At 50.2% G+C, this 140,424-nt stretch overlaps 3 protein-coding genes across 15 annotated transcripts; 1 reads left to right on the top strand and 2 right to left on the bottom strand.

The window, feature by feature from the left end:
- The first annotated feature begins 39,037 nt into the window (after positions 1–39,037).
- Positions 39,038–94,512, top strand: SOX13 (SRY-box transcription factor 13). Of its 3 annotated transcripts, none has more exons than XM_063646631.1 (14): positions 39,038–39,643; positions 79,714–79,936; positions 81,118–81,229; positions 81,316–81,402; positions 83,263–83,435; positions 83,880–83,948; positions 84,346–84,457; positions 88,635–88,720; positions 88,972–89,134; positions 89,586–89,695; positions 89,844–89,940; positions 90,397–90,540; positions 91,400–91,616; positions 92,633–94,512. In XM_063646631.1, the coding sequence occupies exons 2-14, from the start codon at positions 79,715–79,717 to the stop codon at positions 92,907–92,909; spliced, it is 1,869 nt and encodes a 622-aa protein (XP_063502701.1). In that variant the 5' UTR covers positions 39,038–39,643; position 79,714; the 3' UTR covers positions 92,910–94,512. The 3 variants fall into 3 exon arrangements, with proteins under 3 accessions (XP_063502701.1, XP_063502697.1, XP_063502708.1); XM_063646627.1 differs by having other exon boundaries at positions 84,343–84,457; XM_063646638.1 differs by lacking the exon at positions 79,714–79,936 and having other exon boundaries at positions 84,343–84,457.
- Positions 94,513–97,815: 3,303 nt separating this feature from the next.
- Positions 97,816–118,783, bottom strand: ETNK2 (ethanolamine kinase 2). 9 transcript variants are annotated; one of them, XM_054501616.2, is made up of 8 exons: positions 118,319–118,783; positions 116,433–116,692; positions 113,375–113,497; positions 108,073–108,215; positions 106,794–106,877; positions 103,877–104,022; positions 101,250–101,323; positions 97,816–99,006 (listed from the first exon to the last, which is right to left on the bottom strand). In XM_054501616.2, the coding sequence occupies exons 1-8, from the start codon at positions 118,574–118,576 to the stop codon at positions 98,934–98,936; spliced, it is 1,161 nt and encodes a 386-aa protein (XP_054357591.1). In that variant the 5' UTR covers positions 118,577–118,783; the 3' UTR covers positions 97,816–98,933. The 9 variants fall into 9 exon arrangements, 8 of the variants coding, with proteins under 8 accessions (XP_054357591.1, XP_054357576.1, XP_054357619.1 ...); XM_054501609.2 differs by having other exon boundaries at positions 98,931–99,006; positions 101,250–101,429; positions 118,319–118,773; XM_054501601.2 differs by lacking the exon at positions 101,250–101,323 and having other exon boundaries at positions 118,319–118,772.
- A 2,779-nt stretch (positions 118,784–121,562) lies between these two features.
- Positions 121,563–133,050, bottom strand: REN (renin). Of its 3 annotated transcripts, XM_054479200.1 has the most exons (10): positions 132,911–133,050; positions 128,732–128,882; positions 128,028–128,151; positions 127,294–127,412; positions 126,134–126,330; positions 124,108–124,116; positions 123,427–123,546; positions 122,921–123,062; positions 122,563–122,661; positions 121,563–121,921 (listed from the first exon to the last, which is right to left on the bottom strand). In XM_054479200.1, the coding sequence occupies exons 1-10, from the start codon at positions 133,006–133,008 to the stop codon at positions 121,760–121,762; spliced, it is 1,221 nt and encodes a 406-aa protein (XP_054335175.1). In that variant the 5' UTR covers positions 133,009–133,050; the 3' UTR covers positions 121,563–121,759. The 3 variants fall into 3 exon arrangements, with proteins under 3 accessions (XP_054335175.1, XP_054335186.1, XP_054335197.1); XM_054479211.1 differs by lacking the exon at positions 124,108–124,116 and having other exon boundaries at positions 121,566–121,921; positions 132,911–133,033; XM_054479222.1 differs by lacking the exons at positions 123,427–123,546; positions 124,108–124,116 and having other exon boundaries at positions 121,566–121,921; positions 132,911–133,033.
- Between the last annotated feature and the right edge of the window lie 7,374 nt (positions 133,051–140,424).

Raw genomic sequence — 140,424 nt, 5'->3', positions numbered from 1 at the left:
GTCTCACTGGGTGAAAATCAAGGTAGAGGCTGTGCTATATTCTCCCTGGAGGTTCCGGGGAAAATCCATTTCATTGCCTTTCCAGCTTCCAGGCACTGACAGCATTTCTTGGCTGGTGGCCTCCTTCCATCTGCAAAGCCAGCAATCGCATCACGCCAACCTCTGCACCCATCAACACATCTCTTTCTCCGATGCTCTTGCTTCCCTCTTTTTACTTATAAGGCCTCTTGTGGCTGGGCCAGGCACAGTGGCTCATGTCTGTAATCCCAGCACTTTGGGAAGCTCAGGCAGGTGGATCACCTGAGGTCAGGAGTTCGAGACCAGCCTGGCCAAAATGGCAAACCCCGTTTCTACTAAAAATACAAAAATTAGCTGGGCATGGTGGCACATGCCTGTAATCCCAGCTACTCGGGAGCCTGAGGCAGGAGAATTGCTTGAACCCGAGAGGCAGAGGTTGCAGTGAGCCGAGATCGTGCCACTGCACCACTCTAGCCTGGGTGACAGAGCCAGCCTCTGTCTAAAAAAAAAAAAAAAAAAAAAGTCTTTTGTAATGACATTGCGCACACCTGCTAATCCAAGATTTATTAATTTAATCACATCTGCAATGCCCTTTTCCTTTTTTTGTTTTCTTTCTTTCTTTTCTTTTCTTTTTTTTATTGAGACAAGGTCTCGCTTTGTCTTCCAGGCTGCAGTGCAGTGGCACAATCTCAGTTCACTGCAACCTCCACCTTCCAGGTTCAAGCGATTCTTGTGCCTCAACCTCCTAAGTAGCTAGGACTACAGGTGTGCACCACCATGCCCAGCTAATTTTTGTACTTTTAGTTGAAATAGGGTCTCACCATGTTGCCACCATGCCGGCGTGTGTTACTAAGTTTTGGGGTAATTTGTTATGCAGCAATAACTCTTTCAAGGGACTGGAGAGGTGGGAGTTTGGCAGGGGGGGTAGTCTTTTAAAGCAGTTCCCCTGTAAAAATGTCCTTAAACAGGACAGGCATGGTGGCTCACACCTGTAATCCCAGCACTTTGGGAGGCCAAGGTAGGTGGATCACTTGAGGTCAAAAGTTCGAGACCAGCCTAGCCAACATGGTGAAACCCCGTCTCTACTAAAAATACAAAAATTAGCTGGGCATGATGGTGTGCACCTGTAATTCCAGCTACTTAGGAGGCTGAAGCAGGAGAATTGCTTGAACCCAGGAGGTGGAGGTTGCAGTGAGCTGAGATAGCACCACTGCACTCCAGCCCGAGTGACAGAGTGAGACTCGGTCTCAATTAAAAAAAAAAAAATCTTTTTTTTTTTTTTCACCATGTTAGACAGGATGGTCTCGATCTCCTGACCTTGTGATCCTCCCGCCTAGGCCTCCCAAAGTGCTGGGATTACAGGCGTGAGCCACTGCGCCCGGCCAAAAAAAAAAAAAAATTCTTAAACAGCTGTGTCGCCTGGCACCTTTTTGATAGCTGTGTCCTCTGCCTGGGATGCCTGATTTTCACATGGCCGACTCTTATCACTTAACTCTCCCTAGAAGGATTCTTCCAGCAGCAGGCCGGGCTCGGTGGCTCATGCCTGTAATACCAGCATTTTGGGAGGCCGAGGCGGGCAAATCACGAGGTCAGGAGATCAAGACCATCCTGGCTAACATGGTGAAACCCCGTCTCTACTAAAAAATACAAAAAATTAGCCAGGCGTGGTGGTGGGCGCCTGTAGTCCCAGCTACTTGGGAGGCTGAGGCAGGAGAATGGCGTGAACCCGGGAGGCAGAGCTTGCAGTGAGCGGAGATCGCGCCACTGTACTCCAGTCTGGGCGACAGAGCGAGACTCCATCTCAAAATAAAAAAAAGAAAGAAAGATTCTTCCACCTGCCGTGCCCCGCCTTTCCGCAGTCATTTTCTGCATGGCATTTACGACTCTGTTAGGTTGGTTGGTTGGTTTTTACTGTCTCCCTCACTGGAATGGAGGCTCCATGAGAGCAGGGAGCACCCTCTTGCTCAGCATGGTGCCCTCAGCACACAGAACAGTGCTTGGCATAAATAGATGAGCCCAATGGCTCTCATTTTCTGCCTTTGCTTCCCCGCCACCCATGCTTCCTGTCATACTCTGCAGGACCTGAAGTTGCTTTTCGGTCATTCTGTCTCACACATTGTTCCTTCTCCTAGAATCCCTTTTCTCCTCTTCTTCAGTTGTTGAGATGATTGAGACCAACATATCTTTTTTTTTTTTTTTTTTTTTACAGGGCCTTGCTCTGTTGCCCAGGCTGGAGTGCAGTGGTGCGACCACAGCTCACTACAGCCTTGACCTCCCAGTCTCAAGCAATCCTCCCACATCAGCCTCCCTAGTAGCTGGGACCACATGTTTGTGCCACCCTGCCTGGCTAATTTTTGTATTTTTTGTAGATACAGAGTTTCATCATGTTGCCCAGGCTGGTCTCAAACTCCTGGGCTCAAGCGATCTGCCCACCTCAGCCTACCAAAAAGTGTTGGGATTACAGGTGTGAGCCACTGCACCCAACAACACCTACACCTCTTTTAAGAAAGGTCAGCTGGCCAGGCATGGTGGCTCACGCCTGTAATCCCAGCACTTTGGAAGGCCGAGGCCAGTGGATCACGAGGTCAGGAGTTTGAGACCAGCCTGACCAACATGGTGAAACCCCATCTCTACTAAAAATACAGAAATTAGCCAGGTGTGGTGGTGCACACCTGTAATCCCAGCTACTCAGGAGGTTGAGGCAGGAGAATCGCTTGAATCTGGAAGGTGGAGGTTGCAGTGAGCCGAGATCATGCCGTTGTACTCCAGCCTGGGTGACAGAGCAAGACTCCGTCTCAAAAATAAAAGAAAAAGAAAAAAAGAAAGCAAGCAAACAAGAAAGAAAGGTCAGCCGCCTGTCAGCTGTCCCTCCTAAGTGCAGGCGTCGCATACTGGGCTTCCCTGCCATCACACTTACTGTCCACTGGGGCTGGCAATGACTGTTGAAGTGTCTCTGCCATGCCAGGTGTTGAAAGGCTGCGTCTCCTTCACTGTTGCATCCCTAGGGTCCATGGTTGTCTCATTGAGTGTTTGCTGAATAGAGAGGTGAGTGATGATGAGGAGGGCCCTGTGAGAGGCCCCTGGGGTTGGCCTGTACCTACATGATGTTCTCCTTCTCAGGGCCTTGCCCCTGTTGGCTGAGGAAGGGATGGGATTTATTCTGCATTCCCTATATGTGAGTGTCTCAACCTAAGTAAAACTCACTTCTGCTGTGCAGTGATCCTTGAGGTGAACTTGGGGCACTGGAAACAGTCTTGGGGAGGGGGTATGGGCAAAGGAGTGACCTCAGTTGCCAATCACCGGAAGCCCAGAACAGCTTTCTCTCATCTCAAGGTGGGATGCCACTGCATCACCTTCCCTTCACGCTGCATCAGATAGTTCCCTGGACATCTGCACTCCATGGACTCACAAGCCCGCGCGATGGGAGTCAGGGGAGGCAACGTTGTCTGCCCTGCTCTCCTCCCACAGCATGCAGGAGGCCAGCGGTGGCAGGTGGCTTTGGTGATAGGAGGGAGCGTGTGAATTTGGGGCAGAAACCTGGTGGGAGAGAAGAAAGAGAGAAGAGAGAAAGATGAGAAGACAGTGGCCACCGCTGGCTTGCAGGCATTGACTCCCACTCCAAAACGCCTAACATAGCCTCCTGGATGTAGAATATCTCCCCTCCCCAACACAAAAAACCCCCTTTCCAGAACAAAAGCCCTGTCACTGAAAGCACTTATTTAACAACAATAACAGCAGAACACACAAGGTACAAAAACATTTTTCTAAAAAATTTTCCCAATTCAATTCAACAAATATTTATTTTCCAGAAAAAGCGGAGATATATAAAGAAATAGAAATGTGTGGGTTTTTTTCTTGTTTTTGATTGAAAAGCCTATCGGCACAACCAGGAGAACAGCACTGCCCTGGTGAGCCAAGCACAATGGGAAAGCATTTTTAAAATAGAAAAGAACACTAATATATAAATATACCCAGGTAATTTTAAAACGAAGTGCAGCCTCAACGCTAGGGTGGGGGATGGGCCTCAGGCTCACAGGCAACCTGTGTTCTGTCTTCCCTGTGGGCTGCCTGGGGATACAGTTTAATCCAGGGTGAGCCTCCATCATTGTCTTAAAAAACGATGTGATATGGGGGAAAATGTAAAACTATCACTAATAAAGATATACCTAACTAGCAAAAACCAATGTGGAAAATAATTTAGAAAGCAAATGGGCCAGGCGCAGTGGCTCACGCCTGTAATCCCAGCACTTTGGGAGGCTGAGGCAGGTGGATCACCTGAGGTCAAGAGTTTGAGACCAGCTTGGCCAATATGGTGAAACCCCATCTCTACTAAAAATTTAAAAAATTAGCCAGGCGTGGTGGTGGACATCTGTAATTCCAGCTACTCAGGAGGCTGAGGCAGGAGAATCTCTTGAACCCAGGAGGTGGAGGTTGTGGTGAGCTGAGATCGCTCCATTGCACTCCAGCCAGGGCAACAAGAGTGAAACACTGTCTCAACGAAAAAAATAATAAAGAAAAAAGAAAAGAAAGAAAGAAAGCAAATGAGAAGCCGGACACAGTGGCTGATGCCTGTAATCCCAGCACTTTGGAAGGACTAGGCAGGCGGGTGGATCACCTGAGGTCAGGAGTTCGAGACCAGCCTGGCCAACATGGTGAAACCCAGTCTCTACTAAAAATACAAAATTAGCCGGGTGTGGTGTTGCATGCCTGTGATTCCAGCTACTTGGTAGCCTGAGGCAGGAGAAGTGCTTGAGCCTGGGAGGCAGAGGTTGCAGTGAGCCAAGATTGCACCATTGCACTGCAGCCTGGGCAATAAGAGTGGAAACTCTGTCTCAAAAAAAAAAAAAAAAGGAAAAGAAAAAAGAAAGAAAGCAGATGGGAGTCAGGAGAGCCAGTTTTGGGTAAGAAAAGAGCACCGAACTAGAAGACAGAGGCCACTTCCCTGCCCCATGCCTCAGTTTCCTCATGTGTAAAATGGATCCTGTCACCTCTACTATTCCTTCTGGCTCTAATAGACCATGATTCTAAAGGGGTTGCTTAGGAATGTAGGGGCAAATATGGTGGAGGAAATGTGGAAATCCCATTAGGGACCTTCTAGCTACCTCTATCTGAAGACAAAGACCAGGGAAGACATCCCGGACAAATGAATTGCGACCACAAAACTCCTTTAGGGAAACCAGCGGGCCCAGCCAAACTGAGCAGGAGTTTTTAACCTGTGTGCCATGAATCCTTTACAGGTTTCGATCATTGTGTCAAATTGATCTTTGCCACTGCTGTGGATACACGTATATTTCAGTGATTTCTTTTGTACAGAAGGTGGACATGGGCAAGTTGTGTGAGATGACACACAGTGGGCACCACTTGCTGTCGGGTAGAGGCAAGAGGCATTGCTGAACAGGCTCAACTTGACCAAGGATGGTGTCTGATATGAACGGGATGTGTGTCCCTGCTCAAATCTCATATTGAAATGTAATCCCCAGTGCTGGAGGTGGGGCCTGGTGGCTGGCGATTGGATCATGGGAGTGGTTTCTCATGGTTTAACATCATCCCCCTGGTACCGTCATCACCATAGTAAGTTCTCTTGAGATCTGGTTGTTTGAAAGTGTGTGGCACCTCCCTGCTCTCTCTCTTCCTCCTGCTGTGGCCATGTGGAGCTCCTTGCTCCCACGTTGGCTTCCACCATGATTGGAAACCTTCTGAGGCCTCCGCAGAAGCAGAAGCCATGATGCTTCCTATACAGCCTGCAGAATCATGAGCCAATTAAACCTCTCTTCTTCGGCCGGGCACGGTGGCTCACGCCTGCAATCGCAGCACTTTGGGAGGCCGAGGCGGGCAGATCGCAAGGTCAGGAGCTCGAGACCATCCTGGCCAACATAGTGAAACCCCATCTCTACTAAAAATATGAAAATTAGCTGGGCGTGGTGGCACGAGCCTGTAATCCCAGCTTCTTGGGAGGCAGAGGCAGGAGAATCCCTTGAACCGGGGAGTTGGAGGTTGCAGTGAGCTGAGAGGTTGCGCCACAGCACTCTAGCCTGGCGACAAAGTGGGACTCCGTCTCAAAATAATAAATAAATAAATAAACCTCTCTTCTTCATAAATTACCCCAGTCTCAAGTTTTTTTGTTTTTGTTTTTTTTTAATAGCAGTGTGAGAATGGACTAACACAGTGTCAGAGAGACGAGCAACTCTACCCCACTGGTGACATATCCACACCAGTGAGAGCCGATAGCCAATGCTTTCATGGAGTCTGTCTATGGAGACTGTAGGGGTGAGTCGATGGCTCTGCTGGCTTGTTCAGTGTTGTTCTGAGATCTTTTAGTCTCTTCAAGGATATTGCCAACACCTGTAATATTTGTAACATTACAAATATTAAATATTTATACTTATATTAAATCTTTATAAATAAATATTTAGGGCAGGCACGGTGGCTCACACCTGTAATCCCAGCACTTTGGGAGGCCAAGGCCAGCGGGTCACGAGGTCAGCAGTTCGAGACCAGCCTGGCCAATATGGTGAAACCCCATCTCTACTAAAAATACAAAAATTAGCCAGGCGTGGTGGCGAGCGCCTGTAGTCCCAGCTACTCAGGAGGCTGAGGCAGAAGACTCTCTTTAACCTGGGAGGTGGAGGTTGCAGTTAGCCAAGATCGTGGCACTGCACTCCAGCCTGGGCGACAGAGCAAAATTCCATCTCAAAATAATAAATAAATAAATAAATAAATAAAATAAATATTTAAAAATACAACATCTGTAATAAATGTACCACGAGCACTGTGGAGAACTCTGGGTACAAGGGATTTCCATGTTCCTTGCCTTACTGGTCAGTGAATTAGGCCTCTTGGGTCTCACTCCATTTTCTTCCTGTCCCTGAAGCACTTGTCTGTTTCAGCTGCCTTCTCTCCTCTGCTCTGGTTCTCTGCCCTCACCCCATACCCAACACACACAGATGCACCAAGGGGGAACCTGCCATATCCTCTACCCCCACCCCATGCCCACGGACACTCCTGTCCTGAAGGCCATCCCCTGGCTTCATTATTTGCAGATCTTCTTTCTCTTTTGGGTCTCCCAAAGTCCAAGACTTATACATCAACCAGGTGCAAACAAACAAGCAAACAAACAAAAAACAAGAAATGAAAGTCCAAGACTCTTCAGATAATTAAACCTGGAGGGAGAGGAAGGGCGAGGCCCACCCCCTGGGCTTTTGGAATCGGGCTGAGTGATTAGGTCATAATTGATCTTTATTGTTGCAGCTGAAGATTATTTATCCCACTCCCAGAGGAGCATGTGTCACCCGCCTGCCCCACCCCCAGCTTTCTGAAGCTGAACCGCCTGCACCCAAGTGGAACACGGGGACTGGGGGTGGTGGCTGGGCTGTTTACTCATTCTCCCTCCCTGGGGGCCTCTGGCAGCTGCCCCTCCCTGAAGCGTCACATGGATTTTTCTCACTCTTCTCTTCACTGCCACGGGGCATCTCAGCCCTCCTGGGGACGTGGGCCGGGGACCAAAGCCCAGGCCAAAGAGAGCGTCCTTACAGCAGCCTCTGTTCACGAGTTCCAAAGAACTTTCCCAGGCATGCCCTGGAAAGGAAACAGGGGCGGGAGGAATGAGGTTCCCTAAAAATACATTGAGATTTCCCAGTGGAGGGATGAGTGGGAGGTGGAAGACAGGACTGTGAGTTACATGGGACATTCAGCTCCACTCTGTCCCCAAGGTGCAGAGGGGCCTGCTGGAAAAAAACCTCCCTGGAAAAGAACGGGAAAGAGAAGAAGTTCTGCTACCCACAAATAAATCTCCAAGGGCTGCCCTGGGCCATGTAGATTAATTCTATTATGATTTGTGATAATAATTCGTTTTATTTTTGTAGAGTCCTTTAAAACATTTTTACTGATTTCATGTTGCTTGTCAGCATGACCTCATTTGTCCTGGGCTATGAGGCAGGGCAGAGATGAGCCCGATTTCATAAACAAGAGAAGTAAGAATGAGTACAGCTAAGGGACTTGCCAAGTCCGAGTCAGAACCCGAGTTCCCTGACTCTCCCGCTTAGATCAGTTATGCAGTTTAACTGTGACAAAATGGGGGTCTCCTCTGGGGGGTTGTGACTTTCACTTGCTGGGTTGAAATCCCCTAGTAGGACTACCTGGAGACACACAGCCTCCCCTGGTGAGGGGATTCCAGGTCTCCCACCTCTCTTAGGCAGCGGGTCCTTCCTGGGACTGCCACGCCACCTTGCTCTAGAAAGCAGAGCGGTGCCATCCTCAGAATGATGGACTAACCGCGGCCAACATGGCTGCTCACCTGCTGTCTCCCAGATCTGTGCCAAGGATTTACACCAATTATCTCACTTGGTCCTCCAGGAACCCTGGGTAGTGGGCACTCTGACCACTCTTATTTTTCAGGTGAGGCAGTAGAAGCAGAGAAGTGAATATGCCCTATGTATTATTCTGTTCTCATGCCCCTAATACCCAAGACTGGGTAATTTATAAAGAAAAAGAAGTTTAATAGACTCACAGTTCCACATGGCTGGGGAAGCTTCACAATCATGGTGGAAGGTGAAAGAGGACAAAGGCACGTCTTATAGGGTGGCAGGCAAGAGAGAGCATGTGCAGGGGAACTCCCCTTTAGGAAACCTTTGGATCTTGTGAGAGATTTATTCACTATCATGAGAACAGCACAGGAAAAACCCATCCCCATGATTCAATTACCTCCCATTGGGTCCTTCCCATGACACGTGGGAACTATGGGAACTACAATTTGAGATTGGGGTGGGGACACAGCCAAACCATATTACCCTAGGTTACACAGCTAGCAAGAGGCAAGGGCCAAGATTTGAGACCAGGACTGCCTGAGCTCCAGAGCAAATGCCTTTAACTGTGAAAGACGGGCTATGCCGCATGTAGAAATCTCCTATGAGGGGGGAAGCACACCTGTCAAAAATAATACCATAGACTATGTGCCTTAAACAGCAGATATTTATTCCTCACAGCTCTGGAGGCTGGGAAGTCCGAGATGAAGGAGCCAGTAGATTTGGTTTCTGGTGAGGGCCTACTTCCTGGCTTGCAGATAGAAGCTGTGCCTCCTTGCTGTGTCCTCACACCATGGAGGAGAGAGGGAGAAAGGGCTCTGGTCTCTGGCTCTTCTTTTTTTTTTTTTTGAGACAGAGTCTCGCTCTCTCACCCAGGCTGGAGTACAATGGCACAATCCCAGCTCACTACAACCTCCACCTCCCAGGTTCAAGTGATTCTTCTGCCTCAGTCTCCTGAGTGACTGGGATTACAGGCACCTGCCATCATCCCTAGCTAATTTTTATACTTTTGTAGAGAGGGGGTTTCGCCATGTTGGCCAGGCTGGTCTCAAACTCCTGACCTCAGGTGATCTGCCCACCTTGGCCTCCCAAAGTGTTGAGATGACAGGTGTGAGCCACCGCACTCAGCCTCTGGCTTTTGTTATAAGAACACTAATCCAATCCTAGAGGCTCTCCCTCATGACCTCATCTAAACCTAATCACCTCCCAAAGGCCCCATCTCCTAATATCATCACACTGGGGATCGAAGTTTCAACACATGAATTTAGGGGGTGGAGACACAAACTTTCAGTCAATAACAAGACCTCAAGCCCTTAGGTGCCACCCCATAGGTGTAGGGGCATTGATGAGAGAAACCAAAGAGCAGTGAAGATAAACTGTCAGAGAACATCAGTGCTGCCAGGGCCCCTAGAGATCACCTGCGGCTGATTGTAGAGTATAGCTGAGAGCATGCAGACCCAGGGAGAGGGAGCGATTTGCCCTGCATTGCCTGGCACAGCCAGAACTAGAACCCGAGTATCCTGGCTTCCGGGCCCACAGCTGTCCCCTTGACCTATCCCAGGTCACTGGCAGCTTCCTCCTTCTGCTTCACAATGTCAACTCCCCACCCCCACCCCCCGGCCTGCCATGCCAGAGGCCTTCAGCAGAATCGATGATGGTCACCTCTTTTCAGCCTGTAAAGAAACTTCTTGGATTAAAAACAAACCCCCAAAACACAAGCAAGCAAGCAGTTCCTTAAATACTTCCTAGGATCTCTGAGTTATGCTCCTATGAGAGTGTCCACATAGATGCCTGATATGTTCACCTCGTAGTCTCACCCCATTCCCTTCATCCTCCAACCCCAGACCCTCCACTCACTGCTGTGTTTGAACCAGGGCAAAGAAACACTCAGCACCTGGCTGGAGCTTCGGTTTGGCTTCCTGACCTTCAGAACTCAATATGGTACAGCAGAGAGCAATTCTTCCTAGGACTGGTTCCAGCACCCTCCACCTATCTCACGGCCACTCCTGTCCCACTACTGCGTGGAGTGAGGCCATTTTTTCAACTGCTGAGGCCTCCAGTCTCCTGGGGTCTGTGTTCAAAGGGCAAATAAGCCACACCTGGTCTGCTTGGTGAGACCTGGGTAGGGAGTGTGATGGGGGTCACAGTCTTCTACACGTCCTGTCCCAGCTCTCAAGAGAAAGAGAGAGAGAGAGAGAGGGAGAAAGAAAAAAAGGAAAGAGAGAGAGAGGGAAGGAAGGAAAGAAGGAAGGGAGGGAGGGAGGGAGGAAGGGAGGGAGGGAGAAAGGAATGAAGGAAGAAGGAAGGAGGGAGAAAGGAACGAAGGAAGAAGGAAGGAGGGAGAAAGGAACAAAGGAAGAAGGAAGGAAGGCAGGAGGAAGGAAGGAAAGAAGGAAGGAAGGAAGGAAATAAAGAAAGCAAGCCTTGATTTGTAGAGTTTGCTGTTATCTATGAAATAAAAACTCCTACAATAACCAATTGCAAGCTACCAGTGGATTTAACATTCCTGAGCTCCTGTGAGCTGGCATGGGCTGGCTCCAACACATTATTGCCCCCTCCCAGGTGCCCGCTCTTGGCTCTCAGATGTCCTTGATGCAGGGGAAGTTTTAATTTCGTCTCAGTCCCTGGCAGGTGTCTGATGAACAGTCTAGGAAAACCAAGTCCCAGACACTCCATCCCTCTCCAAGCTCCCAGGCTCCAGCCACAGGGGAAAGAAGCAAACAGTGTAAAGCCTTGATGTCTAAAAGGGTTTTTTTCTTCCAAGGAGTTCAAAGCAGTTACTGTGTCTGATCTTACCTTATCCTCCCAACACCCTGGGGAAGTGGGGAGACAGCAGGAATGATGTTGGTATCCCTTCCTGAAAGATGAGGACATAAGGCCCAGAAAGTGTAGACAGTTTGTCCAAGGCCACCAGCAGTTGGGAGCAAAGGCTGGAATGGGGATACCAACTTTGCCTTGAATTCTCAGCCCCATGCCACTTCCCCCACTTCACCTTCTTGTAACCCACAACAAGAGGTGGATAGCAGTGGAGAAGCATGAGATCTCCCTGTGGTTTTCCCAGACAGAACCCAGGTCTCCACTTCCCAGCTCTCCTAGTCTCAGACCACACACCCGTAGCACCTCCAGGGTAGCTGGCCCGACAGGCTTCCCTTGGGGCTGTGCCAGCTCTGTCTCTGCTCATTAGCAGGTCTATTTCCAGGTGGATCCACCATGGGGTCATTAAAGCAATAAACAAGTTCCCGATTGTCGATTGTCGGTGGGCTAGACCTGGCACCCACCACTCCCTGCATTGTGCTGGAGTTCCAGCGGGCCCACACAGCCCAAGAAACAATGCCTCACTTCCTCCCAGGAAGCCGCAGACCCGAGCCAGCCTCCTGGGCTCGCCCACGTGCTCTGGCCAAGCCATTGTCTCCAAGTCGGAGGGGTCCAGCCATTCCCATGACCAGGGTAGTTGCATCCTCTTTGCCTTCCAAAAGTGGGAGGTCAAGAAGCCAGGGCAAAGAGCTATAGCTCCCCTAAGGATGCTACTGTCCAGATCCCCACTGTCCCTGGCCAGGAGTCCTGTGGCCTTTGCTGTGCATCTGAATTCCATGCCTCAGTCTCTCCCTGGAACAGGGATGCAAAGAAGACTCTAGAAACAAATGCGGGCCTGGGGCCCTAACCAAGCCCCCTGGCCTTCCTGGCACCTCTTTCTCTCTGTTTGGCTAGGATTGCTCCCCATGCCCCAAAGTATTCATGCATTATATCCCCAGGGAGGGGCTGAGTGGCAGCAAGGGTAGGCCCATCAGTAATGTGAGCAATGAGGTCATCAAGCTTCGCAAAGAGTCCCTCACTTGGTGGGGGAGAAATTCTGGCAGCCCAGGGTTTTCTTTCTCAAGGGATTCTAATAGGCAGTCAGCTGGGCACCCCCCCTCAAAGTGGGTTATCAGGAGGCCTATGCCAGAATCGCCACCAACCTGGATTTCTTTGTTTTCAATGTCTCTACTTGGAATTCCTTAGATGGAATGATGCCTTAGGGGAGGGAGAGAACTTGGATGTGAGTGAGCTAGGATCTGAAAAGAGGATGGGATTCGGGGTAGGGTAGAGACCAAGAGGCCTAGGCCGGATTTGTGGAACCTCATGCACAGGCCGGGAAAAAGCTGGCCCTGGTGCTCCACAAGATGAGAAGTGTTAAGGTAGGAAGGCAAGGGTGCCAGAGACTCTGCGTGTAGTCTCTCGCTCTTGCCGAGATCCAGCAAGAGCTGGTGAGGCTGATGATGTATTTAGTTGAGGGCCAACTCTGCATCAGCTAAACACAATTTGCTAAGTCTGCTCAGCTTTGGCCCTGAGCCCTCACCCAGGGAAGTGCAGACAGCTTATCCATAGAGCTCGCTGGGAGGGGATACAGGAGCTCTGGATTGTGGAGGCTGATGGAGAAAGGTCCTGGCTGAGGACCTGGGGACTGGGGAGGACATGCTGGAAAAGAGACCTTTCACAGAGGAAGGAGCCCCTGCTATGAGATGGCTGTGGAGTAAAAGATGTTAGAAATATGTGGAAGGGCCAGGCACAGTGGCTCATGCCTATAATCCCAACACTTTGGGAGGCCAAGGTGAGTGGATCACCTGAGGTCAAGGGTTCGAGAGCAGCCTTGGCCAACATGGCAAAACCCCTGTCTCTACTAAAAATACAAAAATTAGCCAGGTATGGTGGCAGACACCTGTAATTCCAGCTACTTGGGAGGCTGAGGCAGGAGAATCACTTGAACCCTGAAGGCAGAGGTTGTAGTGAGCCGAGATCTCACCACTGCACTCCAGCCTAGGCGGCAGAGTGAGATTCATTCTCAAAAAAAAAAAAAAAAAGGCCGGGTGCGGTGGCTCATGCCTGTAATCCCAGCACTTTGGGAGACCCAGGTGGGCGGATCACGAGGTCAGGAGATTGAGACCATCCTGGCTAACACAGTGAAACCCTGTCTCTACTAAAAATACAAAAATATTAGCCGGATGTGGTGGCGGGCACCTGTAGTCCCAGCTACTCGGGAAGCTGAGGCAGGACAATGGTGTGAACCTGGGAGGCAGAGCTTGCAGTGAGCCGAGATCATGCCACTGCACTCCAGCCTGGGCGACAGAGCAAGACTCTGTCTCAAAAAAAAAAAAAAAAAAAAGAAAAAGAAAAAGAAAAAGAAAAAAAGAAATATGCTGAAGGGATAAAAGGATGAGACACAAAAAACAGCCTCAAACTACAAACCCTCAGTGTAGGACACAGCAACACTTCCTTTCTTTTTAGATTAACTTTATTGAGTTAAATATCAAATAAAATATGAAATAAAAATGCACCATTTTTATTTTATTTCATTGGAGATAGCATCTCACTCTGTCAGCGAGGCTGGAGTGCAGTGGTATGACTATAGCTCACTGCAGCCTCACTTCCTTGCCTCAAGCCATCCTCCTGCCTCAGCCTCCTGAGTACTTGGGACCACAGGTATATGCCACCATGCCCAGCTAATTTTCTTTCTTTCTTTCTTTTGTATGAAGGGGTCTCGCTATGTTGCCCAAGTTAGTCTTGAACTCCTGGCCTCAAGCAATCCTCCCTCCTTGGCCTCCCAAAGCACTGGGATTACAGATATGAGCCATCACACCTGGCCGAAATATACCAGATTCAAGTATACAGTTCAATGGGTTTTGACAAATATATAAACCCATGTAAACAGCACCACAATCTAGATATAAAACATTTTTTTAAAAGTTCCCTCCTGCATCATTGCAGCCAGTATCTCTGCAGCTACTGGCCCCAGGCAACCACTGATCTGGTTTCTGTCACTATTGAATAGTTTTGCAAATTTGAGATTTTCATATAAATGAATGCGTAGAATATGGGCTCTTTTGTGTGTGGCTTTCCTCAGTTGTTGCATGTACCAGTAGTTTGTTTCTTTTTATCGTTGAGTAGATTCTACTGTGTAGCTATACCACAGTTTGTTTATTCATTCACTTGTTGGTGGACATTTTGATTGTTTTCAGTTTGGGGCTGTGATGAAGAAAGCTTCCTTCAACATTGTGTACAAGTCTTTGTGGATACAGCCAGGCACAGTGGCTCACGCTTGTAATCCCAGCATTTTGGGAGGCCAAGGCAGGCGGATCACCTGAGGTCAGAAGCTCAAGACCAGGCTGGCCAACATGGCGAAACCCTGTCTCTACTAAAAAATACAAAAATTAGCCAGGCGTGGTGGTGGGCACCTGTAATCCCGGCTACTCAAGAGGCTGAGGCAAAGAGAATTGCTTGAACCAAGGAGGCAGAGGTTGCAGTGAGCTGAGATTGCGCCACTGCACTCCAGCCTAGGTGACAGAGGGAGACCCTGTCTCAAAAAAAAGAAGTCTTTGTGGATACATATTTACATTTGTCTTAGGTACGTATCTAGTAGGGGAATTGTTGAATCTTGTGCTAAGTGTATGTTAACTTTATAAGAAATTGTGGCTGGGTGCAGTGGCTCACACCTGTAATCCCAGCACTTTGGGAGGCTGAGGTGGGAGAATTGCTTGATCTCAGGAGTTTGAGACCAGCCTGGGCAACATAGTGAGACCTGGTCTCTACTAAAGTTTTTAAAAATTAAAAAAAAATTAGCCAGGCATGGGGGTGTGCACCTGTGGTCCCAGCTACTTGGGAGGCTGATGTGGGAGGATCGCTTGAGCCCAGGAGGTCGAGGCCACACTGATCTGTGATCGTGCCACTGCACTCTAGCCTGGGTGACAGAGCAAGACCCTGTCTCCAAAAAAAAAAAAGAAGAGAAAGAAGAAAAAGAAATAGAAAAGAAAAAAAGAAGTTGCCAAATTATTTTTCAAAGTGTCTGCAGCATTTCAGGCATCCCCAGCAACTTATGAGAGTTCCAGTTGCTCTACATCTTTGTGCACTTTTGGTATTATCCATCTTTTTTCTTTTCTTTTTTTGAGGCAGGCTCTTTTTTTGAAAAAAATTTAATTTAATTTAATTTTAAGTTGTGGGATACAGCTGCAGGCTGTGTGGGTTTGTTACATAGGTAAACCTGTGCCATGGTGGTTTGCTGCACCTGTCAACCCATCACCTAGGTTTTTTTTTTTTTCTCCGAGATAGAATCTTGCTCTGTCACCCAGGCTGGAGTGCAGTGGCATGGATCTCGGCTCACTGCAACCTCCACCTCCCAGGTTCAAGCTATTCTCCTGCCTCAGCCTCCTGAGTAGCTGGGATTACAGGCGTCTGCCACCACACCCGGCTAATTTTTGTATTTTTAGTATAGACAAGGTTTCATCATATTGGCCAGGCTGGTCTCGAACTCCTGACCTCATGATCCACCTGCCTGGGCCTCCCAAAGTGCTGGGATTACAGGCATGAGCCACCACACTTGGCCATTGCCTAGGTATTAAGCCCTGCATGCATTAGGTATTTATCCCTCCCCCCCACCCACCATCAGGCCTCAGTGTGTGTTGTTCCTCTCCTTGTGTCCATATGTTCTCATTGTTCAGCTCCCACTTGTAAGTGAGAACATGCGGTGTTTGGTTTAGTGTTCTTGTGTTAGTTTGGGGCAGGCTCTTTCTCTGTCACCTAGGCTTGAGTGCAGTGGTGTGACCACAGCTCACCGCAACCTCAACCTTCCAGGCTCAAGCGATCCTCCTGTCTCAGCCTCCCAAGAAGCTGAGACCACAGGCTCGTGCCACCAAGGCTGGCTAATTTTTTAAAATTTTGTAGAGATGGGGTCTCCCTACATTGCCCAGGCTGGTCTCGAATTCCTGGGCTCAGGTGATCTTCCTGCCTTGGCCTCCCAAAGTGCTGGAATTACAGGCGTTAGCCACCGTGCCTGGCCTCCATCTTTTTTCCTTTAATCATTCTACTGGGAGTGTAGTAAAGTTTCATTGTGGGTTTAATTTGCATTTCCTTGATAATTAATGATTTTTTAAATTTTATTTTATTATTATTATACTTTAAGTTTTAGGGTACATGTGCACAACGTGCAGGTTTGTTACATATGTATACATGTGCCATGTTGGTGTGCTGCACCCATTAACTCGTCATTTAGCATTAGGTATATCTCCTAATGCTATCCCTCCCCCCTCCCCCCACCCCACAACAGTCCCCGGTGTGTGATGTTCCCCTTCCTGTGTCCATGTGTTCTCATTGTTCAATTCCCACCTATGAGTGAGAACATGCGGTGTTTGGTTTTTTGTCCTTGCAATTAATGATGTTTAATGTGCCTATTTGTCATTCATATATCTTTTTTGGTGAAATGACTGTTCAAATCTTTTGTCCATTAAAAACAATTGGGTTGGCAGGGTGTGGTGGTTCATGCCTGTAATTTCAGCACTTTAGGAAGCTGAGACGGGCAGATCACTTGAGGTCGGGAGTTTTTGACCAGCCTGGCCAACATGGTGAAACCCCATCTCCACCTCCACTAAAAATACAAAAATTAGCCAGGCGTGATGGCACACGCCTGTAATACTAGCTACTCGGGAGGCTGAGACAGGAAAATCACTTGAACCTGGGAGGCAGAGGTTGCAATGAGCCGAGATCATACCACTGCACTCCAGCCTGGGTGACAGAGCGAGATTCTATCTCAACAAAACAAAACAAAACAATTGGATTACTTGTCTTCTTTTTATTGAATTATAAGTGTTCTTTATATATTCTGGATATGAATTCTTTGTCTCACATATGCAATGTAAATATTTCTCTCAGGCTGTGACCTGTGACTGCCCTGTTTTGTTTTTGTTTTCGTTTTTTGGTTGTTTTTTTTTGAGATAGAATCTCGCTCTATCGCCCAAGCTGGAGTGCAATGGCGTGATCTCGACTCATTGCTACCTCCACCTCCCGGGTTCAGGCGATTCTCCTGCCTCAGCCTCCCGAGTAGCTGGGATTACAGGCATGTGCTACCACGCCTGGCTAATTTTTGTATTTTTAGTAGAGATGGGTTTCACCATGTTGGCCAGGCTGTTCTCGAACTCCTGAGCTCAGGTAATCCACCAGCCTCCACCTCCCAAAATGCTGGGATTACAGGCATGAGCCAATGCGACTGGCCTGACTTCCCTGGTTTTTTTTTAGAGGCAGGGTCTCACTCTGTCCCCCAGGCTGGAGTGCAGTGGTACAATCATAGCTCATGGCAGCCTCCAACCCCTGGGCTCAAAGAAATCCTCCCACCTCAACCTCCCTAGTAGCTAGGACTATAGGCGCGCACCCCCATGCCTGGCCTCTTTTCATTTTCTAAAAGTGTGAAGAGCAGAAGATTCAAATTTCAACAGAGTCAGGCTTATTGTTTCCTTTATGGTGAATGCTTTTGGTGTCCTAAGGAACCACCGCCTACCCCAAAGTCAGAAAAAAATTTCTTTTATGTTTTCTTTTAGAATTTTATCATTTTAGCTTTTATTTGTAGCTCTGTGATCCTTTTCTAGTTTATTTTTGTGTGTATTATGAGGTAGGAGTCAAGATATATTTTTTTCCCCTAAGACTATATAGTTGTTCTAGTATCATTTGTTGAAAAGATATCCTTTCCTCTTTAAACTACCCTGGCACATTTGTAAAAAATCAATTGACAAAACATGTGTGGATCTATTTCTGGACTCTGTTCTGCTTTATTGATCTGTGTGTCCACCCTTATGCCAATACCATACTTGACTTGATTACTGTAGCTGTACAGTAGGTTTTGAAGTCAGGTGATATGAATCCTATTTTGCTCTTCTTTGTCAAGATAGTTTTGGATATCCTAGGCCCTTTGAGTTTCCACATAAATTTTAGAATTAGCTTGTCAATTTCTGCAAAAATTACTGGGTAATTATTATTGGGATTGCATTGAATCTATAGATCAATTTTGGGAGAATTAACATTTTAACAATATTGAGTCGGCTGGGCACGGTGGCTCACGCCTGTAATCCCAGCACTTTGGGAGGCTGAGGTGGGCAGATCACCTGAGGTCGGGAGTTCGAGACCAGCCTGACCAACATGGAGAAACCCCGTCTCTACTAAAAATACAAAATTAGCCAGGCATGGTGGCACATGCCTGTAATCCCAGCTACTAGGGAGGCTGAGGCAGGAGAATCGCTTGAACGTGGGAGGCAGAGGTTGTGGTGAGCCAAGATCGTGCCATTGCACTCCAGCCTAGGCAACAAGAGCGAAACTCCAACTCAAAAAAAAAAAAAAAGAAAAAGAAAAAGAAACACAATATTGAGTCTTCTTATTTGATGGGTAATTTTAGGTGTCAACTTGACGAGATTAAGGGTACCTAGAAACCTGATAAAGCATTATGTTTGGGTGTGTCTGTGAAGGTGTTTCTGTGTGAGCTACTGCGCCTGACCAACACTTGTAATATTAAATATTGAAATAAATGTGAGCTATACATACATTTAAAAAAGATTAGGGCTAGGAGTAGTAGCTCATGCCTGTAATCCCAGCACTTTGGGAGGCCAGGGAGGACCACTTGAGGCCAGAAGTTCAAGACCAGCCTGAGCAAGAACCCATCTCTACAAAAAAATTAAAAATTAGCTGGATATGGTAATGCGCACCTGTAGTTCTAGCTATTCAGGAAGCTGAGACAGCAGGATCGCTTGAGGTCAAGAGTTCGAGGCTGCAGTGAGCTATGATCACACCACTGCACTGCACTCCAGCCTGGGCGACAGAGTGAGACCCTGTCTCTAATAATAATAATAATAATAATGTTTGTAGGGCTGGGAGCAGTGGCTCATGCCTGTAATCCCAGCACTTTGGGAGGCTGAGGCAGGCAGATCATTTGAGGTCAGGAGTTTGAAATCAGCCTGGCCAATATGGTGAAACCCCACCTCTGCCAAAAATACAAAATTAGCCAGGCATGGTGGTGCGCGCCTGTAATCCCAGCTACTCGGGTAGCTGAGGCAGGAGAATTGTGTGAACCTGGCAGGTGGAGGTTTCAGTGAGCTAAGATTGTGCCACTGCATTCCAGCATGGGTGACAGAGTGAGACTTGGTCTCAAAATAATAATAAAAATAATGATGTTTATAAGAATAAAAAATAGTAAGACATTTAAAAATTAGATGTGGCTGGGCGCGGTGGCTCACGCCTGTAATCCCAGCACTTTGGGAGGCCAAGGCGGGCGGATCACGAGGTCAGGAGATCGAGACCATTCCGGCTAACACGGTGAAACCCCATCTCTACTAAAAAATACAAAAAAATTAGCCAGGCATGGTGGCAGGCACCTGTAGTCCCAGCTACTCGGGAGGCTGAGGCAGGAGAATGGCCTGAACCCGGGAGGCGGAGCTTGCAGTGAGCCGAGACTATGCCACTGCGCTCCAGCCTGGGCAACAGAGCGAGAGTCCATCTCAAAAGAAAAAAGAAAAAAAAGAACTGCATCATTTACTGTCATGCATGTTTATAATTATCATAGACTGGATGAATTTTTATTTTACAATAATTTATGTTCATTAATTCATTTTCCAGTCTGCTTATTCCAGTTCAGGGCTGCAGGTGGCTGGACCCTGTCCCAGCAGCTCAGAGCATCAGGTGGGAATCAGCCATGGACAGGTTGCCATTCCATCACAGGGTCCACTCACACACACACACACACACACACACTCACACAGACTGGGGTCATTTCGACACACTAATTAACCTCATCGTGCACATTTTTGGAATGTGGGAGGAAACTGGATTACCTGGAAAAACCCATGAAAACATGGAGAGAATGTGCAAACTCCATGCAGACAATGGCTTCTATCGGGAACTGATTTATTTTCCTCATCAACGTTATAAAGAAAGCCACACTGGGCCGAGCGCGGTGGCTCACGCCTGTAATCCCAGCACTTTCAGAGGCCAAGGCGGGCGGAGCACCTGAGGTCAGGAGTTCCAGACCAGCCTGGCCAATATGGTGAAACCCATCTCTACTAAAAATACAAAAATTAGCTGAGTGTGCTGGTGCATGCCTGTAGTCCCAGCTACTTGGAAGGCTGAGGCAGGAGAATCACTTGAACCCAGGAGGCGGAGGTTGCAGTGAGCAGAGATCTCACCATTGCACTCCAGCCTGGGCGACAGAGCAAGACCCTGTCTTAAAAAAAAAAAAAAAAAAAAAAAAAGAAGCCACATTGAATGAGATGGCTTATTCAAGGACCTCATGTATTCTATTAGTTCTGTCTCTTTAGAGAACCCCGACTAATATACCATCCATGAACATGGCGTATCTCTTTATTCTTTTAGATCTTTAATTTCTCTCAGCAATGTTTTGTAGTTTGCAGTGTAAAATGTCTTACACATCTTTTATTATATGTATCTCTATTTCATGTTTGTTGGTACTAATGGCACGTTCTCATTTCATTTTCCAATTGTTTATTGCTAGTATATAGAAATACATCTGATTTTTGCATATTGGCCTTGCATTCTGCAACCTTGCTCAGTTCACCTATTGGTGCTACCAGTTTCGTTTATTGCTTTTGTTAATTGCTTAGGGTTTTCTATATATGTGTCATATTAACTGAATAAAGATAGTTTGGACTGGGCATGGTGGCTCACGCCTGTAATCCCAGCACTCTGGGAGGCTGAGGTGGGCGGATCATCTGAGGTCAGGAGTTTGAGACCAGCCTGGCCAACATAGTGAAACCCCGCCTCTACTAAAAATACAAAAATTAGCTGGGCATGGTGGTGTGTGCCTGTAGTCCCAGCTACTTGGGAGGCTGAGGCGGGAAAATCGCTTGAACTCAGGAGGCGGAGGTTGCGGTGAGCCGAGATTGAACCATTGCACTCCAGCCTGGGTGATAGACTCTGTCGCAAAAAAAAAAAAAAAAAAAAAAAAAAAAAACCAGATAGTTTTGGCCAGGAGGGGTGGCTCATACCTGTAATTCCAGCAATTTGGGAGGCCAAGGCGGGAGGATTGCTCGAGCCCAGGAGTTTGAGACCAGCCTGGGCAACATAGTGAAACCCCATCTCTATTTAAGAAAAAAAAAAAGTTTTTTTTATTAAAAAAAGATATTTCTTCCTTTATTAGCTGTATGCCCCACATTTCTAGATCACCCCACTTGGTCTTTATATACTATTTGTTTGTGTATCTTGGGGTTCTATTTGCAGAAATTTTGTTAAAGCTTTTATGCTGACATTCATGAGGAGCATTAGTCTGCAGTTTTCCTTCCTTAAGATTTTTTTTTTTTTTTTTGAGACGGAGTCTTGTTCTGTTGCCCAGGCTGGAGTGTAGTGGCGCAATCTCAGCTCACTGCAACCGCTGCCTCCCAGGTTCAAGCAATTCTCCTGCCTCAGCCTCCCAAGTAGCTGGGTTCACAGGTGTGCACCACCACACCTGGCTGATTTTTTTTTTTTTTTTTTTTGAGATGGAGTTTCGCTCTTGTTGCCCAGGTTGGAGTGCAATGGCACAATCTCAGCTCACTGCAACCTACTTCTCCCGGGTTCAAGTGATTCTTCTGCCACAGCCTTCCGAGTAGCTGGGATTACAGGCATGTGCCACCACGCCTGGCTAATTTTGTATTTTTAGTAGAGACGGGGTTTCTCCATGTTGGTCAGGCTGGTCTTGAACTCCCAGCCTCAGGTGATCTGCCCGCCTCGGCCTCCCAAAGCACACCTGGCTAATTTTTGTGTTTTTTAGTGGAGACAGGATTTCACCATGTTGGCCAGGCTGGTCTCGAACTCCTGATCTCATGTGATCCGCCCACCTCGGCCTCCCAAAGCACTGGGATTACAGACATGAGCCACCACACCCGGCCTCCTTATAATATCTTTGGTTGTGGTATCAGGGTAATACTGGACTCATAAAAATTAATTGGGAAATTTTCCTTTTTTCTCTGTTTTCTGAAATAATTAATGTATGATTAGGATTATTTCACCTTTAAGTGTTTGATAGAATTTTGCCAGTTTTTAGAAATTACTGCTTCAAGTCTTTAATATATAGAAGGCTATTCAGATTTTCTATTTCTTCTTGGGCCAGTTCTGGTAGTATGTGTGTTTCAAGTAATTTGTCCATTTTATCTAAGTTGCCAAATTTATTCTATAAAGTTGTTAATAATACTCCTTTTTAATCCTTTTAATCCTTTTCATGTCTGTAGCATCTGAAGTGATATGCCCCCCACCCTTCATTCCCGATATTGGTATTTTTGTCTTTCCTCTTTTGTTGTTGATCAATCTAGCTAGAGGTTTATCAATTTTATTGATCTGCTCAAGGAAACAGCCTTTGCTTTCATTGATTTTCTTTACTGTTGTTCTGTTTATTATTTCACTGATTTCCACTCTTATCTTCATTATTTTCTTCCTAGTATTGCTTTTTGAAGGCCATAGAAGGGCATAGGCTTCAACTCCCATCTCCAGTCATAAATCACAGAAGGTCTGAGTTAAAAGGGATCTTAGACACAATCTTGTCCACCCCTTTCATTTTATAGGTGAACAGAAATTCAGAGAGGGAAGTGGTTTTCCTCCGGCCACTTAGCTTTCATCTATGGTCAATTCATTTATTCATGTATTCATTCCTTTCTTCATTAATATGTTCTTATTCATTCATGTTAGATACATTTGTTGAGCTTATACTACAGACCAGAGGCTGTTCTAAGACCAAAGATGAATAAATTGCAGGCTTTGCTTTCAAAATCTTCCATCCTAATGAGGGAAGTAGCAAGTTCTCAGCCAATGCAGTGACAAGTGCCATAGCAGAGGTAGTCTCAGAGTGCCATGAAAGCACCGAGAAAGTGATTCAAACTCTGATGGATGATGTGAAGATGAGGATGGGGGGAGGAGATGCTCAGGGAAGACTTCAAAGAAGACGTTTAAAATAGGTCCACCAGGCAAATAACTTTTTCACTCCAGAAAGAGCTTTGTGAATCTACTAAAAATTTGTCTAAATAAGGCAAATGGAAAGCAATGCAAGTCTCAATAAGCAGCCACCAATTAATCAATTAGCTAATTCAGTGTCCAGCATCAGCTATGAGGATTGGGAAAACACAGATTACGCAGATGATTCAAGCATGCTTTCCAGAGAATAAATATTCTCTCAGATTCCCATTTATTGATTTTCTATTTTGCAAGTGGCTGATCCCATCCATAGAAGGTAAATATATTTAGAAGCTATAGAGTTATCGGCCAGGCGAGGTGGCTCACGCCTGTAATCCCAGCATTTTGGGAGGCCGAGGTGGGCGGATCACCTGAGGTCAGGAATTCAAGACCAGCCTGACCAACATGTCAAAACCTGTGTCTACTAAAAATACAAGAATTAGCTGGGCGTGGTGGTGTGCACCTGTAGGCCCAGCTACTAGGAGAGGCTGAGGCAGGAGAATCATTTGAACCCAGAGGCAGAGGTTGCAGTGAGCCTAGATCGTGACACTGCACTCCAGCCTGGATGACAGAGCAAGACTCCGTCTCAAACAAACAAACAAACAAACAAAAAAGAAGCTGTAGAGTTATCTTAGCGATATTGACATCCTTTTCTATTATCTCCTTATCTATTGCTGCATAACAAATTACCCCAAAACTTAGTGACTTAAATAATAAATATTTTTCATCTTACACAGTTTCTGTGGGTCAGGAATTCGGGAGTGGCTTAGTTGAGTGATTCTGGTTCAGGGTCTCTCATGAGGTTTTTCATGAAACTATTGGCTGGAGTTGCAGTCTCTGAAGACTTGTCTGGGACTAGAGGATCTTATTCCAAGCTCACTCACCTGGCTGTGGGCAGGAGGCCTCAGTTCCTTGCCATGTGGGTCTTTCTACAGAGCTGCTTGATATGGCGGGCGGCTTACCCCATAGCAAGTGACTGAAATGCCACTCTGCATTTTATGACCTGGTTCATCCCACATTGTAACTTCTGCCTTATTCTGTTCATTAGAAGTGAGTCATAGCTGGGCACGGTGGCTCACTCCTGTAACCCCAGCACTTTGGGAGGCCTAGGCCGGTGGATCACTTGAGATCAGGAGTTCGAGACCAGCCTGACCAACATGGTGAAACCCCGTCTCTACTAAAAATATAAAAATTAGATGGACGTGGTGGTGGGCACCTGTAATCCCAGCTAATCGGGAGGCTGAGGCGGGAGAATTGCTTGAACCCGGGAGGCGGAGTTTGCAGTGAGCCGAGATTGTGCCATTGCACTCCAGCCTGGGCAACAAAGCAAAAAAAAAAAAAAAAAAAAGTGAGTCACAAAGTCTCAAAAAAAAAAGAAGTGAGTCACAAAGTCCAGCCTAAACTCAATGAAAAGGATTACTCAAGGGTAAGGACATGAACACCAAGAGGAGGATTACTGGGGGACATCCTGGAGATTTACTACCACAGATATCTTTATGGGCTGACTACAATTTTAAGAATCTGGAAGTTTAGTGACATTGAGATTAAAATGGTCAATCCATCTTTGCCTCATTTTCCACACAGCACTGTAAGGAAAAAGTCCTAATTCTTAGAAATGAAATTATTTCCTAGAATCTTGTCCTCTTTAAAGATATTGTACTATTATATACTAAAATAAAAAATAATGGTTAGATCTACACATATGCAGTGAAAAAAAGAAAAGAAAACAAACAAGCAAACAAAAGTAATGGGAGTTTTTATTGAGAACCCAATCCAATCCCATAATGCGAGAAATATCTTAGATATTAGAAGGCAACTTCAAAAAATCTTTGGGCAGCCGAGGTGGCTCACGCCTGTAATCCCAGCATTTTGGGAGGCCCAGGCAGGTGGATCACGAGGTCAGGAGTTCAAGACCAGCCTGGCTAACATGGTGAAACCCTGTCTCTATTAAGATACAAAAAATTAGCCAGGTGTGGTGGCATGTGCTTGTAATCTGAGCTACTCAGGAGGCTGAGGCAAAAGAATTGCTTGAACCTGGGAGATGGAGGTTGCAGTGAGCCCAGATCGTGCCATTGCACTCCAGCTTGGGCAACAGGGCAAGACTCCGTCTCAAAAAAAAAAAAATCTTCTGGAAGGATGTATCCTTTGGCAGTTTGGAATTATGCAGGAGCATGACTCTTACTGTTGCTTATTCTAGAGACTGGGGATGTAGGCATGAATAAGACAGAGGTGAGTGGGGGATGAGGAGCCATTGTCATCTTATTGAGTAAGAGCAAGGCCAAATTCACAGTGTTAGGTTCAACAGAGTATTCTGTAGTGGAGGAATCTGCAGGTTTTCACGACAACCTCTGTCTGCAGAGGGGCAGAGCTCTGGAAGTTACCTTCAACAGCTGAAGAAATCCCTGAAAATGTGACTGGGCAGTGTGGAAGTAAACATTTTAAGGGTTAACTTGGAGTTCTAAGCCAATGGTTGAAGATTTGGAAAGGAATCATGTTGTTGATTGGGGGTGCAGGGGTCATATGGCTATTGGTATAGATTTCATTGATGAAAGCCTGCTTTTTAACAGAATAGATTCTTCAGCTTGCTTAGCTAGTTTGCCATGAAAAATATATTTAGGCCGGGCGCAGTGGTTCACGCCTGTAATCCCAGCACTTTGGGAGGCAGAGGCAGGTGGATCACGAGGTCAGGAGATGGAGCCCATCCTGGCTAACACGGTGAAACCCTGTCTCTACTAAAAAATACAAAAAATTAGCTGGGCTTCGTGGCAGGCCCCTGTAGTCCCAGCTACTCGGGAGGCTGAGGCAGGAGAATGGCGTGAACCCGGGAGGCGGAGCTTGCAGTGAGCCGAGATCACGCCACTGCACTCTAGCCTGGGGGACAGAGTGAGACTCCGTCTCAAAAAAAAAAAAAAGGAAAATATATTTAAAGTGGGAACCTGTAGGCCGAGCCAAGTGACTCATACCTGTAATCCCAGGACTTTGGGGGGTCAAAGCAGGTGGATCACATAAGAACAGGAGTTCGGACCAGCCTGGCCAAGATGGTGAAACCCCATCCATCTCTACTAAAAATACAAAAATTAGCTGGGCATGGTGGTGCACGTCTGTAATCCCAGCTACTCGAAAGGCTGAGGCAGGAAAATCGCTTGAACCTGGGAGGCGAAGGTTGCAGTGAGCCAAGATCGCGCCACTGCACTCCAGCCTAGGCAACAGAGTGAGGCTGTCTTAAAAAAAAAAAAGTTGGACAGATACTAAGAACCCTGATAATTTTTCTGAGACTGAAGAGAACAGAACACAGTGAGCAGGCTTGTGCAGACTCAGAGGCCCAGCTGTGAAGTGTGGAAGATCACCCACCCTCATGCACCCTGGTGATAAGGAAGGGCTCTTACCTACAGAAGTAACCCAGCAGGGATATATCTAATTATTTTCTAGAAGGATATGATTTAAGGATTGACATGTACTCCTTGGCTCTCAAAATAAAAGAAGATTTTTTCAGGGACAACTATATGTTAAAGAGAACTGATTCAGGTGCAGTAACAAAGGTCAGTGTCACAGTGGATTATACAAGATAGCCGTTTATTTGTTTCTCAGGTAATTGTCCAAAAATAAGCACTACAGGGCTTTGTGGAGGCTCCATGGTATCAGGAACCTAGATTCTTCACCCATTTTCTTTTCTTTTCTTTTTTCTTTCTTTTCTTCTTTTTTTTTTTTTTTTTGAGACAGAGTCTCACTCTGTCACCCAGGCTGGAATGGTGCAGTGGCATCGATCTCGGCTCACTGCAAGCTCCACCTCCCAGGTTCATGTATTTCTTCTGCCTCAGCCTCCTGAGTAGCTGGGACTACAGGCACATGCCATCACACCCAGCTAATTTTTGTATTTTTAGTAGCGACAGGATTTCGACATGTTGGCCAGGCTGGTCTTGAACTCCTGACCTCAAGTGATCCGCCCTCCTCGGCCTCCCAAACTACTGGGATTACAGACATGAGCCACTGCGCCTGGCCCTCACTCATTTTCAGTGTCCTTTTCTCACTTCATGGCTTAGGATACCAGCTATAGCTCCAGCCACCATGCCTGCATTCCAGCCAGCAGATGGGAGAAAGAGAGAATGGGCAGAATATACCATTTCCTTTAATGGCCATAACCAGGAAGTTGCATATATCCCTGTGCTTAGGTCCTATAGAGCAGAACCAGGAAGTATGCATCCCTCTGTTTAGGTCCTATAGGGCCAAACCAGGAAGCAAATATCCCTCTGCTTAGGTTCCTATAGGGCAGAACCTAGGGACATGGCTGTACTTAGCTGCAAAGGAGGCTGGGATATGCAGCCTTTTTTTTTTTTTTTCGCTCGTTACCCAGGCTGGAGTGCAATGGCGTGATCTCGGCTCACCACAACCTCCGCCTCCTGGGTTCAAGCGATTCTCCTGCCTCAGTCTCCTGAGTAGCTGGGACTACAGCACCACCACGCCCTGCTAATTTTTTTATTTTTAGTAGAGATGGGGTTTCACCATGTTAGCCAGGATGGTCTTGATCTCTTGACCTCGTGATCCACCCTCCTCGGCCTCCCAAAGTGCTGGGATTACAGGCGTCAGCCACCGTGCCCGGCTTTCCACTGTGTTCCTGTTGTTGTTGTTGTTAAAATTAAACCTAAAGAGGTATGTTGAGAGCTCTTCCCGAAGTGAAATTTCCTACCTACCACACCCAACCTAACAAGTAATATGCTCTTTTTATAGGTTTGGCCTAATGTCCAGTGATGGTACATTTCAGATGCACATAGAGCAATTTGATGGCATATGATGTGAGAAAGCCAGGCTATTCCAGCAGTTCAGATGGGTTATCACTATAACTATCTTCCTGATGGAGTTTTTCCCCAAGATCTCTTATATTACACAGATTAATCCTTATAGACAGGAGGGGCCAGCTTTGGTGCAAATGGAGCATCTAAGAGGGGTGGTTGGGAGGGCCCACTCCAGAAGGCAGAGAGGGCATCCAGCCTCCTCCTCCACTTAGGGCCTGGGTTAGCCTTGAAGCTCTCCCCTGAGGGCTGTGTTTCCAGCCTCTGCGTTTAATAAGCAGAGAGAATTGAAAACAGTAAAAACATGGAAGATAATACAACAGTCAATAGAAAGATAAAGTAAACTAAGAAGAAATAAAAAAAGATGGTAAAAACAGTTAAAAAAAAAAAGAGGGCGACAGGCAATAAAGTGATAATATGAACTGAAAATAAACCAAATAAGCTAAAAAGAAATTAAAAGCTAGAACAAAGACATGACAGGGCAAAGGTTAGAAATAAAAGATGCGGAATAAAAAGATAATACAATAACAATAAATCTAGAAGATAAGATGAGATCAAAGAAAATAGTATAAAATAGCTAGAAGAAAGACAAAACAGAGATTAAAAATGACTGAGATAAGCAAAATCATTAAAACCAGAAAAATAAAAAGACTAAAGGGATTAAAACAATAAAATGTATTCAACCAATACCAAAAGAAATAAAAAATTTAAAAGACTAAGCTATGGGGGAAGGGAGTAATAGATCAATTTTGCTTCAAGTTAAAATAATGCTGCAATATAAGTACAAACATATCCCTCATTCAGATGCATTCTTTGAGTCCAGGCAACCTAAGGCTATGCAGACCTCCCAGCATCTAAGCCTGTTTATATTAATTTGCCAGAGTTCCCCTAACAAACTATTACAGACAGGGTGGCTTAAACAACAGAAATTTATTTTCTCACATTCTAGACAGTAGAAATCCATGGTCAAGGTGTAAGCAGTTTGGTTCTTTCTGGGGGAAATACCTGTTCCAGGCCTCTCTGCTTAGCTTGTACATGACTGTCTTCTGCCTCTGACTCTTCCCATCAGCATCTCTTTGTATGTCTCTGCATTCAAATATCATCTTATAAGGACACCAGTCACATTGGATTCGGACCCACTCTCATGATCTGATTTTAATTTATTTTTATTTTTTTAAATTTTTTAATTTTTAATTTTATTTATTTTTTTTGAGATGGAGTCTCGCTCTGTTGCCCAGGCTGGAGTGCAGTGGCTTGATCTCGGCTCACTGCAAGCTCTGCCTCCTGGGTTCATGCCATTCTCCTGCCTCTGCCTCCCAAGTAGATGGTACTACAGGCACCCACCACCAAGATTTTAATTTAATTACCTCTGTAAAGACCCTGTCTCCAAATATGGTCACATTCTAAGGTGCTGGGAGTTAGAACATGTGAATTCGGGGAATGGAGGAGGACAGAATTCAGCCCATAACAGCAACCCTGCAAGAAGTCCCTGGGAGGATCCCTTTGGGCAGAGAGGTGAAGGCAGAAAGCAGGATCTTTGACCTCTTTCTTGCCTGGTTTGGGGTCTTCGACACAACTGACTTTTTTTCTGAGTAATATTTTTTATTTCACTTGGACCCACAAGGCAGTGAGGCTGAGCCCTAGAAGGACAGGTCTCTACAGTCCCTAACCCATTTTCTCTTATGATGTTAGGGTTGCTGAGAGCAAGAAATGTTCTGGAGGTCCGTTCTCCTATGGCTAATGAAGAGGCCCACCCATGAGGCCAGGCCTGATGTGCTTGGCTGCTCATGCCAAGAAACTTCTGCTCCCGGGAGCAACACCTTGTGAGATCGAAGGTATTTTCTAAATCCCCTAGGATAGACATCATGTTCTTCAGCAGGATTTTGGAGCTTTGTACATCTCACTGTCTTCTGCCTTTTCCAAACAGGGAAGCCTGGGATAGCCGGTCATCTGGTTACCAGAACACCCCACTCTTGGGAATGGGTTTTCTGTACTTGGTTTCTCTCTTGCTCAAAGGTGAATGTCTTAATCCATTCAGGCTGTTAACAAAATACCTTAGACTAGGTAACTTATAAACAACAGAAATTTATTGCTCAAAATTCTAGAAGCCAGAAAGTCCGAGATCAAGATGCTGGCAGATTCAGGGTCTTAGGATGGCCCAGTCTTCATAGATGGCACCATCTGTGTCCTCCACATGGCTGAAGGGGCAAACAAGCTCCCTCAAGCCTCTTTCATAAAGGCACTAATCTCATTCATGAGGAGTCTGCCTTCATGACCTAATCACCTCTCCAAGGCCCCACATCTTAATAGGATCCCAGTGGGGATTAAGTTTCAACATATGAATTTGAGGAGACACCATCGTCTAGACCATAGCACATGCTCAGAAATGTGTGCAGTGGAGAGGTCTGTCTCTCTTTCTCTCTCTCTGTCACACACACACACACACACACACGTGCATGCACACATTAAGCAGGCAGACAGAGCCCAGCCCCAAGCTCCTCCTGACAGGGTGCTTTATGGATGTGCAACCAGTGCACTGTGCTCAGAGGGCCCTGCACTTGATGCTCTGCTTTTGCCATCTTGAAATTCTTAACAATTTTGGAACATTTCTTTCTTTTTCCTTCCTTCCTTCCATCCCTCCCTCCCTCCCCCTTCCTTTCTTTTCTTCTTTCTTTCTTTCTCTCTCTCTTTCTTTCTTTCTTTCCTTTCTTTTTCTCTTTCTTTCTTCCTTCCTCCCTCTCTCTCTCTCTTTCTTTCTTTCTCTTTCTCTGTTTCTTTCAGGGTCTCATGGGTCTCTGTCACCCAGGCAGGAGTGCAGTGGCACGATCTCCACCTCTTGGGTTCAAGCAATTCTCCTGCCTCAGCCTCCCAAGTTGCTGGGACTACAGGTGTATGCCACCATGCCAGGCTAATTTTTGTATTTTTAGTAGAGATGGGGTTTCACTATGTTGGCCAGCTGGTCTTGAACTCCTGGCCTCAAGTGATCCACCCGTCTCAGCCTCCCAAAGTGCTGAGATTACAGGTGTGAGCCACTGCGCCTGGACTAATTTTGGAACATTTCATTTTGTATTGGACCCTGCAAGCTATGTAGACAGTCCTGCCTTCACTTCTTCACTTTCCACCACGTCCTGATGAGAAGGGATGCAGAAGCCACCAAGCTTTTTGACCGTGAGGTGTCCATCCAGGGCAGAGACTTGATCTTTGGGTACAGTTCTTAGCACAAGGTAAGCCCTTTGGAAAAAGAGGAGGAAGCACTCAAATGCCTTTGATTCAGTCCCCAGGGCTTCCTGTCTAGCCTTAACTCCCCAGTGGGCCCTCAGCTAAGGCATGAATCTTGGAGTTGCCCACCTCTAATCTCCAGCCTTCAGACTTGGCCTGTCCCAGCCCTGTTCCCTTTGGGATCCCCGGCAGAAACCCAAAGGGGCGGAGAGGGGAGGGATGAAAGGAAAGTGAAAGTATCAGCCTCTCTGGATGCCCCTTCTCTTCCTCCTCCTCCCTCATCTTCCCCCCCCTCCCCGCTGTTGTTATGGAGACCAGAACAAAGCCTCTCTTTCCCCTCTTTTCTGGATTGTTAATTGTCTTTACTCCATGGTGCCTTTGTTAATTGTTGCCAGTCCCTCCCAGAATGGGGATCTAGGTCTCCTCAAGGCAGGAAACAGGGTTTTAAAAAAAGTTTGCGGGTGGGTGTGGGGCACTGTAAGCCAGGTGGTAGACGGGGAGGAGAAGAGGACTGAGGAGACGGCCTAAGGATTTTCTAAATGGCCCAGGCTTCTGGGAGGGAAGCACCTTCTGCATCTCTTTTCCTCCCTCCCTCACTCACCTGCCTTTGCTGGTGTGGCCCAGTGGCCCCTCTCTGTGGGAAGAGACACAAGAAAATGAAAAAAACTACCATTGTGTGTATTCGCATGCGTGTGGGCGTCCTCTCAGGGGGAAGTGGCCCTGTCTTTGCACTGCCCCCATTCCAAGTAGATCAGGAAAACATGCGGCCTGATTGTTGGCCCTGCACTTAGGACTCCAGATAATTACATTCACAGAGAGTGTGCACTAGACTTGGAGGTGAGAATGACTACTCCAGCCCTCTTCCCAAGCGCATTCCCTGTGGCAGCTGAACACGTGAAGGATGGAGTGGAAAAGCTCTGGAAGTGTGCGTGTGTGTAAAAAGGACTCAAGTCACCAACATTAGCTGAACCCACACACTGAGTGGGGTCCCTGCATGTTTCTGTGCCTGCGTGTTAAGGAGTGGTGGTATGGGTTGGGTCCTCTGTCCTTGGGAGAAAGTCCGCCACTCAGGAAATAGGAGGCTGACTGGCATATGGAAAGCAGAGAGCTGCTTCAACTTCTAGGGTCTAGGCTAGAATCTAGGGTACGGAATAATACTCAGCTGCTGTTTATTATATGTTTCAGATTCCAAGGACCAGAAAACCCCACAAGCAGCAAGGCAGCATGGTATGCTGGAGAAAGCATGGATCTACAGGCCAGAAAGCCTGGGTTCAGATGTCCAATGGTGCCCCTTCACTGTGTGGTCTCGGGAAATTTCCCTCCCCTTTCTGAGTATCTTTTTCCTCATCTGTGAAAGGAACTGTCCCCGTCTTCACAGAGCCGCTGATAGCTTAAGGGGGTCCTGTGTATAACGTGCAGGCTTGAGTGAGCTATCCCTCCTCCTTGTGCCTCAGTCTTCTCTATTGCACAAAGAGGGAGGAGATGGTTCTGGAAGGCCGATTCCTTCCAGATCTTTTTTTTTTTTTTTTTTTTTTGAGACAGAGTCTCACTCTGTCGCCCAGGCTGGAGTGCAGTGGCGCAATCTCGGCTCACTGCAACCTCCACCTCCCGGGTTCACGCCATTCTCCTGCCTCAGCCTCTGGAGTAGCTGGGACTGCAGGCGCCTGCCACCATGCCTGGCTAATTTTTTGTATTTTTAGTAGAGACGGGGTTTCACCGTGTTAGCCAGAATGGTCTCGATCTCCTGACCTTATGATCCGCCCGCCTCGGCCTCCCAAAGTGCTGGGATTACAGGCATAAGCCACCATGCCCAGCTCCTTCCAGATCTTGTACTGTCAGATTCTGATAGGCAAATGAAACAGCTGTGACTTAATCTGTTACTTTCTTGATTGGCTCTATACCTGAGTGTGACTCCCTAGAAAAGCCCAAGTAGAACTGAGTAGAAGCCCACCTCAGGTCAGCCTGAAGGCAGTGCTTGCCTCTGAGAAGAAGCCCCACGGGCTGTGCCATGGTGCAAGACCCCCTGAGTGGGGCACCTCTGACTCACATCTCTAGCTATAGCCATCTGGAAAAGCACTTGCTCAGACAGAAGGATGAAGAGTTGGTACCAGACAAACCTCATGAGGCTGGGCCTACCCTGATCTGACCCGACCTACAAGCACCCTCTTTCTAAGCTTTGCAGGGAAAATGGCCCTGGGTTAGGTGGGGGTGGATGAGGGGACAGGCAGGACCCTCTTGAAGCAGAGCAGTGAAACCAGGATTCCAGTATGCTTCTTCCTATTCTCAACCCGTGGGCTCTTGCTTTTTCTCTCAGAGCTTTCACTCTGGTGCTTGAGGAAAGTAATTCACACCATTTTGTGAATTTAATTCTTTTACTATCTCTCCCAAGGGCATTTGCATTTTACACCTTGTCTCTAATCTCATAGGTTAAAGGGAAAATCACAAACCTAGCACACCTGGGCACCGCAACCCCCACCTGTGTTTCAGGCTATGGCCACACACAAATCAGATAGGAGCCCTCGGAGCCCCCACTCCCTGAAGCCAAGCAGAGTCCTTCCTTCAGCAGGTATTCTGGATATTAAATGGAGACTAGAGCAGACAAGGTCTCCCCTCACAGAGCCTACAGTCTAAAGGGAAGCAGGAAAAACACAAGAGGCCAGGCACAGTGGCTCACGCCTGTAATCCCAGCACTTTCGGAGGCCGAGGTGGGTGAATGATTTGAGGCCAGGAGTGTAAGACCAGCCCGGCCAACATGGTGAAACTCCATCTTTACTAAAAGTACAAAAAAATTAGCCAGGTGGTAGTGGCGTGCACCTGTAATCCCAGCTACTTGGGAGGCTAAGGCAGGAGAATCGCTCAAGCCCAGGAGGCGGAGGTTGTGGTAAATAGAGATCGCACCACTGCACTCCAGCCAGAGTGACAGAGCGAGACTCTGTCTCCAAAAAAAAAAAAAAAAAAAAAAAAGAAAAAGAAAAAGAAAAAAGAAAAAAATACAAGAAAACAGAAAACAGATAAAACAAGTGTAATTGTGGTAAGTGCTATGAAGGAAGCAAACAGGGCTGAGAAACAGAATAAAGGTGGGATGGGGTAGAGGATGATTTTATATGTGAGGAAAGGGGAAGATGAGAGAAGAGATATTTTTGCTGAGACAAGAGGATGAAAAGGTGCCCACTCTAGGAAGAGGAGGGTTTGGGGAAGAACTTAACAGGTGTAAAGATTTTTGTAGGGTTTGAAGTCTAGTTCAAGGCAGATCTTTCAATATGGGGATCTGATTGGGATTGGGCAAAATTTATAACAGTTTAGGATTGGAGGACATGGTGAAGGGAGGGTCTTCAAGAATAAACAATTGTTTGATAAGCTACTGGTTTGCCCAGTTAAGCAAACTATTGTCCCGAGAAGGGGGCTGTTTGAGCAGTCTATTGTTCAGATAAATTGATTTTTAGGAAGTTCCTGAAGGAAATAATGAAGTTATTTACTGGTTTACAGTCTTATCTTCCTGGGGAAGAAATTTCTGGAACAAATATTAAAGTCATGCAGATGTAGGCAGCCTCAGTGAAATGATGTCACCGCAGGTGAGGCTGTTGTAGTCTGGCTGAGTGGTAGGTAATGGTGGCCTGGACTAGGGTGGGGTGGTAAAGACAGGAATGGATGGATTGGGATATATTTTTGGAGATAGGCCAGTGACTCACTAAATTGATTAGATGAGCAAGAAACAATCACAGATGATGGCTAGGTTTTTGGCTTGAGCCCTTAGGTAGGTGGTAGTGCCATTTACTGGATGGGAAAGAAGATGGTACTGGGTTGGGGATGATGATTAAAGGTTCAATATTAGGGTTAGGATGTGGAAGCCATCCTCACAGGGTTAGCAAGTATTACATGCTAGGTTCTGGGCGGAAATACAGTTATAATTTAACCTTAATGGGCAAGTGCAGTGGCTCACACCTGTAATCCCAGCACTTTGGGAGGCCGAGGTGAGAGGATCACTTGAGCCCAGGAGTTTGAGATTAGCCTGGGCAACATAGCGAGACCTTGTCTCTACATAAAATGGAAAACAATTAGCCAGGCAGGGTGGCTCATGCCTGTGTATGTAGTCCCAGCTATTTGGGAGGCTGAGATGGAAGGATCACTTGAGCCCAGGAGGTTGAGGCTGCAGTGAGCCGTGACTTCACCACTGCACTCCAGCCTGGGTGACAGAGCAAGACCCTGTCTCAAAAAAGAAAGAAAGAAAGAAAAAGCATTAATTAGGTTGCACTTTGGCGCACTTCCTTGTTGCTAAAAGTTCCATAGAACCAGATACTGACCATTTGCATCCCCATTGTTCCTATAGATAGGATTTCTGATGTTACAATCATAAGGCTTTTGTTGAAGAATCGATTTGCATCCCCATTGTTCCTATAGATAGGATCACTGACGTTGGAATCATAAGGCTTTTGTTTAAGATTTTCTTAAGATGTTTTTAGCTCTTGAGTTCCAGCAGAATGGCTGATGCCACCAGTTTGAAGACCCTCACAGAGGAGCGTAATCAGCATGAGAATGCAGTTTCTTCATCTCCCTGTCCCATGACTCTGCGTACTCTTTGACTCATCTACGGTGATCCCCACACCTCGGCCCACTCCAAATCCCTTAAAATCCCTAGCCCCCAACTCTTTCGAGAAACAGATTTCAGGTTTTCTCTCCTCTCCTTGTTCGGCCGTGCGTTTAAAATTCTTTTTCTGTTGCAACCCTCGGTGTTGGTGTATTGACTTGCAGGCCCTCAGGCAATGGACCCATTATGGTTACAATGTCTGTGAGGCCCTTGGGTAGAAACATCAAGTGTGTGGTTGGATAATAGTCTTGGATATTAAATAATTGGGAGAATCATCACCACATAGTTGGTACTTAAAGCTATGGAAAAGGACAAAATTTTACCTAGGGAGATGTGGTAGGAGGAAAATGGGGTGTAGGAGAGAGCCCACAGGGAATGCCCACCTGGAGACCAGGATGGAGGAGGGAACATAAATAAGGGTGGCTGGGAAAGAGCAGCCAGTGAGGTGGGAGGACTCAAGAGAGTGTGGACTCATGAAGTGAGTGTTTCAAGGAGTGGCTGATTGGGTTACATCATGTACATTTGATAGTTGTTCCTGGGAAATGGTGCAGTAGTAGAGAAAATCTAGAATCTTCAGTCAGATAGCTTCCTGTCTCCACTAACTGGAGCTTCATTTTTCTCATCTCTAAAATGGGATTCCAGGTACTCAGGGACTTGCAAAGAGATGGAATTAAATTAAATTTAAAAATAAGATAAAATGGGGATAATGACACCCACCTCACAGAATTGGGATAAAGTACAAATAGATATCGTATAGGAAAACAGTATTGTGCCTAAGACCCAGTAGGGAGACACTTTATATCTTAATTTGGTGGCAGTGACTGGAAGGGCTGATTTTTGCTCTTCCTCTCTCAATCTGCTGTTCAGCTACAGGGAGGTACCCACAATCAAGTTGCCCCCCTGAAGATGATCAGGGGCCAGAGAAAAACAACCAGATATATGGAAAACACAGGCATGTTGTCTGGGAGGAGGAAAAGCTTGGTGGCACTTGGGTACCCTTTTTTTTTTTTTTTTTAGACAGAGTTTCCCTCTTGTTGCCCAGGCTGGAGTGCAGTGGCACGATCTCAGCTCACCACAACCTCTGCCTCCCGGGGTTCAAGCAATTCTCCTGCCTCAGCCTCCCGATTAGCTGGGATTACAGGCATGAGCCACCAAGCCCAGTTAATTTTGTATTTTTAGTAGAGACGGGGTTTCTCCATGTTGGTCAGGCTGGTCTCAAACTCCTGACCTCAGGTGATCCTCCTGCCTCAGACTCCCAAAGTGCTGGGATTACAGGCATGAACCACCGTGCCCGGCAACTTGGGTAACCCTTTCATGGTTTCTAGGATGGCTTCATCCATAGTTATCCAAACATCAGGCCCTTAATGTTGGCTTCTCCCACTCTTTTACACCCACCTGTTTCTCCTTTCCATTCCCCCTACTCCCAGCTTAGCTCAGGCCTGCATCATTTTTACCCTGGCCACTGCCATTGTCTGGTCACTGGCCTCCTTCCTACCTCCAGCTAGATTGATGCCATCTGAGGACTTGCTTAGAATCCTTCAGTGGCTACCCATTTCCTTCAATCAACAAGTATTGATCAATAAGTATTTATGAAGGGCCTGCTCTTTCCCAATCTCTGGCTAGGCACACTGGAGAGATACATCCCTGCCCTTGTGGAGCTTACAGTCCAGGGGGGAGACAGACAAGTGAATGGTTACCATATTATTTATAAGTGGGGTTTTTCCAAAGCCCACAGATGGGGCACCTGGCCCAGATATGGCTATCAAGAAAGGCTTCAGGGAAAGTTGATGTCTAGGCTGAGACCTAAAAGATGAATAAAAGGAGTCAGCCAGGCAAAGCAGTGGGCAAGGATGAGCCCTTAGAAGGCCTTGAGAGCCTTGCTGACCATCACCTTTGAACACACGCTGGCCACCCACACTGTAGGCATAGACTTATTAGTAGGTCCATGATTGTCACTCCTTTAATTTGTCCTACACCCACAGGTCCTTCCAAGACCCATTTCAGATGCCACCTCCCCCAAGAAGTTCCAGTCCCCATATCCCAGTGTCTTTGGTGGCCCTGTGCCCATTTGCCTGCCCTATCTTAGCCCTCTCCACTTCACTGCAATGGTATATTCACCCATTCCTTTACAAAATCAGAATCCAGAAAGGGCAGGACACTGTCTCATTTGTCTTCATGTCCCCAGCACCCAGGTAAGCCAGGCATATGTAGACTTTTTTTTGGTTGTTGTTTTGGAGACAGAGTCTTACTTTGTCGCCCAGGCTAGAGTGCAATGGCGCGATCTCCACTCACTGCAACTGCTGCCTCCTGGGTTCAAGCAATTTTTCTGCCTCAGCCTCTTGAGTAGTTGGAATTACAGGCATGCACCACTACACCCGGCTAATTTTTGTTATTTTTAGTGGAGAGGGGTTTTTGCCATGTTGGCCAGGCTGGTCTCGAACTCCCAACCTCAGGTGATCTGCTGCCTTGGCCTCCCAAAGTGCTGGGATTACAGGCATGAGCCACCGTGCCCGGTCATATGTAGACATTTGATAAATATGTTGAATGAAAGGAAACCAACTCTCCATTCTCCCCCACCCTGCCATATAATGGGACAGGAGAAAATAAGATTTATTTGAGAGGCTGTAAATGACAGGATTAGGGAGTGGTTGGAGATATCAGGAATCCATCTAGCTACAGGTGAGATCAGGTTTTGTTTTTTTTTGAGACGGAGTCTCGCCCTCTTGCCCAGGCAGGAGTGAGTGCAATGGCGCGATCTCGGCCCACTGCAACCTCCGACTCCCGGGTTCAAGCGATTCTCCTTCCTCAGCCTCCCGAGTAGGGGGGTTACAGGCGCGTGCCACCACGCCCGGCTAATTTTTTGTATTTTTAGTAGAGACGGGGTTTCACCGTGTTAGCCAGGATTGTCTCGATCTCCTGACCTCGTGATCCGCCCCCCTCGGCCTCCCAAAGTGCCGGGATTACAGGCGTGAGCCACCGCGCCCGGCAGAGATCAGGTTCTTAAGGGAAGTCCGGAGAAATGGGGTTTTTAAAAAACCCGAGTCCAGGCTATCTGTTTGGAGGGGTTGGGAGGCTTGGAGCTGGACCAATAACTTCTTAGGTCTTGCTTTAAGGAGTGAAGATTCTCTGTAGCGACCCTCATACCTGGGCAGTGGGAGCGGGCAGAATCCTTCTTTCTTCTCTTCTCTACACCCCCTCACTCCACCTCCACCCTTCCCCGCCGCCCGTAAACCTTAGCTTTCCCCTTTCCAACAGAGGTTTCCAGCTGTTGATGCCTGGATGGACCCGGCTGCAGGGAGGAGGAGGAACCTCTCTGTCCCTCCCTTCTTCTGCATGTCCCCACCCTCCCTCCCTCCTCCCTACCTCCTCCCTCTGCGCGCTCTCGGTCTCCCTCCCTCTTTCTCCTTTAGGCTGTCCAGTCGCCTCGCAGCAGCGAGCCGCGAGCGCCCTTCTCCAGTCCCGGCTTGGAACTGAACTGTGTGAGCACGGGTCCTGGAACCCGGGCCCAGAACCGGCAAGTCCGGGTCTGAGCCCAGAGCTCAGCGGTCAGCCTCGTAGGCCCTGACTCGGAATCGAGCCGAGGCGCTGAGCTTGGAGCCGGAGAGCGGGAGAGCCGGAGAGCAGGGAGGGCGGGCCGGCTGCGCGTCCGACGAGTCGCAGAGCAGGACCGCGGAAGGCAGGGAGACGGCCGCAAGCCCAGGGCAGAGGGCAGAGGGCAGAGAGCGGCCTGGCTCGGCGGAGAGGGCGCCGCCCGGCCGGAACCGAGCTCGCCGCCCGGGACGGCGGCCCCCAGTGGGGCGCGGACCCAGGGTGGCCGTGGGTCCGCAGCGACTCCCCGGCCAACGGCGGGGGGCGTGCCCCCCTCCCAGCCCAGCCTCCCCAACCTGGCCCGCCCGCGGCGTCGCGGGGGCATGTGAGCGGGAAGCCTAGGCTGCCAGCCGCGAGGACCGCACGGAGGAGGAGCAGGAGCGCGGAGCCGCGAGCCCCGAGCCCCGAGCCCGGCGCCTGGCTGCGTAGTAAGTGCACCCCTCCCCGCCATGATCGCGCCGTCGCGCCCATTTCCCCAGCCCTCTGAAGTTTGACACTTGCGCCCCTACGTTTCTGGGCACCCACCGGCTCTCTTCCCTGCGAGTTTCCACCCTGTGCAAAGTTTTTCGAGGAGGGACGGACCCTCACCTACCCCCAACAACGCTGGGCAGTGGCGGCTCCTCCCTGGCCGACTTGGGTCCTTGTGGAGAGGGGTGGCAGCCTCTAAGGCAGTGCGTGGCTGTGTGTGTGTGTGTATGTGTGTGTGTGTGTGCGCGCGCGCGCGTTCACCACGCGGGTCGAGCTTAGGGTGCACCCCCAACCCGCTCCTTGCCTACCGCAGAGGACTAGGTCTTTCTCATCAGCCCGACTATGCGCCTAGTTTAAGGATTTCTCAGCGGGAAGCCGAGGCGACCTGCGCGCGTCCTGCGTGGGGCTCAGGTGCCTGCGACGAGGCGCAGAGCTCCTCCACCATGGTTGCGTGGGGTGCTGGGGGACAGACGCGCGCCCCTTGCCACGGTTTCAGGGTCGTTCCCCAGCGGACCAGACCGGCGCCGCATCCTGTTTGTTTTCTGCTCCGGCTGCTCCTGTCCCACCCCCACCCCCACCCCAGGCTGCTTCTTACTACCCCCACCTCCCGCCCTGGGATATCGGAGGTGAGCCTTTTCATCCCGACTCCGCTGCAAACGCTGATCGCGCCTAGGAGTAGGGAGATGCGGAGCGGGTAGTCGCTCAGTTCCCAGCGGCTCGCCATTGTTTTCCCACCCCGCGCGTTCCGTACGTAAACACACACGCACACACAAGGTTGTGTGTGTGCGCCGGCTCTGGCTGTTTCCCGTCCCCAGGCGCGCAGGGATCGCCCGCGGGATTCGCTCAGCTGCCCGCATGGGTCTTCAGGCTGGAGGCGCTCCAGGACTTAACTGGAGCTGGAGAGGGCAAGAGACTTGGGGGTTGCCGGACAGTACCGGGCGGGGCGGTGAGCCGGGCCTGGGCGGGAAGTGAATTTTGAACTTCAGCCCTGGACCTTTCCGGGAGGACCCCGAGCGCTGGAGCGGCGGCTCCCGCCCTGGAGGGCCCGCGGCAGCTGCAAAGACTCCGCTGGCGCTCTTGGCAGCCGCCTCGGTGACAGAGGCTTGGAGGAAGCCGAAGAGTTTTCCTGGGAAGTTTGCTTTGACTCTCTGGGAATTTCCGGGCAGGACGCCTCGGCGCTGGCGCTGGTGAAGGGGTCTGGCCAAAGACGTCCAGAGACGATGCTGCTGGCTCTTGACCACTAGGCTGTACTTGGCTCTCAGCAGTCCAAGTAGGTGGGTCCCTACCTTCCGGAGTTCATGCCTTCCAAACCAGTATCCCCCAAAGGATCACGACATGCCGGTTTCAAAGATGGGTGCATAACTCTGCTCGTTTTGCAGTCCAGGGAGGCAAGCTCGGTTCCAGCCGGGCGGCGCTCTCCGTCGAGCCAGGCCGCTCTCTGCCCTCTGCTCTCTGCCCTGGGGTTGGGGCGGTCTCCCTGCCTACCGCGGTTCTGCTTTCGGACTCGTCCGACGCGGCGCCAGCCCGATAGCTCCCGCTCTCCGGCTCCCCTGCTCCCCCAATCCCTGGCTCCCCGGCTCCCCGACTCCGTAATCCGCGCCTCGGCGCAGTCGCGAGTCAGGGCCTGAGGCTGACCCCTGTTTCCACTGTGCTTCATTAGAAAGCGCTTCGCAAGATGCTGGGATGGGGAACATTTGGATTCCAGTTCCCCATCGATGAGCAGCGCGGGTTTGGACTTTCCCGCATGCGAAATGGGCAGAGTTATGCACCCATCTTTGAAACTGGCATGTCGTGATCGTTTGGGGGATACTGGTTTGGAAGGCATGATCTCCAGGAGGATAGGGACCTACCTACCTCTGGATCATTGAGGGCCAAATATAGCCTAGTGGTTAAGAGTCCTGGAGCTGGAGTTAGATCCCGGATGCCACTGGCGGTGTGACTCTGGGCAATTTAACTTAACCTCTGTGCCTCAGTTTCCTCAGCCATAAAATAGGGTTAATATGAACGCTTCATGGGGTTGTCTTGAGGATTAAAAGGCTTAATAAAGTGAAACTGAGAACAGTGCCTGGCACATAATAAGTGCTAGATAAATATTAGCTGTTATTGCCATTATTACTTAACTGACCTTGTACAGAGCCCAGAAGAGCACTTGGCGATTGTGCTCAACTAATCAATTATAATATTGCCCACTTCTGGAGAGGAGGAGAGCTTGTACTCTCTCCCACCCTTGCCTGATTCCAGCCCCTCAGATCAAACATATCCTTCTTACTCCTTGTCTAGTGCCATCTTCTCGAGTCTTTTTTCTTTTTCTTGTTTCCTTCCTTTCTCCCTCCTTTCACAACTTTTTGTGAAAGCATTTCATCCCCTCCTTTCCTCATTCTTAAAAATCAATCTTGGCTCAACTGCAGTGTTCTCTCCATGGAAATCAGGTCCCAGGAGGGAATTGTTTCCAAAAGGGTGTCCCTTGAGCGTCCTCAGCCTGGGCTGCTGGATCAGGATTGGATGTGCATTTGTGTCTCTGGGGCTGGGTGAATTTCCAGAGCAAAGAGCCCGTCAGGTGTCTGGGGCCCAGGGGAAGAGTCAGGTGGAATGGGCTGGGACTGTCCCAGGAGGAGCCCTGCTCCCTGGGTAGTGTCTGTGTCTCCTGCTGCTGGGCTCACTTGGGAACCTGGAATAGCACAGCTGCTTGGGTAGACTGGATGTGGGATTTGGGGTGAGGGGCAAAAGTGTCACCTCCAACTTTCCACTTGCAGTTGGAGGATTTTCTAGGAATTTGGGTTTGTCACAAGTTCCTTGTCTGATTCAGGACTCTGCAAATGCATAGCACAGGTAAGGGGCGAGCTGAGCAACCAGGAGGAAGAACAGGGTGCTGCTGCCCAGCCACACTGCCTTGGACTACAGGCTCCTGTCCTCCTTTCTCAGACCCTCCAACCTCCACCCCAGGCATGGGGGAGGATGGCCAGAAGGTTGCTTCTTCGTGTTGGAGATCCTGCAATTGGCAGTTTTCAGTTATGACAACTGGCACTGCAGTCACCCCATTCATTCCTTCAACAGAAATTGTTGACCGCCTGCTATGTGCCAGGGCCTGTGCTATGCAGTGGGATAACAGGGGAGAACAAGACAGGCAGCATGCCTGCCTTCAAAGAGGCTTCTTTCTATTGTGGGGAGACAGACAGTAAATACTTTTAAGTAACCAAGACTATCAGATTATGACATGCAATGTGAAATAAATACCACAGGGTGATGTGATAGAAAACATATGTAGGTCAGGCAGTGGTGGCCCTAGATTGGGAGGCCAGTGAAGGCCACCGGGGGGGAGAGGATAGCTCAGCCCAGGCCTTGAAGGATGAGGAGCCAGCTGCATAAAGACCTGGAGACAGGGGATTGCAGGCAGAGATAATAGCAAATGAAACCCCCTGAGGCCAGAACAGGGGCAACAGCTATGTGGCTGGAGAGGAGAGACTGGAGAAATCAGAGGAGAGCCAAAGCCTGGTAAGACTGGTTAGGAGCCTGGATTTTATTGCAGGCGATGCATCCATCAGAGAGTTTTAAGTAGGGGAGTGACATGATCTGCTCTATAATTTTAAAAGATTATTTGGGACACAAGAAACGGTAATCATAGTTGCCCCAAGGGAGGGAAATGGTGGCTGAGGGATGGGATGGAGAAAAGATTGTTTTTGCTGTAGACCCTTTTGTCCTTTCTGAATTTAGTACCAGGTGGGTATACAAACCATCCCCCAAAACCTCCCAAAACGTGGTTAACAAAGAACAGTTTATAACCTGGAAAATTACATAAGAAGTGAAAAAATCAGGATATAAAACTACAGAGTACAATCTTAATCTTGCACAGAGAATTGTAAGTATACACATGGCCATCATGCACACACGCAAGGACAGAATCTGGGAGGATGCATCAGAATATTTAGAGGTTAGCTCTGGATACTGGACATATGGATGGTTTTAATTTCCTTCTTTATCTTCCATTTGTTTTTTCACTTTTCTACAATGGTCGTGAATTACTTTTGTTTGTTTGTTTGTTTTGAGATAGACTCTCACTCTGTCGCCCAGACTGGAGTGCAGTGGTGTGATCTTGGCTCACCGCAACCTCCACCTCCTGAATTCAAGCAATTCTCCTGCCTCAGCCTCCCGAGTAACTGGGACTACAGGCGTGTGCCACCACACCTGGCTAATTTTTTTGTATTTTTAGTAGAGACGGCATTTCATCGTGTTGGTTTGGCGGGTCTCCAACTCCTGACCTCAAATGATCCCGCCCTCGGCCTCTCAAAGTGCTGGGATTCTAGGTGTCAGCCACAGCACCCGGCCAAATTACTTTCATAAGTGAAAAAAATGTACAAAAGAGAGATCACTTGGGCTGCTAAGTAGTGAAGAGCATCAAGGGGAGCAAGGATGGAATCAGGCAAGTTAGGAGGCTGACTTGATGACTTGGATTAGACTTGCTTGGGGAGGGCTTTCCACCTCCAACTCAGATTTTGTGATCAAGAGTGCCAGGGTCAGTCATGGATGATGTTCAGTGCTGCCTTGGCTCTGGAAAATACCCCACGTTCCACCTGCACCCTTATCCCCGTCATTCCTTCTGGTGGGAGATTCCCATAGTGGGCATTTTGCTATTGTAGTAATTGGCAGACTTAGGAAAACACATCCACAGTGAGAAGGATTTAGGGCCAGGAGAAATCTTTGTCCCATAACATCTCCGAGCCTCTGTTTTGCCTCCTGTGAAATGGGACGGTAACAGTGATAATACCTTCCTTTTTTTATCCCCCCCAAGATGGAGTTTAGATTTTGTTGGCTGGGCTGGAATGCAATGGCGCGATCTCGGCTCACTGCAACCTCCGCCTCCCGGGTTCAAGTGATTCTTCTGCCTCAGCCTCTTGAGTAGCTGGGATTATAGGCACCCGCCACCACGTCTGGCTAATTTTTTTTTTTTTTTGGAGACAGAGTCTCACTCGTCATGCAGTGTGTGATCTCAGCTCACTGCAACCTCTGCCTCCCAGGTTCAAGTGATTCTTTTGCCTCAGCCTCCCGAGTCACTGGGATTACAGGTGCCTGCCACCACACCTGGCTAATTTTTGTATTTTTAGTATAGACGAGGTTTTGCCATGTTGGCCAGGCTGGTCTTGAACTCCTGACCTCAGGTGATCCACCCGCCTCGGCCTCCCAAAGTGCTGGAATTACAGGCGTGAGCCACGGCCCCCGGCCAATACCTTCCTCTTAGAACTGTTGGGAGGCTAATGGCTGATGATGTCTGCAGCAGCAGCAGTGCTCCATGAATGGTAAGGGCTCTGGGGTTTGCTGTTGCCAGACAAGTGTTGGTTGAGCTAGGCCTATTCCACCAAGGGATCTAGGTGTCCTTGCCCTTGAGAGGCTGACACTGGATTCTACAAAGGTTTTCTCCTCTCTGGGGGTGCTTTGAGATCGGTCCTTATTGGGCAGCTCCCCTGGGTAAGTCTCCAGGAAGCTGACACCACCGGAAAAAGTGGAATTCAAATGCAGCTGTGCTCCTGAGCCCCCTCCCCCAGCCACATTCAGGGGTGAAGCTGAGTGTTTGAAAAGGGCTCTGTGCTGGGAGGGCTGGCCAGGCACACAGTAAATCGTGCTTTGAATGGGAGTTATTTTTGTGCTCAGTGTTTGCTTAAGAGGGCTCGCTCCTGCCTGAACTCGTTGCGGTCCTCACCCTTTGCTAGTCCCCTTTCTGGAACCCGGATGTGTCAGCCAGGGAGGCCATCACAGTGCCTTTTACCAGATGGGGAACTAGACCCATGGAGGATTGCTTTCCCTCTCTTGTCAGCTCCCTGCCCGAAGCAGGAAGGCATGCTCTATATGGTGGTCTTTGCCTGGGTGATTACCCGCCTTTTGACTGGCCCTTCCTTAGTTCTTGGGAAGACTTGATTCGGAGATTGCTATAGGCCAGCTCAGCAGGGTTCCTCCGACCTCTGTCAGCTTCTCTGATCAAGAGTGACTGCTTTCTAAAAAATGCAAATACTTTCTCTGAGGAGCAGAGATATGGTAGTTCCCTCCTAAGAGCACTTGCTATATGCAATGGACCCAGCTTAAAGCCCCATGGTGATGAAGCCTTTGCAGCTCCCCTAGGAAAAGATTTCTGGGCCGGGCACAGTGGCCCACGCCTGTAATCCCAGCACTTTGGGAGGCCGAGGCGGGCGGATCACGAGGTCAGGAGATCAAGACCATCCTGGCTAACACGGTGAAACCCTGTCTCTACTAGAAATACAAAAAATTAGCCTGGCGTGGAGGCATGCGCCTGTAGTCCCAGCTGCTGGGGAGGCAGAGGCAGGAGAATGGCATGAACCCGGGGCCAAGATTGAGCCACTGTACTCCAGCCTGGGTGACAGAGCAAGACTCGGTCTCATTAAAAAAAAAAAAAAAGATTTGTGTCCAGCTGTGTGGTCCACAGCATAGAACCTTTTCTTTTTTTTTTTTTTTTGAGACAGAGTCTTGCTCTGTCGCCCAGGCCTGAGTGCAGTGGTGCGATCTTGGCTCACTGCAACCTCCGCCTTCTGGATTCAAACAATTCTCCTGCCTCAGCCTCCTGAGTAGCTGGGATTACAGGCGTGCGCCACCATGCCCGGCTAATTTTTGTATTTTTAGGAGAGATGGGGTTTCACCATGTTGGCCATGGCTGGTCTCGAACTCCTGACCTCAGGTGATCCACCCACCTCAGCCTCCCAAAGTGCTGGGATTATAGGCGAAAACCACCGAGCCTGCCCTCACAGCATAGAACCTTGTAGCTACCACCTGCTACTCCAGGTGGCTCTCCTGCCTTAGTGGGTGGCAGGGGGTCCTTCTTGCTTTAGGAATGCCCAGAGGCCTGTCTCCCTGCTCACTCCTGGCAAGAGCACATTGTGGTGCTGTCGGGGGGGGACCTCGATGGTTTCAGATGGAACAGCAGCAGTGGTCAGACCTCCTAGAGGCTGTGAAGTGAGGAAGAAGTGGCTGAGGTTTCCCCTGCCTCCTCCTAAGGTCATCCATGGGCAAACCAAAGCTGCAGGATGTGTTGTGTGTGTGGCCTGGTATCTCAGAGTCCTGAGTGCGCACAGGGTGTGCACAGCTAGGAGACGTCCCGAGATCTGTACCCACATGTTGAGGGCTTCAGCCAGGGGTGTTTTTTGGGGGAGAGGAATGTGTGTGGCATAGTAGAGGAAAAGAAGGAAAAAGTGGGGACAGTATCTCCAGCTGCCACCTTTCTTCCCAAATAGCTTTGGATACCCAGGCCCTTTTGGTCACAGGAAGTCTGACACTGGGAAGTCATCAAATTTGGAATTCAGTTCCCTCCACTCTCCCCCCAGCGGTGGCCTTAGCATTTAAATAGCCTTGGCATGAAGCCCCATAAACTGCCCAAGGGATTGGGGCAGGGTTGGGGGAGGGGTATTAGTGTTACCCCCCACATTGTACCCCTTTGTCTTCTGGGGACATGTCCAAGCTAGGGTGTCAGTGTTTTGGCTTGAGAGGAGAGAGGGGAAGGGGCCACAGACTGGGCAGGAGCCCTCCTGGCTCCCCTTCCGCTCTGGTGGTTTTGGTCGTAATCCCTGCCTGCCAAGCCTGGAGCTCCCTGGGGGATCCGCCCCAGAGGAGGCCAGACTGTTCTCCTCCCCTCTGCCTTACCTCCCCCAGTCCCCGCCCCCTGCTTGACTCGGAATGGAATGTGCAGCCTGTGGAACAAGATGGGGTGAGAACTAGTTCCCAGAGGGCCTTGGTCCCGCCCCCTCCCATCCCCCAACAAAGGGGGTGAGGAACCTGGGGGCAGGGCCTGCTCCCAGGTATGGCTGGTGGTGCCCTGATGCAGACTCAGGTCCTGTGCTGAGTTGGTGCAGAGGCAGGCAGGTGCTGTGGAGGTCCAGGACTAGCCATTTGAAGGTTTTCTTGTAAGTCCAGCATGCGGGGCAGGTGCTGAGTTAGAGGAGGTGCAGCAGGCAGAGCAGCTCCAACTCCAGCTTCTGTAGCTGGGGGTGGTCAATATCCTTTGTTGACTTTTTTTTTTTTTTTTTTGAGAGGGAGTTTCACTCTTGTTGGCCAGGCTGGAGTATGCAATGGTGCCATCTCAGCTCACCGCAACATCCGCCTCCCGGGTTCAAGCGATTCTCCTGCCTCAGCCTCCTGAGTAGCTGGGATTACAGGCATGTGCTACCATGCCTGGCTAATTTTTTGTATTTTTAGTAGAGACGGGATTTCTCCATGTTGGTCAGGCTGGTCTCAAACTCCCGACCTCAGGTGATCCACCCGCCTTGGCCTCCCAAAGTGCTGGGATTACAGGCGTGAGCCACCACTCCCAGCCATGACTTCTTTTTTTTTTTTTTTAATTTTTATTTTAAAGATCGTGGCTCATATTCATTTTCTTATTTCTGTAGTCTCTAAGAGTAATACAACAATGTGTATCACTTTTGTCATCAGGATGAAAAGGATTTAAAATACATCTAATATTTCCAGATAGTGAAACAGAAATGTCATCAGTGTTTGTTTCCACGGAAGACCAAGAGGAGTCACAGTTTGACCAGCGCAAAGAGGGGATCTGGCAGGAGGAGTGGTTGTGCAAATGTGTCAGACTGGGCTGATGCCCTTTCACGATGACAACTGAGTGGGCCCCACGGACCCCCTGGCGGGCTCTGGGGGTGGGGATGGGGGATTGCCTGGGACTCATGGGGCCTCCTGCTTTGGCCCTGGCGCCTAGGAAAGGCTAGACAGGGAGGGGAGCCTTGGCGTGAGCTGCCCTCACACTGACTTAAAAGCATTAACTCTTGCCTGGCCACACAAGGCAGGACCTGGCACTCCTCAGAGTGGAGGCTGAGGAGGGTTTTCTGTCTTAGCCCTCAGCCTGTGCGGGGTATGAGGTCCCCCACCCTCATATGAACAACCTCTCTCCACCCTCCAGCCCTATTGAAGGAGTCTGAAGTCACTCAACCATCCCTGTGAGGTTTTGGTTCTGGCCTGTTCCATAAGGGTGGGGTAGGGTGGGGAAAGAAGGGAGAATAAAAGGTAGTGGGGAGGGGTGGAAGGAAGCCTGTGTGCAGGTACAGCCGGCGCTCAGAGGCAGGTGGGGTGAGGGCAGTCGGGCTTGAATAGGGCGCTGTCGAAAGCAGAGGGAGTGGCCCCTTCAGCCCCTGCCGTTTCTCAGGCTTGCCCGGCTCCTCTTTTCTTGGCTGGTGGTGGGGTGTGTGTGTGGGGGGGGAGGGGGGCTGAGTGTGATGTGTGTGAGTGTGATGTGTGTGTGGGTGTATGTGTGTGGAGGGCCAGGTGTGTGTGTGTTTGTGGAGGGCTGAGTGTGATGTGTGTGTGAGTGTGATGTGTGTGTGGGTGTATGTGTGTGGAGAGCCAGGTGTGTGTGTGTTTGTGGAGGGCTGAGTGTGATGTGTGTATCTGTGAGTGTGATGTGTGTGTGTGGAGGGCCAGGTGTGGTGTGTGTGTGTGCACATATGTGTGCAGGCAGGCAGGGGCCTGTGCTCTGGAGACCCTGGCCAGGCTCCTCCGACCCGTGGGAACCAGGCGGGGCCTCCGAGAACTCCAGGGAGACAGTGAGGACATTAGACGGATGTCCAGAAGGAAGGGAGAGTAGAATGGAAGAAAAAGGAAGAGCCAGAACAGCCAGCTTCTGGTGCCCCAAGCAGGTTGGGGTTTCAATCCCAGTATACCTGGGAAGGGGCAGTAGTGGGCTATCACCCCCTTCCCTCCTTTTGCTGTCAACTTTGTTTCCAGGGCAATCATGGAACCCCAGCCATCCCCCTCGCCCAGGAGCACTTAATATGGGAGTGTCTGGCCAGGGCAAGGGGCTGAGGAAGAGAGAGGAGTGGCAGAGAAAGACCCAATGGTGGGCTCCCTAACTGGGGCTGGTGGGGCAGGGAGAGGAGGCCTCCTCCCTAGCCAGTAAACTCCTAGGGACCAGAACAGGAAACAGGGTCAGAGAATAGAGGAAGGGGACCTGTGTCAAATCTTGACTTGGGTAGAGGTGGGTAGCAAGAGGGCTTTCTCTTTGATATCTGAGTAGACAAGGGATGGACTTGACTGCTCTCGGCCAGAGAATCCTTGAAATGGGTGTACAAGTCTAGGTGAATGGGCTTCTCTTAGAGTTGTGCAATGCACAGTCTGTACAACTGTACACGATAGCCTGTTAGAACTGGCTGAAAGCATCAGGGACCTTTGGTTTTCATAATGTAAATTCCCCTTCTCTTCTACTGGGTTCACCTGACCTTAGATCCATACTTCTCACCATGGTGGCACCCTCCATTTGGGGCTGATTGTGGCTATCTGGGTTACCCTTTTCTGGGCACTGATTAACTTGAAGTTTGGAGAACCAGAATTGTGTGTGTAGGGGGGAAGGGGGTTGTGTGTGAGTGTTGGTGTGTTTGGCAGTTTAGAGAGGGTCTCTTGGACTGTTGACACCCTTTATTGAGCCTGAGTCCTCTTGGGCCAATCGGCCACAGGTGTAAGGAACCTCCTGATTCCTGAGTCAGGACTGATGGGGTTTAGGAGCTCTCAGATGGGGCAGGTAAGACTTGAAAAGAGGCACATGGGGAAGAGGGGAAGTTTCTGCCTCACCTGACAGCAACCCCTGCCCCAGGCCCTTCTGCTTTTCCTCAACCCACAGGGTCTTCTTTATATCCCTGCCTTCCTCTCTCTACCTCCCATCATCTAAACTCATCCATTCCTTGCCCTTCGGGATCTGTGCTCCTTGATCTCTGAGGAGATAGCTTGGCTAGTCAGCTTTACCAATCTAGGTGTGTGGACAGATTAACAGGTAACTCCAGAAGCACATTGGCCTTTTAAGCAGCCGCGGGGCCTTACTAATCTAAGAGGTGATTGAAAAGCAAGAACTTGAGGTGGAGATGGAGTGGATGTTGGGGCCTGCGTGGGCCTTCTCCGGTCCTCCGTCCCTAAGGCAGGTATGTAGGGAGCACCTGCCTTGTGGCTATGCCGGGCCACCCTGGGCTGGGGCTGAAAGACCATGAAGCCAGCATAGCCCTTCCACAGCTTGGAGAAAGTGAAGTAAGTAACTGATACCAGTACTGACAAACTGAGGGGAGGGAGGGACAGGGCAGGTCCCACACCAGATTTGGGAGCACCCACACCAGATTTGGGCAGCCAGGGAAAGTTCCCTGAAAGACATAACATAAAGACCTGGAGGGTCGGGGGCAGAACAGGTCAGAGGGAAGAGGAGGTCATAAGGGCAGTTCCCCTCCACATCTCCCAGGGGCCCCACCTGGGCCTCTAAGGGCATGTCAGATGGTCCTATTCCTCACCAAGGACCCAGGCACACTATGACTTTGCGGGAAGAGTGAGTGCTGGGCATTTGAAGACAAGGTGGCCAGGGGCTCCCAGAGCTCTGGGGCCTTATTCAGCTACAAGTTGTGTGTGTGCCAGCACGGGGCAGCATGGGTTTTGGTGTGCACTAACATAAGTGGGTGCCCTGCCTGTGGGGCCCTGGGGATGGGGGCTGCCTGTGGTGTGGTGCTGTGGGTTCAAGCAGGACTTGGGCACTCTGTGGTGTGTAGCCCAAGCTGCCGGGAGATTGAAACCCCAACCCTCTCCCAGGCAGCTGTGGGGGGTGCAGGATTGCTAGGGCCAACTGCAAATTAGCCAGGCTGGCATTAAATGCCTTTGCTGCCTCTCTCCTCCTGTCCCTCCCTACCCTCCTGAAAATCAACAACTGTGTCAACAGCAGGGTGATTGTGCTTGGCCAGCAGCCTCCAGGGCTGCCAGGACCAGGCAGGTGCTGGCAGGGGCTGCTGGAGCCCCATGCTGGGAGCAGGCTGGGCCTAGCTGCCAGGGCTGCAGGATAAACAAGGCCGCACACAGGCTCGGCCGGGAGGGAGGCCACAGGCAAGCAGGAGGCGAGAACAGGTGTCTCAGGAGCTCTGTAGACACAAAGGGCCTCTTGTCTCCTCCTCCCTGGCCTCAGGGAGCCACCACCCTCCTCCCTCCTCTCAGGCCCTGCCCAGAGATCAGTGACCAGGTCAGCCAGGGGGTGCTGTCTTCCAGATTCACCCCCTGCCTCTCAGGGTTTGTTGTTCTTGCTTGAGACAGAGGTGAGACCAGACCATGTGGGGGTGAGGCGCATTAGCCTGAGAGGCAGGAAATCTGCCTCTGAGCGAATCCACCAGCCCTGAGGTCTCTGTGTGTCTCAGTTTCCCTGCTGGAAAGACAGCAAGATGTCTCCCCCGGGACACCCAAACATGAAATGGATGGGAGATGGGAAAAGCATCTGGAGATTTGGGGAAGAAAGACATGGTGAATGTCAGGAGTGATAGAAGCTAAGATGAGACTTAAGGGATTCCAGGTGGGATTTAGGGCCGGAGGTGGCTGGGGTGTGGCAACCCTCCTTCCTCCTTACCTATTTCTAAAGCAGACCTTTACAGAGCACCTACTGTGTGCCAGCCACTGCACTAGGGACTGGGGAGGACATGGAGAATAATATAGTACCAGAACAGACAGACAGGCAGCTTCTGGAGCCAGACTGTCTGTGTGATCTTGGGTAAGTAATCTAGCCTAACCATAGAGATGATAACAATTGTATCTGCCACAGGCTCGTGGGGCTATTGTGATGGTGAAATGTAAAGATGTAAAGTATAGAGAAAGGATGTAAAACAGTGCCCGACATATAATAAGGGCCGTTTAAAAGATGCCTGTTATTGTCCCTCTTCTTGAGAGCATATTAAGGGCTCAAATCTAGCCAGAGCCTGGCGGGTAGAAAGGTAAACAAATAATGGCAGGTTGGTTAAGTACTGGACACCAGTGATGTCCAAGGTCTCTAGGATGCCCTGGAGAAATAATGAAGTCTTCTAAGATTGTTTGGAAGGGATTTATAAAGGACATCTAGGCTGGGTTTTGAGTGAGGTATAGGAGTTCGCTGGTCAAGAATGTAGGAATTACAAAAGCAGAAAGTGCATGTTGAAAAAAAAAAAGCCGGTCGTGGTGGCTCACCCCTGTAATCCCAGCACTTTGGGAGGTCGAGGCGGGTGGGTCACGAGGTCAGGAGATCAAGACCATCCTGACTAACACGGTGAAACCCCGTCTGTACTAAAAAAAATACAAAAAAATTAGCCGGGCGTGGTGCCGGGCGCCTGTAGTACCAGCTACTTGGGAGGCTGAGGCAGGTGAATGGTGTGAACCCGGGAGGCGGAGCAGTGATCGTGCCGCTGCACTTCAGCCGGGGCAACAGAGCAAGACTCCGTCTCAAAAAAAAAAAAAAAAAAAAAGAATGTACGAAGTGCCTTCTAGGCAGAGACACCATGTGAGCCAGACCCCGGAGCTGTGAAAGTAGTATGAGTATGTGCCCTAAGTACATGTTTGTGAGCACAGCTGGAGGAGTGGCCTGGGCCAGGTGTGGAGGGCCTGTGCAGCCTGGAAAGGAGTTGGGGCTCATCCCGAGCTCCTTGCCGGTTCCTCCGGGGTCGGGTGCCAGCTTTGGCCATCACTGTGTCTATCTTCCCTCCCCCTTCTCAGTTCACTGCATTATGAATAACTCAGCTTTGTACACTCTGGAGTAGCCTTCAACTTTTAAAAAAATTTTTTTTATTTTTGAGACGTAGTCTCACTGTGTCGCCCAGGCTGGAATGCAGTGGCGTGATCTCGGCTCACTGCAACCTCCGCCTCCCAGGTTCAAGCGATTCTCCTGCCTCAGCCTCCCGAGTAGCTGGGACTACACATGTGTGCTGCCACACCCAGCTAATTTTTCTATTTTTCATGGAGATGGGGTTTCACCATGTTGGCCAGGATGGTCTCTATCTCTTGACCTCGTGATCTGCCCTCCTCGGCCTTCCAAAGTGCTGGGATGACAGGCATGAGCCACTGCGCCTGGCCTGCCTTCAACTTATAGAAAGGCAGGGTAGTTTAGTGACAACATCATGGGGTGTTAGAGTCAGAAAGTTTGGAAGTTTCTGGGTTTTGACTCTAAATATGGAGCCATTTACCTAATTTCTTTGAGCCATATTTTCTTTATCCATAAAATCGGGTAATGGTTCTCCCCTGTGGCAGGGTGATGGTACGGATTAGAGAAAGATGTGTGTGTGCTGGGCTCACAGTAAATGGTAGCAATTAGGGTCCCTCTGTGATCTGGCTGATGTCCGAAGCCTGTCTGGGCCTTGGTCTCTAGATCTGTAACAAGGAGACAATGGTCTTTCTCCTTCCTTTTTTTTTTTTTTTTTGAGATGGAGTCTCGCTCTGTCACCCAGGCTGGAGTGCAGTGGCGCGATCTTGGCGCACTGCAAGCTCTGCCTCCCGGGTTCACGCCATTCTCCTGCCTCAGCCTCCCGAGTAGCTGGGACTACAGGTGCCCACCACCAGGCTCGGCTAATTTTTGTATTTTTAGTAGAGACTGGGTTTCACCGTGTTAGCCAGGATGGTCTCGATCTCCTGACCTTGTGATCTGCCCGCCTCGGCCTCCCAAAATGCTGGGATTACAGGCGTGAGCCACCACGCCTGGCCTTTCTCCTTCCTTCCATGACTTCTGCAGAGGCAAAAGGGCCAGGCTGCCCATCACCTGGGTAGATAAGTCAGGCTGGGAGGCCTAGGACCACTCGCCTTATACAGAGGGGTCAGGTGCCTGCCTTCCCAGGGGCACTAGCTGGACCCTGCTGGACTGAATCAGCGGAGGGAGCCTGACTCCATGGTGGCTGCAGCTATCTGTTCCAGGACCTTCCTGTAGCTTCCCCGGGGCTGCTCCCTGTGCATGAGGCAGTAGGCCCCCCTGTCCCACCTTTTCTTATGGGGGCGCCCTGACATCTCCCCTTTCCGTCTGTGCTGGTGTTTCCGGGAGGTGCTGGGGCCACCGGTGCTAAGGCCTTGGTCTAACTTCTACTGCTAATGGCTTGTATGCCCTCAGGGCTGTCACTTAGCCACTTGGAGCCTTACTTCCCCCATCTGCAACTTGGGAAGGAGCATTTTGAGTCCTCTTGATATAAAGTAAGAATTCTGGTTTGCTGGAAATAGAGTTAGATGAGGATGATGACAACCACACTGGCAGTTTTTGCTGCAGTTTCAAAGCCCGGATGTGGAGTCAGACACTTTGCCACAGCCCCGCACAGGATGCTTCTGTGAGGCTTGTCTCAGGGGTACCTCATAAAATCTTCTAGTTTGGAAGGGCAGGGAGCATCTAATCCTCAAATTTGGCAGATGAGGAAACTGGAAACTGTCTAGGTGGTGGGGCTTCCAGAGTCCCACCTGGCTGTGGATCTGCAGGGATGAGGCTGGTCTATGCGGTGTGTCTGACTGTTCAGAACAAGTGATAACCCACACTGGGATCTTGCCTTAGAGTCCCTTGGCCTCCTGCCCTGGCATCTTGCCATTGGTTTTGGGGAACTGGTGATGGGAAGGGCCCATTGGGTCTCCTGACAGTCACAGGGAACCATCCTGAGACTGGAACTGGAAGGATGTGTGCTTGTAGGGCCCTCATTTACCTTCTCCTCCCTCACTTCCCACCTTGGCTGTGGGTGTAGCCCTGTTTTCTCTTCTTCCCCTGCGGTCATGTTTCTCAGATAGCCACAAGGTGGGCTGAGACCAAGGAGACGCATTGGTGCAAAGGGGATGCTGGTCGATTAGGCTGGGGACACTACTCTGGGTTCTCCTGGCCAGGTGGTCAGATGACTCCCTATGTAGCCTTGGAAACTGCCCAAATAAGAAAAAGAGCGAGGCAGAAAGAGCAGCAGGGACACTCAGATTTTTCCAGGGGCTTTGTCCATATTTACATGGCATTTGCCTATAACCAGTACACTAAACATAATTTTATAATCTATCCCCAGGCACATTCCCATTTGCCTTTTACTCTTGTTCTTTCCAGAGATGGCTGGTTCTGCCTTTTTGTGCCTGTCTGTGCCTTCTCACTCCTGTCCCATTACTCCCACTCCCGGACAGAGGGTAGGTGACTGGGAACAGAGTCAGTGTGGGGTAGGGGTTGTTCCTGCTGTCGAACTGATCTGATCAGATGAGATCAGACCTGACCTCTCTGGGCTTAGCACAGAGGGCTGGATGCGCAGGCCCAGCTTCCCCAACCCACCCCACCCCAGCGGCCACCACCTCGCCTCGTCAGGGATCAGGACACCATGCCTGGCACTCAGCAGGTGCCCACTAAATGTGAAGCGAAAGCTGTTCGGACAAATACATACTGTGCAGGCTCCTCGTGACCTGGCTTTTGCACTCATGAAGGGAGATGCTGGTGGGTCGAGGGGAGCCTCCGGTGGTCCAGAGGCTGGGAGGAATCAATTTCCCTCTCAGCGACTGTGGCCAGGGAGGCATTTATTTCTCTGCTTGGCCTTGCAGGAAACAGTGTTGAGAATGAGAGGAGCAGAAAGGAAGAGCTAGGTCTTGTATTAATTTGTTTTTCAGATTGAGTCTCTGTTACTAGCAATTTATTACATCCGGGTCTCCAGCCAAGCACATTCTGTTCTCCAGTGTTGGGGGAAGATACATAGGGGGGCGTGGGGAAGAGGCTGGACAGGAAAGAGGAGCAGATCAACAATTTTATGACTGAGTGTGTGGTGTCTTGGCCTGCGCTAGAGGACGGTTTTAGCACAGGGCATTTTGAGCCCAGCCCCATGTGGGGAGGCGCTCCTCTGGATGGCATGGCATTCCCATGCGAGCCCAGACAGCCCTGGGGAGCAGGATGAATGGGCTTCCCTCCCACTCATGCCTGCCGGGCCTCAGGCTCCAAATTTCTGTCTATGAAATGAGGTCAGGGCAGTGATGCCTGGAACAAAATCATAGTTTCTTGAGGCAGGGCCTGGGGAGATCCTCCGAGGAACAGGGGAGCAGCTGTGTTAGGGGACCCCGGAAGAGGGGTAACAGGCAAGGCGGCCACCCTGTGGAAAGAATGGCGCACAAGCAAAACAACCTCCTCTCTGCAAAAGTGCTGAGCTGGTGGAATTTCACTTGGCGGCTGTGAGATCAGGGCAGTAGATAGAGCCCTGCGGGCACCAGGGCTGTGTGGGTGCAGGGGGTCCCGGAAGAGAGGGCAGGGGCAGCACCTGTGGCACCCCCTCCACTGAGCTGGCCTCCACATTGCCCACGGCTCATCACTGGTCCCCATTCCTGGAGGTGCGCCCCGTATCTCTATCCACCTGTCACGTAAGTTGGTCTCATTCTTCCCGTTTTCCCTCATTCTCTTCCCAACTGTGGCTTTGACTAGAAGTAGCTACATCATCTAGTCTTCAAGGGGCCAGCATTGCGTAGAGGGCCATGGTGCCAGAGGGCAGGGAACTCTGGTAGGAGGAACTCTCTCCGACCAGGATGGTGGTGCCTGAAGCCCCCGGGGCCTCTGCCTTGTGGCTGGGCCTCTGGTGGGAGCCCAGGCTGCTTAGGGGAGAGTGAACCCTTCGGTAGTGGTTTTTTGCATCCCAGCCACATCTCCAAGCTGGGTACCATTGGATGATTGTTGAAGGGCAGATTCACTGGAAGGATAAGAAGCTCTGGTGGGACTCCGGGAAGAGCCAGCACAGAGAATGTGTGTGTTGGGCAGTCGGGGAGAGAGGGTGTTAGGCAGGGAGAGCATGGGCCTGGTTTCCAGCTGTGAGGTTTGAACTATTATTATCCTCCACACTGAGCTGATGGCCACTTAACCCTGAGGCTGGTTACTTGTCCTCTGTTCTCTGGGTTGACTGCCTCCTCCCTGACTAGCTCAAGACTTCTTTTTTTTTTTTTTTTAGATGTAGTCTCACTCTGTCGCCCAGGCTGGAGTGTAGTGGCATGATCTTGGCTCACTGCAACCTCCGCCTGCAGGGTTCAAGCGATTCTCCTGCCTTGGCCTCCCGAGTAGCTGGGATTACAGGTGTGTGCCACCACACCCAGCTAACTTTTTTGTATTTTTAGTAGGGACAGGGTTTCACTATGTTGGCCAGGCTGGTCTTGAACTCCTGGCCTCAAGTGATCCACCTGCCTGGGCCTCCCAAAGTGCTGGGATTACAGGCGTGAGTCACCATGCCCGGCCAAGCTCAAGACTCTTGCCAAAAGCTCAGGAAAGGATGAACTCAGATTCGATTCAGCACGGGTGAATTTGGTAAGTGTGTATTGAGCATGGATTCTGGGCCCAGTGTTCTGCTAAGATGAGCATCTGCAGGGCACCTTTGCACCAGGTGCTGTAAGGAACACTGGTGACTTACAGAGGCTGAGGAGGGCCTCTGGGGTGGGAAGGGATGGTGTTAATTTAGATTGCAGTTAGGCGGAGACCATCCAGGTCAGAAGGAACCTTGGACACAGGCCGAGGAGCTAGGACTTTGTTGACAATGGGGAACCAGAGGATCTGTCAGAGAACTTTCAGAATGGGTGGCTCATTCATTCAGGCTGAAGCTGCTCTCTCATTGTCTTGCAAAAAATTCCAACAGAACCCTGTTCTTTTCCTTTCCATTCAAAGACATTTTTGCTGCCTTCCATATTGAACTGCCTGGTAACTGAGACAACTTTCCCTTCCCTGCCAGGGCTAGTGGGTTCCCAGGGCTGCCACCCTGGGAAAAAGACAAGTCACTTTTCCTTGTCTGCCCTGACCCATACTGCTTATGGCTTTGGTCCCACTGGGACCCCAACCAATCAGTTTGGCCAGCTTTCCTGGGATATCCAGCATGTGCAGTTTCCAGCATGGGCATGCTTAATATTGTCCAGGATCAAGGAATATTGATCTCTAGATGTCTTTTTAAAACCAATGGTTTGGTGTATTTTTGAATGAATGAGATACTCATCCAATGGATAAGCTTTACCAAGCCCTCATTATGTGAAAGGCACTGGGCAAGGCTAGGGGTGAGGGGATCGGACCCCACCCTCAGGGATGCTCTAATCTCTCTGGGGAGGTGAAACAGCTCATTGTGGGAACAAAGCCTCTTTCCTATCTCTGTAGCCTTGGGTTGGAAGGCTGGGGGCAAGGTGAAATCAGACTGGGGTTTGAGTCCTGGCTCTGCTTCTGAGCCCTGTGATTTCTGGCAAATAACAGAACTTTTTTCTTTTTCTTTGTGTGTGTGTGTGTGTGTGTGTGTGTGTTGTAGATGGGGGTCTCATTATATTGCACAGGCTGGTCTTGAACTCCTGAGCTCAAGCACCCCTCCCACCTGAGCTCCCAAAGTGCTGGGATCATAGGTGTGAGCCACTGTGCCCCACCTCTTTCTTAGCTTTGGCTCTTTCTTTCTTTGTTTCTTTCCTTTCTTTCTTTCGTTTGTTTGTTCTTTTGTTCATTCTTTCGTTCTCTTTCTGTCTGCCTTTCTGTCCTTTCTTTCTATCTTCTTTTTTCTTTCCTTCATTTTCCTTCTTCTGTCTCTTTCACTTTTTTTCTCTCTTCTTTCTTTGTTTCTTTGATGTAGGGTCTTGCTCTGTTGCCCAGGCTGGAGTGCAGTGGCACGACCCTAGCTCACTGCAGCCTTCAGCTCCTGGGCTCAAGTGATTCTAGCTGTGACTTAGGCGCGTGCTACTACACATGGCTAATTTTTAAGTTTTTTTTGTAGAAACAAGGTCTTGCTATGTTGCCCAGGCTAGTCTTCAAAGTCTGCCTTGGTCTCCTGAAGCGTGCTGGATTATAGGCGTAGGTCTACCACACCTGGCCCAGAACTTTTTTTTTTTTCTTTTTTTTTGAGACAGGGTTTTGCTCTGTCACTCAGGCTGGAGTGCAGTGGCATGATCATGGCCCACTGCAGCCTTGACCTCCTAGGCTCAAGCAGTCCTGACTTGGCCTCCCAAAGTGCTTGGATTACAAGTGTGAGCCACCACTTGTGGCCTCAGAACTTTCTTAAACCCTAGTTTTCTCACCTACAAAGTGGGAAAAGAATAACACCTACTTTGAGAGATTAAAAGGATTTAATGAAGTGATGTATATATTATGGCCCTTAGTATAGGACCTGGAGTATAGAAGGCACTGGTAAGTGGGAGCTGATATTAGTGTGATGGCCGCTGTGGTGGTGGTTGTTGAAGTCTGTCCTGGGGTGGGGACAGTCCAGCATTCCTGGGCCTACTTGGATTTAAGGGGCTGCTCCTCCTAGGGTCATGGGCATGGCCTCTATGGGGTGTGGGAAAGGAGGAGAAGCAGCTTCCCGGTGTGTGGTGGGGACAGGCACTGTCTCCTGTAACACCTCCTTTGGTTGCTACATGCAGATTCGCTGTGCAGCCTGGGTCAAGTTACTTAGCCTCTCTGTGTTTCTGCTTCCTAACTGAAATGCCATTAATCACAATGCTCTCACTTGAGAAGAGAGAACATTAAAAGGGTCACATGAGAAGAGTCTAGAATAGTGCGTGGGAATCTTATCCAGGTGTTGGCTACTGTTGCTATTTGTTGCCGTGGTTATTCTGTTATTGGAGTGACCCCCGTTCAGTCAAAGAAGCAAGGGTGAGAGCTGCTGTCCCAAGTGTATCAGCATAGGGACATGGGGATGTGGGGACGTGGGGGAGGTGGACTGGGGCGTGGACCTCGCTATGCTGGCCCCAGGGAGCAGCCTAGAGAAGGAAAGAAACTGTTTTCTCGCGTGCTAGTTGTAGGTAGGGCGTTCCCAGGTGTGACTGAAATGACAGTCTGGCTCAGAGCACACTGCCTTTTCTTCCCACCCTAACTGGTTACTAAGGGGACAGTTCTACACTACATAGGATTGATTTCTGTGAAATCTATGGAATTTACATATAGTTTTGAGGGACTGCTTTGAGGCATGAAGCCACCGTATTCACAAAACCCAACCGTGGGTAAATTGCAATTTATAATAATAAACAGCCTGTACCTGACCTTTGGACCCTGGGTGCTCAGGATGATGCCTGTGGGGCCTGACAGGAAGTGAGGGCGGTGGCATGGGTGTGGGGGGCCACCCCTCCCTCTAACCATGGTGGCGGGCAGCATCCAGGCCCAGAGAAGCCTTGTCACTGGCTGTCCCCTTGGCACGCAGCCCCAGCGGAGAGGGTTAATTGGGGTTTGGAGTGTCTGTGGAAAGTAGCCTCTTCTCAAATATCTTGTGCTATGGTTTGGAACGTTGGAGTCAGGCATACCGAAAGTGGAATTCTGTCTTCAAGTAAGCCTCAGTTTCCTCATCTATACAATGAGTTTTGTCCCTGAAGAAAATCCACCTGTGAAGTGCTTAGCTTGTGATCACTCAGTAAATAGGCACTGTCATTATCTTTCTGATGAGGAGCTTCCATATGTGACCTGCCCTGGGCTACAACTCGAACGTGGAAATCAGAAGCTTAGCAACACTTTTATTTCCACTGCATCAAAGGCCTGGGAGCCCTCCCCTGCCTATACTTTTGTCTCTCAGGGAAGAAGTAATAATTCACTCCATGTGCAAATGGAAAAACTGAGACCTGAAAGGTTGAGTGGTTTGTCCCAGGCCCCATAGTGAGTTAAAGGCATCAAAATCCCTTACACATGTATGGGGCTTTATAAACCATCAAGTGTGTAAAGGGCATTGACATTTAGAAAATAACTGTGCCGAGTCTCCTAGGGATCTGGTACGTGTATTTTGACTCCCAGTTTATGGATGGGAACGATGAAGCTTAGAGAACTTAGATGAGCCCAAGATCGTACATTGAGTTTGTGGCAGAGTTGACGCTCAAACTCGAGCCCTCTGCTTTTTCCACCGCACACGCAGACCTCTCACCTGGGCCCTTCTAGACCCTCTCTGCAATTATTTTTTCCCCTCCATACAGGTAGATCTGTGAAGGTGGAGAGTCATGAGCCAGGAGGGACAGGGTTAAATTCTTCCTAAGCAACAGAGCTGGTTTTGAGCTGGGCGCCTTCAGTGACCCTGTTCTTGACCCCCTTCCCTTGGGTCAGGTCTGCAGGCAGTGGGGGAAGGGAAGCACTGCAGGGAGCTCTAATGGCCCAATGCGGGCAGAGAGAGGGCCAGGAAGGGTTGCTCATCTGTCTCCCTCTTTGGACAGAGATGAACAAAGATGTCGGTGGCTTTTTCAGTCTCCATAGAAAATCCCCAAGGCTCCCTTGGGGTGGGCTGCCCTCAGCTCTTCCTGCACTCTTAATCACACCATGGAGCATGGGCAGCTCCTGTAGACACAGCAAACCCTGTGATGTGTTGTTGGTTAAGTGGGAACTGGGGTAATTTTTGCCAGTAAAGCACCAAATCAGAAAATGGAAGCATCAAATGAACCTTACGGCTAGTGGGATTTTGGGGCTTGCCTGTCATTCATTCATTGAAAAGGAAAAGGATGGCTTGGGTGGCCCACAGAAGCCAGCATCTGTGACCTCAAATGGATGAGTCCCTGCAAACTGGGAAGGCTGCCCAGTTCCTCTTCCTCTCCCCAAGTGGCCCCCGTCCTGCCACTCCCTTCTATGAGCGCAGACCTTCTCGTTTAGAGCTTCAGTCTGGACCATTGTGCTGTGTCCTCTCCAGGCGGGGAGGGCATCAGGAGTAAATCTTCCATGGCCCTGAGCCATACAGTAAGTCTCCCAGGGTTGTACAGCAAGGCAGGGGCAGAGCTGTGTTCTGGAAACAGGCGTCAGCTCAGTGCTTGCCTTGAAACCCAACTCTAAGATGGACATCCGAGGGGAAAGGATTTCCAGGAAAGTCGAGGAACTGATTTTAGGGGAAGACTAAATCTCTTCCTCTATCCCCATCTTCTTGTCGTCTGGGTCCCTTGAACTCCCTGCTGAGAAATCCTAAATACACCTTGTCTCTGGGTTGCGCATGGAAGCCTTTAATTGTTTCTAGAGGCAGTGAGAGAAGGCCTTCTAGTTGGTCGGGCAGGTCTGGCAGTGTCTGGGTCTCGCTGCTTCTAGACTCTTCAATTAGGGATGTTAATTATGGCCTTGTGAACACAGGTTCTCCCAAGGCAGCCATTCTCCAGCCCTGCTGCCCCCGTGATGTCCCCTCGCCGGTCGGTGAGGGTATGTTTATGGTCTCGCCTCTGCCCATCTGCAGATTAAAGATGCCCTGAAAGCATAACTTATTAGCAGTTTTTTGTTTTCTCCATCTTTTAAAAAATTGGATTAAAGTAGACATAATGTAAAATTTACAGTTTTTAAATGTGTAGTTCAGAGGCATTAAGTCCATTCACATTGTTTTGCAACCATCACCACCGTCTGTCCGTGGAACTTTTTCATCTTCCCAAACTGAAACTCTGTTCCAATTAAACAATAGCTTCCCCTTCCTCTCTCACTCCAGCCCCTGTAACTCTATTCTACTTTCTGTCTCTATGAATTTAGCTATTCTAAGTACCTCACATAAGTAGACACATACAATATTCGACCTTTTATGACTGGCTTATTTCAGTTAACATAATGTCTTCAATATTTGTCTACATCGTAGATGTGTCAAGATTGCCTTCCAGCTTAGGGCTGATGATATTCCATTGCATGTATATATCATACTTTGTTGATTCATTCATCCATTGATGGACACTTGAGTTGTTTCCCATTTTGGTTGTTGTGAGTAATATTGCTATGAGTTTTGGGGGTATATCCCCAGAAGTGGAATTGCTGGATCATATGGTAATTCTATATCTAATTTCTTGAGGATCTGCCATCATATTTTTCTTTTCTTTTCTTTCTTTCTTCCTTTTTTTTTTTTTTTTTTTTTGAGACAAGGTCTCACTCTGTCTCCCAGGCTGGAGTACAGTGGCATGATCACAGCTCACTGCAGCATCAACCTCCTGGGCTCAAGCGATCCTCCCACCTCAGCCTCCCAAGTAGTTGAGACCATAGGTGTATGCCACCATGCCCAGCTAATTTTTGTATTTATTTATTTATTTATTTTTGAGACAGAGTCTTGCTCTGTTGCCCAGGTTAGAGTGCAGTGGTGGGATATCGGCTCACTGCAGCCTCCATCTCGTGGGCTCGAGCAATTCTCATGCATCAGCCTCCCAAGTAGCTGGGATTACAGGCACCCGCCACCACACCTGGCTAATTTTTGTATTTTTAGTACAGATGGGGTTTCACCATGTTGGCCAGGCTGGACTCGAACTCCTGACCTTGTGATCCACCCGCCTCAGCCTCCCAAAGTGCTGGGATTATAGGCATGAGCCACCACGCCCAGCTAATTTTTGTATTTTCTGTAGAGACGAGGTTTTTCTGTGTTGCCCAGGCTTCTATCTGTTTTTCACAGCAGCTACACCACTTTTCATTTTACATTCCCATCAGAAATTCTCTACGTCCTTGCCATTTCTTCTCCTCCTCCTCTTTCTTCTCTTTTTCTTCTTCTTTCTCCTTCTTTTTTGGATAATAGCCATCCTGTTGGGTATGAAGTGAAAATCCATTGTGCTTTTTATCTTTTAAGAGGGAAGTCAAGGCCTGAGAAACACTGATACGTGCCTCTGCATTGCAGAGCCCCTTGGGCCCAGGCTTTCTAGCCCCGTCCTAGCTTCCATTCTCTGTCCTAAACCCCTTTGTCTCCAGCCCATCAAGAGAGGGCAGGGGCGAGGTCCACTGACTGTTAGGGGCCCTGCCTTCCCTCCTGTCACAGCAGTAGAGTGGCTGTGACCTGGCAGAGGTGTTGGGAGGGTGGATGTCCCTAGGGGTCAGGAGGAGGTTTCAGTAATGTGAAATTGAAAGAGTTGAATCATTTCAACCATGGGGCATGGGGATAAAGGAAATCACGATGCAGTCATAGAGTGGAAGATGTGCAGCCATTAAATATGGCTTTACGCATAATTTTTAATATCCAGTTTTTGATAACATGAAAACTGCTGATATACTATTAAGTGGGAGAAAATAAATATAAAAACTTGCTTATGAGGCTGGGCGCAGTGGCTTATGCCTGTAATCCCAGCACTTTGGGAGGCTGAGGTGGGTGGATCACCTGAGGTCGGGAGTTTGAGACCAGCCTGACCAACATGGAGAAACCCTGTCTCTACTAAAAATACAAAATTAGCTGGGCGTGGTGGCGCATGCCTATAATCCCAGCTACTTGGGAGGCTGAGGCAGGAGAATCACTTGAACCCGGGAGGTAGAGGTTGCGGTGAACCGAGACTGCGCCATTGCATTCCAGCCTGGGCAACAAAAGCGAAACTCCGTCAAAAAGAAAAGGAAAAAAAAACTTATGAATGAAAAACAAAACCACCTTCAGAAAAAAAGATTTGATAGAAATAGGCCAAATTGTTATCAGTGGCCACCTCCTGGATGGATGTGAAATGGGTGATTTTTAAAATTGTTTTCTTATTTTTAAATTTAAATTTAAATTTATTTTTTGAGATAGGGTGTTGCTCTGTTGCCCAGGCTGGAGTGCAGTGGCGTGATATGGCTCACTGCAGCCTCGACCTCAAGTGATCCTCCCACCTCAGCCTCCTTAGTAGCTGGGACTACAGGTGTGTGCCACCACACCTGGCTAATTTTTTCATATTTTTTGTAGAGATGGAATTTCGCCATGTTGCCTAGGCTGATCTCAAACTCCTGAACTGAAGCAATCCACCCACCTCGACCTTCCAAAATGCTGGGATTACAGATGTGAGTCACCATCGCCCAACCTGTTTTCTTTATGTTATTTTAAATTTTGCAGATTGGCTGAACACGGTGGCTTATGCCTGTAATCCCAGCACCTTGGGAGGCCGAGGCGGGTGGATCACCTGAGACTGGGAGTTCGAAACTAGCCTGACCAACATGGAGAAACCCCGTCTCTACTAAAAATACAAAATTAGTCAGGCATGGAGGCGCATGCCTATAATCCCAGCTACTCGGGAGGCTGAGGCAGGAGAGTTGCTTGAACCGGGGAGGCAGAGAGGTTGTAGTGAGCTGAGATGGTGCCACTGCACTCCAGCCTGGGTGTCAGAGCGAGACTCAAAAAAAAAAAAAAATTTTTTTTTTTTTATTGTTGTTGTTACAGATTTTCTGCAGTAAGCACACACTCCTTTTATATTTAGGAAAAAACTGATAAAATAAGAGTGACTACGACTATTCATTAGGCATATGTGTTGCCAGGGTCTACTGAACACTCAGCTCTGCTTGATGCTATTGGAAGTTCAGGAATGAATGCGAAGCTAACAGGGAGGTGTGGGGTTAGGTGGTGGGGAGGACTGGCCAGAAAACAGAGGGGTGATGAATGTAAGGGGAGTCAGGGTCTGGGCAGCCTGGAGCCCTCCAGAATGCTGCCCTTGTTCATGAGAAGCCTCATTCATGGGGAAGATACTGTGGGTAGGACTCTGGCCTTGAGCACCTTGTCTCTGCAAGTGGTGCAGGCAGGCTCCATTGAGCTCCTCACCCATGTTCACCTGGTCCCTTGGCATAGCTGGCAGGAGTGAGCGAAGCTTGTAGCCTGTGAAACCAGGAGTTTTCCTGCCCCAGGTTGACTATTACTTCCCTTGCAGCATCCGTACCAGGGCCAAGGGCCTGGTTCCCTTGACTTCCATTGGGGGAGCAGCACTGGCCCAGCAGAGGTGGGACAGTGGGGTCTCCAGGAGATAACCTTCCATGGCTCTTGGGACCTCTGACTAGTAGAAGAGAAGCCAGTATAATCCAACACTTAAAAGAAGAGACTCATTAGCCAGTCTCTGGGTTCAGTTTCTTGGTCACTACTCACTGGCTATGACCTTGGGCAATGACTTAGCCTCCTTAGGCCTCTGTGTCCTCATAGTAGCTATTTCACAGGACTAACGAAGGAATTAAAAGGCTAAATCCTTATAGATTATGCTTAGCATGTAAGTACTTGATTCCTATGATCTGACTGAGAGGTGGATTCTGATGCTAGACTGCCTGGGCTCAAATCATGTTGGTGTCTCCTTGTCTTTTTCTGGCTTTTTTTTTTTTTTTTTTTTTTTGAGACAGGGTCTCTGTAGCTCAGGCTGAAGTGCAGTGGCATGATCATGGCTCACTGCAGCCCCAACCTCCTGTGCTCAAGCCATCCTCCCGAGTAGCTTGGGCTACAGGCATGCCTCACCACGCCTGGCAAATTTTTGTATTTTTTGTAGAGATGGAGTTTCATCATGTTGCCCAGGCTGGTCTTGAACTCTTGGGCTCAAGCAGTCCTCCCACTTTGGCCTCCCAAAGTGCTGGGATTACAAGTGTGTGCCACTGCGCCCAGCCAGCATCTCAGGTTTTTCATCCGTAAAGTGGAGATGATAATATGATCTACTTCAGATGATTATTATGAAGATTAAATGAATTAATATAAGTAAAAGTGATTCAAACAATGCTTGGCACATAGCAAATGCTCAATAAATGTTAGCCACAGGCCGGGCATGGTGGCTTATGCCTATAACCTCAGCATTTTGGGAGGCCAAGGCAGGAGGATAGCTTCAGGCCAGGAGTTCAAGACCAGTCTGGGCAACATAGCAAGACCCTGTCACTACAAAAAATAAATTAGCTGGGCATGGTGGCATGCACCTGTAGTTCCAGCTACTTGTGAGGCTGAGGTGGGAGGATTGCTTGAGCCTGGGAGGTTGAGAGGCTGTAGTGAGCTGTGATTGTGCCACTGTACTCCAGCCTGGGTGACAGAGTGAGACCCCATCTCTAAAAAGTAAAGTTAGCCATAATTGGGGTCTTTCACCACATACTAGTGTGACTCAGCCAGTTGTTCGTGGCTGGCAACTGCCAATTCATCTGATTGTCCCAAGAGCCTCAGTGGATTGGTCAGTGCCCATGACTCCCTTGCTAAATAGTCTAGAATGTCACCATTATTCATTACTATTATTAGTATTGTGGGTTCCACGTATCAGGATCCCTTCCTGGGTCATATTTCATCTCACCCCTTTGCCAAGTCTTGGTTGATGTGGTCCTGCCTCAGTTTCCAAAGGGTGCTGGTGATGGAAAGCGGGGTACTGGGCAGATTGGGGTGAAAGCTGGCTGCTTTGGGGATTGTTTCATGAGCATTATAGTAGACTAAGCTGCTTCTCCCCTTGCTTCCCTGCTCTTATTGAAAAGGCGCCAAAGCCAGGAAAAACAAACAGCCACCCATAAATAAAGAGGACCATGAAAATAACAAAATCGAAAAAGAAAACTTGCTTTAGTGGCAGGCTTGGCTGACGATAGGGTAGATAATGGGAGAGGAAACACAGCCTTTGGAGAGAAAAAGAACGGAACACTTTGTTCACTGGAAGAATGAATGCTACCTGAGGAAGAGCTGCTAAATTGGGGTGTCCGATGAGTGAGCCTGTGTTAGGGGAGCTGGTGGTGATTAGGCTTACATGAGGCATGAGTGTCATCCCACCAAGAACCCCTGGAGTGGGGGACACCTTAGGCTTAAGCGGGCTGCGCCAACGGGAGGCTGGTGTGCCAGTCTGGCCTAGGGCCTTGGCCGCCATGTCATAGAGCTGCTGCTCACCTCCTCAAGGGCTGGCCAAGCTGGGAGCTGGATGCTTGAATCTCTTAGGGAGCTCCTAGACCTTCTGTCAAGGTATATATTTTTTCTGGAGTGTTAGGGAGACAATCCCAGGGAGGAGAGGAGGAGGCCAAAGTGTTTGCTGACTATTTGCATTCAAGGCTGTGCTCCTGTCAACACTGCCTGGTGGCTTTCTGGGTGAATGAAATTTACTGATTCCTCTTCCTTTCTTGTACCACTTACCCATCTGGATCGTGGACCCATTTCTTCTGCCTCTGCAATGAGTTGGGTACCTAAGGTGGGAAGAGGGAGAGAAAACTTTCCTGAGCCCTTGGGATTCCAGGATGCTGTGTGGAAGTGCTCACTTTGGGAGTGGGCTGTGGGCTCACAGATGCGTAGAGGCTGATATTTGAAATGCATTTAAGAAGGGCCTTAGATGGCTGGGCGCGGTGGCTAACACCTATAATCCTAGCATTTTGGGAGGCTGAGGCAGGAGGATCACGTGAGCCCAGGTGTTCAAACCAGCCTGGGCAACATAGTGAGATTCCCTCTTTATTTAAAAAAAAAAAAAAAAAAAAAAAAAAAGGTGGCAGGAGGCCTTGGAAGCATACTGGTTTAGGGCTGAGTGATCTGGCTGGCTGGTAGAGGTTTCCTGGAAGCACAGTCCTTCATTCAGCCACCACAATACTAAGTGCCAATCTGCTTTGTGCCAGGCATTGTGCTAAGTATTTTCTATATAATAACTTATCGGTTCTCTAGGAAGCATAAGAGGTAGATATTGTTAGCCCCCATTTCAGATAATGAATCTGAGGTGTAAAGAGGTTAAGTCTCAAGTATTCACTGGGCTACCTAGAGCCCAGCTGCTTCCCACTTTCCCACCCTTCACCTCCTAATCTAGGTGACAGTGGTAAAATGTCCATTACAGTTGTTCATCACGGCTGTGTGCCAGGCACTGGGCTTTGCCTGTGGTATCTCGTTTACTCTTTGAAACCTCACTAGTGAGTATATATTACTATTTGTCCCAGTTATAGATAAAGGCAGGAGGGTCATTTGAGCCCAGGAGTTCAGGACCAGCCTGGGCAACATGGTGATGCTGAGAGAGTTAAACTAGTTGGCTAGTTAAGACGGATGCTGGGTTTGAACCAATGCTGCATGTCTCCCAGAGCCTCATTTCACCATGTACTATGAGAGCTTAGTCTACATGGCTTAGACTTGTCACAAAGCAAAAGCCAATGCTGCCCAGCCCACCCCAGTACTGGGAGAAGTAGTGTTTGGCAAAGGTGAGATTTCGTCAGCCTGGTGGGTAAACACGGCTGTTTGCAGACTGGTTGCGCTTGTCCTTTCCACTGTCTGTAGTCATCCCTATTAGTCCTCACCGTCCTCTCCCTCCGAGGTTGGCAGGAGACCGCAAGGGTTAATGATATAGCACTTCACCCTCGTGGGCTCCAGAGGAAATGAGGGAGCTCATGAGTTCTGCAGAGCTTTTGTGTCATCAGCCGGGGAAGGGAAGGCACCGTGGCTTGGCCAGATAAGCGGTGGCGCTGCGAATGTGGGGCTTCCTTGGCAGATTTGTAGCCTTTCCGCCTGTTTGCACTGTGGGGCACCTGCTGGGCCTTCCAGGGTGGTTGGGGACATCAACAGGGCATTCAGAAAACTGATAACCTAGGCTAGGGAGGGAGACCTACATGGAGCAGATGGAGGAGGAAGAGGGTGGCGGGCCCTGGTGTTCTGCAGGTGCGTGTCTTCTGCTTGTTTGACCATGTGGGGGAAGGGGGTGGCGGTGGGTCAGGGAGCAAACATTTTTTTAATTTTCATAAACACTATCATATTCAGTCTTCTCTATCTCTATGGGGTAGGTATTATTTTTTCCATTTTAGAGATAGAGAAACTGAAACTTCCCCATGGCCACACATCTAGTGGTATATAATAGAGCCAGTCTTCAGACACAGGTCCATGTGACAAAATCCTTTTTCCATTAGCCACACCAGGATGCCTCCCAGCAATGCTGGGTCATCACACCCACCCACCTGCCTCCAGAAGAGCTGGGCTGGCTGGGGAGGAGAATAGTGTGCGAGTCCTTCTCCCCCTTGCCCTGGGGGTAGGGAGGGAGAGGGACTCCTTCCTGCTTTAGGGCTCTTTCTCCTTACCTCCTTCCCCGAACATATATTCTGTACAAGATTCTGTAATTATACCTTATCTCTTACTCACAAAATAGTTCTTGGAATTTCTATTTTACACATGAAGAAATGGGGGTTTTGAGAGTTGAACTCTTTGCCCCAAGTTGCCAGAGCTGCTTGGGTTTCTTTTGACTAAGTTTTCCTTGGCTGTGACTCAAGTCAGAAACAACTGCAATCCTATAAGAGGTGAAGACAGTGGCCATTCTATCTCTGCTGGACCAGACCCTGTTATTTTGCACTGAGGAGAGTGGCCAGGGCATCAGCTGATGAATGAAAGGATGTGGATTTAGACATCAGTGAGGCCTGAGTTCAAATGCTACTTCTGCTGGGCCCTCAGTAGGACGTTCTGGCCCCCTGAGCCTTAGTCTTTGTAGTGTTCTTGTGAGGATCAAGCAGGGATGTGAATGAAGAGCCTTTCACTTAGTGCTTGCAGCCAAGTAAGTGCTGTACCACTGCATGCTTGCTTTTTGCCTCCTTTTCCTTTGGTCAATATTCAGGGCTATCCCCCAAGGGGCCTTTGACATGGCCAGTCAGCCTCAGCTGCACCATTTCTGCATCTTCCGGCCCTAGGCTGGGCACTGTCCCTGCAGGAAGCCAGATGTGCTCACCTGTCCAGGACACAGGCTTGGCCTTGCCATTGGGAGACAAGGATGAGGCCTACCCCTGCCTTCTAGCACTGCTGGGGTGCAGGAGAACCTGGAGACAGGCTTGGGTCCTAGAGGCAGGAAGGCTGCCAGAGAAGGACCTCCTGGAGACACTGTTGACCTGTTTTCGGTTTGGGGCCTTCTGGAGGCACACATCACACTGGGAGCCTCAATGGCGCTTTCAAGCAGTCCCATCTGTCTCTTTCTCGACCCACTCACTGGGTTGGGAGAAGACTCAGGTGCCTCTGAGGCCTGAGGACCAGGTGGGAACATCACAGCTACAGTCTCTCCCTGGCCACTGTTTTCCTTTGTGCCCTTGGGCCAGGGTCAGCTGAGTCCTGGCAGCCACAGAAGTTTAGGCTGGACTGTGATTCTGTACCTGAGGTGCTGTGGGGAAGTGCCTCTTCTCCCATGCTTGGGAGTTGACCCAGCCTCTGTCTGATGTTGGCCGCTCTACCAGGTGAATGCCACCCTGGCCAGCCTGGAAACAGCCGAGGGAGTGTTGGCTGTGGCCCCCCTGAGCTGGGCTAGACCAGACCAGCCGTGCCGTGGATCTGATACCCCCCAGGGCTCACAGAGGCTGGAAAGGGTGAGAGGGACTCTCAGGAAAGCTTTGTCCCAAGCCTGCAGCCAGTCCAGCTCCCAGCTCTGAGTAAACATTAGAGATAGGATCGGGTGTAGCCAGGAAGGGTGGCAGGGTGTGGTCTGTGAGAAGAATGGCAGGATGTGGCACCGGGGCACTGTTCTGGGCACCCACGCCTTGGCCTATTGTTTAGGGCAGCCTGAGGTTCTCAGCTCTCTGGGGGCTTTCAGAGGAAGTGGCATTCCCCTGGGACTCAAGCCCTGCCCCACCCCTGCTGCATGGATCTCTTTCCCTGGTGATGCCCCTTGGCACCACCCACTCAGAGCAAGCTTGGGAGTGGGAAGCAGCAGTGGAGGGGGATTAGTGTGTGCCCAGCAGGGAAGTGTAGCCATTGGCCCTCTCAGAGGGTCTGCCTGTCTGTTCAGGCTTCCTGTACCCCAGGGTCTGAGTCACCTGTCATGCTACGATGACTGGAATTTATCTCTATCTCTATCTTCATCTAGATATTTTTTGTAGTGGGGGAAGGCTGTCGTTGTGGAGGGAGGAAGGACTGACAGTAAAAAGTCCTTTGATTCCAATCCAACAGGGTCGGTTGTTGACTGGTTAGAAGAGGAAGTGGCTGGTGATTTGTTTTGGGCAGAAAGGGGCTAGGTTTGTGTGCGCCTGTGGGTTGGTGGGGTTCAGAGGGGCTGTGACAGGGCTGGTTGTGGGGAGGAGAAAGGAAGAGGATCGGCACCTGCAGCGGGCTTTGTCATATAAGGGCCATGCTTTGAGCCACTGTCCCTCCGTGGAGGCGGTTGCCTCTCTATACCTTGTCCCAGGTGCTGGATTTGGGGGCCTCAGGGCCTGGTAGGCACCAGCTGAGACTCAAGGCTCTGCATGTCAAGGGTGAAGATGGCTGGAGCCCTCGCCTCAGAGGTCTTCACTTCTTAAGGATGCTCACTTGGGTGAGATAAGACCACGGAGGAAGAAGAACGGAAGAGGGATTGTGAGGTGGGTTCCTGAGAAGGAAGGGAGGGCAGAGCAGAGATGCTGCTTAGTGCCCCAGCTGGCTGAAGGCCTCTGACTCTATATTATATAATCTTTTTTTTTCTTTTTTTTGAGACAGAGTCTCCCTTAGTCACCCAGGCTGGAGTGCAGCAGTGCAATCTCGGCTCACTGCAACCTCTGCCTCCTAGGTTTGAGCAATTCTCCTGCCTCAGCCTCCTGAGTAGCTGGGATTACAGGTATGCACCACCATGCCTGGCTAATTTTTGTATTTTTAGTGGAGATGGGGTTTTACCATGTTGGCCAGACTGGTCTTGAACCCCTGACCTCAGGTGATCCACCCGCCTCGGCCTCCCAAAGTGCTGGGATTACAGGTATGAGCCACCGCGTCCGGCCATTCTATATAGTCTTGAAGCAGTGCTGCCCCAAAAGCTGTGTGAACTCAACATCTCCTGACCTCAGTTTCTCTGTTTATAAAATGTGTTGAGGTTCGGCAAGAGAGGAAACCAGGCACGCAGGAGCACTTCCATCCGAGCGAGGGGCTGACGGGCTACCCTGTGGACTTGTGGCCTGTGACCAGTACCAAGGCATCAGACTAGGGTGGAAACTGAGGGAGCCCAGTAACTCCTGTATCCTGTGGACGCAGCGTTCTTTGGCTTCTGGGCATTTTGGGTCAGCGGAGTTTGAGGTTACTGACCTTAAAACCTCCTGCGGAGCCACATGGAAAATCACTGAAGCAAGGAGCATGCTGTGTAACAAAGGAGTAAAGGAACTTGAGGGATTATTTTAGTTTCTGGAAAGTCTAAAGGGAGACTTAAGGGAGGACTCCAATGGGGTCTTTAAATCTAAAAAGTATGGAAAGTGTTTCTTATCTGACCCAAGGTAAAAAGAAAAGGAAATGGACTCGCTTTGCTGCTGGGAGTATTTAGGTAACTCATAGGAAGAACTTAGACCCAAGGAAGAGGCAGCAGAGGATAACTGGGTGTGGGAGAAAAGCCTGAGAGAGCAGGAGCTGTCTAATAGTCCTAACAGTATCCATCACCTTTTAAGCATCCAGACCTGCTCTGTGCTGTGCTGCTGAACTCTGTCACTCTCTTGTCATTCTAAGAATATTTATTGAGCACTTACTGTGTTTCAGGCACTGTGCTAGGCTCTGGAGCTACAATGATGAGCAGAAACAGGTATATTTTTGGCTACTGGGTGACTCCAAAATAAATTTTTTTTTTTTTTTTTTGAGAAGGAGTTTTCGCTGTTGTTGCCCAGGCTGGAGTGCAGAGGTGTGATCTCAACTGAGTGCAACTTCCACTTCCCAGGTTCAAGCGATTCTCCTGCCTCAGCCTCCCAAGTAGCTGGGATTACACACCTGACTAATTTTGTGTTTTTACTGGAGTCAGGGTTTCACCATGTTGATCAAGCTGGTCTCAAACTCCTGACCTCAGGCGATCTGCCCACCTTGGCTTCCCAAAGTGCTGGGATTACAGCCGTGAGCCATCACTCCTGGCGACTCCGAAATAAATTAAGCATGTAAAGGTATCATTACCAATTGTGATAAATACTTTTAAGGTCAAGTTCAAAGTGCCATGAGAATGTAAAATAGGCACTCTGATAGGGTCTGGTGTTGTTAACAGGAGACTCATCTCTTGATGTTGAGTTTCTTATTCCCATTTTACTGAAGAGGAAATGGGCTCAGAGAAGTTAAGTTACTTGCCCAAGGTTGCACAGCATTGATTGGTCAGAGTTGGGATTCAAATGTACCCAAGGCTATCTGACCCTAGAGGCTTTTCTCTCAACCACTTGACTCTCAGAGCATCCTGGACTGCACACAACTTATAGAATAGATATTCACTCTGTATTATTTGATCTTCATGGAGACCAGTGAGACATGGGTTATTGTACCCATTGTATGGATGAGGAGACAGGCTAAGGGAGGTTAATTAATTTGACTAGGTTCATACAGGTCAGCCTGTGGCAGGGCAGGAATTTAAACCCAGGTTGTTGGATTCAAACCCTGTGGGTCTTCCAAGTTGTCCCCTGACTCCCTCCAGGACCCTTGTTTTATAGACACCCTTGCTTGCAGGGGTGAAGCAAACTGCGGACCCCCAGCTGCAGAGTGACAGAGCAGTGACCACACAATGACCCCTCTCTTTCCATCTCGCTGCCTTTCCTCCCTTATCTAGTTGATCATGGGACCGTCGCTCCCCTCTCTGGGATGGTTAGGGTCTGGAGCCTGGCACTGATGCTCTTCACAGAGACACCTGCGTCTCTCTGGGCCATGGCAGGCTGGGGCTTGGTTCCCTCAAGACCAGACAGGGCAGGGAAAGGAGCTGCTCTTCTCAAGCAGGCCTGTGCTTGGGGAGGGGGAGAGGGAGGTAAAAGAGGTACCCAGGGACCCTCTCCCGCAAAGGTGAGACCCAGAGGTGCTCTCCAGTGGGGGCGGGGTGGCATTGTGCCTGGGCTGTTGCCTTTTCATGGACAAGTGGGCCCAGAGGATACCAACTAAGGGCCAGTGCCTAGCACCTGCCGTTGAGCCAGACACCTGTGAGGATGGAAGGGCCCTTGTCTGGGCAGGGTTATCTGGTCGGGCACCAAGCCCTAGTGAACAGACTGACACCTCTAAGCTGGCTTGGCTGGTCACCAGGAGCCATTGTCTTTGTGCTGGAGGGCAGGGTAGGCCACTGAGAGGCCCAGGAGACAGGCTCCCTAATATAAGGGTGATCCATGGTGCCTGGCTGGAGGGACCGTGGAGGCTAAGTGTGTCTAGAAGCTCAAAGGGAGGAGGTGTCCTAGTGCAGTGCTGTTCAACAGAAATATAATGGGAACTACATGTGTAATATTTGCTAGTAGCTATATTAAAAAGTATAAAAAGAAATAGGTGAAATGAATTTTAATGATGTATTTTATCTAACCAACTTATCCAAAAAGAATTTCAACTTGTAATCAGTAACCATTATTAATGAGCTGTTTTACATTCTATTCTGTGTACTAAGCCTTCAAAACCTGGGGTGGGTGTGCTGCTCACAGCACATTTCTGTTGGGACTGGCCGCATTATAAGTGCTTAGTAGCTACATGGGGCAAGTGGCTGCAATCTTGGGCCGTGCAGTCCTAGGGTTAATTAGGACAGATGTTGGCCTCCTCTGCCTCCACCGTCCGCTCCAGGGATGGATGGTTGTTCATCTCCAACTGGGGAGACCTCGGACTTTTGTGTCCTGTTCATCTGACCATGCTCCTGGAGGCTGTGGCTGCTGCTGGGATTTCTGGGCTGCAGCAGGAAGGCTTTGAGGTGGGAGCTGGAAGCCCCTGAAGTTGGAACAGAATGAAGGAGAGACCCTTAGGACCCAAGTCCGGAGTGAGGAGGGACCCAGTGGCCGGCCTGCGCCCGCAGTGGGTGTGAGTGAGGTGGCGCAGAGCCGACGGATCAGAGGCCCACAGGCCCGCATTGTGCGCCTGTCACACTTCCTTTGGCTTTATTGCTTTTGTCCAACACCCTATTGTCTGGCTTCCTTTTGTCCCCCATTCAGTGCCGCTGCCTTTTATTTTCCAGCCAGCCTGGTTGTTTTCATTTCTTTTGTCTGAAGTTCCTGAGAGGAAGGTTTTATTTTCAGCGGTTTGATTAATTCACAGCTTGAGCCCAGGGTTTGTTTGTTATGTAATTGCTGCCTTCGGCTTCAGGATAAAACCCCCTCCCCAACTGCGCCCACTCCCACTTCTCGCCCCCCTGCTCTCGGCCTGGCTCTGAGCCCCTCCCAGTGCCCGGATGGGCTGAGCCGCCTGCTTCCTGGACGCTTTCCAAGCCCCTGGGCTGTAGGAGGGGACCCCAGGGCGAGCTGGGCTGGGGTCTCTTCTCTGCATCTAGGTGGGATGGGGCCTTTGTTCTTATGGTCAGGGAGGCCCCTCTCTGCAGTGCCCTGTCTTGGGACCCAGCCTCTGGGGAACCCTACACTTTGAAAGTGGGTGAGCAGGAGAGTCTGGTCTGATCAGCAAGGTGGAATCAAATAAAATACACATGCACTCATGCACTGCTTGCCTACCAACATCTCCGTCAACTACCGAACACATATAGGATGGTGGTCCTGCAAGATTCTACTACTGTATTTTTGCTGTAGCTTTTCTATATTTGGATGTTTGGATACACAAATACTTAACCATTGCATTACAATTGCCTACAGTATTCAGTACAATAACACACTGTACAGGTTTGTAGCCTAGGAGCAATAGGCTATATACCATACAGCCTGGTGTGTAGTAGGCTGTACCATCTAGGTTTGTGTAAATATACTCTGTGAGGTTTGAATAACAAAGAAATTGCCTGGTGATGCATTTCTCAGAACATGTTTATGCTATTAATTGATGTAGGACTGTATATAGTCATCCCGCTGTATCTGAGACAGTTGGTTCCAGGACCTCCAAAGATATCAAAATGTGCTGATGTTCAAGTCCCTGATACAGAATGGCGTAGTATTTGCATATAACCTATGCACATCCTCCCGTATACCTTGTTTTTTATTTATTGTTATTATTATTATCATTATCATTATTTTTTTGAGACGGAGTTTTGCTCTTGTTGCCCAGGCTGGAGTGCAATGGCACCATCTCGGCTCACCACAACATGCACCTCCCGGGTTCAAGAGATTCTCCTGCCTCAGCCTCCTAAGTAGCTGGGACTACAGGCGTGCACCACCACGCCCGGCTAATTTTGTATTTTTAGTAGAGATAGGGTTTCTCCATGTTGGTCAGGCTGGTCTCGAACTCCCAACTTCAGGTGCTCCACCCACCTTGGCCTCCCAAAGTGCTGGAATTACAGGCGTGAGCCACTGCGTCTGGCCAGTTGTTATCATTTTTGAGATAGGGCCTTGCTCTGTCACCTTGACTGGAGTGCAGTGGCTTAATCTTGGCAGCTTCAAACTGCTGGCCTCAAGTGAATCCTCCAGCCTCAGCCTCTCAAAGTGTTGAGATTACAGGCATGAGCCCCTGTGCCTCTAGATTACTTATAATACCTAATATAATGTAAATCATATGTAAATAGTTTTTGTACTATATTGTCTAGGGAATAATGACAAGTCTACATGTTCAGTACAGATGAAATTTCTTTTTAAAATATTTTTGATCTGAGGTTGGTTGAATCCATGGATGTGGAACCTACAAATACAGAGGGCTGATTGTATATATTTTATTCAATTATAATGCTTATTTAAAATACTCTGCGTGTACTCTATTATATACAATGCATGTTTCATAATACATAACAAACATTTTACAGAGTTGATGCGATCTATCCAAATGCATCCATACAGAGCTGATGCAGTATTTAAATACCATACTGCACCTGGGATGTTTAAGGAATTTTTTACTGTAGGGATATTTTTACTATATCTGATTTTAGCCTTACATACTTCCCCTAAACATCTAATCCCCATGCAAAAAAAAAAAAATCAAAAAATTTATTTAACAGTGCTTTTCTAACTAGTGCATATCAAAATCACCTGGAGGTCTTGTTAAACCTGATCCCTGGCCTAACTCCCAGAGATTCTGATTTGTGGGCGGGACTTATGACTTTGCCTCTCAAACAAGCCCCCAAGGCATGCTGAAGCTGCTGGTCCTTATACTGCATTCCAACTAGTAGTGGTTTAACAAACGCCAGATCATGTGATGGTATTTGGAAATGTAATAAACAAGAAAACAACAAAACACCAGATCGGTGCTTACTGGTGCCACAAACTGTTCTAAGTACCATATAAATATCAACTCCTAGTCCTCACGGCTGTCCTATAGGATAGGGACTCTTACCATGCTCATTTTACAGGTGAGGAAACTTGAAGTACAGAGCAGCTAAGCAACTTGCCCTAGGTCACTGGGCTAGTCAGTAGCTGAGGCAGGACCCATGCATAGCTGGAACCTGCTGTGTTCCCACTAGAATCCAGAGCGCATCTCTGTGACTTTGGAGGATAGGCATCTGCTGCTCCACCCAAGCCTGGCATGACCCCTGGAAACCACTCTCTGAGATGCTGTGATTGCTCAGCTCTTCAGATGTCCCAGGCAGTGATGTGACAGGAAAGGAACAGCAGGTGCAGAGTCTCAAGAGGGTCTGCCAGGTATACCAGCTGCTTAAACTAGGAACTGCAAACTCAAATGCCTATGGTGGCCAGACTCTAAATGAGAGATTCTAGCTAGATATCGGAAAATATTTTTCGTAAAGCCAGTCATCTCAGTCTGTTATTCCCCCCACCACTGCCCCTTTTTTTTTTTTTTTTTTTTTTTTTTTTAAGGAGATGGGAGTCTCACTAGGTTGTCCAGACTGGCCTCAAACACCTGACCTCAAGTGATGTGCCTTCCTCAGCCTCTTGAGTAACTGGGATTACAGGCATGAACCACCATACCTGGCTATTTCCCCCCATTTGATAGATGCATGAAGTAAGAAATCATTTACTTTTACCTTATCTCCACTGTAAGAAGAAGACTATATGTCTTATATATAGAATATATGTCTTACATAGTTAATACTTGGTTTCGTTTTTGAGGAGTAGTAGGAGTGTAGAGGCTAAGGTAGGCTGGCCTGTCCATAAGAAATAACCATTACTCAATTCCAGCCAATTTTTGCCACAACAACAATTGAGCTAGAAGTTCAAATCTAGATTTTTATGTGTTATCTCTTGACTTTTAAGTGTTGGTAACTAATCAGAAAAATGCATTTGTAGGCTGGGCGTGTTGGCTTACGCCTGTAATTCCAGCACTTTGGGAGGCTGAGGCGGGCAGATCACCTGAGGTCAGAAGTTGGAGACCAGCTTGGCCAACATGTCAAAACCCCATATCTACTAAAAATACAAATATTAGTTGAGGGTGGTGGCATATGCCTGTAATTCCAGCTACTCGGGAGGCTGAGGCAGGAGAATCACTTGAACCTGGGAGGCAGAGGTTGCAGTGGGCCGAGATCATGCCCCTACACTCCAGCCTGGGTGACAGAGTGAGACTCTGTCTCAAAAAAAAAAATGCATTTGTATACATACAAACATGCACAGACAGATGCATGCGCGCGCACACACACACACACGCTCTCTCTCTCTCTCTCTCTCACTCGCTCTCTCTGTCACTCTTGCTCTCGCTCTCGCTCTCCAACTCTGTTGGGCTCAGAAATAGCCAGTCAGTATCTGGCCTCGTTAGTTGGGCCGTCAGTCCACTAGTCCTGTAGTCCCAAGCATTACACAGGCAGCTCCTGCGCAAGGGTGGGCCCACTCTTCTCTAGAACTTTTTGTTTAAAAAGCAAAAAACAAAACAAAAAAGCATGAGGGATACAAGAGCCTTTGCTGATTTTTCTGTGGGTTCACAAGTAAGCTTGCCCTTTCTGTGAGTGTGCCCATGTGACAGGCACCAGGAGATGCTTGGGTGGGGTCAGGGGAGCAAACGGTAGGGTCACTGCCTCTGGGTAGAAGTTTACGACTGGGGACTCACCTCAGCTCACTCTGTCCCTCCCCCAGGATGTCCATGAGGAGCCCCATCTCTGCCCAGCTGGCCCTGGATGGCGTTGGCACCATGGTGAACTGCACCATCAAGTCAGAGGAGAAGAAAGAGCCTTGCCACGAGGCCCCCCAGGGCTCAGCCACTGCCGCTGAACCTCAGCCTGGAGACCCAGCCCGGGCCTCCCAGGATAGTGCTGACCCCCCCCAAGCTCCAGCCCAGGGGAATTTCAGGGGCTCCTGGGTCAGTGTCCCCGCCCTGCCTCCATCCTCACACCCATGCACTGTACCTGGGCTCTCTGCTCGGCTGGGCAGGCCCACTCCCCTAGGTGGCAGCAGATACAGGCAGAAATGGTGATCCTAGGGGTAAGACGCCATGTAGGGAAGCAGGGAGGCACTGCCAAGTTCAGTCTGAGGCTGGAAGCGAGGTCACCTTTCAGAGCAGGACTTGGACTCACACCTGTACTCACTCGCTTGATAGTGACTGTTCACCTATGTGTGACCCAGTCCTTGCTTCTGAGGACTAGATGGGGAGATGGGACACAAATGCTAAAGTTTGGCTTAAAAGTAATCTACCAGATTTTTCAGATGATTTGGGAAAATCAACCTGATTACCCAAGCAAGAATTAGGTCACTGTTAAAGATGATATGGTTCTTCACCCTTAAAACAAGAGAATTGAGCTACATGATTCATAAGGATTCTTGCAGCTCCTAAAAATTCTGATTTCACATAGGAGATGTAAAAAGGTAATATATAATTAAAATCCAAATAAGTGAAAATGAGGAGAGTTATGGGCTCTAAGAAAGAATCCAGCCTGGAGGAGGGAGGTGGGGGGTGGGGGCACTGGTGATCAAGGAAGGCTTCCTGGAGAAGTAGAGCCTCAAGCTAGGCCTTAAAGGATGGGGAGGACTTTGATGAGAAGAGGAGTGAGGCAGGCAGTGGGGAGTGAGTAACTTTTGCCAGCCCCTACCTGCTCCCCTATGCAGCCCAGCTGGTGTAGTGGGTGTGTTCAAGGGAGTGATAACTAATAGCTGACTTTTGGCCCCTGATTGTAATGGCAAACCTCATTCACATGCATTAACTCCCTTGATCCCAGCAACAATCCTGTGACAGAGGAGGTATTAATATTTCCATTTTCAAAAGAGGGAAGTCAGGTTTAGAGCATTTCAGGGACTTGTGTGGGATCAAGCATCGTGTGAGTCACTGAGCCTGGACTGAAACCGAGGTCTTTTGTTTTGAAATCTTCTGTTCTTTTCCTAAACAAAGCTTGGGCAGGTGGAGGCCAAAGGGGCCTACTGAGTGGAGAAGTAGGACTTGGATAGGGCTGGGATCCCTCAGGGTACACATCTTTGGGGTGCTCAGCCCTCCCTGCAGCCTGTCCCCTTCTCTTGGGGGTTATGGTGACAATTCAGTATGTCTTGCAGGACTGTAGCTCTCCAGAGGGTAATGGGTCCCCAGAACCCAAGAGACCAGGAGCGTCGGAGGCTGCCTCGGGAAGCCAGGAGAAGCTGGACTTCAACCGAAATTTGAAAGAAGGTAGGATGTCTGCCCTAGTTAGAAGCAGAGGCCTGAGGCAGGGAGGTGTTAAGACGGTTATTCGTCACCCCTTTGCTGTCTTCCAGTGGTGCCAGCCATCGAGAAGCTGTTGTCCAGTGACTGGAAGGAGAGGTTTCTAGGAAGGAACTCTATGGAAGCCAAAGATGTCAAAGGTGAAGGCCTGTTGGGGGTGGGGGAGATGTTTGAACCCCATCTCTCTTCTCCTGGTCTGGCCATGCAGCCTGGCTCTGTAGGGCAGTTCTTGGTACATACCTATCCTGTGCCATCTGGCTCCTGCCTGGCCTTAGGGGTCATCACCATCCCTCGCCTGGAGGCCCCAAGCATTAGGTCTCACTCATCCCATGCAGGAGAGGCCTAGTAGGAATCAAATCCCATGACTCTGAATCTGGGCTCTCACCAGGCACCCTTGTGACTTCAGGCATGTCATTGCCACTTCCTGGGTCTAACCGCAAAATGAGCAGAAAGTTCCCTTTCACTCTAATTAATTCTAGGTCAGTTGGACCTCACTAAGTGAATGAGAAGTAGTTATTAAAGTGATTTTTTTTTTTTTTTTTTGGAGATACAGTCTCTCTATGTCGCCCAGGCTGGAGTGCAGTGGCACAATCTTGGCTCACTGCAGCCTCAACCTCCTGGGTGATCCTCCCATCTCAGCCTTCTGAGTAGCTGGGAACACAGGCACCTGCCACCAAGCCAGGCTAATTTTTATATTTTTTTTGTAGAGATGACGTCTTACTATGTTGCCCAGGCTGGTCTCGAACCCCTGGGCCCAAACAGTCCTCCCACCTTGGCATCTCAAATTGCTGGGATTGCAGGCATGAGCCACCCACTGCACCCAGCCAGAATGATCATTTTTGCATTGTCATTGATCACACCCACAGAGGGAACTTTAAAACCGTACAGATGCCCAGGCTCCACCCCCACCTATTGAATGGGAACCCCGGGGTATGGTAGGGGCTTGGGCCTCCATACTTCTCAAAGGATCCATGAGTGATTCCGATGTTTTTTTTGTTTTTTGTTTTTTGTTTTTTTAAAAAAAAAGGTCTATGGCCAGGCACTGAGGAATAAACTGCTGCATCAGACAGGAGCTAAACTGGAGGTCAGGGGAGCACTAACATTTATTGGTTGAGGACCATGTGCCAGATCCTGGACTAAGAGCTTTGCATATATTAGCACTTCTTTTTTTTTTTTTTTTTGAGAGACAGCTTGCTCTGTTGCCCAGGCTGGAGTGTAGTGGTGCGATTTCGGCTCACTGCAAACTTCACCTCCTAGGTTCAAGCGATTCCCCTGCCTCAGTCTCCTGAGTAGTTGGGATTACAGGCATGCGCCACCACGCCCGGCTAATTTTTGCATTTTGTAGAGATGGGGTTTTACTATGTTGTTCAGTCTGGTCTCGAACTCCTGACCTCAAGTGATCCACCTGCCTCGGCCTCCCAAAGTGCTGGGATTACAGGTGTGAGCCACCATACCTGGCCTCTGTTAGCTCATTTATCCCTCACAGTAACCCTCTGAAGTGATTATTATTATGCCCACTTACCAAGATTTTGAAAACCCTAAAGTGCAGAGAAATTGGTAACTTGCCTAACAGCTCACAGGCAGGATGGGTTGAAATGGGAATTTGACCCCAGACCTGTCTTGCTTCAAAGCCTGAGTGTGTCCCACTGGATCCCTCCTATGGGATGGTTGTCCACCCTGACCCTGTGTGGCGCTAAGCACTCGAGGACGTTCAAGAGGCCCGGGGCTCTGGGGCTGAGATGTCCCACTGTCAGCGTTTTCAGGGGGCCTGGAATTCGTGGCTAATGGGGAGAACTTCTAGGCTAGTAGTTGCCAGGTAGCAACATGAAGAGCCCCCTTCAAGGCAAGCATCTTGTGTCATCATCTTTGTGGCTCAGCCCCTAATGGTCCTGGGACATAGCAATTGCTCAATAAGTTTCTGATGGATGGGTGGATAGATGGATGGATGTATAGATGAACAAGTAAAAAGTCTCAATGGGGGCTGTTTCACTGTGGAGCAGGGACCCAAGAGAGCCTAGCAGAGAAGGAGCTCCAGCTTCTGGTCATGATTCACCAGCTGTCCACCCTGAGGGACCAGCTCCTGACAGCCCACTCGGAGCAGAAGAACATGGCTGCCATGCTTTTTGAGAAGCAGCAGCAGCAGATGGAGCTTGCCCGGCAGCAGCAGGAGCAGGTAGGTCCTGTTCGGTGGGTGTGGCTTTCTTTCCAGGAAAAGGAGTGTGTCAGGACCTAGAGAAGGCTGCCTTAGGGGCAGGCCTCACCAGTGCAAGCTGGGGCCTGGGGGCAGGCGGGGCAGGGTCTGTGGCCAGGGGCTGTAGGATTCCTACCTGGACTGATTCATGAGCCCTTGTACAGGGTTAGGGGTGGGAGGGTATGAAAGGGACTCTGCAGGAAGAGCAGCTTGCAGCTTCCTGCCCAGCCTCCTGGTCCTGGAGGGAGGGATGAGCTTCCTGCAAAAGGAGAACCAATTCTGAGGGCTGACTGCTTTGCTCCCTACTGCCACCTCACTCTGCGGTTTGCCCCACTGTAGAAAGCAGGGCGTGGTTAGGGCTCGGCAGACTCTGGACACCAGGGCTAATGTCCGTGACCCCCTCTGCCTACTCTTTCCCTCTCCCAGATTGCAAAGCAGCAGCAGCAGCTGATTCAGCAGCAGCATAAGATCAACCTCCTTCAGCAGCAGATCCAGGTAACTGGAAGGGAGACCTGGAGAGGCACAGGAGGCAGTTGAGGGAGTTGACACCGGCCTGGAGGGTGCTGGGGACAGGGGATGTGCACCAAGTTAAAGTGCCAGAGCAGAATCACTCAGGCCTGACCCGAAGAGGGTTATTTCTGTTCTAGCCCCCAACCTGTCTTCCTTCCCTGATTAAAGGGAGAAGCTCGGCATGTCTTCCTCCCCAGCTGAGACCTGAGGGCAGGTAGACAGGGGCCCACAGAGGTGGCCTAGGGTCAGAGGGATCCTTTGGAAAACTGTCCCTGCTTTATCCCCTGTGCCTCTTGTCCATGGGTCCATTCTCAGTAGGCTGACCATAGCTGGGTAGCTCTGGTCCCTGGGGACTCACACAGGGTTTCTTTGCCTTCAGCAGGTTAACATGCCTTATGTCATGATCCCAGCCTTCCCCCCAAGCCACCAACCTCTGCCTGTCACCCCCGACTCCCAGCTGGCCTTACCCATTCAGCCCATTCCCTGCAAACCAGGTGAGTGTGAGAAGGGAGGTTCCACCACTGCGGCCAACCTGTCCTGAGGTCAGGGAAAGCGCCCTGGAGCCACTCTCATCCATTAATTTGCTATGTGGACTTACTGGGCCTCAGTTTTGGATCTGTCTGGTAGAAGAATAATCCTCTTTTTCTGAATCTTGCTGAATTTCACTGAACTTCACTGGGAGATGAAAAACCATAAAGCTCTTTCCAGATGTAAAATGATGTAACAATCCAGGTCTAGTCTCTCCAATTCTAGTACATTTACTGTGCCAGAGTATTAATATCTGGAATATTGCCAGGTGTGGTGGCTCACGCCTGTAATCCCAGCACTTTGGGAGGCCGAGGCGGGTGGATCACTTGAGGTCAGGAATTCGAGGCCAGCCTGGCCAACATGGTGAAACCCCATCTTTACTAAAAATACAAAAATTAGCTGGGTGTGGTGGTGCATGCCTGTAGTCCCAGCTACTCAGAAGACTGAGGCAGGAGAATCGCTTGAACCTGGGAGGCGGACGTTGCAGTGAGCTGAGATCGTGCCACTGCACTCCAGCCTAGGTGACAGAGCGAGACTCCATTAAAAAAAAAAAAAAATCTGGAATATTAACTGGAGTTTATAAATCTCCCAAATTCTTTTTTGTTTGTTTGTGTTTTGAGACAGAGTCTCACTTGTTCTGTCACCTGGGCTCTGGAGTGCAGTGGTGTAATCTCAGCTCACTGCTGCAGCCTCCACCTCCCATGTTCAAGCGATTCTCCTGCCTCAGCCTCCTGAGTAGCTGGAATTACAGGTGCACACCACCATACCTGGCTAATTTTTGTATTTTTAGTAGAGACGAAGTTTCACCATGTTGCCCAGGCTGGTCTCCTGACTGCAAGTGATCCTCCCGCCTCAGCCTCCCAAAGTGCTGGGATTACAGGCGTGAGCCAACATCTCCCAAATTCTAACAGCCACGATTCCTACCTTCACACTCTTGTCCCTGCCTACACCATGTCACTCTGTCCTTCTACCCCATCTCTGAAATTCAGCATACTGGCCATGTGTCAGACAAGGGTGTGGGACCTGACGGTACAGGGCGGTTGGGGACAGAGCATGGAGTCTGGGATTTATTTTGTAGGCTGTGGGGTGCATGTGAACATTTGAGTAGTGAGTGTGTCATTCTGGCTTTGAGGGGTAGGGAGTGGAGGGGAGACTGGCCAGAAGAAGGACCTGCTAGGTGATTCTTGCAACAGGGGATGATACCTGAACTAGGGCAGTGACAGAGAGTTATGGGGACAGGGCAGAGATGCTGCCCATAATTACCCCAGGAGTGTGGACAGCTTTGAAGGCAACCCGTGCTAGTTCATCCTCCCTGTTCCACAGGTGAGAAAGAGAGAGAAGAGGAAATTCCCTGAGGCCTATAGGCTGTGGGCTTGGGTAGACTGCTCAGCCCCACTGGCTCTCTGCTCCTGCCTGGTTTGTGCCGGGCACTGTAGGGTGGTGTGAAGGGGAAACACAAAGGACTGAGAAAGCCAGGCCCCATCTTCATCCATTCAGGGGCTGTAGAAAGACACCATGGACCGGGTGGCTCATAAACAACAGATGTTTATTTCTCACATACAGTTCTGGGGGCTGTGAATTCCAAGATCATAAAGCCAGCATATTTGGTGTCTGGTGAGGGCTGAATTTCTGGTTCACAGATGGCGTCTCTCTGTCCTCAGGTGGTGAAAGGGGTAAACGGGCTCCCTCAGGCCTCTAATCTCATTCCTGAGGGCTCCACCCTCATGAGCCAGGCACCTCCCAAAGGTCCCACCTCCTAATTCTATCACATTGGGAATCAGATTTCAACATAGGAATTGTGGGGGGGGCACAAACATTCAGACCGTAGCATTCTGCCCCAGACTCTCCCCAGTTCATTTTCTTATGCAAAATATATTCATTCCATCCCAATAGGCTCCCAAATCTTAACTTGTTCCAGCATCAGTTCAAAAGTTTCAAGTCCAGAGCCTCATCTAATCTCACCTAGACCAGGCACAGTGGCTCATGTCTGTAATCCCAGCACTTTGGGAGGCTAAGGCAGGAGGATTGCTTGAGGCCAGGAGTTCAAGACCAGCCTGGGCAACAAAGTGAGACCCTGTCTCTACAAAAAAAAAAAAAAAAGCCTGGCATGGTGGCCTGTGCCTGTGGTCCCAGCTACTTGGGAGGCTGAGGCAGGAGGAGTGTGTGAGCCCAGGAGGACAAGGCTTTAGTGAGCTGTGTTTGTACCACTGCACACCCTCCTGGGAGACAGAGCGAGACATACAGAGACAGAGTGAGGCCCTGTCACAAAACAGACAAAAATAATAATAAATCTCACCTAAATCAGTTATAGGTAAGACTCAAGGTATAATTCATTCTGAAGCAAATTCCCCTTCAGAACTGAGGAATGAATTTCTGAGGTCTGTAAGCTGTCCAGTTTATGGCACTTTGTTTCAACAGTCTGAGTAGACTAAGACAGGCCCAATGTGGAAGTTTCCAGTTAGCTGGGGGAATGGGGAGTGGAGAAGGTTGAAGGTGGAGGACAGGGCAATTCCAAACCATTGCAACTCCCCATGAATGTAGAGGAGAGCTGTGGAGGCAAGGGGACAGTGATCTGGTCGGGGATAGGGCCCCCAACTGCTTTCTGGGCAGGTGAGGCAGTAAATAAGCTGTGGGAGCCCGGGACTGGCATGGCTGCCTCCTGCTTTGTTTGCTCCAGAAACTAAGCAAGCAAGGTCCCTTGCAAAAGCTGACTGCAAACAGTGGTCCTCCCCCGCTCACAAGCCTTACACGGTGCTCTGTACTCACAGCATGGGCTCTGTACTCCTGACCTCGGCCTTCACAGGCCTCGGAGCCAACCCGGCCCCCATGGCCTGCCTCATTCCCCACAGCTCACCCTCACACACCCCACCACTCCATCTCCACCTGCCCAAATCCTGCCCAACCTGCAGGCACTAGTGCACACCTCGGCTCCCACAGGGAGCCTGCTCTAGTTACCCCAGCTGGAGCAGAGTTTGCTGGTGCTCTGCCTGTGTGGCCCTCATCACCACCTGCCATGCACTTCGTGATTTCTACATGCGGCCTATCTCTCCACCTGGATGCTGGGCCTGGGAGTGAGGTAGGGTAGGCAGGAGTGCCATGTCGAGAAGGAAAGGCTGTGGAGTCTAGAGGCCCTGGGTTCTCTAGACTGCCTGCTGCCATTTCATAGCTCCATGGACAACCCATTTTTCTTCTTATTATTTTTATTTTTTTAGTTTTGAAAATTGTAAATTCTCTTTTTTTTTTTGAAACAGTCTCGCTCTGTCCCCCAGGCTGGAGTGCAGTGGTGCAATCTCGGCTCACTGCAACCTCCGCTTCCTGGGTTCAAGCGATTCTCCTGCCTCAGCCTCCTGAATATCTGGGATTACAGGCACGTGCCACCACGCCCGGCTAATTTTTGTATTTTTAGTAGAGATGGGGTTTCACCATGTTGGTCATGCTGGTCAGGCTGGTCTCGAACTCCTGACCTTGTGATCCACCCACCTTGGCCTCCCAAAGTGCTGGGATTACAGGCGTGAGCCACCACGCCTGGCTTAAATTCTTAATAATAGAGATGGGGGTCTTGCTATGTTGGCCAGATTGGTCTTGAACTCTTGGCCTCAAGCAATCTTTCTGCTTCAGCCTCCCAAAGTGCTAGGCATGAGCCACCACACCCAGCCCCATTTGACTTCTAAGGTTTTCATTTCTTTTTCTGTAAAATGGGATGATGATGTATTCAGCTCCTGTTATATATCACATACCATGTATTATTGTCAGGTGATACATATGAGACGTTCTACACAACAGGCAGCTGCTGTTGTGCCCTGTGCCCAGTAGGTACGAAATAAAAGTAGCTGTTGGATGAACAGGTGTTGTACCCTCTCTCATTGTGCCATTGGATGGGACTCTAGAATCTGGGAAACTCTATTTAGAGTGGGTTGGGAAGGGCGGGAACCAGTGAAGATGCCAGTCAGTGTACAGGGGCAGTGTGGAGTGAGGGGATAGGAGCCTCCAAGCAGTGCTTTGGGGCTGGGGAGGGCAGTGGTTGGAACCAAGCTGGTCCAACGCTGAGCCATTGCCCATCTTGTGGTGCTGGGACCTCATCAAGCAGGGTGTCTGCTGTTCTGTGCTCATCCAGGACTTTTCTCCTTGCCGCCTTTTCCATAGTGGAGTATCCGCTGCAGCTGCTGCACAGCCCCCCTGCCCCAGTGGTGAAGAGGCCTGGGGCCATGGCCACCCACCACCCCCTGCAGGTACCGCCCTCTACCCACTGGCCTGGGGCTCCCTCTCGAGCTTATGACGGCCGGCTGCCGTGTTAGGGAACTGCGGGGTGTGGACTGGTGAGCCCTGGCATCCTGTGTTCTTGTTCACCCGCTCCTTCTGCGTCTGCTTTTCTGTCTGTCTCCTTGTGTGTTCTGGGTATGCTCACCTCACTTCCTCTCTGTCCTGCTGTGGGAGTCTCCTTTGGTGTCTGTCATCCTCTGACCTGCTGGGTCTCCCTCAGGAGCCCTCCCAGCCCCTGAACCTCACAGCCAAGCCCAAGGCCCCCGAGCTGCCCAACACCTCCAGCTCCCCAAGCCTGAAGATGAGCAACTGTGCGCCCCGCCCCCCCAGCCATGGAGGCCCCACGCGGGACCTGCAGTCCAGCCCCCCGAGCCTGCCTCTGGGTAAGCCTCCTGCTGCCTGCACTTGTCCCTCAGCCTTCTTAGGGGGGAGCCGGTGGCATGATGCGACCTTGAGCAGGTCCCTTCTTCTCCCTGGGTTCCAGATTTTATCAAACAAGGGGTTAGACTTGCTCTTAGCAGAAGATCCCCTTCTTCCTCCTCATCATATCTGTCTGGGCATTCCAAGCATCAGGGATTCAGGCCAGAGTCACATAGTTCCAGGGGGTACTATGGTCATTTCTAGTCTATTGACATGCACAATAACTAGCCAGTGTAAGTGGCATATCCTTGAGGACATGCAATGCAGCCGCCCTGTGGAAGAACAGGAGGGAACACTAACTCAGGTGCCTCATGGGAGTGGCATGGTGGGAAGCTGATGGAGTTTGGGCTCACGCTGGGCTGATGCCCTCAGCTTCCCTCGCTTCTCTTCCCTCTCTTCTGCCCTCTCCCACAGGCTTCCTTGGTGAAGGGGACGCTGTCACCAAAGCCATCCAGGACGCTCGGCAGCTGCTGCACAGCCACAGTGGGGCCTTGGAAGCCTCCCCCAACACCCCCTTCCGTAAGGTACGGTCCCCCACTCCCCTGAACCTGGGGGCAGCAACAGATGGTGGCCAGGGGTGGAAGACACAGTCTGAGGCCACCAAGAGAGGAGCAGGGGGAGGAGTGGGGTGATGCAGAGGAGGCTGATGTCAGGTTGCCCCTGTCAACCTAGGACCTCATCAGCCTGGACTCATCCCCAGCCAAGGAGCGGCTGGAGGACGGCTGTGTGCACCCACTGGAGGAAGCCATGCTGAGCTGCGACATGGATGGTGAGGGCTCAGGTGTGGGGCTGATGGGCAGGAGGGCCCAACTCTGTATTCCGCCAGGGCCAGGGCAGGCTGTGTCTGCCTCTGATCTCTTCCCTCCCTTGGTCTGTTGGGTCCTTTCCAGGTGTGTGTGCCTCTGCTGTCCCATTATGTGTCTGTTGGCTCTGTCTCTGAGTCTGCTTTCCTAAGTTTTGTGACTGCTGAGTTTCTGCTCTCTCTTGAGGCCATACCACTGTGATTTTCGTGTGTGTCTGTCTCTGGTTCCCTGGCTGGGCCTCTGCTGATAATTTCCTGTTTCTTCTGCCCCATCTGCTCCTGCTTTGCTCCTCCTCGGCTGGCTGCTGTGGGAGCCTCCTCAGTGCCTCCTGCTGGTCAAGTAGGGGACGTCTCTCTGCTGGCCCTGGGGCACTCTCCTGACCCCAGACAGGCTGCCTGGCTGACTTCACTCCTGTCTCCCAGGCTCCCGCCACTTCCCCGAGTCCCGAAACAGTAGCCACATCAAGAGGCCCATGAACGCCTTCATGGTGTGGGCCAAGGATGAGCGGAGGAAGATCCTGCAAGCCTTCCCAGACATGCATAACTCCAGCATCAGCAAGATCCTCGGTAAGGGCCAGTGGCTGGGGCCATGGTTCAGTATGACCCGGTTGCAGGAGCCAGCTGGGTCTATTCAGGGCTTGCTTGGTGATATTCCATACTGCTTTGGACTCCAGTGGAATCTGACGATAGGGGTGCAGGAGTTGCTGGGAATGTGAGGGCAGCTGGGTCCTGGGGTCTTATACCACTGAAGTGTTTGGTAGCACATGTCCTCAAGAACTCAAGGAGTGTGTGTGTGGTGTGTGTGTGTGTGTGTGTGTGTGTTTACATTCTTTAGTACTCCTGATCTAAACCTAACCTGTTCCACTGTTTGTCTAGACCCTTGCTCTGGCAGAAAACAGGAGAGACTAGTGTTCCTGGGCTGTCACTAGAAAGATTTTTTTAAATTACATGTCCTGATTGGTGGCCACAGAGGGATGTTGGGCAGGGCAGATGGGGCTCGAGGGGGCAGTTGTTTTCAAAACTGAGGCTCCTCCAGTGTCAGCGCAGGACTCTTGTCAACTGAGACATCAGGTATTTTGTCCTGAGCAGGGAGCCTGTCTGGGTTGTTGAAGGTCTGAGGTGGCTGCTCTCTTTTGTTTACGCAAATCAGGCAGGCCAGAGGCTCGAGGAAGTTGCTGGATTGTTAGGAACATGGGTGGGTACTGAGTCTTAAGCCGGCAGTTGGATATCCCTATATAGGCCAACTTCATTCATTTGCCCAATATCCAAGGGAGCACCCGTATCGGGCCAGGCCCTTACTAAGTGCTTGCACATATATTATCCTGTGGACCCACCTGGGGATCAAGGTCTTCTCAGGTCCTGCATGGGGCTAGGGGTGGTCAGCAGAGCACAGCACTGACTGCCTGCCCCTGGGGGGTTGGGTCAGGATCTCGCTGGAAGTCCATGACCAACCAGGAGAAGCAGCCCTACTATGAGGAACAGGCGCGGCTGAGCCGGCAGCACCTGGAGAAGTATCCTGATTACAAGTACAAGCCGCGGCCCAAGCGCACCTGCATCGTGGAGGGCAAGCGGCTGCGCGTGGGCGAGTACAAGGCCCTGATGAGGACCCGGCGTCAGGATGCCCGCCAGAGCTACGTGATCCCGTGAGCAGGCCCCCCTGCAGGCAGCCAAGAGACTGTGTGTGCATGTGTAGCTCTCATGAGTGGCTGGGTGTCAGTGGGTGGCCTGCCCACTCTCATGAGTGGCTGGGTGTCAGTGGGTGACCCCAGGGGTGCTGTGTGTATGCGTATGTGTGTGTGTTATCTGTGTGTAGCTGAGCCTGCACGTGCGACTCGACTGTGTATGGCTATGTATGTGACTGCAGTGAACACTCAGTGGCTGAGGATGTAGGAATGTGACTGGAGGACTGGCCACATGGACCTGGAGAAAGTGCCTGTAGATCCCACTGCCAATGAACTCAATAGAAATTCAGAGGTGCTAGAAATCAAAGTATTTATCACACAGAAAGGTTCCTGACTTGACTAAAGCAAGCACCCTAGTCTGTTCCTTTAAACAGGACATCTCCCAGGGCATTTAAAATATACAATTTCTGCCTGGTATGGTGACACACACCTGTAATGCCAACACTTTGGGAGGCTGAGGCAGGAGGATCCCTTGAGCTCAGGAGTTTGAGACCAGCCTGGGCAACATAGTGAAACCTCACCTTTAAATAAAATTAGCCAGGTGTGGTGGTACACACCTGTAGTCCCAGCTACTCAGGAGGCTGAGGCAGGAGGATCACTTGAGCCTGGGAGGCTGACGCTGCAGTCAGCTGTGATTGCACCACTGTTCTCCAGCATGGGTGACAGAGCATGACCCTGTCTCTAAATATAAGTAAACAAAACATAAAATATACAAGTTCTAAAAACTGGATTCACACATGATCCTTCAAGAATATTATCTGTTGAACACATCTATGGCCCTCGGTCTGCAGGTCATCTGCAGGGTTGTAGGTGCCAGTGAATTTGGCCATCAGAAAGCAGACTGGGGGCAGGGTATATAAGTCACAGCCAAGAGTGTGTGGAGTGGGAGTGCACGCTCTGAGGAGGCCTGGAGGGGAGATGGGTTTGGGGTTGAATCAAGTGTGCATCCATCACCGTGCCCCTTCTCTGCCCCACAGCCCGCAGGCTGGCCAGGTGCAGATGAGCTCCTCGGATGTCCTGTACCCTCGGGCAGCAGGCATGCCACTGGCACAGCCACTGGTGGAGCACTATGTCCCTCGTAGCCTGGACCCCAACATGCCTGTGATCGTCAACACCTGCAGCCTCAGAGAGGAGGGTGAGGGCACAGATGACAGGCACTCAGTGGCTGATGGTGAGATGTACCGGTACAGCGAGGATGAGGACTCGGAGGGCGAAGAGAAGAGCGATGGGGAGTTGGTGGTGCTCACGGACTGATCCCGGCTGGGTGGGCCCGGCCCCTTCTCCTCTGGGGAAGACCTCGTCCCAACCCGATGGGCACAGCCAGCCAACCTAAGACAATGTTGGTACTTGGACTTGTTCGTGCCCCAGAGATGGGCAAAGCTGTGCACTTGCAGATACATTCATGAGGGGAGAGGCGCCCTCCCTTCCTGAGGAGCTGTTGGCCTGGGTGGGCAGGAACTGCAATATGGCCATGGGCTGAGCTGGCTGAGCATCTCAGCCTTTAGGGCTCATGGCCAGGGGACACTGTATGACTCTCCTCTCCTGCAGGTCTCTCCACCTGGGGTATGGCATCTACCAACCTGTCTCCCTGGGGTCACATGCTTTGTTTCCATTCTTGTCCTGGCTGGACCAGCCACTGTGGGACCAACACCCCTCCCACACTCCCCCAGACTGCTCGTCTATCACCAGGATCGCTTTGCACTTTGTGCAAAAGGGTCTGGCTGTCCCTTGCTGTTTTCATCTCTGCCAAGCCTATTGTGCCTCTGGCTGCTGTATGTGTGTGCATGCACGTGTGTGTGTTTCATCTGTTCATTCACTGCACAAGATATTTATTGAGTGCCCACTACGTGCCAGGCACTGTTGCTGAGTTCCTGTGGGTGTGTCTCTCGATGCCACTCCTGCTTCTCTGGGGGCCTCTTTCTGTGCTTCTCTTTGTCCCCAAATTGCTACCTCTTTGTCAGTCTGGGTGTCTCAGGTTCTGTGTGTCGTTGTGTGCACTTCTGTCTCTCTCTGTCCTCGTCTCTCTGCAAGGCCCTCTGTTTCTCTCTTTCTTGGTGTCTGTCCTTTGCCCCCTGCGCCCTCTGGATTCTCTGGGTCTGTGTAGGCCCCTGGTCCGCCCTGGGCTCATCAGCCTTCCTGACCTCCTCCTGCCCGCCCCTTCACTCCGTCTCTGGCTCTGCCAGTCGGTTCCCACGGAGCCATTTTTAGCTCTGATCAGCATGGGAATGTGCCTCGGCCTCCAAGGGGCTTTGTCCTGGTGCCCCCGCCCCTGGTCCCAACCTGATCCCACCAGGGAGTTGGGACAGGAGGATTGATGGTGCTCCCCTTCCTGCCAGCGTCAGAGGCCCTGGAGAGGGGCTGTCCATGGCAGCTGGTCTTTATTCCTCCCTCATGAGCACAGGTGGGGGGCTCCCCATTCTTGGAAGAGGTTGAGAAGACTCCTGGGCTTCAGCCTCTCCCACCCAGCCCTGCCCCTCACCTGCCTGCCTTCCCCTCCCCCACTCTATACTAGGGACTCGATCTCAGCCTCTGATCAGTTTCACAAAGTTTGTTCCCTAAGGAAATCAAATCCCATTGTCACCTAACTCTAAAGATCTAAACAGCCCTTGGATCAGTATGGGAACCCCAAATCCCACAGGGCCAGATGTGGAGTCTGTGTCTGCCCCCGTCTTCTCTCCATCCTCAAAGCCCCCACTTCTCTCCAGGCTGTTTCTTTTTTTATGATGGTAAACATAGATAGTGCTTTATTTTGTTAATAATAAGATAATGATGAGTAACTTAACCAGCACATTTCTCCTGTTTACACTCGGGGGATTTTTTTGTTTTCTGATGACATAATAAAGGCATCATTTCAGAATCTGGCCCTTGTGCAGGGGAGGAGGGAGGCTGGCCTAAGTCCAGAATTCCCAAATATGCCACCAGCCTGGGCACCACTGTCCCCTGGTGGCAGCCTGCAGGAGCTTCAGGCCTGGGGCCTCAGAGGAATCGGCTTAATGCAAGGGAATCCCAGGCCAAGCCTGTGAGTGACACATGCCCTCCACAGAGCCCACGCTGAATGCCCCTACCTTGACGAGGTGAGGCCACCCGGATCCTAAGAAAGAAGGCAGTAGTAAGAGCACTGTAATAGGAGTCAGGAAGCTCGGGGTGTCCCTAGAACTGGCCACATGGCTGGGGTTGGGGAGTGGGAGCCAGGTCTCTCCTTTGGGGCCTCATTGTCCTCATCTGACAAGATCAAACCTTATACCTGGTTCTTATCATTCAGAGAAGGAGCCCTTTGAGACTCTAATGAAAGCTATGGATCCTTTTGCTAGAAAAGGGCCCACAAAGGTTTACCCTGAAGCCCATCTGAGGACCCTACGATGCTAATTAATGAAGCAGGGTCTCTAATGTTAATGCTTCAGGGCTCTCTATCCATGACACATGATTTGAGTGAACACTTCAGACCTAGTTATCACATTAGGAGAAGTAATAGGCCTGCAAGGGCCGGATGACAGACTGAAACACCTCAAAAATGCATATTAACCAGGCTCTAGAGAGACATATCTTGTGGTGAAAAATTGATCCCATCAGTATAGAGTGGGGACAGCAAAACCGAATGGCAGTTCTTGTGGAAGAGTTGGACTTGGGCTGGATTAATAGAGGCTTGTGTTCACAACAGGGGAGGTGATGGGTCCAGTGTACCCCACACAGACCTAGTCCCAGGGGTACCGTGCCCTTTCTCGTCCCCTCACTAGGGAAGTCTCACAATGGAGGGGCCCTGAAGCAGGCACCCCACATGGAGGAGCACAGGAGGGATCCTGGTGGACACTGTCCTTAGAGGAATAGTCAGAAGGGTCAGGCATGTTTCCTCTAGAAAAGACAGAGTTGGACAGAAAGGACAAGATTGCTTTCTCCAAAGCTGCCGGGTGGGCAAAGTGTAGTATTCCACAAAATTCATGAGGCAGAACTTGAGCTCCTGGATGAGGTTCAAGACTGTCTTGACATAAAGAACACCTTTTCCACAAAGAAGAGTGAACTTTCCAACTCAAGTCCTCAAGCTCTTGAGTACTGGTGGAGGGATTTCTAGATTGGAGAGGGTAGTGGTGAGAGAGGGTAGGTGTGGTTGATTCTAGGACCAGAAAGTTGGGAGGGTGTGCAATGGAGACTGCCCAAGAATTAAGGGCCCAGCCATTTGGTCTGGGGAGGGTCCTGAATGCTGGCTGGCTTTTTCCCCAGCCCGGGTTCTCAGAGCCTCCTCTCCTTTGCCCTCTCCACGCCATGTCTGGAAAAGATGCAGGCAGAGGTGGGAGGAGGAGCTGGCGGCGGCGCCTGCCCCCTGGTGGTCACGATAGAGAGCTGCCCATTGCACCTCCTACTCCCCTCTGCCCTCGGCCCTCCGGCCCTCGGCCCTCCCGCCCTCCGCTCTCCGCCCTCCGCCCTCCCCCTCGGCCCCCGGCCTCCTCCCTCCTCCACTCGTCCAAACCAGGTCCTGCCAGTCTCAGGACTCTCGCAGCCTAGCTCATTCCCACCTGTCGGTCCTGAGTTCCTCTTCCCTCCCTCAAGTCCTCTTGTCTTGCCTGCCTTATTCCATCTGCTGAGACACAGTAGCGGGTCCTGGAGCCCCACCCCCTGTCCCATGAGAGGCAGGATGGGGCCAGGTGGTTGCAGAGGCCAGGAGCAGAGTGCTGTGGTCATTACCAGGAAAGCTGGGCCACAAGTTCGTCCCCTCCGTGCGTCTCCGGCAGAGACCGAGGGGCAGAGCCCGTTGGGAAGGTGAATGTGCCCAGGTGTCCTTTAACTAGAGCTCTTTGCTAAGAGTCCTGGAAGGGGCCCGAGGGGGTGGAGCCCGGATCACTGGGAGGCTCCCAGGCCTGGTGCTCAGCCAGGAGAACAGGAGTGCTGGTTAGCCTGGGGTGGCAGTGAAAGGAGCCAAGGCGGAACTCCCAGACTTTGAGGGGCAGGGTTAGTGTTCCCTGTCACCACACGGGCTCACTCCCCTGGAGGAGTGGGGGAATGAGTATGCTTTCTCAGAGGCAGCAGTGGGATGATGCCTGCTGTTAATTCCTTCCTATACAGATGATGGTGGCCAGGGCCTTAGGGGCACAGGACGATACCCGGGGGGGCTCTGTCCCAGCCATTCCCTACTCACCACTGCAACACTTGTCTCCAGCGCAACAGCATCAAGACCCAGGAGGCTGGAAACAAAGCTGGCTTCACAGTGTTAATTCTGCCCTCAATTCCAGAGGTGGCTCGGAGAGGAACAAGGAGGGAGGACACTGCTATTTAGTCCAGACAGGTAGTGTCTATGATCACCTGACCCCACAGGTGACCCCAGGGGGCCCCTACCTGCCCAGTCCTGGCACCATCCCTATGCCTGGGCACCTCTTTCGCCCGTGTCCCCCCACTGGCACCCCCCGAGGCTGCTGCCCATGGAGGGCCTGGTTATGCTGGATCACCATGACCTTGAAGGCTCCAGCTGCAAGTGCCAGGTCCAGTGGTTGCCATGGCACCAGGGTGCTTTTTGCAGGCAAAAGCCAAACAATCAGAGTCCACCTGGCAGGCTGCTGCTGCTGTTGCCTCTGCTGCCCCTAAGGGCACTGGGCACTTACTGGCGGGGGGGCAGTCCTGGAGCAGCTGCTGCCCGGTGTACAGCCTGGGAAGTATAGCTGGAGTGACTGGGCTGCTAAGAGGGGTGCCCCCTTCTCATCTTTGAGTTTCTGCTCTTCCTTCTGGCCTTCTGAAAAAGTGATGGATTGGTTCCAGAAATCACTCCTGCCTGTTCTCAGGCAGAGCAGCCCCTTCCCCACCCCACTGACAGCTGGGAGCCAGACATGACAAAGGAAGATGTCCTGAGCACTTCTATTTAGAATGTCACTGGTTCATCTCCTGGGTCAACCAAAGTCCTTGTAATCCACAGCCTAGTTCCCTCTAAGCAGTGCTTTACTGGGTTTAACTGGTAGGTTCTACTAAGAGAGCCAAAGGCACAGAAGCTGAGTGAGAGAAATAGGGGGCCCTGCCCAGAGCCTTCGGAGCTAGGTGCACAGGAGGATGTGTGCAGGCGGCTACCTTGACTTCAGCATGAAGCCCAGGTGGAGGGGGGATATCAGGAGGGGTTACAGCACTCCTCAGCCCCCGTGCAGGGGTCAGTTCCTCACCATTGTCACTCAAGACACAGCAGTCCGGAAATGAGCATTTTAATGCAGAAAGAAAACCATGATAATTTACAAATGAATCACTTTCTGGGACAGAGCCAGGAAGGCCCCAGGAGCTGTGAGGGCAGAAAGGAGGTGGAGGCTGTTGAGTGTCTGGGCAACCAGTTTAGTCAGCACCTTTCTGATGGGATCCTGCCCAGGCTCTCCCACGCTGGGCCCTGGGGGGCCCTGGCCCCCACCCCATCCTCTTGGCTCACACTAGTCATTCCAGATAGGAAGACCTTGGGTCAGCTTCAGGACATAAAGTAGAGCTGGAGAGACATCCCTGGAAGGAGGGCCTGAGGGCCAGGGAGGGAACAAGGCAGGAGACTGCTGGTTCTGGTTTTGGCCACCTTGCCCTTGTCCACGTCCCCTCCGGCTAAGCCACAGCATAAAGCAGAGCCAGGCTCTGGAGGCCCAGGGCCTCACCACTCCCTCTCCTGTCCCCCCAGCAGGGGGACAAAACAGAAGCACAGGAGAGCACGTTGGGGAGCATGTTTCCTCGGGCTGAGGTTTGATTGGATCTGGTTTGGAGAAGGTGAGGGATCTCAGAGGAGGTGGCTGCTGGGGAAGATGTCATGCTCAATTCTTGGCCCCCACCCATCACCAAGATAGGTACATCCATGTGTCAGAGTTGGTGTGATGCTGGTTTGGAGCACAGCACCTCCCACGTGGGGCATGCAGGGGGAGACGGACTGGAGGCTCAGGGCACTGGAGGTAGAAAGGAGCCCTCCCCGCCTCCTTCCCCAGGCCAGGAAGGGGTAAACACACATATAAGGCAGCCCCAATTCCAGCAGGGCCTGAGGCTGGGAATGATGTGTTTCCCAGGGGTGGTTATGGTTCAGGACCTGGCTGCAGGCACTTCCTCCAAAGCCTGGTGGGGTGAAGGGGACCCCCAGAAGGGGGTCCTATCAGCCCCTCCAGACAGGAGAATGAGGTCTTCAGTGGCAACCACTGGGGTCTGGCAGCAGGGACAGAGCCTTCTCCCTGGACACCCACGTGTCCCCTCTCCCACCTTGTCCAAGGGTGTGGATCCCAGAGTGCAGAATTGAGCTCTGGAGAACAGGTCTGGCCAGACAGATGGGTAGGGGAGGGATGCGGTGGCTGGTCACTTTGGCATCTCCAAGGCTGACACTTGAGGCTTCACCTTGAAGTACTGGTTGAATCGGATCACTGCGTACCTGTGGGGAAGACAGAAGGAAGCTGGGTGTGAGGAAGAAAGCCAGGTGGGCCCTGTTGGGGGTGCTCACACCATGAGAAAAGTTTCTCAGTGGCTCTAGGCCTATCTAAGTCTGAGCAGATCAACCCCAACCCAGACTGATTAGTATTATTATTTCTTTTGCTTCTTTTTAAAATTTTTAATATTTATTTATTTTGAGACAGGGTCTGGATCTGTCACCCAGGCTGGAGTGCAATGGCATGATCTTGGCTCACTGCAACCTCTGCCTCCCGGGCTCTGATGATCCTCCCACTCAGTCTCCAGAATAGCTGGGATTATAGGTGCACGCCACCACACCTGGCTAATTTTTGTATTTTTTGTAGAGACAGGGTTTCACCATGTTGCCCAGGCTAATCTCGACCTCCTGAGCTCAAGCAATCTGCCTGCCATGGCCTCCCAAAGTACTGGGATTACAGGCATGAGCCGCCGTGCCCAGCCTATTTTTTTTTTTAACTTCAACTACATTTTTTTTCTTCTTAGATCAGACTAGAGAAAACCTTCCACAAACATGCTTGTTTGGAGTTTTGTTTTCACAGTTCTATATTGTTAAGTATATTCACATTGCTATGCAAATGAATATCTACAACTTTTTCCTTTTGGACAACCGAAACTAGACCTATTAAGCAATACTCCCCATTGCTCCCTCTCCCCACCCCCTGGCAACAATTCTACTTGGTTTCTATGGATTTGACTACTTTAGTTATCTCTTATAGAACCATATGTGTCTTTTTGTGACTGGCTTATTTAGCGTAATGTCCTCAAGATTCATCCACGTTGTAGCAAGTGACAAGATATCCTTCGTTTTTAAGGCTGAATAATATTCTATTGTATGTATAGACCATATTTTATTCATTCATTCATCTGTTGACAGACATCTGGGTTGCTTCCATCTCTTGGCTACTGTGCCAAGAATAATGTTGCCATGAACGTAGGTATATAAATGTTTCTTTGAGAGTTTGCTTTCAATTATTTTGGCTACCCACCGAGAAATGAGATTGCTGGATCACACGGTAGTTACATTTTTATTTTTTGAGGAACCACCCTACTGTTTTCCATAGTAGCTCACCATTTTACATTCCCACCAATGGTGCAGAAAGGTTCCAATTCCTGCACATCCTTACCAACAATTATTATTTTCTGTTTTTTAATAGCAGCCATCCTAATGGGTGTGAAGCAACATCTCACCATGCTTTGCTTTTTTTTTTTAATTTAATTTAATTTTTTAATTATTTTATTTTATTTTGAGACGGAGTCTCGCTCTGTTGCCCAGGCTGGAATGCAGTGGCGCTATCTTGGCTCACTGCAAGCTCCGCCTCCCGGGTTCACGCCATTCTCCTGCCTCAGCCTCCCAAGTAGCTGGGACTACAGGCACCTGCCACCACGCCCAGGTAATTTTTTGTATTTTTAGTAGAGATGGGGTTTCACCATGTTAGTCAGGATGGTCTTGATCTCCTGAGCTCATGATCCACCCGCCTCAGCCTCCCAAAGTGCTGGGATTACAGGCGTAAGCCACCGCGCCCGGCCTCACCATGCTTTTCATTTGCATTTCTCTAATAGTTGGGAACACTTTGAAACCAGGGTAGTGATTCCCTTTCAGCTGAAGGTGGGTGAGGAGGAGAAGGGCAAGGCCCTGGACCAGAATGGAGGGAGAAATGATTCCTGGCCTTAGGGACATAGGAACCTCACAGGACGGGGACTCCCTTAATCATCGATACGCAAGCAGCGGCTAGCTACTGAAGGAGTAGCTGGGTCTGTTGCCCAACCAGAAGGCAGCATGGTAAACCCTTAACTACTGCATGGCTTCAGCAGTCACTTCTGCTCTCTGGACCTCTGTCCTCTCTGCTGTAAAATGAGGGTAAGACCTACAGTCGTTCAGACTGATTTTCAACGATTCCATCCACCACCAGGCTCTGTGGATAGGTGCGCTGGAAGCAGGGTGGGGAGTGGAGTAGGCAGTAGGATTTGGTGGGGACTAGCACACCTCCTACGAGGAACAGGGAGGATGTGACACTTCTCTTTTCAGAGTGGTACTTTCCTGGCATCCCCTGGGGATAGCGGCCCCGCTGGAGATGAGCTGGAATGGGGGTGAGACAGCAGAGCAGGGGAGTGGACTCTGGGCATTCTGCCTGGGCTGTCCTTTGCCCACACCCTGGGCTCAACCAAGGTTCCCTTTTCTCCACATCCCATCATCACCCCCACACTCACCTGAGGAAATCAAAGTTGATGGTGGAGTACTGGTTCTGGATGAGGGCCCAGAGAGCCCAGAAGAAGTGAGACGCCTGGAAACAGACCAGAGAGGGTCAGCCTGGCAATCTCCCCATGCCTGTTTCCGACTCTACAGCACTGGAGGGATGCAGTCATTGTGGAAGACACACAGCTAGAACCCTGGAAGAGATGTGGTGGGGTCTCCCTAGCACAAGCTGGGGAAATTCTGGAGGCCAAGTCACTGCACAGCATTTGGAGCCTCCACTCCTGCTAGAGAAAGGTGGGCAGAGCCAGTTCTACCAAGGCCCTAATGTTTACCAATCCTAAGGCAGGTAGTCAGCAGTGAGGAATTTTGGGGGGTTCCCACAACCTAAGCAGGACCCACACTCCACCTCTGGTCTCTTCCCTACCCAGGGAAATCTCTTGGAGTCTTCAAGGCCAACGTGGGATCCAGGCCAAGATGAACCCCTAAGCCAGAGGTTAGGCTTAATGGCCAGTGGGGGGCTGGTGCCTCTCAGGAAGGTGCAGGGAAGGAAGAGTGATGGGCAGCAGTGCCCTGGCCACGTGTCTGCTGGAAGATCCCTACCCTAACCTCCTCCACTCCCTTTTCCCTCTCCTACTGGGAGGCTGGTTGGGTTGGAAAATGAACCTAGATATGGAAACAAGAATCCCCCAAGTCTGGGCATTTGCTAAGCATCAAACCGTGCTCTCCTTGTGGCTAGAGGTACCCACCAGGCCCAGGTCACCTCAGGCTCAAGAAGCCAGGGATTGGATGGGAGGAGGGTGAGGATCAAAAAACTACCTTTCACACACTATGCTTATTACCTGGGTGATGAAACAATCTGTACACCAACCCCGGTGACAGGCAGGTTATCTATATAACAAACCTGCATGTGTACCTCTGAATCTAAAATAAAAGTAAAAAAATAAAATAAAGCCAGGGAGCTGCAGTTCCCGTCTAACCCTGAACAAACACTAGTGATGCCATCACTTTCCCATGTGAGTCCCCCAACCCTTGTGGCTCTCCCGTCCCATTCCCACCCCATCCCAGAATCCTCCTCACTCAGGGGTTGGCTACAAAGTACCTCCCTCCACTTTATTTCCTTTCCATTCCTTAAAAGGGGCATAGATAAGCTAGCACATATGAATGATCACTAAAAAACAGCAAGAGGAAGGCTTGTTCTTAAGGTCTTAAAGTCTTAAGACTGAGGAGGAAGAACCTAATGTAGACTCAGTTTTGTGCCAGTGAGGAAAACAGAATAGGGAATCCGAAATTACAGAAAAGTAAAGATTGTATTTAGCTCTCTTCTGTACTGTGAAATTGAAGGCAGCTGACTTGTCTTCTTACTTATGCAAGCTGACATTAGTAATCCCTGGGCACACACCAGTGGAGACCTGGCATGAACCAGGTATCTTGGATAAGGGGCATTCAAAATTGAGAACTGACAACACAGTCATTTGAGCAGGAAGAGCCTGTTGGGAAAAGCTTACTTAGAGTTCTGAGTCAGTGGAGGTAGTTACAAAGAAGGATTAGAGCTTGATATTCTGTATCTTCTCTAAAGGTAAAAAAAAAAATATATATATATATATATATATGTATATATATATACACATACACACACACACACACACACATATAGCCAGGCATGGTAGCTCACGCCTATAACCTTAGCTACTCAGGAGGCTGAGGTGGGAGGATCATTTGAGGCCAGGAGTTAAAGACCAGCCTGGGCAACAGCAATACCCGATCTCTACAAAAAGTTTAAAGAAATTAGCGAGGTGTGGTGGCACACACCTGTAATCCTAGCTACTCAGGAGGCTGAGGTGGGAGGATCGCTTGAGCCTGGGAGTGAGCTATGATTGTATGATTGTGTCACTGTGCTCTAGCCTGGATGACAGAGCGAGACCCTGTCTCAAAAAAAGTATGTATATATATATATATATATATATATATATGCCGGGCGCAGTAGTTCACTCCTATAATCCCAACACTTTGGGAGGCAGAGGCGGGCGAATCACCTGAGGTCAGGAGTTCAAGATGAGCCTGGCCAACATTGTGAAACCCCGTCTCTACTAAAAATACAAAAAAGACTAGCTGGGTGTGGTGGTACCTGCCTGTAATCCCAGCTACTTGGGAGGCTGAAGGCAGGAAAATGGCTTGAACCTGAGAGGCAGAGGTTGCAGTGAGCCGAGATAGCACCATTGCACTCCAGCCTGGGCAACAAGAGTGGGACTCTGCCTCAAAAAAAAAAAAAGTATATATACTTATATACGGATGAATTTAACTGCAGCATGAAGGGCTGAGGTTAGGCAGTAGAAAGAACTACTTATTCAAACAAGGGAATTGCTAACACAGGAAGCTAGGATATTTCTTGGAAGTATTTCTCTAGAAAGGAGAGAGCCTAGACTTGGTGGGGCTTGGGGAGCAGGGAACAGGGCATCAAGTATTAAGGGCTGCCTAAGATGGCTCTTCCCAGGCTTCACCTCTAGGGTGGGGTCAGGAGCCGGGGACGGGTGTCCCCAGGCTCTCACCTGACCCTGGGCTCTGGGTAGGAGGCTAGGTGGGTCACCAGTCCCTCCTGCTGACTCCTCCTTTCCTGCCCCAGCCCTAGTCATAAGGCACTCACCAGGGCAAACTTGTTGACTTGCACGTAGAGCCTTTGCACCTCCCTGGGGGTCACGGCCATCCCCTTTTGTGCCTGCAGGTAGTAGTGCAGCCACTGCAGCTGGGTCTCCCGCGCCGGGTACAGGCAGTAATCCACCTCATTCACGCCTGATGGGGAGGCAGGCCAGACAAAGTTGCTCGGAGATGGGCCCACCTAGGGTCTCCTCAAGCTCAGTAGGTGTTCCCTTCTCCCCTCAAACTCCCTTCTCCTTTGATCTGTGGGGCTGTGCCCAAGGAGGCGGCCCTGAGAAGGCAGCTTCTTTGATTACTAAACTCAGCTAGTGTGGCGTCTACCCCAACCCAGCTAGGAGCACTGCTTCTGTGGGATTGAGGAAAGCAGAGAGAGGTAGACTGGTTAAGGGGCAAGACACTGTCCTGGGAGTGACAGGAACCCCTCAAGACAGCACCACTGTCTCTCCCAACCTCTGCACAAAAATGACGGTGCACAGGAGGCCCTCAGTTAAAAGCACTGGATAAGCATTACTAGCCCTAGGTCTTATGCTAACCTTGTTAGCCTTAAGGGAACTCTCTTCTATCACTGGCCGAAATTTCTTCATTTATCAAATGAGGGAGCCGGACTTCATGTAGGGATATGAAACATGGCTTCCTGGTGTTAAGCTGGCTACTTAAAAACATCACCTGGAGGACACCCCCACCCCAGTCCAGTTCCCCAGTTGGCTCTGATGTGTAGCCAGGCTGGGAACCCATGGATCAGTTGGCTCTGGTTTCTTCCAGCCCCACCATAGCCCTCCAGCTGCCAGCCCAGTACCACCAGCCTCATCCTGGGCATGGTAGAAGAAACCACAGCTTCAGAGCTGGTACAGAAAGAAGTGGTTTAAGACAGGAGGACCAGGACTGGGCCACCTTCTCTAGGGTTCCCTCCTTCCTCTTCTTCTTGTCCTTCTCAAGCTTCCTTTATATCCCTGGAGAAACATACGCAGTCTCCTGAGGCTCCAGGAGCGTGGCTAGAAAAGAATCTCCTGGAACAGATGTAGAAACGGAGGCCCAGAGAGGAGAAGAAATGCACCCAAGGTCATATGGTGGTTAGAGGCAGAGTCAGGGCTGGAACTCTCATCTCCCAATGCCCAGAACTGTGTCTTCCTCACTCCTGTGCACCCATAAGGCCCCTCTTCCTAGGTCTGGATCTCCCTAGCTTTCTTCCTTCCCCCAGGCTAGGTTCTTCCTCCTCCATTCTCAACTTGGGAGCAGGCTGCAATCTACCCCTTTGGAGAAATCCCAGTTGGACTTTGCTCTGTGCTGTGGGCAAGGAGGACTTAAAATGCTTAAGAATTATCCCTTGTGGAAAGGCCAGTGGGCCTGGCAGCCAAGCATTTCCAGACCCAGGGCCCTGCTGGTGCCAGCCTCTGCTCCATGCCACACCTCGAGGCTCAGCTGCTCTGCCCAGCAGAGGCTCCATCACCCTGGGGGTTCCTAGGTGTACTCTCAGGTACAATCATTGCTTGACAGATTGATCACCTAGGGTCCAGAAGGAACACAATTGGCCTGATGGGGCTGGAGAGTGGCTCTCCAGTTGGCCTGGGCATGCCTCTCTAACCTGAGCCACAGGGCCTGGCCCCATCATGTGAACACCTTACTGTGCTAGTCTGGGGACAGCTCTCCAGCCCCAGTGTCCAGCTCCATCCATGTGAGTTGCCTCCTCGGTTCCATCTAATTAAGCCCTCAAGCTGGAAAAACCTGCCCTGCTTCCTTTACACAAATGGTTCCATTGTGCATACTATGCCTTTATAGAACACCTGCCTACCCCTAGGAATCACCCCCCTATCCTGCCTCTTCCATCCCCACTCCCGGAAAGCTTCCCAGTCTAATCACAGCAGCAAATACCAATACAATGCTTAGTATATGTCATACATATGTGTGTGTGTGTCTCATATCAACACTATGAGGTGGGTACTATCATCATCTCCATTTTATAGGGGCACAGAGAAGGCAAATAAACTGCCCAAGGGTCACACAGCCAGTAAGCAGCAAAGCCAGAAACTGAACTTAGGGAGTCAAATTACATAGCACGTACTTAGATCCTACTTAGATGATTCTCATCAGGTCACCAGGCAAACAGCTACTTGTAGCTTGTTTTGCTCCTTATCTGCATGTAAGGCCCCCATGTACAATTGCGCCAGTTGTACTGGGTATAAAGGAGCTTGGACAAAGGAGTGGAGGCTGAAGTCATCCTGTGCTATGCTAGCCAAGCTGCAGCAATCGTCTAAGCTGGGTCTACCCGGAAGAAGGGGTCTTTTTCTAATTCACGTACCAAGCTGAGTTACCAAAGTGCCATATGGGCTAGGAGAGGTCTGCTCTGTGTATGTGAGTCCTGCTTCCTCCAATGAGACTTGGAACTCTCTAAAAGCAGGCTGTGCCTTAACCCGTTAAGCTGTGATATTTTGGAGGACAAGAGCTATCTAGCCTCTACCCTCGAAGTACAGAACCACCTCTGGCCCTCCCCATACCCTGATCCTGGTCCCCATCCTAAAGAGGGTGCTTTGAACATTGGTCAGATATAGTCCTGTATTGCCTAATGACAGGGATACCTTCTGAGAAATGCACCATAGGGTGATTTTGTGTGATCATCGGAGTGTACTTACACAAACCTAGATGGGATAGCCTACTACACACCTAGGCTGCATGGTATAGCCTGTTGCTCCTGGGCTACAAACCTGTACAGTATGTTACTGTACTGAATACTGTAGGTAACTGTAATACAATGCTAAGTATTTATGTATCTAAACATAGAAAAGGTACAGTAAAAATATGGTACCTATTACCGTAAATATACAGTAATCTCATAGGACCACCATCTACATGCGGTCAGTCATTGACTGAAACACCGCTACAAAGCACATGACTAGAAATGCCCCTCTCACCTGCAAACTCATTGAAATGGTTGCCAATGTCAAAAGCTTGGTAGTTGTAGCCAGCATATTCATAGTCAATGAACCGCACGTGACCTATGAAGTAGAGGAGAGTCGATGAGAGTTGGCCCAGGAGATCTGGCAACAGAGCCTCGTCAAGCTTCCACAAACCTCTGGGATGCACCCACTGAGTGATGCTGGCCTCTGCAGCAACCCTGCCCAACCCCATCGCTGCAGCAGTCTTCCAAGCTACTTCCATCCATCCATCCATCCATCCATCCATCCATCCATCCATCCATCCATCCATCCATCCATCTGCCCTTCCCAGCTCCCAGTGTCCCTCTCACACAGCTGGATCTTCAGGCTCTCCTTATCTAAAGACAGCTGTCCTCAGCATGGCTAAGGATCAGGAATAAAGCTAAGTATTAATACACCCTGGGGTGATGCCCTCATCAGCAACACCAGGAGGTGTTCGTTCTCTCTCTCTTTCTTGGCACAGATTTTTTTTTGTTTATCTTTTTTTTTGAGACACAGTCTCACTCTGTTGCCCAGGCTGGAGTACAGTGGCATGATCTCGACTCACTGCAACCTCTGCCTCCTGGTTCAAGCGATTCTCCTGCCTCAGCCTCCTGAGTAGCTAGGATTACAGGTGCACACCACCATGCCCAGCTAATTTTTGTATTTTTAGTAGAGACGGGGTTTCACCATATTGGCCAGGCTGGTCTTGAACTCCTGACCTCATGATCCACCCACCTTAGCCTCCCAAAGTGCTGGGATTATAGGCATGAGCCACTGCACCTGGCCAGACTTTTTTTTTTTTTAATAGGGTCTTGCTCTGTTGCCCAGGCTGGAGTGTAGTGGCTCCATCATAGCTCACTGCAACCTCCGCCTCCCAGGCTCAAGTGATCCTCCTGCCTCAGCCTCCCGAGGAGCTAGGACTATAGGCATGTACCACCATACCAGGAAAAGTTTTGTGTATTTTTTTTGTAGAGACAGGGTCTCACCACATTGGCTGGGCTGGTCTTGAATTCCTGGGCTTAAGTAATCCACATGTGGCCTCCCAAACTGCTGGGATTATAGGCATGAGCCACTGAGCCTGGCCCTTGGCACAGACTTTTCAAAGTGGGAATTTTTTATTTCCTTTCCCGCTTCCCTCCTACAAATTAACTTAAGACCTAAATCCAGATCTAACTTTTGCTTGTCCAAGTGCCAGCCGGAAGAACAGCTCCGTGAAGCCAGCTAACCAACCAACCAAAACCCTGCTGCTGCCCCGGGGCCAGAGAAGCCATACCTTTGGTACTGTCATAGATGATATTCTTGCAGAGCAGGTCATTGTGACAAAACACCACAGGGGACTCCAGCTGGGACAGATGCTCCTTCAGCCAGGCCAGCTCCCGTTCCAACACCTCTACCTTAGGGACATCTGCAGAAAGGCTGGGCAGTGGCAAAAAAGGTAGCCAGTGAAGGGAGGGCTGATAGATAGCAGGTGCTTGGCCTCAAGAGCCCTGAGTTCGAGCCTCCTCACTCCCTCTGTCTTACTGCAGGGGGCCTTGGAAAAATGGCCAATCTCTTAGACCCTCACTTTTATCATCTGTAAAATGGCAGTGAGGCATCCTGTCCTTCTGACTCCTCTGGTTATGCTAGGAAGCTGATAAAGACATGGGCATAAAAGCATGAGGCAGAGCATAAAAGTCACTGACTGAGGGCATCCCTGCTACTTTGTGAAAGGGACAGGAGGATAAGGAAGGAGACACAGGGAAAGGACAAGGCAGGTGAGAACGAGTGTCCAGAGTTGGGGATTCCAGACTAAGAACAAGGGCAACAGGAGCAGTGGGGAGAGATGCAAAACAGACCTGATCTTAGGATGCTGGGAAAACTCCCCAGGAGGAGGTGCAGCTCCCTAAGTCGAGCTGACTCCCACAGAGATCCTCCCTGGGAGGAAGAGTAGTGCCCTGGCACTACTGGCTCAGAGAGCTGGAGCAATGGAGCTCTCTTGAGGAGGCAGAGGTACGTCCTGGTATGCACCTCCCTCTCACCCCAGCAGCTGACCATGTCACAGGTAGAAGGGATCAGAGAGACGGTCTGGTCTAACCTCTCATCTCACAAACAGACCACTGGCTCACATGAGAAAGCAAACCAAGAGCTTCTTTAGCTCACTCCTACACTGTCAAAGGAACATTAAAGCCTTCAATGAGAACATGCTTGCTTTGTGGCTCCCCAGTGACTCGTCCCTTCTACCTTGAGTTATGAGTAAGTGTTCCCTTGTCCAAAACCCCTGCCAGATCATGCAAGTGCAACCTGGGGGCATGAACAAAGATGCATGGGTCAACCTCTCCTGCTGCCCCACCCCCATCCCAAGCACTCAGCAGCCATTTCTGCTGAAAGAAACACATGTTGAGGAATGAAGAAATCAGCCAATCAATCAAGTTATCAGAGGCCATGTGGAAGTCTGATGAGGGTCTACTGTGCTCGCGTGCTCTGAACTTTGGTCCCCAGGAGGCACACAGGTCTGTGTACACTGAAAAGGCCAAACGCTTATCACAGTCCTTAAAAAACCTAGAACCACCAATGGGCAGAGGGGAGGAGGCTGGGCTTTTATCTCCATTCCTGTGTCACCTGTTTGTGTTTCTCTGTCCAGGGTAGCAAGAGCACATAGAGAAGGATGAGAATGAGACCGGCCCTCTCTCACGTTCCCACAGGACAGACCTATCACTCCCTCACTCAGCCCAGGGGCCAGAACATGAGAAAGAGTATTCAGCGACTGAGGCACTCCTCTGCCCCTTCTGGAGAAGGAAGAGAGGACAGGGTCCCTTCCAGGCTTTGAGAAGGTCAAAGCTCAAGAAGATCTGAGGTTATCTAGTCCAGCCCCATGGGGAAACTGAGGCTCAAGGAAGGAAAGAGGCTCCCTCCCAGCCTCCAGATATCTCTTGCACTACTGGATCCTTTACTTCTTCATCTAAGGAAAGCAGTCCTCAGCCCATCCAAGGATCCAAATCAAATGGAATCTCCTAATTGGCCTGGGTGCCCCTCAGAGGCTCTGCAAAGGCCTCTCTGAGTCCAGGGAGTCTGCTGGGAGAGGTGATATGGGGGAGGCCTCCCCCATGCTTCCTGGAGTTTATCTGTGCCAACAGGTCTGTGTAAGATGTGTTTCAGTCCTGGCTCTCCTTAAGAAGCTACCTTTTAAGATTCCTTTTTTTTTTTTTTTCTTGGACTGAGACCATCAAAAGAGAAGAATTAGGAGGGTTCCTTTGGTTTGCTCAGGTCCTGGCCTGAAAAACATGGCTCTGACATCCAAGATGCCTGCTGCTCTGTCCCTGACCTCAGTCTGAACCCCACCCTGCCCACCCCAAGGCCACGCAGATGGTTACTGTGGGAACAATCCCGGCCTTCTATCTCCCCGGGGCCTCCCTCCCTGCTGTGCTTCCCTCCCCTGAGCACTTGAAACATTGCCAGCTTTGCTACCTTCAGTCCCACTACCACAGGGCTCTTTCAAGGCTGTGGGATCGGCAGAAGAGTAACCACCACCACATCCCAGAAATACTGCCCAGGAAAAACTGCTCCTCCTGCTCCTCCGCCCCAGGGCCAGCAGGAGGGGAAGGAAGGGGCTGGAGGTCTCTGCAGGGAAGACTTGGGGTTCCTCCTGATATCGGGACTACTGCCTGGTCAGTTTCTACTCTGCTGTCAAGATCTGGTCAGGCAAGAGTACTTTCTCCCCACAGGGCTCTTTCTAAGCATTTGAGCTTACTGGTTTCACACTTTGCCCTCCCACCAATCCACCCACCATATCTTCTTGTGATGCCCCAACCCAGTTATCTGCCCCACGTTCTCCCAGCCACTCTGGACACATCCATGTCAGCTTAGGGCTCAGGCAGCTTAGGGCATGGATCCAACACCAAGGCTACTAAATCTATTTCCACAGGTGTCCGACACATCCTGTTCTCCATCTGCCACCTCAAGTTGCCCTAGGGCAATGTTCCTCAATCACTTGCCTCTGAATCACCTGGGGTGCCTATCAAAATGTAGCTTCCTGGCCGGGCGCAGTGGCTTACACCTGTAATCCTAGCACTTTAAGAGGCTGTGGCAGGCAGATCACTTGAGGCCAGGAGTTTGAGACCAGCCTGGCCAACATGGCAAAACCCTGTCCCTACTAAAAATACAAAAATTAGCCGGGCGTGGTGGTGGGCACCGGTAATCCCAGCTACTTGGGAGGCTGAGCCAGAAGAATCACTTGAACCTGGGAAGCAGAGGTTACGGTGAGCTGAGATCATGCCACTGGACTCCAGCCTGGGCAACAGAGTGAGAATGCATCTCAAAAAAAAAAAAAAAAAAAAAAGCCATTTCCTAGGGAGCAAATGCAAGACCTCTCAATTGATCTCCAAAGTTGGGCACTTCAGGGGAATCTTATGCTCAAAGTTTGGGAATCCTAGTCCTAGATCTTGTTCACTTAATTACATCACTCCCAACTGGTCTTCCTACCTCAAATCCACCCTCCCCCACCAATCTGTCCCTTATGATGCTAGAGGATTTTCTTCCTAAAGCCCAGTCCTGGTCAGGTTACTGACCTGAATCTCTGACTCAAACATCTTCATGACTTCCCACTACTTGCTAAATTAAATCTTGGCTACTTAGCCTGACATTTAAGGCCCCTTACCACCTAGCTCCAACTCTGTAGTCCACCCCCGCCCCAAACCCTTCCCAGGTCCTCCCAAAGATCTGCTCCAGCCAACCTCATCTACTCATTACTCAGGAGCAAACCCTGCTCCAGCCATCTCCTCCAGTTGGAGTAGCCTCCCTGCTTATTTCTGCCATGCCACCTCTGCCAAGACAACTTTCCCTGGTTCTTCCACCCCCAGCATACATTACACACCCTGCCTTATTTTGCAGCTGTGCATGGGCATGTCCTGTGTACCTAGATGGCTCTTAAGCTCTTTGAGGGCAGGGCCAGTGTCACATTCATTTTTAAATTGTTTTAAATCCCAGTCAATCAATGTCTGTGAAATGAAGGATTGAATAATTCAGGGTTATTAGGCAATGCCTGGAGCTCCAGGTCTCATCTAAATGATTGCTCATCATTGTTCTGCTTTTGGGCAGTCAGGCAGCTTAGGGCATGGATCATCCCCTAAAGAGGCTCAAAGAAGTTAAGCAACTTGGTTTGTCCAAGGTTCAAAGGTGTGACAAGAGCAAAGAGATTGGGCCAGCTCTTCTCCAGGGATTACTCCCTCCTAGTAAGGTTACCCCCAAGGTCACACAGTGACAGTACAGTCAGAGGAAGCTGCAGTATCAAGGATTATGTCTGAGCACCAGAAGCCTGGCTCTAGTTGCTAAGCTGCCACTGATCAGCGACCTTGGGCAGGTTCCATCCCCTCCCTGGGCCTCTGTTTACCACCTGTCAAATAACAGCTGTAGGCTGAAGGGTTGGAAGGACCTGTTCTCTACAAACTGTTCTAACCCTGAGGGAAAAGGAAGTCCTTGTCCCAAAGAGAATATTTGACATACAAGGTCTGAACATGGTCAAAGAGAGGGCAGGCCTGGGCCACCTTGGACAAATAGTCCCAAAGCAGTGCTTGATAAGCATGGCATGGGATGATGCAGATAAAGTCATGCATGTGTGTGACAGAGACATACTCAAAATGGGGATAGAGTTAATTATTATCTTGTCATCTTGGAAGAGGGAAGACACACCCTTCACCTCAAACCTCTTCTGCACCCTACTCCCAGGAACATTTGGAACACAGGTGATGGCCAAACCCAGCAGGGAGCGTGAAGGAATCAGAGACTCACTACTGCCTTTTTTTGGAGGAGGGAAGGCAAGTCAGCATACTTTCCTCCAGGCCTCCATCCTTTCCTTGGCACTCAGGGTGTGTTGGGGAGTCAGGCGTCTAAAGGCTTGGAGGACTCTCAGGTTGCTGGTCAGAGTTCTTAAGGGAAAACTCAGGGAACCCTGTCTTATCAGGGAAAGGCAATGTCAGGATGGGTGGTCTATCTCCTTTCCTGGGAAGAGCAGTGAGGGAAGCAGCAAGCCGTCAGTCAGAGCAAGGTGGGGGCAGGGTCCCCAAAGGCACATGGGGACAAGAGGGGTCTTGGGAAGTAGCAGGAACCTTGATGTCCCCAAGGGCTTGTCAGCTGATGAGTTCTTCTGACTGACACTAAACTCAGTCCCACCTCATTCTGACGGGCCTGCTCTGCTCATGGTTCAGAAGGTGAGGCAGGTGGAAAGAGCCCTGGGCTGGGAGACAGAAGCCCTGCCTCTTACAAGCCCCATAACACTGGGCCAAGCTCAGTCTCTGAGCTTCAGCATCCTCTAAGTAAAATGGGGAAATGTCCCCAACCCTGGTCTCTGCCACAATCAGAGAGTGAAGGAGAAATGAGCACATGGGTATAAAACTGCCCATCTAAGCTCCTTAGTCAGAGGGCCCAACTCTGCTTGGAGACAGAGGCTTAGCAACTAGGACTGAAGGGACTGCAGGAGAAACTCCCCAGCCTCCTCCCCGAGACCTGAGCCCTTAAACCTCCTAGCAGGGTGGGCTGGAGCCAAAAGGATGGGGAAGGGAGATCATAATAAGGCAGCCTTGGACCCTCCCAGATCTTTGTACCTGGGGTTGATCTCGTTCTTCACAAGCGTGAAATAATTGTGCATCTTGTGCCAGAGGGTGGGCTTGGGCAGGCTGCCGTTGGCGTGGATAGTATGAATCTTTGCCATTTCTAAGGCGATTAACCTACAGCAGGGAACAGGAAGAGTAGAGCATCAGTGCTGGGACATTGCCTTCCCCACTCATTCCCTCCTGGCCAGATAGGGGCCCTCCAGTCCCACCAGGGCACTAGCCAGAGGGCCAGGGATGGGATGATTGCAAGTCCCTTAGGAGCACAGGTCCTGCAGAAGGAAGGTCTCAGCAGAAGAGAGGAAAATGAATTAAGACCTTAGCCTGGCTGCTCCCTTTCCAGTGCCAGGCTAGGGCTGCCTCAGGGAGCAGAAGGGCAGAGCAGTGGGGCTGTTGGTCACAGGTCAGTGGCCTTGTCCTACCCCAGTGTACTCATAGCAACTCCTGAGAACAGAGGGGCACCTGGGGATGGGGGCGGGGCTGGCCCTCCTCTCCCCGGACTCTGACCCATCCTCTCAGGGGACGTGAACATAGGTCACTTTGCACCAAGAGATCAGGGGGCGGTGATGCCAGGCAGGGAAGAAATGCCCGCCTCTTATCAGCCTGGCCAAGGTGGGGAGGGAAACAGGCTGGCCCAGGGCAGCCCCTTCCTCTGCTATAGGGAGTTGATGCTGGCGGCTGGGTGCCAAGGACGCAAAACAAGCCAGCGTTCTATTTTCAAGTTCTCCTGTGGACATTATCCAAGGTCTCAGGAGAGGAGCGGGTGGTAGGAAAGGTTGCTGGGAGAAGGTGGGGGTGAATGGAAGACTGACCGGTCAGAGAAGGAGGGCCTTGATAAAGACCCCATCGCCCAAGGCCCTGTGTCCCAGCTGGGCCTTCCCAGTCCTCTTCCAGTCTTCCCTTCTGCTGTCCCACCCCCCAACCGTCTGCTAAGACTCCAACATTCAGCTTCCTTCCAACATACAGCCTCTGCCTGTTGCTTGAATAACAATCACTGGGAAAGACAACAAAGGCATTGGCTGTTTGAAATCTTGTTACCAAGCTGTTCAAGGGACATCCTTTCTCTTGCCAGGCCCTGGGAAGAGGCAGGCCATACCCTACTGGGATAACAGAGCACTTTTGGGGTTCCTCTGGAAGCTCCCAAGGCTCCCACCTCCTAAAGGGTGGAGGAGACAAGGGGCGTGGCAGCAACCTCGTGAGTGAGAGAGGAAGGCTGTGCTTTCTTTCAGAGGCCAGAGGCCCTGGGGCAGAAGGGAACCCACCAGGGTTTGGGCAAGGCAGGGAAACAGACCTGAGACTCAGGCCTTCCCTTTCCAAAGGAAGATTCGGAACAGAGCATGAACAGAGCGTTTTCTTGAATATCAATAGGCCTGTTGTCTGGAATAGCAATGAAAGTAACCTCAACACTCAGCATTTTCATGCTGCAAAGCCTCAGCAGGCCGAGGTTGGGGGTGGGGTTCAAGGGAACATGTAGAGGGTGGCTCCTGGAGGCCTTCCCCATAGACATTCACCTTCACCCAGAGGGATGATGGTCTATCCTGGGAAAATTATCAAGGAAGGGCCTACCTCCTACACCTATCCCAATTTCGGGCTCTCCCCCATATGTCACGTTCTTCTTCTTATGGAACCTAAATCCACCTTCAATCTTCTTGACAATGGTAATTGTTTGTGTGAGAGGATGAGTGACAGCATCGGATACACAGAGGTGTAGGGATCCTAGAAGTGGTGACGACCTGACAATATCTGAGCTTATATGCACCAGACTGAGGGAGAGCTGGGGGGAGTGCAGTGGCAGAAGTCAGGACAGGGTCCCTTGCACCCTGCTCTGACTTTACATCTCCAGTCTGGGTCTTTTTGGAACTGTTCAGCTGGAGCCTGCAAACACCCCTGCATAGGTCTGTATGCCTCTCACACCCTCAAGACACACACACACACACACACACACACACAGCTACAATACACAACTCAAATATCTCGCCTGACCAGCCGCTTATGAGCATAGGGGTGGAAGAGCTCTCAGATCCTCTTCTTCTAAGTCTCTGCAGAAGGCATGCACAAACAGAGCCAGGTGCATTTGGGGTTAAGTGGGTGGCAGGTGAGGAAGCAAAGAAGCTCCTTGCTCTACCCCCAAGTGGGCTTGCTTCCCCTCAGTATGCAAGGCCTCCTTCCCCTTGGATCAGCCTGGGCAGATGCCAAGGCTCCTAGGCAGACCCCCACGCCACTGTCCCAGTGTCAGGAGTAAACCTCAGCCTGCCTTGGGCCTCACTCAAGTCTGAGTGCCCTCCATGTGGGTCATGACATTGGAGGAAGGAGGACACTGCTTGCCATCCTTGTTCTGGCACAGAGGAGAGGGAGATGCTAGGGGTCCTTCTTTGGTCCTCCCCCTTTCCAGGCTCCACAGCATTCCCAGGGCTTGAAGGAAAAGTCCAGTTCCTGGGCCCTACACATCCAAGCATTTACTGGGAGGGGCTCCCCAGGAGCCACAGGTTCTTGTGAGCCTTTGAAAGGAGGCCTTGACAGTTCCCCAAACCTGGGTTCCCACTTCGTCAAGGAGCCGGGAGGGAGCTCAGACTGGCAGAAGAGATAGCATCTCCCTGGGCTGGTAAAACCATGCTTACCCTGGATAGGGCCCATTTTTCTTGACAAACAGAGACAGAGGTAGAAAACCCTGAGTGCCCTGGGGATCTGGCTCAGATTTCATTTCTAAGGCTCTGAGATGTTTCCAGGTCAGACTTGGAGTGGGCAGAGGTTTGAGGCATGATGCCAGGAAGCAGATCTCTGCTGCACTTAGGGAACCAGGTCCTCTGCTCCCATGTTCATCATAATTCTTCCTTTCCTCCCTCAGAACTCATCCTTCTAGCAGGCACCAGTTAAAATCTACAGAAAGTGACAGCCCCTCTCTGCAGAGCAATGCATATAAACATGCATTTTTCATGCAATTTCAGGGAACTCACAGATCTTACAACTCTCCACCATGGACCCCACATGTCAAGGATTTCCAAGCCCAAGGCCTGAAGAATAGTAGAGACAGAGGCCCTGGCACCCTCCTCACCTGAAAAGCCGGGGCTCACGGATGTGCTCAGGCCCCAGGGCCACACCCTGCATGTACTCATAGCACAGCCCATTCTGGAAGGTGCAGTAGAGTTTGGGGGCACAGCTGTGTGCTCGCAGCAGCTGGAAGTTTCTGACCTCATTCTCCCGGTCCACCAGCAGCTCCGTCCGCTCCCCATACACCCGGACCAGCACGCAGTCCTGCATGTCCTCGTCCACATAGCAGGCCACCAGCTTGTTGGTGATGCCATCCGTGAAGTGCTAGCATGGGGAGAGGACAGTGCGTGGGTGGGTGGGTGGGGCAGGATCTCTCTGGTCTCTCTCCTGGGCTCTGTAGCTCCAGCAGGAGGTGCTCATTTGAATGCTGAGCACAACCACCCCAAGCCCCCAGTGCTTTAACCCAGTCACTCATGTTCCACTCTGTCCCCAATCTTGGGGGTCTCCAGTCTCTATAGAGTTCAAGAAAAAAGTGGTAGCTTGGGTTCAGCTCCCACACACTCCTGGGTCTGCCTCTAGTGAATGGGATTTGGCAGTGGAGAAATTTCCAGCTACTTGGGAGGTAGACGCCTCCTCCTGCTCCTTACCCTCCATCCCAGTATGGAAAGAAACAGCATGGACCAGAATGTGGCAGGGGAGGGCTGGGAGTTGCCCAGAACACTATGTCCTGACCAGCTGCCTCTCACCTTGTGCCGGGCAGTGGGCTCTGCTCTACCCCTTGCCCCATCCAGTGGCGGAGGTACAAGGAGGGTACTGAGGTTGGCACCCATCCCAGGACTTTAGTGGCCAGAGGTCCTTACCGGAAGAGACAGGAGACAACTGGGCTGCGAGCAAGGTTCTCTGGGCAGCAGGGTGATAAGGAGAAAGGAACCATGGAATTTATGGGGCACAATGTGACAGGGCTGGGAGGGCCTTAGAGGTCATCTGAACCTATTCTAGGTAGGGAAACTGAGGCAGGAGAGGGGAGGGACTGGCAGATAGCACGTTAGGTCAGTGCTGGAATTAACCTCAGGCCTGCTTGATGCCTTGACAGTCTTATACCAAACTGGGCCTTTTATTTTGAAAACGCTACTCCATCCCCAGGGCGGGTTGTGTCAGCCTCCACACTTGGTTTAGAACCTCCCCACAACTTTGCCCCCACCCCACCCCAGAATGCCTGTCTGCATGGAGCCGCTACCATTCCAGCAGAAGCTACAAGCGCCCCACTCGGCACCTTCCTCCACAGGCAGCCCACAGCGGGGCTGGAGGTAGTCAGCTGGGGAGTTAGCCTAAGGCTCAGTGAGTGGCTCTGCCCGCAGGTGTGTCCTGGGACCTGTGTCCAGCTGCGGCTGGGGAAGATGGCCTGTGTGGGGGTGCTGAGCCCAAGCCTGCAGCGATGGTGAGGAGCTGAGTGCTAGCTGGAATTCCACAGGGTGGCTCCTGGGACCCACAGGGGGAGCTCAGAGCCTGGAGGATTTGCTCCCACCATGGGGTGGAGAAGGGGCAGCAATATATGCGTGTATGGCTTGGGGGGGGTGGGGTCTCTTAAAAGTTCCCGCCTCCTCAGGTTTCAGAGCTGGCTGGGTACGCGCTTCTGGTCAGCGAGGGGCACCAGCACGCAGCGACAGGGGGTGCGGCCCGCACACGCAGCATGCCGACAGTGGGCAGGTGGCCACCAGGCGTGCCTAAGAGCCCCGGGAGGAGGGGGGCGTGTGCAGGGCCGAGGGAGGTGTGAGCCTAGTTTTGGTAGGGACGAAATCAATCCGTACACAAACCACGTTCCAAACCTTTCTTGCGCAGCAGCCGCGCACCCCTGGGACCGACACCCGGAAGGATGCGAGGACTGGGTCCCCGCATCCCCCTGGCAGCCCTGGCAGGACCCCATCCTCGGCCCCGCGCCCACTCCGCTACCTTGGTCCGAACTTGCTCGGGTTTCCAATGCGGCCGCAGCTCCTGGATGAGGCGCAGGGCCCCGGGAAGGATGTCGTCCGGGTCCACGGAAATGCCGAAGTACGCGACGGCGGCGGCCCTCGGGGGGCCCGGCGGCTCCCGGCAGCCGGCGCTGGCCGCCGCCTTCTCCTCCATGCCCCATGAGCACTGCGGGCAAGGCGTGTGCCTCCTCAGGTGAAAGGACGCGCGCGGCTGAGGGGCCGAAGGGGGCACAGCCATTCCCAGCAGCCCCACCCCCTCGGAGCCGCGGCAGACGCTAGCCCCGGCGGGGGGGCCCGGCGAGGGAGTGGGAGTGGTAGAGGAGGGGCCAGGGGAAGTCCATGACTCAGGCGCGAGCTGCCCGCTTCGATCGCCCGCTCGCGGCCCGCCGCCCACCGCCGACCCCGGAGCGCCGCGGCCCGCCGCGATTGTGACATCACGGGCGGCGGCCCGCGGGAACGCCCCCGGCCCGCCCCCGCCCCGGCCCGCGGGCCGCTGGGGAGCTCAGCCAGCCACCGCCGGCAGCTGCGGCCGCCGCTACCTGGAGCGCGGGGTGGGGGCGACGCCCCCCTGGGGGCCGGTGACGCCGGGGGTGGGGCCTCCGCTGGCTCCGCCCCGCCCGGGTCCCCGCCGGGGCTGGCTTCCCGGCCTCCGAGGCCGCGAGACTCCAGCTCTCTCCCGGTAGCCTGGGGTGGAGGCGGGGGGAGGGCTCGTCCTGCGCCCCTACCTCATCCTGGAATAGAGAGATCCGCTGCTCCCACGACGTCAGCTTGGGTTCGCCCCTCTGTGCCCCTGCTCCCTGCCCCCAGTCCCCGGACCCCGGGAAATGGCTCTGCAGGGGCGGCCCCTGCTGCATCTCAAAGGTCCTTCCCTGCAGAGAGCCCCCCCCCTCCACCCAGGCAATCTCCCATCCCCGACAGAAACACACTGCATGAAGAGGGGACATTGGGTGATAGCGTTGGGGTGAGAGTGTGCCAGTCCAGCAGACTGCGCTGTCCCCTGGCAGGCCACTCAACAGCCAGGGCGTTGGAGTGTTTGGGCACATTCTGGGCAGGACTTGGGGCAAGACTAAGTTAAAGCCTCCCTCCCATCCTGAGCGTGTGAATGGAGCCAGGTAGTAGGCAAGCGGTGTACCCGAGCCCAATGCTTTGCTGGGCATTCGGGGTGTGAAGTAGACAGACCCTCGCGCGACCTGGGGAGGAGAGCTAAAGGCCTGGCGCAGCTAAGGGCCAAAGCAAGGCGTGGTGATGGCTGGGGGTGGGAAGGAAGGGGAAGGGGTGACAAGGTGTCCCGGGGCAGGTTGCTGTGGGGAGGAGACATGGAGAGAGGCCAGGCCGGCTCAGGGGGCAAGTCCCTCTACTAGCCAGATTCTCCTTTGGTCATTCTCTGCCACCTCCTGAGCAGGGCTCTGTTGGCTGCCAGCCGTATTTGTTGTAGTGAGGCCTTAGGGATCTCGCTAGTCACTATTTCTCACTGCCCCACCCAGAAAAGCGCCTTCAGAGAAGGGGCCCTTTCCTATTTTCCCAGTTACCCCTTTGGCCTATCCCGGAACCTCTCAACCGCAAGGCTCCTATGCTTACTGCTGTCCAGAATCCAGCTCTGCCTAGCAGAACTTCTGCAGTGATTGAAATGTTCTATATCTGCTGTCCAATGCAGTGACCACTAGCCACGTTGATTTTATTTAAAAAAAATTTTTTTTTGAGACAGAATTTCGCTCATGTTGCCCAGGCTGCTGGAGTGCAATGGTGCGATCTCTGCTCACCACAACCTCCGCCTCCTGGGTTCAAACGATTCTCCTGCCTCAGCCTCCTGAGTAGCTGAGGTTACAGGCGTGTGCCACCACGCCCAGCTAATTTTGTATTTTTAGTAGAGACGGGGGTTTCTCCATGTTGGTCAGGCTGGTCTTGAACTCCTGACCTCAGGTGATCCACCCTCCTTGGCCTCCCAAAGTGCTGGGATTACAGGCGTGAGCCACCGTGCCCAGCCGATTTTATTCAGTTTTAATTAATTTTAATTTTAGTGTAAATAGCCACATGTGCCTAGCATATTGGACAGTGAAGGAGATAATGGGAGTCGTGCCTGCCTTCCTAAGGTCCTGGAGCTCCAGGATAGAGCTGGAAAAGACACTGGCCTCCAACACTTCCTTTGCAGTGAGGAAGTACAGCTATGCAGGACAAGGGAACATGGAGAATCAGTGGGCGTCCAGGGTCCTGAAGCCCAGGCTCCGGCCCTTGGCGCTGCACAGACACTCTTGCAGATGGCTCCCAGAGGTACTGAGGGCCTGGTTGGGCCATTCAGTGCCTCACGACTTTCTGTCAAAAGAGAGGTGAGCAACTATGGTGAAGAGGGATGGCTTCAGTGGCTCCAGGTGGATGCTAATTTCTCATTCCCCAAGTTATATGTGCCCTGAAGACAGCCCAAGGAGTGAGAGTGGGAGAAGAGACTTCAGCCTGATGAGTCCCGGGTGGATGGGATGGAGGATAGCAGTGTGTGTGTGCACCTGTGTGCTTGTGCACGTGGCCCTGTACCAGCGTGCGTGAAGCACTGTACTTATGACAGTACCAACTGCTTATGATAAGGTGGAAACCCCCAGGACCCAAGTCAGACGGGCTGGGTTCCAGTCTTGATTCTTCACTATCTTTCAGTATTCTTCACTATCTTTCAGTATTCTTCACTACTTGATTCTTGACCGAGTAATCTTGGGCAAGGCCTTCCATTCTCTGGGCCTCAGTTTCCCCACCTGTAAAGTGGAAGTATTGCCTGGATCTCTGGTGTTCTATGATTTTAGGTGGTAGTGCCTTAGAATGCCTGTGTAAATGGCTACATGGGGCAGGGCAGGGGCATCTGCAGTGGATAAGGAGAGCTGAGGGGAGTTTTGCAGGGACGAGACAGGGCTGACTAGCTCAGCAGAGCAGAGTCTGAACTCAGAGCTGGCTTCTGTGAGCTGGGAGAACTTTCTGACCCACAGTCTACTGCCACAGCATTAGCCTTATTCCCTGAGGGACTAGAGGGAGTTTGGTTCCGGCTCTCTTCAGACTTCCCGCCCGAGGTTGTGTAAACAGCTCCACCTGAGTCCTGTTGATGGCAGATGGATGGCATCATCCCTGCACGCAAGAACCTGTGCGTGAGGCGAATGTGTAGCTTGTCCGTGTCACATTCCTGTCGACACATGATCACGCAGCCCCTCCCTCCGTTCTAAACCCTAGTGAACCCAGATGCAACAGGCTGTGAACATGAAGTCTTTATTCTGTTTGTCCTCAAAGCAGGGAAGGGCTGGTGCAGGGGTCAGGGCACGCATCCAGCAGGAGCTCCACATCCAGTGTCTCCATCTGAGGGCATAAGCCCAGGCAGAGGGGCATCTCAGAGAGTGTTCCAGCTCTGGGCCAGGGCTGAAGGCAGGGCCTGCCTGGGCGGCAGAGGGCCTCAGCGGGCCAAGGCGAAGCCAATGCGGTTGTTACGCCGATCAAACTCTGTGTAGAACTTTCGGATGAAGGTGGCGCCCAGGGCCCAGGTGGGTCCAGTGGGTGGCGGGATATCCATGGCGTGGATGGCCAGTGTGCACAGCTTTTTACTACTGTAGGATTCCTGGCAGGAAGGGGGAGAGTTTCTCCATACCCAGCACATGAGCATTCTCCTTTCACCTTGCCTGACCCCAGCAACTGTCTTCAGCAACATTCCCCCTCTCGCCCCCATCTCTCCCCTAGCCACACTGGGCCTCCCTCACATTATGGCCATTTTGCCCTATCGTGGACTGCACCGCTCCTGTGTTTAGCCCCTGTGCTAGATCCCAGGCAAACAATGCATCAGGCACCGTGCTTCCTTCAGGAGCTTACAGTTTGCCTTAGCTTCTGATCCTAGACAACTCATTCAACTTCTCTAAGCCTATTGATTATGAAAAGAGGATAAGAATATAGGAGCATAGGATTATTGGGAGTATTTGATGAGAAAATGGAGATGAGGGAACAGGCACAGTGATGCCCAAACATGGCCACACATTGGAATCACCTGGGGAAACTGAGCCCCAGGTGCCACTTCTAGAGGTTCTGATTTAATAGGTATGGGATGTGGCCCAGGTACCAGGATTTTTCAAAGCTCTCCAGGTGACATGCACAGCCAAGTTTGAGAACTACGGTTCTAACATGATCTGTGCATTGCAATCTGTCCCTCTTTGAGGGTCTCTGTCCAGCCTTTCTCCCTGCCACTGAGGGGACCGACTTGAACCTCACCTGAAATACATAGTCCGCGCTGGTGAGCGTGTATTCTTTGCCTCCCAGGTGGAAAGAGATGTCGGGGAGTGTCGGGCCCTCGTTACACTTCACGACATACTGGGGTGGGGGGCAAAGGGAGCCTCCTTGAGTATGGAAGACGTCTCAGCAGACAAGGAGTCCTGCGCTGGTGGCCTGGCCTCTCTGCTGGAGAGGGCTGGGCACAGTGCCCCGCCCCATGGGTGACCAGCCACATGTGTGGAGAGTGTGAGGTGAACAAGCGAAGGCCTGAGATGGCCTCATTTGCCTGGGGGATTTGTGAGCCAATACCAGGTGGCGCTCCCCCCACCCACAGCACCTTCCCTCTTTGGCTTCTTACATCAAACAGCCTCTTCTTGGCTCCCAAGGCCTCCATGAGCTTCTCTATGGAGCTGGTAGAACCTGAGATGTAGGATGCACCGGTGTCCACCAACGCCAGGCAGCCATCTTCACAGAGCAAGGTGGATGACCCCACAGACACCCTGGGGGAGGCCACAGTCAGACAGACAGACAGACAGACAGACAGACAGACAGAAGGCTAATGGGCACTTCCAGGCTGCATGTCCTTCCTGAGTGTGGGTGGGTGGGTGGAGGCCACGCTGGTGGCCTGTTGAGGCAGTGAGTAGAGGAGGGAACGTACTGTCACCCTCCACTGCTTCTCCCCAGGCCCCTCCCTTCTCTGTTACCCAGCCTGGACAGAGCACGCAGAGAGCAAACGGTGGCTGTGCTTAAGAAGTGGCTGCATTTGGAAAGAGGGCAGGATGGTAATGCTGTCCTTCCCCACCCTCCCCAACCCCAGTGACAGCAGCATTTTTTGGAGCACAGGGAGGGTTGAGGATTTCTGACCCCTTCATTTGAATCTGCCAGACACCAGTCTTGATGAGGTTGATATAGTGGAAATTCCCTTCGTAATGCTGGGGGTCGCTGCCTCCCAGCACGATCTGTCCTCCCAGCGATTGGGAATTCCTAAAGGAAAGATCAGAAGCTCTTGGAAACCCATAACCTCCAGGACCCAGCAACTCAGGCAATCGGGGAAGGTTGCACAAGGGTGCAGGGCAGAACAGAGGGCTCTAGGGCAGAGGAATGTGGGACACACAGCCAGGCTCGGAGCTGTCGTTGGGAAGCATGCAGAACATACTGCTTCTCTGCCTTTCTTCCCCTCCCCAAGACCAATCAGAGGTTGTTCCAGGGTAGTCCAGCTGTTCCCCAAAAAGCATCCCCAGAGAGGTCACAGAAAAGGAGCAGGTGCAAGGACAGTGAGTGGATGTGAACAAGACACAAATGGACACCTCTCACTCTTGGGTTGCTGCTGATTGAGCAGGTGCATGGGAGGGGACCCTGGGGAGGCTGTTGGGTATGGGGCGGGCAGGGGGCATGGAGAGCAGGAAGGAGAGACAGAGAACTTCGGCATCTAGCAGAGGCTGGGCTTGCTGATGTGAGTTTTGGGCTGGTGGCGTGTGTAATTCTAGGTCAGGTGCTCGGGGAGTACTGGAAGGTCACAGCCATGTGGAGGTTTTGTCTCCTTACTCGGAATCTCTGCAGAGAAAGGGAGACAGCAGAAAGGAAGCTTCATTTCATGCCAGCCTCATCAGCCCTACTGTTTGGCAGGGTGGGTGTCATGTACTCTCTTTTCCCTTCAGGCAATGGAGTCACCAAGAGGCGAAGTCACTTGCCTGAAGTTACCCAGTCCATGAGTGAACAAGTGGGGGACTGGAGCCAGGCTCCTGGTGCCCCGTCTGGAGCTGATTCCCCTCACCTTCCTTTCCTCCTCACTGCACTTGGCTCAGGGACTACTGTAGGCCTAGTCTCCAGGGTGTGCATGTGTGTGTGATGTGTTTTTCCAGAATTCATACTAGAATTCACATATGCACATGTGTGCATGGGTGTGTAGGTGTGCATATGTTATTTTGTGCAACTGCAAACTACTTGTGTTTTTATAAATTCGGAATGTATGTGTATATGCTAGCACAAATTCCCTCCTGCCTCTCTCTCAACACTTCAGGATCTCTCTGGATGTTCCCTCCTTCCCATCCCAAGATAAAAGAAGAGGCTAGCCCTCTCCTCTGCAAAGCCTGGCTTCTTCCTGTCTGCTGCAACCTCATCTCTTTCATGGCCTCCAAACTCCAGTGCCCCCATTTAGCTCCTCTTCTTTCCACATTTTTAATCTCTTTCTTTCCATTGGTTTCTTCCTCCACCTACAGGCATCACTCGAGCATCCTCTAGCATTTAAAAACACCCACCCTTCCTCTCCTGCTTCTGGATCTCACCCCCCACGCCACCCCCCATTCCCTTCCCTGTTGAATGTCCCAGGGCAGCCTACATCTCATGACCTCCACTTCCTGGCACCCACATTGTCCACCTCTTAACTTCTTGCCATCTGGCCTTGCCCCCACCTCCTCTAAAATGGCTCTTCTAAAGACCACCCCTGACTGCAGAGCCACCAATTGGCCTTTTCTCAAGGCCTCCCTTTCTATCACCAAACCAGAGACTCCTCTCCATTTTACTGTGAGATTTCTCTGAACTCTGATCCTCTCCTCTATTCTTTTTGCCACTGGCCTCATGTTCTTACCCTTGTGACTTTTTTTTTTTTGAGACTGGATCTCACTCTGTTGCCTTAGCTGGAGTGCAGTGGCACAATCACTGCTCACTGAAGCCTTAACCCCTGGGCTCAAACGATCCTCTCGCCTTGGCCTCCCAAAGTGCTGGGATTACAGGCATGAGCCACTGCACCCAGCCCCTTTTGCCTCCAGCTCTCTTGTCTCCAACTCATGCCATCTTTCTAAACCCAGCAGTTTGGAGTAGAGCCCAACCCTGCTCAAGAGCTTCCCCAAGGCTGGCTGAGCTGCATATAAGCTCAGCCTAGAATTGAAAAGCATCCATGGTTTTCAGCACCACACTTGCTGCCTGCCTGTGACACTCTTTACGTTGGAATATGTCTTGTCTTCCCTATTAGCCTGTAAGCTCTATGTGGGTAGGGGAGTACGGATTCTGCCTTGTTCACTGTGTTCACTGCTGCACCCCCAGAGCCTACCACAGTGCTTGGCACATAGCATTTACTGAACTGATGAGTGAGCAAACAAACGAATGAAGGATCTAATGGATGACTGAAGTTGGCTGTCTCTGTGTGGGAGGAGCCATGGCCCTAACAGGCAGGGCTACAGGTCACAGTAATCCCTTATTTACCATTACCCCCACTTTGCATCTCCTCTTGCTCCAGAGTGGCACTGTCTATTAGAATGTCCTGTCATGCTGGGAATGTTCTCTATCTGCACTGTCGTAAGACCGTAGTTACTAGCCACTGTGGCTGCCAGGCATTTGACATGTGGCTAGTGCAACTAAGAGCCACCAGTTGAATGCTTAATTGATGCTTAACTGTATTTAATTAATTTAAATTTCAATAGTGCCTTCCATATTGGCTAGTACAGCTCTAGATATTGATTGGCTGTCACCTAATTACAAACACTTTACAATTCTGGCCCAGAGTCTCCTTCCACTCCCCAGCTCTTCTCCACTCCTCTCCCCCAACCTCAGCCCCTGGAGTCCCGGTCCCCACCTGTTGTAGTAGAAAGAGAAGACGTCCTCTTTTAGCACCCCTTGGGAGATGATGTTGTCGAAGATAGGGGTGACCCTGCCAATGGCCTGTTCAATGAAGCCCATGCCCACAACCCCATCAAACTCGGCCAGCATGAAGGGTAAGGCGGGCATCTCCGTGACCTCTCCAAACATCTGTGTCACCGTGATTCCACCCACCTGTGGGAGGAAGGACCAGAGGAGACCAAGCCCACTGCCTACTCCTTGGTTGGAGTCTGGTCTGGGCTTCCACACTAGGAATCCCAGGGGCACACATGCTCCAGGGTACAGAAATCGGGGTAAGAGTATTTCCTCAACCCTGCAAGCACACTCTGTGCTAATACACATCTCTGCTGCGGAGCCCAGAGAGAGCTGGAGTTGACCAGGGATCGGAGAGCAGGGGCTGAGAGGGTGGTCCTGCCAAGCCGCAAAAGAAAAGCTGCCAAGAGCTCCTCCCCCTCCCCAGTGGCCAGACTTTCGTGCCTGGCAGGACTGGGTCTTGGCCCCCACCCTTATCATGGGCGAAGGGTTTCTTCAGCAGAGCCAAGCTTGCCCTTTTCCCTCCTTTATATCTGAGTTCACAGAAAAAGGAAGGGAGGCAGGAATCACCCTGATTTCCTCTCAGGTGCCATGTGTGCCCCTCCCCTAACTCTGATGGAGCAGGGCCTGAGAAACTCCAGGATGAGGAAAGGGTCAGACATGGGCCACATGAAAAAGAAAAGCAGGCCTTGACCTGAATCCCAGAGTCAACCTCAACTGTGACCTTAAAACCTAGGCCTGACCCTAAAACTCAGCCTGACCCTGACCCTGGATTTCAGTCTAGGGTGTAGCCCAGTCAGAGCTGGTGAACTTGGACAAGTTACTTGACTGCAGCCATGGGGCTCAGGACAAGCCCTACATGCAAGTTAGATGCAAAAACATCCATAAACCACCCAATGGTGAGCCCATAGCCCAGGCTTGCTCCCCCGTAGGTACTGCTGCTTTGCAGCAACAGCCAGATGTGGCAGAGCAGGGTGTTCCTCAGCTCCCCAGGCTCCAAGTGGGCTGCAGTGTGCCTCCCCACAGGTGTGGGCCCTGGAGGGTCAGGAGAGGCCTGGGGACAGAAGGGGTCGGGGGCAGATGACCTAGGGCGGCCCAACTTACGGTGATGATGTCCTGGCTGAGAAAGCCACTGACTGTCCCTGTTGAATAGCGGAGGGTGAGTTCCGTTCCATTGTGCTTGTAGCTGGAGGAATCTGAAGCATCGAAGAGCTTGTGATACACTGGCAGGGGGACAGAGGCTCAGGTTTGTCCAAGAGTGGCCCAGACAGGGGGACTCAGAGGCAGGGCGCATTGTGGGTATGGCTGGTTAGCTTAGGTGCAGGGATGAGTGGCCCTAGGGTCAGGGGGCTTGGAATATATGCTTCATCAGTCAAGGACTGGGTTTCTTGGGCTCTCCTAATGTGCCCATACCTCGAGAATTTTGTCCTAAATGAAGGAATTTAAAGTAATCACTAACACTGATAAGACCAGAGAAGATGCCGAGCACAGAGTAAGTGCCTAGTTAAGAGGTTGTTGATTAAGACTAGGGATGGAAGAGTTCCGAGTGCTTGGGATGGGTTTGAGAATTCAGTCCTGTCTCAATCTCAGGAAGACTGAGAAGTGGCCTTCTGGGTGCTCAGGGGTTCTTGGACCTATTTTTCTTTTTTAACCTTTGTGGCTATATCAGAAAAATGGGAGACATCTTCCTCTCTCCCCTATGTGTCAGTGGGCACAGAGGCAGAGAGGAAGCCACTCCCTTGGTGGCAAGAGGGATGGGAGCTGGGTGTTGGGCAGGATTGCTTATGCACAGTAGGGCAGGGGGATGGGGGAGAGGCACTGTGGGTCTTAGGTCTCACCACAGGCAGTGTAGAGACGGCTGCACTTGGAGGAGGGCACCCAAACATTGGACGAACCAGTGTCAAAGACGACTTTGAAGGTCTGGGGTGGGGTGCCGATGCCAATCTCACCATAGTACTGGGTCTGTGGGGGGTAAAAAGAGAGGGCTGGAGGGGCTCAGGGGACCTTGGGTCTTGGGGTCTTGCCTGGCTTCACTCTTGGCTCTCGGTGTGGTCCTATAGCCTCTTGGGGTTTCCATTTTCCTGCAGGAACTGGTAGGAGGCTTAGCATCGCCCCATGGCATCCCAGAAAGTGGGAGTCTCAGTAAGACAAGAGGGCAAAATCAAAACATTGAGAATGAAGCAGGAAGCGAACTTGACCCTTGAGGATCCGCTGGGGCAGGAAGCTGTCAGGTTGTGCTGGGCCAGGTCACAGAAACCCCCACCTGAGTCACACACCCCTTCCCACCCACCTGTGACACCTGGCTTGAGGCCTGGGCTGAATTCAAAACCTAACCCTGCCCCTGAATGGCCCCTGGGTGCCTTCCTGTCTTCTGTGCTTAGGCTTTCCAGCTGGAAAATGGGAATTTTCTAGGGTGCTCACGTGCTCCTCAGCGCCTTCGTCAAACACAGCATGGAAAGGGTGAGTCTTGCGGCAAAGAAAGCCCTAGGTCCATGAGGGAAAGGTGACAGGGAGGGAGCGAGGGGCTGAGCCAGGCACTCACGTCCATGTAGTTGGTGAGGATCACGGAGGAGGTGGTGTTGCCAAGGGTCAGCCTCTTCATGGGCTGGCTCCACTCGGGACCAAGCCTGGCCATGTCCACACCTCGTTCCTTCAGGCTTTCTCGGATTGAGGGCATTCTCTTGAGGAAGATCCTGGCCCAGGGTGGAGGAAGCAAAAATGGAAAAGTGCTGTACCTCCACCACAGTGGTAGAGTCCCTGAGGCCAAACCCCTGCTTTTAGTACAACTACCTTTAATGTTTGCCCAGCCATGTGGAAATCACCTCTGTCCCTGAAGGCCTCTGGAGCATTTATAAGAGTTAGTTCTTGTCAAGAGTCAATTTAGAGGTGTCAGCTGCCCGGGGATTAAATAACCCTGAAGTGACTTCCTTCTGTTGCCTAATTTTGATTAGACAAGGCTATTTATTTATGGGTCCGTTCATTCATTTATTCTGTAATCACCTGCTGAACAACTACTTTGTGCCTCACTGTGCTGGAAACTGGAGCTAGAAAGATAATGATCATGACTGCCTTTAAGGAACTCCAACTGGTGGGAGGACAGACAGGAAACAGGCACAGACATTCCCTCTGAAGAGATTAATGCCAGGGAGTGCCCCCGTCAAAACCAGGGGCTGGCGGGGAGACACTGCCATGGGTGGCCGCTAGGTGGCAGCAGATGCCCACAGCAGCTGCGAGGTCTCCAGGATACCAGGGGACAGGCACTCAGCCAGGGCTGTGGTGGAGTGGACCCCCTGAGCTGGGTTGGGCCTAGAGAGATGCCAGCATCTTCAGAGCGCCATGCACCTCGTCCTTGGAGAGATGTGTCCCAGTCCCTTGGCTTCTTGTCTAGATGTTTTCCCATCACCTTTGAGAAGGCAGAATTAAAGAGACCTAGGAAACTAACTCTACTGAGCCGCTACTGAAAGCACACCAACAAGCTAGCTGTCATCCATTTTATAGATGAGAAAAATGAAGGCTCACAGGGACGAAGGACTCAGAAATGTTGAAGCAGGGATTCCGAGCATGTGTCTGGCCCTGTTTCCCATATAGGGTCCCCTGGGTCCCGACATAAAGGCTGCCAAAGCCAAGAGGAAGATGTCTCTAGCTGTTCACGGGAAGGTCCCAGGATGGAAGCCCAATCTGACTCTGCAATAGACTTTCCCATACACACGGAGATTCCCTCTTTCTTCTACTTTCTTCTCAGTGGCTAGTCCTCCTGTACTTACACTACCCTTTCCTTCCTACATCCTTCTTGCGTCCCATGCATTCTACTTACCCCCATTTTGCCCATGAACATGAATGCAACTTTTATGCCTATCAGCATGGTATTGTAACAGAAATGATTTGTTATTTTCCTATCACAGGTTACTGTTACCAAAATATTTTCACAATCATTATTTAATTTGCTCTCATAAGGTGGATGATTTTATTACTCCCACTTTACAGCTGGGAACGTGGAAGGTCAGAGGTTTGACCCCAAAGAGGTTGCATTTCCCACTATTTACTCACAACAGCCTATGCTTTGGACTTTTACTTCTTGCCATTTCCTTTTCAGAAAATCCTTTCCTTCTTCCCTTCCTTTTCCCCCCAGTTCTTTAGTCTTCCAAGGCCTAACATGTACCCCCACCTCCAGGAAGCTTGCCTCAAGGCCTCCAGCCCACACTGGCCTCATCTTCCCTTGGGCCTCAGCTCTGTTTTTCCTTGGGTCTCACAGCCCACACTGTACAGCTTGTGGAACTGGTGCCGTATGGTGGTGAAGACAGTGGTTGCAGGGGGCATGCCTGAATCCCCTTACCACCTGTGTGATTCTAAGAAAACTACCTAACCTCTCTGGGCCTCTTCTAAGTCTCCATTAACCCCTCTCTAAAAATGGACCTAATGGTAGTACCTACCTCAGAGTCACTGTGCAGATGAAACCATGCGGCCACTGCTCAATAAATGTAAGTTGTGAGTGTGTATATGTACATGTTCACCTTGAGAATGGAGCTCATTCATTCAGCTGTCCCAAGTGCCTCGCATGATGCTCTGCACATAGCAGGTAGCAAAATTCCTATAATTCTGTTTCAAAAGCTGGATTCCCCCTCCACCTTGCCCAATTCCATTCTTTTTCTCTTTTGGATAACAGCAGGGGAAGATGTTTTTACTTTCCTCTACCTTTATCCTGGGGTGCAGCTGCTTTGAAGCACCCATCCTCTTACCCAGTGCTCACAACCCAGCAATTACTCTCCAAGAGCCTCAGAGCAAGGGAAAGCAGTTTTGGAAGCAAAAGGCCCAGTGTGTGTTGAGGCTTAGCCTCTTACATATCACCTCCCTGAGCCTCAGTGTCCTCATCTGCAAAGTGGGAATGCTGAGTTGTTGGGGGCATGACTTGAGATGAGACATGTGAAAAGATCCTGTGACGCCCTAAGCATTTTATAGGCTTAGCAACTATTACCATTATTAAAATGTGCCTTCCTACCTTCAGGACTGCTGGTCACATCTGCTGTCCCCAGATTGAAAACCCCTTTCTCTGTGAGGCCTTTTCTCAAATGCTGTCTCTTCCCCTTCTTCAGTCTTTTTTTTTTTTTTTTTCCTTTTTTAGATAAGGTCTGGCTCTATCACCCAGGCTAGAATGCAGTGGGTCAGTCTCTGTTCACTGCAGCCTCCACCTCCCAGGCTGAAGTGATGCTCCCACCTCAGCCTCCCGAGTAGCTGGGACTACAGATTTGCACCACCACACCTAGCTAATTTTTGTATTTGTACAGACAAGGTTTCACCATATTGCCTAAGCTGGTCTTGAACTCGTGAGCTCAAGCGATCTGCCCACCTCAACCTCTCAAAGTGCTGGAATTACAAGCATGAGCCGCATGCCCAGCTTCCTTCTACAGTCTTAACGAATCACTTGTTCCCACAGGGCCTGGCACCTAGAGGATGCTAGGGTTTTCTCCTTCTAATTGTGGGCTACCTAAAGCCTTGTTTCTTTTCTTTTTTTTTTTTTTTAAGACGGAGTTTTGCTCTTGTTGCCCAGGCTGGAGTGCAATGGCGCCATCTCGGCTCACCGCAACCTCCGCCTCCCAGGTTCAAGCGATTCTCCTGCCTCAGCCTCCCAAGTAGCTGGGATTACAGGCATGTGCCACCACACCTGGCTAATTTTGTATTTTTAGTAGAGACAGGGTTTCTCCATGTTGGTCAGGCTGGTCTTGAACTCCCAGCCTCAGGTGATCTGCCCGCCTCGGCCTCCCAAAGTGTTGAGATTACAGGCGTGAACCACTGCTCCCAGCCAAACCTTGCTTTTGATATTTGTAAGAATCCATCCTTTAGTACTAACAGTAGCTGGGCTCTTACAACGTGCCCAGCTTTCTATGCCTTATCTCCTAAAATCCCCAAAGCAGCCCCATCAAGTAGGTACTGTTATTATCATACCTGTTTAAAATGATAAACTGAGACTTGGAGAGGTTAAATAACTTGCCCATGATTCCAGACCTAGTTTGTTCTGCTAGTGAAGCAAAATTTAAATGAAGGCAATCTAACTCTATAAGCCTTGCATTTACCCACGATATCATGCTGCTTCCCGGTAGAGTTAACTGTACCCATGCCCCGACCCCCCTTTTTTTTTTTTGAGATGGAGTCTTGCTCTGTCACTCAGGCTGGAGTGCAGTGGCATGATCTTGGCTCAGCAACCTCCGCCTCCCGGGCTCAAATGATTCTCCTGCCTCAGCCTCCCGAGTAGCTGGAGATTACAAGTGCCTGCCACCATGCCCGGCTAATTTTTGTATTTTTAGTCGAGACAGGGTTTCCCCATGTTGGCCAGGCTGGTCTCAAACTCCCGACCTCAAGTGATCCGTCTCGGCCTCCCAAAGTGCTGGGATTACAGGCAGGAGCCACCATGCCCAACCACCCATGCCCTTCTTAATATTCAGGCTGTGAGCTCCTCAAGGGCAAGGGGCATGTCCTAATACTTCTGAGTTCTCTACAGCACTTAGTTAGCATGGTGCTCTGGGCAGGAAGCCAAAGACACAGCTTCTAGACCTGACTACTAGTGTCATTTATTGGGCAAGTCACTTGACCTCTCTGAACAGGTCCATACTTCCCTGTCCAGCTGATCGTAAGGACTGAATGACACTGCATATGGAAAAGCAAGGGTGTTGGGAAGCTGGGAACCCTGCACCCCTCCCACCCCTTCTCTGCCTGAGTTACCAATTACCGTTTAAAGGTGGTGGTGTCTGTCGGGAGACCAAAGGTGCAGGAGCCCCAGAGCAGCAGCAGCAGTCCCCAGCGAGGCATTCTTCTCCATCCGTCCATGCTTACCTCAGTCTGGGGCTCTCTCTGAGATCCACTGAGGTTTCTGTGGCTCCCTTAGCCCTTCCCCTTTTATACACTCCATGCATGGGGTGATTGCAATTCTGCTCTGCCCTGATTTATCACCCTGGGGCAGATGGCAGGGCAGCCAGCAATAAATCTCACTGTGGGACAGAGCTAGGTGGGTGAAGGGTACCCAGGTTTCCAGATGTGGAGCAGAAGGGCCGGAGGATGGAGAGCTGTGGGAAAGCAATCTTGTGTCCAGTGACGCTAGCAGCCCTCTATCTGGCTTGGCCCTGTGACCCCTGAAGCAGGCAGAGGCTGATGAGAAACAGCACTGCTCAGGGCCAACATCAAAACTGGGACAAACATAAAACCTGGGTTTCCAGCTCCCTAGCCCAGACCCAACCCCTATACCCTAGAATCTCCATCCTCTATATTAACTTTGGCTTTGTCCCTGACTGGCCTCTCCTAGGCTACAGCCCAGTTTTCCCATCTAGAACATGGGTGAATCTTCATGACTGGTTTCTCGGCAGTAGAAGCAACAGCTGGTTTACTTATAAGAGTGGAGGGGCCGGGCGCAGTGGCTCACGCCTGTCCCAGAACTTTGGGAGGCCAAGGTGGGTAGATCACCTGAGGTCAGGAGTTCCAGACCAGCCTGACCAACATGGTGAAACCCCATCTCCACTAAACTACAAAAATTAGCTGAGTGTGGTGGTGGACACCTGTAATCTCAGCTACTCAGGAGGCTGAGGCAAGATAATTGCTTGAACCCAGGAGGCAGAGGTTGCAGTGAGCTGAGATCATGCCATTGCACTCCGGCCTGGGCAATAAGAGTGAAATTCTGTCTCAAAAAAGAAAAAGAGTGGAGGGAGACTTAGCATGACTGACTCCATTTTGCCTCTGACCCCCAGGGGTATTATCCTTTAGGTTAAAAGCTTCTGCTTAGCTCTGTACATAGACCAGCTGATTATAGGAGTTTAGCTTGCAGTTCAACTTTAAAAAAATGGTAACGGTTCCTTTCCCCAAACTAACCCCCAAGGAGATAAGGAAATATACAGACAAATAACAATGTCATGTTAAAGATGTATAGGAACATTGTGACCTGACCTAGAAAAAAGAAGTTTTACAACCTCCTCAGACCCTTGCTGGCACCCAGGTGTCTGTGGTCATCAGTCACCTCTTGATCCCAATCCCCTTCTTCTTCCCCTTCCCTTAACATAAAAAAGAGCCTAACGTTCATGCTGACTTCAGATGGTTCTTTATGATGCTGGTCCACCATCTTCTTGGTTTTCTGGTTCTCTGAATAAGGTAGCTTTCCTTGCCACAACACCTTGTCTCTAGACTTATTGGCTGTTTTGTGGCAAGTGATATGAGCTTGGACTCAGCTACTCATAGCCTTGAACAGTCTTTCTGTGTCTGATTACATTCAAATATTGTTTTCATCAGGTTTGACTTACAGGTTATCTAAATGGGCTTCCCATAAGGACAAGCAATCACACTACAGAAAATTTTTCTTTGCGTTTTTGGTAGCTGGCCTAAGAAACAATCATTTTAGGCTGGGCAACAGTGGCTCATGCCTACAATCCTAGTGCTTTTGCAGGATGAGGTAGAAGGCTCACTTAAAGCTTTTCAAGACCAGCCTGGGCAACATAGCAAGACCCCATCTCTGAAAAAAAAATTAGCTGGGTGTGGTGGTGCGTGCCTGTAGCCTTAGCTACTGGGGAGGCTGAGGCAGGAGGATCACTTGAGTCCAGGAGTCCAAGGCTGTGGTGAGCTATGATTGTGCCACTGCACTTCAGCCTGGATGACAGAGCGAGACCCTGTCTCAAAAAAAAAAAAAAAAAAAAAAAGGAAAGATTTTACATTTTCTCAATATAATTCCTAATTCTTATGTTATCTTTATCAGGTTTTTGATTACTTAGGAAAACTGAGCTTTAGAAAGGTTAAGTCTTTATATTCATGTAACTTTCTGTATTGCTATTAAAGTCTTTTGATTATCATTTTTGTGAAATGAATAATTATTATTTTACAAAGACCTGTGGTTCTGTTTTGATCAAATGTTTTGAGGCTTTAACATTTTGACAAATGTCCTCAAAATCTAATCCTAAATTAAGTTTGAAATGTTGCTAATTCTTTATGTTTTCCAAAGTCAAGAAAGCCTTTTTTTTTTTTTTTTTGAGTTGGAGTCTCGCTCTGTCACCCAGGCTGAATTGCAGTGGCACGATCTTGGCTCACTGCAAGCTCCACCTCCCGGGTTCACACCATTCTCCTGTCTCAGCCTCCCAAGTGGCTGGGACTACAGGCACGTGCCACCATACCCAGCTAATTTTTTGTATTTTTAGTAGAGACGGGGTTCCACTGTGTTAGCAAAGATGGTCTCAATCTCCTGACCTCGTGATCCGCCCGCGTCGGCCTCTCAAAGTGCTGGGATTACAGGCATGAGCCACTGTGCCTGGCCCACCTTTTTTCTTTTTGAGCTATTTATAGCTTATAGAAATTGGGTTTACCTTTCTCTCTGTACCTAATATCTCCAGGATTTAAAAAACTATTCAATCCCTCTGGGCCCAAGGACAATCATGGAAGAGGTGGGCACAAAACACCTTTTGATGTACTAATTTTACTTTTAAGGAGTAAAATTAGTTCAGATCCTCCAAATATAGGTACACAGATGCCTAAACAGCTGATGGTTCAACACATAGAACTTATAGAAAGGTCAGTTTTATAACTTTGCTATTTGGCTTTTGATTTTGGCTCTTATGTTACTTAAAGGGTTTTAAGGGTTAATGAATGCTTTCCCCCTCCATTACCATCTGGCCTAAAACATTTAATTGACTACAAGTCTTTTGGCTTTGAGTTCCTTAGCCACAGGGATCCTACCAAGGGATATGATGGACCTGGGGCAGGTAGCCACAACACCCCCAGCAACAAGACGGAACAAAATAAAAGTTTGGCCATTTATGCTGCCCTTGGTGTATCTTGGCCAAATGGGAGAATGTCAACTAAAAATAAAATCTTAAGCCCCCTGCTGACTGAATGGCCCCCCCTCTTGGCTAAGGGGACCCCATAAAAACCTTAAAAACTTAGTCTTCAGGTATAATGTGATGGGAAGTCAGACACACCTCATTATACCCTCTCCCTTTTGTGGTTTAGATACAAAAACTAATCAACACTAATGTTAAAATAGAGGTCATAAGACTGACATAACTGAAATTTTGTGGCAATAAAATACCAAATTATAAACAGGACCTAAGGCCATGCCAGGCAAGCGTTGTTATGCATCCTTACACTTAAAGAATAAGCTATATTCTCAATGACACAAGGTTTCTCTTTTTCTCTAGCAGCTAAGCAAGCACTGGCCTTAAGACAAGCAATATTAAAGCAATTGCAACTCATCAAGTTCATAGATGCTGACTAACTGAACCCCAGTTCCACCAGCCATAACTATAGCTTTGATTGAGCAAAAGACTGATTTCACTAATTTTCTCCTGATAATAAGACTGCTGGCCATGAACTGGTTCTAGCTGGTTATAGAGATTATGCATTTGCATGCCTTCATGTTCTGAAAAGACCTTTTCATGTACAGGGCCTAATTGTAGTACATTTAAATGTTACGTTTTCACCTCAAGGTAAACATGGGTCATATGTAACATGCATGTTTGTACAATACGCATGTGTCATGATCACCTTCATAAATATTCATAGCTTCTCCTGTAACATACATACATTGAATATGTATGCTTAGCCAACTGCTGTCATAGTCCCACAGGAGCCCTGGGTAAAATCGACAGTGGAACAAACTTATTGACTTTCTTATTGATACAGGGGCCACATATTCTGTAGTTAATACCCACCTACCTTAATTCAAAGAAGACTATCTATGATGGTTACAGGAGTGTCAGGGGAGCTGTGACTTGTCTCTTCCTGAAACCTTTAGATTATCATCTTGGAGACCACAATCCATGGGAAAAACTGAAAAGATGAACCATACTCTAAAAAGAAGCATTGCCAAAATATATCAAGAAACTAATTTGACTTGGGATAAGATGTTGCTGATTGCTGTCGTGGATTTGAGTGGCTCCCTCAAGTAGGTTCAAATTGAGCCCCTTGAAGTATTATTTGGTAGCCCTTTCTAGGTTTCCATCCTGGTGGGAGAACCAACTGATATTTTAAGAAATTTGGCAATTAACAAATGTTAAGACTCTAGGCACTATACTAACTTCTGTTCATGAGTTTGCTTCTAGCAGGACCACTCATCCAACAGATGTGGTCCTACATCCTTTTCAGCTGGGAAATTGGATCCTCCTAAATACCTGGAAAGAACAAGGACCTGAACACCAATTTGCTGCCAAGTGGACAAGGCCATTTGAGCTGCTGGTGAACACACACTTATCACTTAAACTTGCTGGAGTAAAGCCATGTGTACATTATACTCAGGTCAAGGCAGTACCACCAGAAGACAGCCCACTAACCCGGAAACCAGGAAAACAGTGGGCTTGTGAGCGCTTGAAAGACCGAAAGCTACTGTTTCACAAAAAGATAAGTACAATGAAAATGTATCCCCTATGTGTCTTGCATGTCCTTTAGAGATTTTTGTTTCCTTGGCAAGACAACTCTTGAGTTACGATTTCTCAATCCATGGCCTCTTTCACTAGCATATCACACTGCCAGATTTGTCATCTTAAACCTTATTCAGTACATGACCACTCTGATCCTATAATTGTTCCTGTACACATAATTTTAGTCATGTAGCCTCTTGGGCATTAGATTTATAGAAGCTGGTTTCTCAAATCATACATAGGATCCAATTGATAACTCCACACCCAGAGGCCCCATGTTTCTTTCTTATGCAGCCCCTCATTAGACACTACATGCAAAGCAATAATAAGGACCCACAAGCCTGCAAGCCTACTTTCTACTTACCAAATGGCGTCCCTAAGCTAGCCACCTGTTGCTAGCTTAATTCCTCCTCTACAGACCCATATTGATACAATTAGACAACAGGCTACCTGGCTTTAACAAACCTTAGAACACCAAAGCAGGCTTAATCTGGGGTCACTTACAGAGACTGCTTTACAGACCTATTCTCCTGGATTCCTAGTGTAATTCCATCAATTTTGGGAGGCATTCTTAAATTCAGCCTTGATGTTCTTCTTTTAGTCATGGTGGCCTACATTCTAGTAAAACTTATTATGTACTGTGTAAACAAAGGTTGTGCAAGTCTCGCTAAAACTATCAAAGCAAAAAGGGAAATGCCGATGATCATTGTTCCTAAAAATGGCACTACGAAATATTTCCTTAGCCAGGTCAAATGGTTTCATTCCATAGTCACCCCTTGTCGACCCTGTTTGGCAGGAAGTAGCCAGGTGAGTCATGATGTCTCATTTTCCCCAATCCCACAAGACTCTGGGATGAACCTTTGACAATGGGGAAATTGAAATAGTGGAGGGAGGCTTAGCATGACTGACTCCATTTTGCCTCTGACCCCCAGGGGTAATATCCTTTAGGTTAAAAGCTTCTGCTTAGCTCTGTACATAGACCAGCTAATTATAGGAGACTAGCTTGCAATTCAACTTAAAAAAATGATAACAGTTCTTTTCCCCAAACTAACCCCCAAGGAGATAAAGAAGAATACAGAGAAATAACAATGTTATGTTAAAGATTTATAGGAACATTGTGACCTGACCTAGAAAAAAGAACTTTTACATACTCCTCAGACCCTTGCTGGCACCCAGGTGTCTGCAGCCATCAGTCACCTCTTGATCCCAACCTCTTCCTCTTCCCCCTCCCCTTAATGTAAAAAGTAACCTAAAAGTCATGCTGACTTCAGATGGTTCTTTATGACGCTAGTCCACCATCTTCTTGGTTTTCTGAAGAGAGTCACTTTCTTTGCCCCAACACCTTACCTCTCAGCTTACTTGCTGTGTGTGGTGAGTGGTGTGTGCTTGGATTTGGTTACATAATCCTCTGGAAGCAGGGAGCTGGGGGAGGAGGGGGTTGTCTATCCTCTGTTGACCTAGTAAGGGTGGGAGAGAAGGGCAGTCTTCAGGGTTTTGGAAAGCTTCTGCCAAATAGAGGTAGGGCAACTGATCTTCCAACTCATTCTCCTCTTTCTGCTTGGCTCTAACTCCCTTTTAGGCCCTGGTTCTCTGCCTCATTTCCTTTTCCCTGTAGCTTTACAAGCAGTCAAGGACAGCTCCCCAAACAGACATCTGGTCCCTAAATCCCAGGATGAGTGCTATTTATTCAGGCTAAGATGCCTATCCTGGCTTTTCCCTGATTATTTTTTAGGGCCCACTTCAAATATTACCCCCTCCTCCATGAAGCAGGCCCTGACTCAGCCTGGAATTGACTGATTTCTGCTGTAGGCTTCCACAGCATGGCTACAAGCCATTCTATGACAGCACCAACTTAGCTGCTTTTGCAGCAGAGTTCTTTACGTATTTATGAATATGATTTTTGCCCACAGTGGTGCTTAATATTTATTAAATGGATGAACTAGTGAACTGCAATGGGCAGTGCAAAGAGTCCTGGGTTGGTGGTCAGGGACTTGGATCCTAGTCTTCATTCTACCATAAACCATAAATTTGCTATGTGATGTTGGATCCCTCCTTTCTCCTCTTTGGACCTCAGTTTCCAAATCTGTACAGTGAAGCAGATGGCTGGATGGCACCAAGGGTGTCTTCATGCTCTGATACTCTAATATTCTAATGTTCTGTGCTTCCAGGGTATTGCCCTCTACACCAGCTCTACAACAGCTATGGGCAGTACAGACAATGAGAGGAGTTCATCTCTGTGGCTAATGTTTTGGCTAATTAATGTGTTTTGACCTCAGAGATGATAAGGCCCTTTCCAAATGATGGACCTTAGTGGTGATTTTTCAGGAACTGTGGTTGGGAGTTGGGGGAATTATTTGGGGACAGGGGAATATTTTTAGATCCTTCATGGTAGGGGTACCTTGTCAGATTAAATGAACATTTACAAAGCACCCCTAAACTGCTCTTTCAATCCTCTTTCATTTACTAGCAAATATTCCTGGAGCCTTTATTATAATGTGAGGCACTCTGCTAGATGCAGGAGTTACAAAGTTCACAAAAATAAACACAATTTCTGCTCTTGTTTATGGATCCCACAATCTTGTGGAAGAGATAGATTATTATCATCATACATAAATATAAAATAGCGCTGATGACTAGTGCCAGTCAGGGAACTCCAGGAAGCTTCCCTCCCACCCAAAATTATACTCGCATTGTGACCTGAAGGCTGCATTGGCAATAAATAGCTGAAGACAAAGAAATAGAGTCCCAGCAGGAACAGAACGTGCAAAGGCCCTGTGGAGAGAGGATATGTCAATAAAAGCAAAAATGCCAACATGTCTAGAACAGAGAGATGAGAGAGAGCGGAGTGAGATGTGGCCAG

The sequence above is a fragment of the Pongo pygmaeus genome, chromosome 1 (assembly GCF_028885625.2).
Source record: "Pongo pygmaeus isolate AG05252 chromosome 1, NHGRI_mPonPyg2-v2.0_pri, whole genome shotgun sequence".
NCBI classification, from domain to species: Eukaryota; Metazoa; Chordata; class Mammalia; order Primates; family Hominidae; genus Pongo; species Pongo pygmaeus.
The sequence above is the reverse complement of the archived record's forward strand: the minus strand, read 5'-3'. Positions and strand labels throughout refer to the sequence as shown.

Bases quoted from the DNA above. Each gene is read 5' to 3' on its own strand.
- ETNK2 (XM_054501601.2), bottom strand. From the start codon at position 118,576: ATGGCTGTGCCCCCTTCGGCCCCTCAGCCGCGCGCGTCCTTTCACCTG. The intron at 113,498-116,432 runs GTGAGGAGGGTG...TCCCTGCTGTAG, and splicing joins CGTGAGCCCCGGCTTTTCAG to GTTAATCGCCTTAGAAATGG. The intron at 106,878-108,072 runs GTATGGCTTCTC...TCTACTTCATAG, and splicing joins CATCTATGACAGTACCAAAG to GTCACGTGCGGTTCATTGAC.
- REN (XM_054479200.1), bottom strand. From the start codon at position 133,008: ATGGACGGATGGAGAAGAATGCCTCGCTGGGGACTGCTGCTGCTGCTC. The intron at 127,413-128,027 runs GTGAGACCTAAG...TCCCCCTGCCAG, and splicing joins CCGTCTCTACACTGCCTGTG to TGTATCACAAGCTCTTCGAT. The intron at 122,662-122,920 runs GTAAGAAGCCAA...CCCCCACCCCAG, and splicing joins CCAAGAAGAGGCTGTTTGAT to TATGTCGTGAAGTGTAACGA.
- SOX13 (XM_063646627.1), top strand. From the start codon at position 79,715: ATGTCCATGAGGAGCCCCATCTCTGCCCAGCTGGCCCTGGATGGCGTT. The intron at 89,696-89,843 runs GTACGGTCCCCC...CTGTCAACCTAG, and splicing joins CCAACACCCCCTTCCGTAAG to GACCTCATCAGCCTGGACTC. The intron at 89,941-90,396 runs GTGAGGGCTCAG...CCTGTCTCCCAG, and splicing joins GCTGAGCTGCGACATGGATG to GCTCCCGCCACTTCCCCGAG.